Source organism: Equus quagga, chromosome 5 (genome assembly GCF_021613505.1).
Source record: "Equus quagga isolate Etosha38 chromosome 5, UCLA_HA_Equagga_1.0, whole genome shotgun sequence".
NCBI classification, from domain to species: Eukaryota; Metazoa; Chordata; class Mammalia; order Perissodactyla; family Equidae; genus Equus; species Equus quagga.
The window spans coordinates 52,118,386-52,261,660 of record NC_060271.1 but is presented as its reverse complement, the minus strand read 5'-3'; the positions used below and the strand labels follow the sequence as shown (position 1 = coordinate 52,261,660).

Below are 143,275 nucleotides of genomic sequence, written 5' to 3'. Positions count from 1 at the left end.
TCACCCAGCTCTTGCTGCAGCAGCATCTCCACTGCCACCACAGCTGTGAGCCGGCTGGGGCAGCCTCACCCTCCTCCTGCCTGTCACTGTTGCACCAGGACCTCTCCTTGCCAGAAGCTGACCAGAATCCAGCTAGCAAGGGCCTGGGAAATGTAGCTTTCCACTCAGAGGAGAGCATGGCTGGAGGGCAGTGTTTCTGACACCAGCAGACCACATCTGGCACAGAGATTTGGCAAAGTGGGTGGAATGACGTGACCCAGTGCCACCTGCCGTGTGGGCCTGTAGTGGGAGCTGCTGTTCGTCTTCTCTGCATGGACCAATAGAAATGGATATTGATAATATGCTAATCATGAAGACAATACTCATCTGCTAGGTATGGAAAACACAAAACAGCAGTTTAATGTCACTGGCTCAGCTGCTCTGGAGGTAATAGGTCGTGGATGCTCTCATGCGCATTTCACATCAAGGTGCTGTTGTGTAGACTCCGGGAGGGGCATGTGTTTCCCTCTGGTACGAAGTGTCATAGGTGGAGGGACAGAACCGCTCTTTGAAGCCCTGGTGCAGACCGTTCACTGCTGACAGGCAGGAAGCCACCCCGTGTGTGTTGAAAGTGCTGAGCTCTCCTTCACAGCTCTGCTGGAGGGAAGCCTGGCACTGGGGCGGCGACGGACGCTGTTCAAGCAGCAGCAAAGAGGTTTCGCTTATCCGTTCAGCCCTGCTTCTCTTCCAGTAACAGGAAGCTTTCTTGTTTTAGACTTGGGCTTCATGCGTCTCCCCAGCTCCTCCTCTGCATCTGTGTCTTTTCTCCTTGTCTTCTCCACTTGTGCTTGGAGGAGCTGCCAGGGTGGCGGGTGACAGAAACCCTCTTGAGCATCCTGGAGCCAGAGAGGAAGTTGCCAGAGGGCAAGGTGTCTTATGAAGGGATGTCGCCAGGCCCCTGGGTCTGGGGCAAGGGGGGCTGTAGGGGCCTGGAAAACCCTCTGCCTCTCCCTGCTCTTTGCAGACTGGCTGTTGCCTCCCAGACCTATGTTGGGAAGTGGCCTCCACCAACAGCAGGAGGGTGGAGTGTGTGTCCCGCAGAGGCCTTGTTCTGGATTGTTCTGGATTCTACCTCTCCAGGAGGCGCTTCTTTGACCTGGTTTGGTCAGATGCCCACTCTGAGTAGATCGGTGGACTGTCCTCTGTGGGGGAGGAGGGTGGGAGCTGTAGAACACGCTTGCCCTCATTGTCCTCATGTGTAGGGGGCTGGGAAGAAGGGCAGCTGAGGGCAAGGGGAGCCACTGGCTCTGGGCACCTCCTGGCGGGGTTTTCCAGAGCAAGCTTCTACAGAGTAATGCCGCTGCTGGCACTGCACCAGCTCGCTGTGCTTCGTCTGTGGAGTCCCCGTGCATTTCTCCTCGGATGGGAGGAAATTGTGCCCTTGTAATTCTGCCAGTTGTGTGCATAAATTGGGATAATGGTTATTTTAAAAAGAGCTTTACGAATATGCTCTAAGAATACGTTCTTTTAAACTCAGAAATGTGGCTTTGTTAAGATATTAAAATTGAGAAATTATTGAGAATAATTTTATTAGGAATGGTTAGTCATGTGTTTATTAGAATCACTCCTTAAGAGGACAAAAAAGACCAACACTCAGGGCTTTTAATCTTTTTGCATCAATTTAAGGGGTTACTTCGTCAGTTGCATTTAATCATTTTCTGGTCCTTTATCTATAGAGTATGGCAGCCTCCCCTCTCACCCCCTACTACGTGAGAGGTCGCAGCATTACAGCTAACTGGGTTTCCTGGGACACAAGGCAGTCCCCTCAATCCAGACGCTGTTGGACCCACTCACGTTTGTGCTTTGTGACCAACCTCAGTGGTACTGGGACTGAGGGACGAGAGAGCTTGTGCCCCACCCACTGGGAGTGGCCCCGCTGGAGGAGGGGAGTAAAGAACTCTAATTTGGCTCCACTAATCTGCATCTTTTGAATCGGACCTCTTGGTTAGTCCATGGTTGAAAACACACGCTCAGATATGTACACACGTGCACCCCCACAGAACATTTGGGAGCTCATGTGTTCTGTATGATGGGATTAATTTTCTTAGCTATGTGAGGGAAGAACTGACGTGAGAAAAACAGCGGGGAGATGTACCACCTGCGTGAACTGCGCATGGTCGGCCTCCCTTCGCCTGCTTTCTTGCTCACGTTGCACATGTACCGAGTACATTACAGCCGAGAGAATGTTCCCGACCTTGTGTTTGCTGCTCCTTGGTTATGTAATTCAGTTCTGCTCTTTTCATAAACTCCCCCTCTTCTCGTTTATGTGGTTTTGCTGTTTCCTTACAATATGGCATTATTTTAACTAAGCATATTTTGGATGCACTAGGAACGAGGCATATGTTTTTTTAATAGAAAAAAGTTTCTATTGCAAGATGAATCAAGAATAATAAATATTTGGGGCCAGCCCGATGGTGCAGCGGTTAAGTTTGCACCTTCTGCTTTGGCGGCCCACAGTTCTCTGGTTCCGATCCTGGGTGTGGACCTACACACTGCTTGTCAAGCCATGCTGTGGTAGGCGTCCCACATATATAAAGTAGAGGAAGATGGGCATGGATGTTAGCTCAGGGCCAGTTTTCCTCAACAAAAAGAGGAGGATTGGTGGAAGGTGTTAGCTCAGGGCTAATCTTCCTCAACAAAACAAAACAAAACGAAAAGAATAGTAAATATTTATTGTAGAATGTTTGAAAGGTTTTTAAAGGGAAATTTTAGCATTAAAATCTTTGCTTCTCAGCATGTAGGTTAAGATGGGGCCTGAAAGTCACAAATATTTAGATAGCTATAATCATATTTCCATAGTATGGTTTCATATATGTAAATTTATCAGAAAGACACACACGCACTCCCTTATTTTTCTTTGTTATCTGGGTTAAAATTCTAATGTTCATCCTCAAATCCTGCTTCTCCCTCGTGCCCTACATTATGTCCCAATGGTATGGAGTTGGGTGACCATATTTTATCTACACCAGAGCATCTCTCCTTTGAAGTGTTTTGGGTTACCCTAGCTAGACGTAGTGGCTCCCTCACAGGCCTTCTCCTCATCCGTCTTTTAATATTCATGCACTTACTCCTGGGCAACAGTGCACCGTAATGGCCAAGATCCGGTCCCCTGGCATACATCATGGCCTTCCACTTGGCACTATGTGACTTTGGGCTGGTAAGGCTCTCTATGCCTCAGTTTTCTCATCTGAAAAATGGGGACAATAGTGGTACGTATCTCCTAGGATAGTTGTTAGGTTTATAAAGAGCAGTGCCTGAAAAGAGCATGTGGCTTGGCAGGTGATAACCCTGCTGTCAGTGCTGTCTGTGACTAGTGGTAGCCGTCCCCTCTCTCTAGTATAATAGTCTGTATCTGCGTCTGTTTCTCCAGCTGGAATCTGAGTCCATGAGTCTAAGGACTCCAGCTGCATAGTCGGGCTCACTGGGTATTTGCTGAATGAATTGGCATGTGTACATATTTACTATTCCCTGTTTATTTGATACTGTAAACACTTTGAATTGAGATTAAATACATACAGCTGCCAGTTTCTTTGGTATCAGTGTGAGAGTGTCCTGTGACCTGAAGGCCTGAGGCCCAAGGGGTCCTTCCAGCTGAGGGAGGGGCTCCGAGGTGAAGACCTGACTTCCCGGGGCTCAGGTCCATCGCCTTCCTCACGCTGTTGTCGTTAGGGAAGAGAAGAGCCAGGGAAGGATGACCACATGCTGACCTGTAACCACGACTGGTTTATATAGAACAGGAGCACCCAGCGTACAGAGCATGGGTTGTAAGGCTGGCCTCCGAGGGCAGGAGTTGCTTTCGGGTCTTGATCAGAGTGTGAGCCCGGCTCTGGACCGTCTCTTCCTCTGCCTCCCTCTCATCACTGGCTTTGAATAGCACAGTCATGTGCCCGCAAACAATGTTTGGTCAACCAGGGACCGCATATACAAGGGTGGTCCCGTAGGATTAGTACCACGTGGCTGAGGAGTGGAGTAGGCTCTGCTCTCTAGGTTTGTAAGTACACTCTGTGATGCTCGCACACGACGAAATTGCCTAATGACATTTCCCAAAATGTAGCCTGTTGTTAAGTGACACATGACTATGGTTTGAGTAGGAGGAGAACCTTCCTGGTCTGGCCAGACAGGGTGGACGGGCCTGGGGACTGATGATGGCCTTCTTCTGGTCGGTTTACCAGGCACACCCCCCTGATGGGCTCCCATAGGGCAGAGGGGCCCAGTCACCTGTCCTCTCCCTCTGTTGCCAATATCCCTTTGAAACTAGTTCCATGCCCTCCACCTCAGGTGACAGCTGGGTTGCAGGCCTTGTGAGGACTTGAGAAAAAAATGCTCTGTGAACTGAGCACTCTTTTCTTAACTATTAATGTTAGTTTAAATTCTACACAAACTGGAGGAATGTTGGCTACATGTAATGGCATATGTTCCCATCATCTTACTCCTGAATTCTGGGAGGTAGTATCTGGTTTTAGTACTTTCCTTTCTTTTTACTTTGTTAGAACAGATTCTTTTTCATGGCCGATTTAGCTCAACTCATGATGTCAAATGATAAGATCTGATCATTTCTTAGAGCGTGAGGATCCTGCCTGTTGAACTCACGTGGCATGAAGGGCTGACGCTGTCTGGAGAAGAGAGGGATGTAGGGGAGGTAACAGTGGTTGCAAAGGCCACTTAGCTTCTGTCCAGCACTGGTGGCAACAGAGCAGATGCCTCCCAGAATGGACTTCAAATTAGCTGTTCTTATGTGTTATCTTGGACTTTCCTAACTGAGAGGCTGTTGTCAGTGGGCGTAGGGGGCAGTTATTGCTGACTGCTTCACCGGCCAGGTGAGGGTGGAGCTACACCTTCATTTCAGGTGTCATAACAAGCCCCCCATGCAGCTGATTTGGTCTGTAACTACTTCATTGAACAGACAGACAGCTGCTCCTAGGCGCCAGGCTGTTTGGGTACCCAGAATATAATAGCTGAGCAAGATAGACGGGGAAGCTGCCTTCTTGGAGCTTGTAAGCAATAAGTGATACAGAAGACAGAGTTCTGACAGGTGGTTTTAAAATCCTTTGGAGATCTACTGTGCTTCTGCAGAAGCAGCTGGCGAAGCAGAGCGAGCCTGGGTCTTAGCTTCTGCTGACTTGCACCAAAAAGGCAGCGGCAAGCCGTTTACCTTTGGGTTTTCTTTAAAATGATATTTAACTTAAAAATGAAAAGTAATGGCTTGAGAATGTTCTGAGTGCTGTTTACAGGTGTCAAGGTCTGTTTATAATCTCGTTTGAGCAGTTGGTGCCCCCCTGCCCCGCAGGGAGCTGTGTAGATTGTCAGTAGAGAAGAGGCTTCATGTGCATGTGTGTGTGTGTCTGTGAACGACCAGGCTGTCCCGAGTCCAGGAGGATGGACAACACCTCCCACACACTCGGCCGCTCTGGGTCAGCCCCTGCTCCGTGTAGCATGTGCTCGGAAATGCTGATGGCTGCTTCAGGGGTTAACTGGCTGGGGCCTGTGGTAGATTCTTTCGAAACTAAGAGCCTGGGTTTGTGTTTTACAGGAACATCTTATTACAATTTAATGAGCCATTGAATTGTGCTGGGTACCTTTCTGTCTACCCAGGATGAGGGTGGAGGACAGATGATAAAGACACCCATCACCCTGGGACATCCGCCTGCCCGCTGCAGTCTCCTCTCCCCACAGGTGGATGGAGATACCTCGGGATGGAGAAGGGGCAGAACCTAGCATCACGCAGAATGCTACTGTTGGCTGCTCTTCACTGCAGTGTTCCCTAATGACAGTTTAGGATTTATTAATACATTAAATTTGCCTTAACTCCTCATTATTTCCGAGGAGTGCCTGGTAATTTGTAAAGTGCTCCATCTGTTCTGTGCTTTGTGTCTGCTATAGGTATAAAATTATGTGTCTTAGCGACTGTAGTTGGTGCTGATAATGTTACTGTTGTTTGTCAGTGTTGATATTGGGATTTTAATACGTATCTGTTGGCGGTGGTTTTCTGTTGACTTTCCCCTGTTAAAGCTTTTTAATTGTGTAAGTGATTAAGTCACCTCTTTTGGCCTTTCCTCAGACCCCTGTAAGTTCCGAAGAGCCTCTCTTTGTGGTCGCCGAGTCTAGTGAGTGTTGCAGGCATCTCTTTCCCAGAGATGTGAAAGCACTGGTGTGATCACAGGCATCTTCGTGGCTTTGATCAGTCTCTGATAGGCACTTCTTCATGCTTTGTGGCTGACTTTGCAGTCATTTTAAAAGCTCCCAAGTTGTTCAAGTTGAAGAGGACATCATTTGGGACTTTATCCCAACTTTGGCTCCATGATGCCTCTCCAAAGCTGCTGGGCTGTGGGGCGCTGACAGTTTAGGCTGGAGCCCTTCAGGAGGATGGCCACGGGCTGGCCTTGGAAGTAGTCCTTGCGGTCCCAGAAACTGACTGTTAGTTTCCCAGAGCTGCTGTAACAAAGTACCACGAACTGGGTGACTTAAGGCAACAGAAATTGGTTGTCTCACAGTGCTGGAGCCTAGAAGTCTGAAATCTAGGTGTTGACAGGCTGTACGCCCTCTCACATACACTCATCCGGGAGAATCCTTCCTTGCCTCTCCCAGCTGCTGGTTGCCACAGTCTTTGGCGTTCCTTGGTTGGCAGCTGTGTAGCTCTGATCTCTGCCTTCGTCATCCCATGGTGGCCCCCTTTGTGTCTGTGTCTTCACGTGGCTGTCTTCTTAGAAGGACCCAGTCATGTTGGATCAGGGGCACTCCCACTGGGTATGGTTGGGAGGTGAAAAAGGAACGTGAATCAAACCTTCTCTTTGGCTGTCCTGGCTTTGGCTTGGCTCCCTGTTAGGTGCTGGCTGTCTCTAGAATGGGCTGATACAACCGCTGTGTGACAGATGAATTCAGAGGAGACCGTGCCGTGCCGATGCCCTTCAGGGTGAGCATGGTGTCCATATGGAAGACCAGCCGCGTATCTATCAGAAGAGAAGACATTTAGCAATTCATGAATCTGCTGCAAAGCTGCTTTAGATAAATCTCTTTCCTGCAAGTAAAAATATCATGGCTAGCAAAAAAGAGTGTTGACTTGTTTTACTTTCCTGAAGTAAAATGCAAAGTGTAAAAGTTGACGTACATTCCTTTACTCGCAGCCTTTAATGGTGTGTCCTCTTAAGCTCGTCATTGTCTTGGTTACAGAGGTTTACATAGAACCCAGTTACTCACATGTTCTGCCACATCGGTTGTGTTTGGTCTTCAGCAGGTAACAGAAATATGTGTCCTTATCCATCACGAATTTCCAGCATACATGCATGAAAAGAGCCGAAGATGTACTTGTTATCGTTTTTGAAAAAGCAATTTTAGATGTGACCTAGTACTTTGGTAATTGCTTGTGTTGAAAATGTAAGACTCTGCTCTTAGGAAAACGGCGTTTTTAGTTCATGGCTCTTCTCTAGGTGATGTCAGAGCTTCCTTGCCCATCGCGAGGTGCTAAAAGGCATCTTGATGAGCTCATGGGGATCTTGCTGGTCATTTGCTTGGTTGGTTGTTTTCCCATTTTTCATTAGTGAGGGGTTTTCTTTTCATTGCAGAGGTAATCCAGCCCAGTGCAGAGGGTCTGCATGCCCGTAGTTGCTGGGTTGGACAATTGCTGCTTTCCAGTCCTCGTGCTGTCCCCGCTCGACATGGCTTCATTTACTCCTGGATCCTGCTGCCGGTTGCTTCTCGCCTCCTCTGGTGCCTGACTCTGACTGGCCCCCTCACTCACACCCCCGTCCTCTCTCCCTGATGGCCTTTCTTGGTCTGCAGCTGACCTGGATGGGGACGGGGGGGGGGGGGGCAGTGCTGTGGGGGTCTGAGGCCCTTTCACTCCCTCCCTCTGGGCCACCTGGTCCCGGCGGTCTGCAGTGGGTGCTGTGGGGATGCAAGGGACTCGTGTGTCTGTGAACACTGCTGACTCAGTTGTCACCTGGACTGCAGCCTCCTCTTCTCCTCTCGGGTTCCTCTGATGCACGGTCTGCTGGGCACTGTCCTGGCACCAGGGCTTGCATGTTGTTTGTGGGAGTTGCCTGGCATCGGCCAGTTCGGCCTCTGCATGTGCTCACTGAGGCTTCAGGGCACAGTTGTGGATCCTCTCGGGCCTTTCGTTTCTTGAGGCTGAACCCATAATATGTGCTGGGGTTTATCTGCGTAGACCACGTGGGCCGTGCAGTCACAGGGGTATTGATGACGTTAACAGTGGTGCTCACTTACAGTGCTTTATGTGTGTGATCTCCTTCAGTCCTCATGGCAGCCTTCCGAGCAATCAGGCCACTTAGCCAGTGACACACAGGTGACACATGGGGAAACACTGGCGTGTCTGACTTCAGTTCTCTGTTCTTCAAAGCCTCTGTTCTCACAAATGTGACGTGGCCGTTCTGAGCATTCTCATGAAGGAACAGTTAAACCAACAGCATGTGTTTTCTGTATGGATCCTGGTCTCCCCCAGCTCTGGGTCGCAGGCTGGCCTGTCCCCATCACTGCTGCCACCTGCCTCACAGGTGCTGCTGGGACCAGGGCCAATGTGGGAGAGGTGTGGAGAGGGCATGGCGCTGGGCTCAGCAAAGCCACCTTGAGTGTCTGTGGGGACAGCTCCTTCCCTGGGGGACGGAATGGAAGGCATGTAGGCATTGAAGGCAGTCCTGGGCAGCACTGTGACCAGTCCCATGGGGTCGCCCAAAGAGGGTGGGGAGGAGGCCCCTGACCCTCTCCTCACGCTCCGGCACTCGTCACCGCCCAGACTTTGGTTTCCCATAGGGAAAGTGGGTCAGCGAGAGCATGAATTGCAGTCTTGTATGCATAAGGCACTGGGAGCAGTGCCTGGCCTGCCGTGAGCACAGAGACGTTGGCTGCTATTCTTCATCTTGGTGGACGGGCTCAGCTGCTATGAGGTTTTTGTAAATGAGGGTGACACCAGGAATGGAGGAAAAAGGGCGAATCACCCAAAGAGATTTTGAAGGAAGAACTAATAAGCTGTAATGAGGGGTTGGATAGGTAGACTGAGGGAGAAGGCAAAAGGTTTAAAGAACTTACGTTCTTGCCCAGCAGACGGGAGGGATGTGGTCTCTGTATGCGCTGGTTTCTGCTTGGATGTTACTTAGGTGTTAGCTGTTCCACAGGTCGATTTGAGTTGCCTCTGATAGAATTTGAGGTAAAAGGCAGGGCTGGGATGAAATGGTGCCCATGTTCTGGGATTCGCAATGTAGCTCACAAGTAACACACTTTTTATTTAGGGTAAGGACACTTGCTGCAGAATTGGCTGTCTGAGCTGGCCTTACTTGCTGGTTATAGACTTTGCTTACCGAAGTGGTGCGTGTTAATTTGTAGTAGTGCATGTGGCGGCTGGAACTTCTAGAGAGGCCACCATTAGTGTAGAATAATAGAGTATTCTTTCCACCTGCTCCTGTGAGGGTTGTAAAATACGTGGGCACGAAGAAATCCGATAAATATCCCGAGTTGTAGTCCTCCATAAATAGGTTCAGGTTACATTTTTCTCTAGTAAAAGATGAAAAGTGAAGACCTCCACTCTCTTGAAGAGTCAAGCAGCCAGGTAGCCTGTCGGCGGAGCCGAGGATGTGGTTTCATGCATAGGCAATTCGGAGCTGGTCATAAGGAGTTTTCTTTCCAGAAAGGAGTCGTTTCTCTTCTCCCTTTGTGTTGTCGCCTTGTCATGGTCAGAAATTTGACTATATTTGAAATTTGTAGGACGAAATGAAATCCCTCTTTGCCTGCAGAAGAGAGAGCCTCACTGTCTTTCAGGGTCGCCCCGTAGTTATCCAGGCCCCTCAGCTCGGCGGCGGGTCACTGTCGCTTGCCCTCAGCAAAATTCAGTGCCTGGTGTTTGGCAGTGATGTAATCCCTTTCTATTCAGGAAAGCATTTCCTGTGTTATTTTTAAGAGAGATTTGCATCCCTGTTCCCAGCCCAGTGGCATATCCAGAGAGAAGTATTTCCACCTGCTGATTGAGCGGGGGGAGGACAGGAGAGGGGGCTTAGCTTGCTTACACAGCAAGCTGTTTAAAAGAGCCTTTTCAGTCAATACGTGTTGGTATTGGTTTTATTGAAGTGAGGGGGCACGTTAAATTCAGGAAACATTTGCCTTTCTGCTGCGGACCAGCAACTGTGCCAGGAGTTCACAAAGGAATGACACTTCATTCTTGCTTTCCCATGTCCCTGTGGGGAAGGGTTGAGGGGTACGCGACGGAAAGAGGGTTTCAGGTTTTTACAGCATAGGTGAACATAAAGATTCTATCATCATTCCCATAGTAATAATAATCACATTTAAATTGAGCTCGTCTGTGGGTCATGCTGTTATAAATACTTTCCATAAAAGATTCTCACTTAATCTAGTGGAAACTGTAGCACCATCAGAATTCGAAACAAAGGACAAGAAAAGTCTGGCCCCTGGAAGGAAGGCCTGTGTCCTGCCCTGGGCCTGCAGTTCAGCCGCTGCTCCAGGCCCAAGGGCCTGGCCGGGTGAGCGAGCCCAGATCACTCACATTTCTGACGTTTCCCAGTTCAGTGTTCTTAGGACATACGCAAGTACATCATGCTAAAATACTGAATGCGTAGGATACATGGGTTAGGTTAGGAAATGAGTGCAGTTGACGGCCTCACAATTCGGAATGCTCCCTGGAGCAGACACTTGGCTCTTTGTGGTGTCCTCAGGGGCCTGAGGTGGCCATGGTGATTGTGTACAGGCAGGAACAGAACCCGAGGAGAGTCTCCCCTCCCCTGCACGGAGGCCGGTTGGAAGGTCCTTCTCCTGACACGTCTGTGGCCATAGGAAAAAACAGTCATGGTGTTGTCATGTAGAAGGACATGGGAGTCAAATGCCTTGTATTCAAAAAGATAAAACAGAGTCGAAAGTGACTCAGTCAAAAGATAGCCAGTGGAAAACTGTATTTTAATGCTGCCTGTTCTTCTCATAACCTGAATGCACCCCAGACAGGTTTCCTGCCAGGAAGATAAGGGGAGAGTTTGAATTTAAAACACTACAGAGAGTGAAGCCGGCTGAGCTCAGCTGACTGGCCCTCCGGCCCAGCACCAGCGAGACAGGGGGGCCAGCCTGCCCCTGCGCAGTGATGTTTGCCTTTGTGCTTGGTGTGCAGACACCCTAAAGAACTTGGTCACATGCAAAATGTCACTTCTGGAGTTGGCGGGAGGTTAGGCATTGGATGCTTACCCCCCGTAAGTGCTATGTCTCTTTATTTATTTGTTCTTATCTAGTGTGCTGAAGAAAAGAAATGCTTATAGCTGATAGCAGTGAAATACTTCTGGTTCAGAAAGGTGCTCCGGGCAGACACAGATTATATAAGCCAGACCATCCTTTCCCTGCACTTATCTTTTGTCTGTTTTTTTTCATCTTTTCCTCTGTGTGTGTGTGTCCATTCTTTGCCCATCTGTCGATTTGCTCATTTACCTTCTGCCATATTTCCCTATTCTCATGTCCCTGCCTTTGTACATTTCTCTATCAGTTAATTAATCCATTCATCCAGCCTTTTATTGATCATCTTTTCTGTTGAGGGCATGATCAGTGTTGTGGACCGGATGGTAAATTGCAAAGTCTCAGCACCCCATATAGGGAAGGAAAAGGTATGTATACAAACGGCTCTAGTGCCAAACAGACGACCCTTATTCTGAGTCTGTGTGTTACCAACAGTGGTCATTAACTGAGCACCTGTCGTGGGCCAGGCCCTGCTCTATGCACCCCCTCATTTCATCAGCTGGGAGCCGGGAGTGGGCAGGTTGGGTCTGGGGCAGGTGTGCTGGGCATTGGGAGTGCTGGCTCAGCGGGCAGGCTCTGGTTTGGAGACTCTGCCTCCAGCCTTGGGGTGGCCTGGACCTGCACCCGGCTCTCGTGTCTGCCCCTCTCCAGGCACGAGACGCTAGAGGGGTTCCTCAGCTCAGGGCCTCAGCTGCTCGGTCAGGAAGAGGAGGAAATGCTGACTTCGCGGGGCTGCGAACGTTAACTGAATCCTCCTGTGTAGGACTTAGCATGTGCCGGCTCTCGGTGAGGCTCAGTGAGTGCAGCCTGCCCAGGGTGGACCACGGCCTGGCCTGGCCCCCTGCTGCCCATCTTGACTGCTGCCTTTTACTTTTCTGCCTCCTCCAGGCTGGCCTCTGCCCCTTTGAGTTTGCACCCTGCCTCTTTCTCCGCCCCTCCCCTGGGCTCTGTGTCCTTGCTCCTAGGTTTGTTCCTTGCCCTCCGTAGTGGAGACCAGGAGTGCTGCCTTGGGGCCACCCCCGAGCCAGCCTCAGAGCTGAGCAACCTGGGGCAGGTGTCCTGACCTCTGCTCCTCAGCCCCTCCTTTCCCAACATGCAACACTCACAGCACCGTCCCCGCAGCACCCGGGTCAACTCCAGAGAGGCGACCCTGCTAGGTCTCAGCTGGGCCTGTGCCCTGAGGCCCTCAGCGGCTCTCGGCAGGTGGTTGCATTTTCCCTTCTTCCTCTTGCCTGTGTTCGCTTAGACTCCTCCTTGGTCCCCGTTCTGGCCTCATTGGGGGGTGCTGGCAGCCAGGCAGCCGCCCCTTACTTCTGCTCTCGGGACCTGTCTGTCTTTTCTGGGTCGTTTTCCTCATTGGAAGAAGGTCGGCTCAGCACAGAGAAGGTGTGGAAACCCTGGTCCCAGCGCTGACACTGTTGGCTCCTGTTGCCTTGGCTGCGTCCCCCGTCTGGGAGTGTTAGGACTGAGTTGTGCCCCCATTCATATGTTGATGCCCTAACCCCCATCTGGATGAGTTTGGAGTCGAGGCCTCTCAGGAGATTTCAAGGTTAAGTAGGGACATAAGGGTGGGGCCCTGATCCACAAGATTGTTGTCCTTAAGAGACACAGAGCGGCTGTCTCTCCATCACAGGAGGACGCAGTGAGAACGTGTGGTCTGCAAGTCAGAAGCGGACCGCTCACCAGCAGTCAAATCTGCAGACGCCTGGATCTGGGACTTCAGCCTCCAGAACTATGAGAAAATAAGTTTCTGTTGAAAATACCACTCTGTCGCTTTTTCTGTAGTAGCTCAAGCATGCTAATACAGTGAGCCTGACTCAGCCCCTCACTACAGGGGAGACGCCCCCTCAGGGTAGCTGAGGAGGGTGACACCCCCCCACTCCCTCCTATGAGGGCCTCCATCCGCCAGGTTCCTTCCTGCGGGAAACAAGGGCCTGGTCTCTTCCCCTGACAACAGTGAGTGGTGCGATGGGAGACGGAGACTGTTGCTTTTTTGCTTTGCATTGAACCTAGGCACGTTCTGTAAGAGGAAATCTCACTCCTGTGAGAGCCGGGCTCCTCTGTGATGGAACCACATGCAGACAGACCCCTGACCCCCGGTTCACTGACTGTTTGCAGGACCAGGTGGACCTGGGACTCCTGCTGCTCGTTTACTCCCCCAGTGACAAATCCTCTTTGAGATGTGGACCCTCCTAGCTGGGATCTGCTTGTGCCAGGATGCAGATTTGAGGACATTGGCTGTGTAAGCATTTCTGAGTGTTGACTTCCTTTTTACTTCTGTTGATTTAATTTTGGGGGTTGGAAGTGGGAGGTGGGAGGAAGGAGACCACTTATGAATAAAATGAGTCTCTAATCAGTTATGTGACCTGAAGATGAAGTTAGCGAACCTGGGCACTTGTTGCTGTCATTGGTTTAAAGGATTTTGTGCTCCGGAAACTCCTACGCCCATAAAATACTCTTTGTGGAAAAAGCTGTTGCTTAAAAACCCTTTAAAAGGAGAGAGAAATGCTTCTGTTTGTGACCCTCTCTGTCAGCCCGTGTAGATGACAGCTTCTCAGCCTGGGCTGTGCTGAGGTTTCTTTTCTCCTCTGGTTGGTGCACTTGGAAGCCGGTCTCTCCAAGGTGACTTCTCTCGCCAGCAGGAAGAGGGATTATGAAGCTACTGAGGCTGGTCTTTGTCTCCTCTGGACAAGTGATAGAGTGATGTATAATTTTGGTATTCATATCCCTGAGTATATGGCAGTCCTACATGTTAGAATGTTGGATGGGTTATGGAAGACCTCCTGCTGGCCAATGCAGAATTTACCAACCTTCCCCAAGGTACCTTCCAAGTAAGAGAGTTTTTTCCAATTGAAGAAATGTTTCCCTGAGTCTTTCTGATGAAAATGGTTCTCTTTTTCCTAATAGATAGCATCCCAATATGGGCAATAAAATGTGTCTGAGAAACCCCTTGTATGCACTTACTGCCCTTTGTGATCTCGTGAGGCTCCAGCCCTGTGGATCCTTAATCTCAAACTTGAGCTTGCTCCAAAGTAACGAGATGGTTTTGTTTTTTGCTTTTTGGTTTGTTCTGGTGAGGAAGACTGTCTCTGAGCTAACATCTGTGCCAGTCCTCTTCTATTTTGTATGCGGGATGCCACTACAGCATGGCTTGATGAGCGGTGTGTAGCTCCATGCCCAGGATCTGAACTCACAAACCCTGGGCTGCTGAAGTGGAGTGTGCTAACGTAACCGCTGTGCCACCGGGCTGGCCCCAGATGGGTATGTAAGACCCAGATTGCTACCCTCGCCCCCGTGCACTTCTAGTTTCTGCTGCAGGAGTCTGGGGTGAGACCCAATAATTTGCATTTCTAAGAAGTTCCCAGGTGTTGGTGCTGCTGGTCTGGGCGCACATGGAGGACCACCGCCCCAGCCAGCAGATAACCAAGAGCAGACTGGATACAAGTAGCAGTTAACTGACTTTCCACACGTGGGGGTTGACCATGGCCTCCACTCACTGCTCAAAGAAGTGTGTGAATCAGAGCCCGACGCTGTAGTGTAGTCGTCTGTTGATGCGAAGGAGCAGAACTGGTTTATCTTCAAAACATCTTAATTTTTATTGCTTTTGCTATGTGAAATGTTGTTTCCTATTTGTGGAATGGGAAGAATTAAAGGTTGATTTGTGAGCTGAAAATACAGTAAATGATTTCTTCTTCATCAAAGCCCATAAATAGACCTGCACATTTAGACGTAGAAGTAACCATTAAGAAACACTGCTCTTGTCCTTAGATTTGTTGATCAGATTACAATTACAGCCCCTCTCGGTTCTTCACTTCCTGCAGCTTGCGTCATTGCTTACCGCCTATTTTTAGTGGATCTGGCACTGCTGACTCAAAGTGGTAACCGATGCTGAGCTCTGTGCTTCTTGGTACCATAGGCTGGCAGGTGGCCAGGCTCTTAAGACGAGGAGGTTTATATGCCTGGGCACTGTGTGAGGTGGTCTGCTGGTAAGTGGATCCCTGGGGCCCACCCACCTCTGCCAGCCCCTTCTTGTTCCTCCACCTGCCTGAGGAGCAGTGGCTGGAGCCCCGCTTCCAGGCTCCCTTGAGATGTGCCCCAGGCGGTGCCTCGCCACTCGATGACGCACTCCCACTGCATACCCCGGGCCTGTCTTCGCTTTCAGGAGAGGGTGCTCAGCACCAGGGTGGGCTGCTGGAGCCCCTGGCCTTTGGCCTCCATTCTCAGCACACCTAGGGGAGAAGTGTAAGTAGGTAGAGCTTGTCTTTGGTGGCCCATTCTCTTTCTTTAAGGCCACTGTCCAACTGGGCCTCTTGCCGCCAGCTTCAGCCCTATAGCTTTGACCTCTGAGTTGGGTCTGACTGGTCAGCCCATGCCCTGGGTAGCTGGCGAGGAAGGCTGTCACCCATAGGGGTTCTTCAAGAGTCAACCAGAACCCAACTACCCTCCCTTTGACATCAACATATAGAATCACACCTCTAGGATAGTTCTCTTGTCATTACACTTGACAAGAATTGGACACCACCACTTGGGTGCAGTTACCTCTAGCTCAGGAAACTCTGGGGCTCTGGAAATACCCTGAGTAACGTAACTGAAAGAGGCTTGATGCACTCTGAAGCCACCCTGAAACCTGTGTGGCCTGGGGCTCGACATCCTGCACCTTCATTTTCTCATTTGTTAAATGAAGGGCTTAGAGCAGAAGATCTTTAATCCTTCCCTTCGGGGTTTAAATTCTAGTAATTTGTAAGAGAATGTGGATTTCATCTGGGGAAGTGATATAAATTGTAGCCACAGTGATAAGAAATTGGTCATTTTTCATGTCTCCCATTTAACCTCTTGTGCCTTCCTTTCTTTCTCCTCACTCCAGAAGAGTAATGAACTGGCCTGACTGGGGGCCCTGGGAATTTCAGGATGGCTGCTCTGTGGGGCTGGCAGGAGCGGGAGGCTGTGTGGGATATGACTGCTTTAAAATAGTTTAGTGAATTCTCTTTCTGCCCCTCACAGCGCTCACCAGCCAATGTGTCCTGGCAGTTTTGTCTTTGCTCACTGTCCTTGGGATGTCCTTGTTCTCTACTTGTATACCAACGTGGTTTATCGTATGTTTATATAGTACTCTGACATGTTAATTTGTTTTCTGCGGTAAATTCTTCTAGAGTAAGGAGCGTTTCTGGTTGCTTCACTTTATAATAGAAGTCATCACAATGACCTTTGAGTAAGTGCTTGATACGTATTTTAATTTTTATAATTTTATAATTCAGACACATTGGTGCTGCACATTCTCCATGCAGCCTGTGAGCTGGGAGGAGTGTAGATAGTTGGATCAGTGTAAAAATGACACAGGTGCTGTTGGTAGTTGTGTTTTGATAGGACACTAAATGTTTTCATATCTGTTGTATATTTAACATCTGAATAAATTCTTGAGATTTTGTCTAATGAACTGATTATTCTTTTGTGTGTTGAGGGGGTTCAAACTACAAAAAAACTTTAAAAATTTTTTGGAAGTGTTTTCAGAAGCAAAAGGAAGAGCTTTTTCATGCCTTAGCAGTTGACTTACAAGCCTGGGGTGTGTCAGAGGCTCTGTAGAGATGCATCTAGATGCCCCCTGGTCCTCTCCCTCTACCCAGCGGGGCCTTGATAATGGAGGGACTGGTGAGATTATGGAAACGAAGTTCGTGGGGTGGCCTCACCACCAGCTTGCTCTGTGCCCCAGGGCCACTGTGCGACCTTCCTGTGTGGGAGGCGGGTTCTGAAGGCCCTTCAGCTGTCCCATTTTGATGCTCTTGACTCTGTGTCTGTAAGATTTGATTTCTTAGTTAACGGGATAATCATATTCTGTGTAGTTGTTTTCATGGGGAGAGAATCATGGACTAAATCCTCGTGAACACTCATTGCCGGCTTCAGTAGCTATCAGTTAATGCCCAGCCTGGTTTCATCCAAACCCCCCCACTCTCCAATGGCTTATTTTTGAAGCAAATCCCAGATGTCGCTTCATTTCATTTGTAAATACTGTCGACGAAAATAATCCATAACCAATCTATAAATGAAAATTTGGGTGAGTTTATTCTGAGCTGAAATCTGAGGACCATGGCCCGGGGCCTTTCTTCCCGAAGGAAGAGAGGGCACCAAGGAAGTGAGGTATACAGAGTGGTTATATACCCCCAAACAGGCTGTTTCACATGTGATTGAAATGTCCCTCCCACAATAGTCACGAGATTGCCCTGTCAGCACAGCGCTTGATGGACACAGCAGGTAGTGGGTCTGCTTTCTCAGGGCGTAGCAGGAGGCAAGTCTATTGTCTCAAGCTGGGCGGTCACAGGTGAGGGCAACAATCAGTTTCTAAGCCTAAGGAAAGATGCTTAATCCTTAAAGAAATGCCAACGTTGGGAGGGGAAGGCAAGTTGCACCTTTATCTCAAGGGCCTTTGCTCTTGCCTTAGGGAATCTCTAAAGCAGGTATACAATGCATGCTCAATGGCCTCGGTCAGGCCCTTTTGGAAAGACAATGTAAGGCCGAATTAGGTTTACACAAAATGGCTTCCTCGTATATGCCAATATATCCTATTACTTGCCATTTTTATTTGTCAATGCTATAGTAAATATTTCAGTAACAGTAATTCCTTAATATTACCAAATATGCAACTAACGTTCAGATTTCCCCACCTGTGTCAAAAATTGTATTTAAAATTTGGTTATTAAAGCAGGATCCAGCTAAGGTCCATACATTACAGTTGGATGATCTGTTGATATCTCCACCCTCTCAGGTGTTTTTTTTACATTTGTGTTTGTGCGTGTGTGTGTTTTTAAAGATTGGCACCTGAGCTAATGTCTGTTGCCAGTCTTTTTCTTTTCTTCTCCCCAAATCCCTCCAGTACACAGTTATATATGTTAGCTGTAGGTCCTTCCACTTGTGCTATATGGGACGCCACCTCAGCATGGCTTGATGAGTGGCGCTAGGTCTGCGCCCAGGGTCCAAAGTGGCGAAACCCTAGACTGCTGAAGCTGGAGCGCATGAACTTAACCACTCGGCCCCGGGGCCGGCCCCTTCGTTTTTTTTTTTTCATTGACAGTTGACTTGTTGGAGAAACCAGGTCTTTTGTCCTTTGGGTTTCTCATGGCTGGAGTCCGCTAACTAGATCCTGTTGAACAGGGTCTTCTATCCCTGGGGTCCTGAAACTGCTGGTGAGATCTAAAGCCAGTGCCAGTTTGGTTTTCTGGCAAGATTCCCTCATGCGTGGTGTGTGTGCTTCCATTATGAGGACGTATGAGCCAGCAGCCTGACCATCACTGCCACCATCCTTAGTTCATCAGCGTTGCAAAATGGTGACATTCTGATCCTGTCCTTCCTTCCACATTTCCTAGCCAGATGAGGAGAAGGCTCAGCTGTTGTCACGAGGTACACTTATGCAGCAAAGTCTTGCCCTTTATTTGGCAGTTGTCAGAATAAATAGTTCTGGTTATGCAGCATCCTCCCTAAGCCACCAGTGAGGTTTTTTGTTTATTTATTTTTAGAGAAATTATGAGTCATGATTTAAGATATTTCTGAAGTATTTCCATCCTCTGCCCTGGCGGCCAGTGCGAGCCGCCTGAGGTTGCTCCCGTGTTCTCTTGCGCGTGCCCAGAGTCTGAGAGCACCACGGAGGACCGGGAGCTGTGCTGCTTCGGGCTCCTCGGGCAGTGCCCCACCCAGGCCTGGGTCTGCATTTCTTCAAAGACTGTGATCCCTTTAGGAGGAAATGGAACTTGGGGGCTACAGTTTGGGAGTTTAGGGGTGCTCATTGCTCCTGGGTTGGTCATTGTGTCTGGGCCTTTTTAGTGCCAAAGGTTTTGTTTGTTTTCTACCTTAATCTCTTGTAAATTTGCACTGATACTTCAAATTCAAAATTAGAATTACAAGATATTTTACTTTTTTGATTTTATATTTGTATCTCTTATAAGGCTGGAAATTTTCATCCCTAGAAACATTAACATAATCACCTATTGCTTGATGATCCTCTTTTATTTATACACAACAGATATAAAGGTTTAGAATGACTCTACCAATATTTTTACTAACAGTGTGAGTACTGAGAACATCTAAAGATGTTTTTGTCCTTAGGGTCTATCCTACTAGGGAAAGACAGTCAAATTATTGTGTTTCAAAGTCTTTTGGAAGAATTTCTCTCTGTGTTTATGCCACCAACTCGACATGTAATTTGGTTAATTTATTTCCATTCTGCTTTTGATTTTTAGGGCTTTAAAAAATCAATATTGGTTTATAATTATGTAAACCATTTATGTAATTCCGGAGCCAAAAGAAGTGTACTCAAAAGTCTCGTTTTGTATTTCTCTCCTCTTTGATCCCTACCCCTTTCGGTCACTATTTTTAAAAGGATGGTTTTTCTTCTTCCCTCTTTTATTTATTGCTGTTTAATGCAAGCACATACATATATCCATACAGGTATATATTTCTTTTTAATATTTGTCATTTTCTTAAATAAACAATAGCACACTTTACATGCTTTTCCCAAACTAGAGTTTAAAGGTTGTCTTCTAATTATATGGCATATTGTACGTAGTTAATCATGACATTGAGTTAAACTGAATGTGCCTGTTTATTCAGTTGTTTTGACAGAGGTAATTATAGCAACTGCCGCCTATTTTAATCATATTCCAAAATAGTTAGAAAATACATGAATATTCCTGTGTTATTTTTGCTGTTAAAAAACAAAACAAAACAACTTGGTCCGTTTAATTTGCATGCATTCTAGTTCAGTGGTTCTCAGCGGGATGCTTTCATCCCCCGGGGAACATTTCGCGGTGTCTGTGATGTCTGGAGACATTTTTGATTGCCACAACTGGACGGAGGGCGGGGTTGCTGCTAACCATCCTACAGCGTGGGACAGCCCCGCAGCAAGGAGTTATCCGGCCCTGAAGGTCAGCAAGCCACTGATAAGCCCTGTCCCATCTCAGCAGGGCACTGAGAGCTAGGCTCACCTTTCCCTCCGTCCCCTCTTCCCCTCCCCTTCTTCTCCCCACCCCGCCTCTTCCTTTTCTCTCTTCTTTTTCAGTAAAACTGGATATTTACATCTAGGACTTTAGGAAAACGTAAATCATTTAAAATGAAAAGACATGAGAACATTAATAATGTGTGCTTTACCAGGCACGTAGAAAGAGGAAATAACTCATCACTTGAAAGCTCTGTTTTAGTTTACTCTGGTATGAATCAGATGTGCAACCAAGTATTTTTTGGGAAGCAAATTCCGCTTTATTATAGGTCCCAGGAAAACAGGATTTCTTGTTAGGTGCGTGTATGTGGAACACCAACTGCGTGGTTTAAAGTGATTGAAGTTGGATTTTGGTGCATTGGCGGCACGACGGGCACTGGGGCTTTAAGGTTGATCTTGACATACCATCCACTTATGAAAGATGGTCGTTCAAAGGCACACGGGAGTGCAGGAGACCAGTGGGAAGGTTGGCAGCTTTGCTGCTCCTATGAAGTTAGTTTGTCATTGATGACATCCAAGATAACTGTGATGGTAGTCTAAAGTTTTCTTATGTCTGTGTTTTCCATTGCCTCCCTTTGAAGCACTCGATTTCAGCTATAAAGAGGAGTGAATAATTCCGTCTCATTGTGGTTTTGATGGGATCTGAGTGAATGAGGGGGCATGCTCCTTTCTTCATGTAGGGGCATCTGATGGGGTCCAGGCAGCGTGGTTCCTTGCCCTTGCTCATTGGCAGAGAGAGGCCTGGGAATGAGAGCATGGGGCACAAAAGCGGATGTTCAAGGTGGACGTCTGGCCTTACGTCGGGAGCTTGATGGCTTCAGATCCTAGTTTTCCTTTTCTTTGGTAATGAAGAAGGGTACCCAGGAGTTTAGTGTTATTTCGGAAGTTCCTAACATCACTGCTCTTGTGTTTCCTTTGTTCTTCCCCACACTTCTATCAGGAAAAACTAAATGAAGTGGAAAAAAACTGGTCAGGATGTCTCCTTGACACAAGTAAATGCAATACAAATTTGCTTCCATGGGAAGGAAATATATACAATTCAAATAGTTACAGACATTAATGATGGCAGTTCCCCGGTTTGTCAGCCTCTTAGGAGTTGGTTTTATAGGATAAGCTTTACTGAACCTTTTACTTGTGAGCTTCAGCATCATTTGTTTTTTGTTTGGTGCCACTAGTGAGGGTAACGTGTGTTCTGATGGTTACAAGGTGGTCTTTCAGAAATAGAGTCAGTCATCAAAGTCTCTTTTTGATTTTAACTTTATGGCCCTAATGCATAACATTTTATCATCATTTTCAGGCCTTTGACTCACATTTTATACCACCAACACTTTTCTTTCAACAGCTTCTTCAGCCCCCTACCCCTAAGAAAAAAATTGACGTTGCTTTTTAAGCCTTTTTCCCTTACCAAATTCAGACCCTTTGAAAGTACTCACCTCTACTTCAGGCTTTATACTAGTTTTTTGGGGAAGCCCTTATATATTGACAGGGTTCTAAAAAGCCTTGGTTGATTTTTTTTCTGCGCAGAAATAAAAACCAGTTTGTGCTGTTTCTGCGGGGTGAGTGCTGAACTCTTGGGGCGTGAAGGGACCTCTGACGGTGCTGTTCCACGTTGTATATTGCAAGGGCAACGATGGTCTCCACATCTTTGTTTTCTTTTTTGCAGAGGAAGGTTCACCCTAAGCTAACATCTGTTGCTGATCTTCTCCCTTTTTCTTTCTCCTGCTGCCCCCAAATCCCCATTACATAGTTGTGTGTAGTTGTAAGTTCTTTAGGTCTCTGTGAGCCGCCACTAGAGCATGGCTACTGACAGACAAGTGGTGGTGTTCCATGCCTGGGAAGCGAACCCGGGCCGCTGAAGCAGAGCTCACAGAATGTTAACCACTAGGCCATGAGGGCTGGCTCTCCACGTCTTTCTCAGGAAGAAAAGTCAGCACGCCCTGGTGGCAAGCTGCCAGTCTGCATGGGCAAGTGGATGGACGTTCTTACTGCTCATGCATGTGTGTGAAGGAATGACGCTCAGGACATCATCTTAGAGACTTCAGGATTGATGGCGAGTAGTGTGGGTCTGCCTCATGGGGTTCCTGTCAGGCCCGTGGGAGAGGGATGTAACAGCAGTGAGGTCAGTCGTCGGATGTGCAGCGACTCCCCACCACGATGAGATCCATTATGATTCTTCTATAATTAGGTTTAGGGAGCAGATGCCAAGTCTTCTGTAACCATGATCAGTTAAAACAAAGCGCCGTAAATTTCAGAATCCTATCAGCTTCTGCCTTTCCCTGGAAACAGGACGCTTCTAGAACAGAAAACCAGTTCGTAAATTTGGCACTGAAATGCTCTTGCAGCAATTTGGTGAGAACTCATTAATTTATGGTTTCGTAACTTTTTAAAGCTACTGGCACTAACTGCAGATTTTCAAGCAGTTTGATCATCCTAAGTAAGGCCTAACGGTGGGGCGACTAGCTGTGTTAATCTGATTCCGTTCATTTCCTAGGAGGACAATATTGTAACTACATTTTCATTAATTTACAGTTGGGATCCATCTATTTCAGAGCCAATATTAAGTTATCTCCTGCCCCCAGAAGATGTGTTTTTGAACATAAGTGTCTCCAGGATTTAATATTCTGTGAAAGGAGTAGGAGTTAGGGTTAGCTTGTTGTAAGATTTATTTTCTTCTATCTACTATTATTATTTTGTTGATAAAATTTTTTATTTGAAAGAGTAACACATAGTTTAAAAAAAAAGGCAGCTGAAACCAACCATGAAGGGAAGTCTTCCTCCTGTCCCAGGCACCCAGATGACCCCACCAGAGGCCAGGCTCACTGTTTCTTGTGTGCACGTGCAGAATGTTCTGGAAACAGCTAAGTACTAGGTTACTCATTTTGTTTTCTTCCTTTTTCTTCTTATAAAGAAATCGCTCTATTACTTATTTTTAAAAAATAAGTAAAACCACTGAATTATACACTTTAGTTGGTAATTTTTATGGTATGTGAATTACATCTCAATAAAAAGTAACCGTAGAGTGTGGGGACTGATTCAGAGAGAAGAAATGAAGGGTGAAATGTTTTCATCTTTACGTCATCAGATAGGAATAATGAGGTTCCCCAAAGATTTGTGTAGGTTGGATTAAAAACATTTTTATGAATTACTGAGATGGAGAAGCCTGTGGTAAACCCACCAAGGTTACTAATAATTAAGTTTATGTGGGTAATGAATCTCAACATAATGAGGATAAACTGCAGGTATCTACTAGGAGGCAGCTTAACCAGGCAGTGAAGAGGTAGTTAAGTTTCTTCATAGATAACTGCGTTTGGGGAAAATAATCCGATGTGTTCTCACTTTCTTTTTCTGAGTTAACGATGTATCTTTGACATCTTTCCATTTAGGACTTAGAGACATTCTTCCTCTTTTACAAGTGAGTAGTCCCACAGTATGTAGATGTAATTTATTGAACTGTTTACCTGTTGGTGGACATTTAGGCTGTTTCCATTTTGATACATCCTACCTCCTCATAGAGTTGTGCCATTTTGTAACAAGGGCATATGAGAGTGCCTGCTTCCCCACAGCCTCACCAGTATGCTGTTTTATCACACTAAAATTTTTAAGGTTTTTTACTTTTTTTTTTTTTTACTTTTTTTTTTTGAGGAAGATTCGCTCTGAGCTAACAGCTGTGGCCAATCCTCCTCTTTTTGCTGAGGAAGACTGGCCCTAGCTAACATCTGTGCCCATCTTCCTCTACTTTATATGTGGGATGCCTACCACAGCGTGGTTTGACAAGCGGTTTGTAGGTCCACACCCAGGGTCAGAACTGGTGAACCCTGGGCCACCAAAGTGGAATGTGTGAACTTAACCGCTGCGCCACTGGGCTGGCCCCAAGGTTTTTTACTTTTGAAATAAATTTTGGCTTACAAGAAGTGGCACAAATATACAAAGAATTCCTGTATACCCTTCATCCAGCTTCCTCAAATGTTGACATCTCAAGTAGCCACATTACAGTGATCAAATTGGGCAGTTGATGTTGGTACCGTGCTGTCATCATCACACGTTCGGATCCCTGACAGTCTGATGGGTGGAGGGGCATCTTAGTGAGATTTTGTGGGCCTTTATTTTACTAGTAGTGAGGTCCAGCACCACCTTGTATATTTGAAAGGCAGATGTTTTCTTTCCCCATTTTCCTTTTCCCGTTGTTTTCCTGATTTTCTGGTCTTTCCATCTAATCAATTTTAAGGAGCTCTCACTGTATCAGGAACAGTAGCCCTTTGTCTGTGTCATGAATTGGAAATATTTTTTTCTTAGCTTTTTATTTGTCTTTCGAATTTGCCTGGAATATATTTCGCCATGTAAAAAAGTTTTTATATTTAAGTAGTTGAATTCATCCATCTTTTGTGGGTTTTGGATTTTTAGTCATAGATTTAAAAAAGGTGCTTCCTTCTAGGTTATAAAGGATTTCTTCCCTATGACTTCTATACTTTTATTTTTCCACTGTCAATCTTAGATTGGAATTTATCCTGCTGTAGGATGTGAAGTGTGGCTCCAACTTCCTTCCAGATGGTTACCAAAGCATCCCATTGCCATTTGCTGAGAAGCCTTCTCTTTTCCCCAGAGACTTAAGCCAGCACCCTTTGTCATATACTAAATTCCCAGCTGCATTTGGGTCTGTGTTCCTATTTCCTAATGTTTCTTTAGTTTGTCCCATTAGATGCCACACCAAACTTGTACCAATGAAGTCTTTGAAAACTTCCTATTACTTTAAATAAAACAAAGTAACATTATATCAAGTCTGTAAAAAGTTAATGACTATGCTTACATGTAAGCAAATGATAGGGTGGAAGGCAGGTGATTCCCTCCGTCACCAGTCAAAAGTGGGTGAAGTATATCCATTGCACGGAGTCATTTCGGTGGGCCTGACCTTGGTTGCCTCTCTGCCATCTTGCCAGCTGTGTTCTGGGATGTGGGAGGCAGTTTAAGGATGCCTGGTGGGAAATTTGAAAACAGTTAATGACAACATTTTTTTAAAAGAGAGGGAAAAATAAACCTCATATTTTGGAAACTGTGTAAGAATTCCCCGCAGAGTTTTCTTTGGTAAGTTTGGCTTCTAGTCTTTAGGAAATCTGTGTCATTTAGAACCGGTGTGTTCACGTAACATACATAGTCAAGCCTCTCTCTTCAGCGCTGTTTGATAGAGATCGTCGCCAGTTTCCCCCTAAGCATGTGCTCCTTTGGAACAAAGGGTCAGTGTAGCTGTTCAGCCTGGCCGCACTGTGCCTCTCCTTGGGCTCTGGCACCGGGGGCAGCACGCACAGGGTCAAGGCCAAAGGCCGCCGAGTCAGCCGACTCCAAATTCTCACTGCGCCTGTGCACTCAGTGCTCCTCTGCGCATTCCTGGCTCCTCTGCTGTGGGTGGAGATGATGACGCTTCATCCTGGTGTTAGGTCTGAATGTGATAATGCATGAAAAGTGGTTGGCCTCGTCCGTGGCACCCAGTAAATGCTGAGTGAACGACTGCCATGTCTTTGGTCTGTTTCTTTTCCTCTTTAGTGCATGAAACTCTGAGGCACACAATTCCTGAACTTGTGTGCTGGTGTTCGTGAAGGGAGATAGGACATAATTTAGGATTACGTAAGGGAAGTGGTGTGTATGTACATGCGTGAGTAGCGCATAGAAGGCTGAAGCACACAGGAGGTGAGCTTAGCCTCAGTGTTCTAAGGTCTAAGAAAAAAAATTCTTTCTCTTTTTGGTCTTTTTGCGAGAGATGGACCGAGAGCGTAGGCTTGGGGCATGGTGTCACATACAACCAGTTACAGGAGCAGGATTGATCAACTTTCATGCACATCTGGGTTTTTTGTTAAAAAGAATAATCTTTGAAATAGAGCCTATGGAACAAATATCATTAAGAAGGAATTGAAGCTCAAATGGAGAAAAGTCATAGGAGAGCACCTTGCTACTTCACATTCAGAGCTCATGGTTCAGATGAATTGCATGCATGCACAGGTGTGTGCAGAAGCCTGCTGGTATTCCCTGAGTGGCCTTGAAGGAGAGGAGAAGTGCCAGAAGATTGGAGACTGGCAAGTGTTCTGATTTTCTAAGCGGAGAAAAAAACAGTGTCAGGAACAGCTGTTAAACAGATTAGTAAATGGAGATGAAAGCTGGGAGCGTGGAGCCTGTCTGTGTTCTTCTTGATGCATTATGGCTTGACCTCAGCAGGGTGACCAGATAAGGCTGGACCCACATATGAAGATAGCCCTTGAGTGTTAGTATTCCTCCTCTCTTTGGGCCCTCTCTTCTGACCATGGTCACTCTTTAGAAGTCTCTGGGCCATTGGCTGCTTGGGGATGAGTCTGTGGTCGTCCGCCCTCATGGTGCTGTGTGAGATCCTTCCAACCCTGTCCATGGACCAGCTCAGTTGACTTGCCTCCCCTCTCGCCCGTACCATCTTATTCACATAGCATGTAGCTGAGGGACAGTTTTGTCCTTTTCGTTGTATCTTTACACAAAAACAGTGTACAACATTAACAGAAAAAAGGAGAGAGTCTGAGGGATAGAGCATGTGAAAGGCCTTTGTGCTGGCTCTTGCTGACTAGAGGGAGGGATAGTGGCCCATGGCCCAAAGGGAAGATGGTGAGTGCAAGAGGCAAATGAAGCGAAGAACATTTTTGACCTCTACCCCATTGACCTCTCCTCTCCCAACTGGCTTCTTATCTGGACTGTGACAGCAGCCACAGGGGTTGTTCTTGGTCCCCCCTGACAGGCCCAATTCAAGGGTTGGGTGTTTAGGAGCAGGGCGGCCCTCAGCTCACTCCCCCTTTATAATGAGAGGCCTGTTGAGGGAGCCAAGATAGTGTTTTCTTTGCACACCTACTGTGTACCTGCAACTTTGCTGGGTGCTTTTTTATGATGCTATTCAGTGCATACAGCACATCTGCAAGGTAATCCTTTTCCCTCTATCCTCAGTTTTATAGATGAGAAAGCTTTAGAAAGAGTAAGTCATGTTGCTCAAAGACAGAATCAGTAAGGGATGGAGCTGGCATTTCATCCCCAAGCCAGTGCTGCTTCACTAAATCAGGTAACAGGCGCATCTCCCTACGTATAAAACTGTTACGTGGACTGGTAGCTGGCTGGATGGCCACACCCACGGAGTGTGGTCTGCTAGTTTGATCCTCCTTGAGGAAGGTCTGAAACGTGTACTGTCCTTGGCCATGATTTGTACAGCAGCTTGGATGAAAAGCTGGAAACCTGCATGTCAGATCTGCAGATGATGAATGGATGGAGTGATAGGAACATCCATGACGGAATCGGAATTTAGGACTCCTGAGAAGCTGGAACGATGGACTGAAACTGGCCCGGGGAAGTGAATGGCAGGATTGGCGAGGTGTACATGTCCTCTGCTTCTGCTCTAAAAACACCTCCCCAATGTAGTATGAGAGGCTGGTGCTGCCTGAAAGGTGACACGGTATCGGGTATCGTTCGTGTGCGGTTAACATTGGCGTGTCCGTTTTCTGTAGTGGACGACCCTGTGTGAGTCCATGTGTCACGCGCAGAGGCAGTGGATGATGATCTGTAGCATCCTGAATTTCCCTGTTTGGGATCTTACTGTCCAGTTCTCTATTTTGTCTGCTTTGTGGGAGCGAAACATACACCTGTCTTGTCTCTCGTGTGTCTCACACCCAATGGAGTGCTAGTAGGGGTTCAAAAATTACTTGCTGGATGACTAGACTTGAAGTCTGTCTAGAAGAGAGAACAGTACTGAGATGGTGAGGTTTGGGAAACCTTGTCATCAAGTTAGGAAGGCTTTGCTTGGAGAAGAGGTCCTAAGAGACGTTATGGTTCCTCTAACTGTTGGAAGGTTAGCCTTGGGATGGAGAGATTAGATCTCCTTTCTATTCCATCACAAATTATTTTTATCTAAAAATGTTGTGTTAATGTATACACTGTTGGCTTGTCTCAGAATTTTATAATTCTAGGGCAGATATCAGCAGATATTTTGGATAGCACACATCTGTTTTTGAAGTTACCTAGAAAAGTTTAGCTGATTTTTTTTTAATAGGCGAGTTTTCCTCTAGCAAATAAAATAAGGAAGTGCGACTGTGTCATCTCATACTTGACTTTGGCCCCACACTAGACCGAGCTCCTTAAGAAGGATGGCATCTGGGCCATGGCTTATTTTATGTACAGTGTTTCATATAACAGATGTTACATTTTCATTGAATAAATGTGACTTTCGTTTAATTCTACCACCAAGGTGACTGATACTGTCTCCAAGAAAAGCTAGTCTCTGAGGCTAAGTAGCAGCCTCAATATCACGTAGCTGGTAAGATGTAGAGCTGGGATTTGCATCCAGTTTAAAACAGAGTCCTTGCGTCCTTTACGTCACATGCAGAGCCGTGGCCGACTTCATTACCTGGGTTAGTCTGGGTTCTCTTCTTTCAGGCAACCGTTGTATTCGAATACTGAAGGTTCAGGGAAGAAGCATTTCTTGAATCGACCCTTCCTCATGTTCTCTTCTTTTCTCTGCAGTGGTGGCTCTGACCGGGGCTGGCATCATAACCACCTACAAGCTTTTACAGACCACAGATACTCTGATTCATTTGGGCTCAGGTGGGATCTGTGTGGAATGAAGAGGCGGGCCAGGACACTTCCCGTTCTGGCATGCATGGTGGATGCTCATGGTTTCAGCTGTTGTGCGTAACCTGAAGATACTCTGTACTTTGTTGAGTTGTAAATGTGAGTAGTGGGTTACAAGGTGAAGGAGAAATTTAACTCATTAGTTGAGTCTGTCTTGTCCCTCAAACCTCTCAATGAGGTTTTGGCTTTGCTTGCACATTTTTGTGGGACAAATTACATGCGTGGAGGAGTCATGAATTTCAGGATTTGCTAATTTCAAGGTGTACTCCATAAGGGGTTGGCTGAGTGAAATGTGAGTTCAGAGAAAGCTTGAAATCTCCTTTTGACTCTGTTTCTTCTTTGCACAAAACTGCGTTGTGGAGCTGAAGTTTGTCATTTCGTCATGTGTGTAAATGAATGGATCAAAACTTCTCTTTGGTGCTTACGCTGGATGCAGATTTTGTGAGAAGGCCTGCCTGGGCAAGGAAATGGGTTTGACGTTCTGCCAAATGGTCATTGAAATGTTTTTCTCCTTCTTTGTGCCCAGCTAAAAGGCTGGGCATGTAGGTTTTCATGCTCTTGTCTGGTTTTGGCTTTGGAATTGCTTACACAGCTAATCTGGCATTTATGATTATTTCCACTTCGAGCTCAGCAGGAGGCTCTTTGAGGATATTCAGACAGAAATGACTTAATTGGATTTCAGCCCAGACACAGTATTGGAATGGCTTTATGGATGGCGCTAGTTGGGCAGCTGCCATAGGAAGTCGTGTATATGTTTTTGAGCTTTAGAATTTGGAAGTACTCTTTGATTCAGTCCCTCTCATTGGCTCATTGCTAACTTATTTGCAGTGAAATACTCAAGAAAAATACATTTATAGCAGTAAAATTAAGAAACATGGTTTGTAAGTGGAACCATCATTTCATTTCGGCGTAGTTAGATTATCATCTGTATTTAAGGCTCCATGTTTATACTCGTAGGCTGGCTCAGGCACAGTGGTGTAGGGTATTCGGGATCTCCTGGATTAAAATTTGGGAGAAGAGAATTCTGGGCTCTTTGACACTGAATGCTGCAGGGTATTGGACAATTGCAACAGATCTCACAGATATAATTAAGGAAGTGAAAGTTGATAGGATGATAAACGTCTGATAGGAGGCATTTTATCAAGAGCCTGCTGTGTGCCAAGCCATATGGACACCAACATGTGCAGGTTCCTTTCCAGAGGCCCTTCCTTCTAGAGAGCCATGTAAATGGAGAGTTTATAATTATAAAAGAGTGATTTCTACAGGAGTAGAGAACGTTTCTGTAGAATGTCCCAGAAGAGGGAATGTTTGAGTTCATTCCTGAACAAGGAGTTAGATCTGGCTGGACAATGGCATTGGGAAGTTGGAGGGGTGAAGATATTCCTAGTAGGGCGAAGAAATAGTAGACATAAAGGCATAGAATTATAAAGAGATCTGGCATTTTGGGAAAATGTGGGTGAACACTTTGACCATTTTTGGAATACTCAAAAGCAGCTAAATATACTTTAAAAACACAATGATATTAAGATTTCTATTCGGTTGGAATAATCATAAATTTGTTCTCTATAAGTTAAATTTTTATAACCATTGGCTATGTTTTTAAAGGGAAAATTTAATTTACTCAACTCCCTTTTCATTCCATGTTTTATGGAATTTTATAGAATACGTTGGTGGGATGCTATAATATTTGTATTCGTCACCCCTGCTCAGAAATGGGGGAACCAGTCAAGTTGATTCAGGACCCATCGGAGTGAAATAGGATACTGTGCAATGGGATTATTTTTCATCGTTCCTTAGAAGCAAATCCATTTGTAGGAGGCTTCTCAGTTACCAGTATTTTACAAAATTAATACAAACAAACAGCCTTCCCACAACATCTTTCTCAGCCCTTTTCTCCAGAGCTTGGTTGTTCTCTGCGCTCCCAGGGACTTCTCAAATGCCAAAGGTCATGGGCTATTTGCAGTCTTTAACTCGTTGCCTTCATCTAATTGCTGTAAAAATTGTATTCCCCGCCCTCATGTTGAGACCCCTGTTCTGGTTTCTTATCAGGCCAGTGATATGATCTAGAACAAAGGTGGGCTCTGAGTAGCACTTCAGACCCGATGCCTGAAATACTAAAATCTGTATCAGTCTGGCAGCCCACTCTCTTGGGGATGGGGCAGCTTAATCCTGAGTTAATGAGAGCCCAGGCCCTGACCTGAACAGCTCTCTTTGCATGGGTCCATCCTTGATGCGCGTGCATGTCAACTGCAGGCTTAGCAGGCTTAGTGTTCCTCTCTGAAATTACTGTGTGTCTCTCAGATAACACTGAGGCATCATACTCAAAGGGCAAGGGAAGTAACGGTTTTGAGGTTTCTGATTTGGTTAATTCTGGGCAGTGGGAAAATCCTTAGATTCATGTAAAACAATGGAAGTGTTCTTTGTAGAAAAAAATAGCACAACTTTTCTTGTATAGAGGAATATAGGGGAAAATTGTTTTGTACCATACACGTAATATCTGTATATAATTTGACTTCTGTGTTAAATCGCATTGTGTTTCTTGATAGAGTAGTTTGGGGGCATAAAATGCTGCCTTTCCTGGGATATGTGAGAATGTCCATCTGTGAAACCACGCCGCCCTGAGCCCCTGCTCAGCGCTCACCTGCCTCAGGAGATTGGTTACTTTTTTAAACCGACTTTTTAAAAGCAGAAAAGTAATATAATAAACACTATTATTTTATAATATAAATTATAAAGTTAAAAGTAAAGTAATGCTTCTCCCCCCTGATTTTATCCCACAAGTTTATTCGTGGTAACACTGTTAACAACAGCCTGTATCTGGCCGTCTTGCCTGCTTTTCAGGATTCTGTTTAAAAAATGTGTTTGTGTGTGTGCGTTTGAGTGATATATATGCATCTGTGTGTGTGTATATATATATAGAGAGAGAGAGAGAGAGGTGTTGGAGGGAGAAGTAGGTAAGAGAGCAGAGACGGAAAGACAGGATTTGCTCACCCCGTTTCCCTATTTGTTGATCTTGCCCTTTCTTGCTGTTTCTCTCATTCTTTCAATCCTTCATTCCGCAAAAGGTAAGGGACATGAGCTTCAGCAAGATAACCAAAATAATGCCTATACATATCCATAGTTAGCGGAGTCCTCTTGGCTCACCTAGTATGCCTAAATTACCTCGGATAAGAATTCAGTGTCTGTGTGTGTGTCTGCCTTCCTTCCTTCCTTGCTTTCTTTTTCAAGAAAAGGGGTTTGCACGGTTTTATTCAGTAATGCATTTAGAGTTTAAGATGCATTTTTGTCAGCATGCTTTTTATTGGCGTTGTAATTACCTGGACAACAACTAAATCCTGTGGATGCTTGCTACAGAGTGCAGGTGCACCTTGTTAAAATGTTACACGTAATTGGATTGTCTCCTCACAGTGCTGAGATGTATAGCAAGGCTTCTATGCTGATTCCCCAAACTGCCGTTTGGACTAGTGAAAAGATCTTAGTAGCAGCACCTTGTCAGACCTTTCGGCGAATGGACGCTGCTGTGTTTAAGAGGCTAGCGTTAAATAGATAAACAAAAGTCTTTACAAACCATTGGAAATGGTGTTATTAATCAAATTCCTATCTGTTAGAATTTTTAGGCAGCAGATGATGAAATTTGAATTCTTATTAAGATTTGCGTTACAATGTTTCTATCATGTTATTTTAAATAAGCTTTAAAATATTTTTGGTACCACATCATTAGTTTTTGATAATTCTCAAGTCTACTCTTGTGTGCCTCAAACTACAGAATTGGAGCTGAGGGACCCTCGTCACAGATGAGGAAACTGAGGCACAGAATCGTACAGGGCATCTGGTGGCTGAGCCAGGCCTGGAACACTGCTCTCCTGGCTCGCGGCCTTGAGCCATGGTTTCCTGTCTCATTGTGTGTGGTTGACCCACTGCGTGTGGTTTCATCTTTTCTCAGTCCTGGAATGCTCGGAGGTAGAAATCTTCATTATTTCGCAACATAGATCTCTCAGGGCTTAACATCTGACCGGTTACGCTCCTTCCCACACACCTGCCTCAGCCGCATTTGATGTCTCTTTGAGGCTGTTCAGAGAATTGGAACTTAGTCCTTTTTTTTCTATTTTCATTAATCAGCTTCTAATCAGCAGATGTAATCAACTGATAACTGGTGTTACCGTTTAGAACTGATAGAATTCTAGCCCAACGGAGGACTGGCTGTTTTCCTGTTCAGGACAGCTTTGTCTTGAGTAGAAATCCTGATTTCAGTGGGACTTTCTGAAATTTGGGAACTGGCTTACGGCTGTCAGTCCTCTGAGCCTGACTGGGCAGTGCTGCACGCCGGGCAATGGAGGCGGTGGAGATGCTCTCCTCGGAAGCTAAGCATTTCTGAGCTGCTCAATATCGGGCCACGTGGGGGGCCACGTCAGCCCAGCCATTCAGGGAGACTTTCGTGTAGCTTTGTTCAGTGTTTGAAACCAGCATTTTCCTGCTTGAGTAAAGTTTTCCACCAATTGGTTCAGTAGGAATGAAATGTAGCTAGTTCTGCCAGAAGTCAGTGGGACAGCCCTGGCCCCACGCTGTTCCGGTCAGGCGGTGCCCTCTGCATTCACCCTGAGTTGGACATCCACTCAGGCCGCTGCAGTGCCTGCTGGGTCTGAAGGTCACACGGGGGCGGGCGGGGGAGAAGAAAGGACAGGATGAGGTTTTTGGCATTTTGAGCCCAGAGGCCTATAATAATCATGTGGGCTTTTTTCTTTTTCAACAAAAGAAAAACATTGTTGCCTTTAGCTCTGTCTACAGATTAGGGGTCTGGCGGTTCTCTTGGTGTTTTGTATGTATAAGATTTGGTTATGATGTAACCTGCGACTCTTTAGGTTGTGTGCAATGCCACGCAGGTAACGTTATTAAATAATTCTTTTTTTGCTGGGTCAACATCTAAAAGAAACAGTGCCTTTCAGAATTAAAGTGGTGCGTTGGTTCGTGGACTTGCTGTTTGATGCAGCATAACACTGTCCTGCCCGATTTGACAGGCTGAAGCTGGCCCCCCAGTGTAGCGGACGCTCCATACAGATGGCAGCGACACACGGTGTTTGCCTGAGTGTCAAGGTTCTAGCCTATTAGTGGTGATCTTTGCAAGGAGAAAGAGCCTGGCTGGGCTTTGAAATCAGACAAGCATGGGTTCAAATTCTGGCTGTGGGACTTAGGGTGGTTTGGCTCCTGAGCGGAACGAGAAGTTTTATCTTCCAGGGTTGCTGTGAAGGTTGGTGAGGCCCACCAGTGCAGTGTCTCCCCGGGGCCAGTACAAGCTCTTCTCTTCCCTTGCTGTTCCTTTCTTTCTGAGAATGGGGAGGAAGGAGAGGCGGTGTCACTGAGCACTCTGAAATGAGCCTTGTGGGGATTCAGGTCATCTGGGCAGATCAGCCAACTCGACAGTAGGTAGAGCAGTGGTGTCCAGCGGTAGTGTGCCCCAAGGCACACAGCTGTGGGCCGTGGGCAGAATGGGGCACATGCCCTCTTAGTAACCCTTAATGCCTGCTGGAGTGAAGTGCATTAGTGATGGATGTCAGCTCTGCACCTCCACTTCTGCCCAAGGCTCAGAGGGAGCCCAGGAGCACCCAGAAGACGCTGTGCTTGGCACTGTGGCCGGTGCTGGGGGTTAGACTGGACCAGGACAGCTCACAAGGGGCGTCTTGATGCCAGGCCCTGGGTCACGTAGTGCTACTGGGTTTGCAGACGCAGGCGCCCCACAGTTGAAGTGGGCGCTGCAGCTAAGCGCCCCCAAAAGGCTGGGGAAAGCCCTAGTTGTGGTTTGGGTGCTTCCAAACATAGTTGAGACAAAAAAAACCTCAGTGTTATAGAGAATTCAGATAATCCCTTGAGTTTTGCAGTGATAAAATTTTATATTATTAGGGGTCCAAATTAATGTGGAGAGAGAGATACATTTGGTATTAGTGTTAATTCCTTTCTACTCCTTCCTCGTCTGCTTTTATTTAGAAAGGGAAATGCCCATGCTGCTAGTGGAGAAATATTTTTAAAGAAATACACGCCTGTTTCATGCGTTCCCTTCTGCCTGAGCGGGCTGGGTAGAACATCCTTGAGTGAATTCTTGGGCGAGGCTTCTGTTCCAGGTGACCTTGGGCCCCATAGTGTTTCCTGTCTGAGGTGGTTTTTTGCACAAAGTATATGCTTTCCTGATGGTTTAGATCACAGGCTGTAATTAAGACCTGATTTGAAATACTCATCCTTAACAGAGCTTTTGAATAAGCTAATAACCCCATGCTAAACATAGACAGTGGGCAGACTTCATGGAAACCCGGAGAGAGAGGGAGACCTTGGTCGCTGTTTATTTCTATGTCAGGTGTACGCCTAGTGCACTGACAGTTCGTCAGTGAAATGCTTTTCTCAAGGAAAGCACTGCAGCCTTCGTTTTTCACGCTTAAATCCCAGATGGCCACTGGCACCTTTAAATGAACTTAACATGGTGTCACTTTGATTGAAGCTCCTTCATTAGTTCATATCCTGCTCTGTTCTCTGTGGCTTTTCCACCAAGCCCGCCACACCGGGTCTCAAACGACTGGGCCTCCAGGGCCGCTCCATTGTCCTTCTGCTTTGGACTAGTAGATAAGTGGCTCCGGCTTTAGCTTTGCTGTTGGTCTGGTGGATTTAGGGTTCTGAAGGCCAGCGCTCCTAACTCTACACGCCCCACGGTGGCCAGGGGAGATGTGACTCCAGCAAGTTCACTTTCAGTGAGAATTTTGACAGCACTGCTTGTATCTAGAAGAACCCCTGAAAATGCTAATTGAGGTGGCATCTGTGGGCGTGACTGTGGTTAGTTGGCGGCAGCATTGTAAGGTCAGCAGTGAGAAATATGAGTCCTTGGTCAAGACCTGAGTCCAGATACCAAAACTTCTGTTTCTAGAGAACGTGTTATTTTTGGTAAACACTTAGCAGAGAGAGGGGCGTAATCGTCCTGGGACGCAGTGACGTCTTGCCCAAATGTAGTATTCCCATGGTGTTTGGGCATTACCTTTTCCTTGCATTAAGTCATATATATTTTTTAAATCATATAGCCTTTAAAATAATGCTAGAGAATGCATAAAGAGGAATTAATTTTTTAATCAAAATTTATGAACTTGCCTTATAACATTTTTATGATAGCCTTACTTGAATTATCTTTTTCTCTTTGATTAAAATAGAATTCGATTTTTCTGTGGCATATTTAGCACTTTGGGTCATAATCATGCTAGGGATGAATTAATAGATCTTCTCTGAGTGAACCGTCAGGACAGATCCCCTCTGGGTTTGAAACGTAATTAAAAATGTCAGTGAACTCAGTTGGAGGTCCTCGGAGCTCCAGGGCCCCCTCGGAAGTGTTGGGCAGGGACTGAAAACAGTTACCCAAGTGTAGTGAACACGAGACCCGAGCAGGAGGGAGCGGGCTCGGGTCACTCTGTCGGGCATCTTGTGTCTTCACTTCCCTGTAGTGTTGGGGTGTGTTCTCAGGTTTCCTGCAGGGGTGTTGTTAGCACAAGGCTGTGTCCAGTCGGTGGCCTCTCTCAATTGGCCAGTGCAGAGGCCTCAAAGAGAAGAGCGAGGCTCGAAATCACATCCCTGCTCCCAGCGGCCCTGCCCTTCGTTAGGCTGCCGCAGACTTGCTTCCTTTTCACCTGGCATCCACCCTTTTGATTTGGCGACGTTGAAGGGTGTGGGTGAGGCATTGTGGGGAGGAGGGCTGGAAGAGACCAGGGAACTTAGGGCTCTTGGACGCAGCTGCTGTCCCCACCCTCCTGTCTCTTCCCTCCACCAAGTGTGTGGTTGGTCTCTCTGACCTCTGCCTTAGAGCTGACACAGGAGTGGAAGGTACAGACAGACGAGAGCAGTTCTGTTTGGGTAGAGGTCAGTAGATACAAAGCGACTTTTTTGTGGGGTATTTTAAAAATAGTGGTTTTAGGCAAATAATCAGTTATTTCTCAAGCTGATGCTTAAAATCAAACAAGCAGTCCTAATATATGGTTCTTTCTGTTTCTTTTCAGATTTCCTATGTTCCTTTTATACAAGTGGTTTCCCAGATCATAACTCCCTGTTGAGATTTGAGTTGGATTTGAGAATTTGGAGAATTCCTGCAGCTTTGTAACTCAGAGGTGTAATCAGCTGAAGAATTCTCCTTTGGAGGAGTTCTGCATTTTGCCAGTCATCTCTCATAACTGAGTGCCAAAGGTGAGTAGGCGGTTTTCTGCTTAAAACAGGTGGGAGGAGTTGCTGCTTTTGCCTCACATGCTCGCTTTGCACAGTAGGATTTACATTAGTAAAATGGCAATAAATGTAGCCCTGATTTGTTGAGCTCAAAAAATTTAGGTTTTCATGGGACCTGGTTCAAAAATTAGGTTGCTATTCCTCTCCAGCATGTGGTGGCATTGGGTGGCCAGGAAGCGGAATGGTGGGCATCTCCCACCTGTAACCCGCCCTTGGGCGCCAGCTCTCCGCCCAGCAGGTGGTCGTGAGTCTGTAGGAGTGGGGCCTCTGTCTGCTACTTTGGGAGAACCGAGGCGAATAAGAACCGCCTTCAGGGTGCTTTCAGGCTAGAAAAGGCTCCTTCCAGCTCTGATGCTGGAGAGTCAAGTCTACTCAAAACATGCAAGCCGATGCAGGCTTCCCAGGAAGGTTTGCTGTTTGTTTGTGTGTGTTAAAGTTGTACCTGTAATCCAGCTGTGGATTCCAAGATCCAGGGGCCCTCTGCTAAGATAACGTGCTGGACAAAAGCATGTCTCTGCACTCTGCACGCTGAGCCCTATCCAGCGGTTTGGACGTTTGACTTAAACGTGGGAATTGCTGGCTGCAGTCTGGTCGGGCTGCTGTCCGTCTCTGGCCAGACCATCAGGGGTGGTTACGGAAGGCATGGTGTATTCCCAGAGCATTGTCTCCTCACTGGAGGGGTGACACCCAGTTCGTCAGCCTTCCTTCAAAACCTTAGTTTGCTTCTATTATTCAGAAATTGTTTTAGACTATTCTTGAATCTACATCTATAAAATCTTTTGGTATGATTTCTGTAAATATATTAGGTAAATTAGAATTTTCTTTCATTTGGTCTAAAACTGCTACTAAAAATTTTGTCAATGAGTTTTTTCGTCCTTGACCACTTTTTTTTCCTTTGGAGCCTTGTTAATTTTAAGTATGTTCCCCTTTGATGTGTGGTAACCAGAACAGCATAGAATTAATGTGTAGTATTTCATAAGGGGAGAAGTAAGTGTCTCCGGTCTTCGCCTTATTGTCCTTTATGATCCCTTTTGGAGAAACTGACGCATCGTCCCGTTCATTTCGGGTGTCGGTCATTATGATTTCCTGGCTTCGGTCCTGGTTTGGAATTGACAGCCTGGAGCTCATACTGTGCAGCCTGGTTCTAAGCCCTCCTCCTTCTCCCTCCCCCTGCACTTGACCTTATCCTGACCCTGCCCTCCCCAGGGTGGTGTTGGCTCCTGCTGGCCTCACATCCCCTCTGCATTGATAGGGCACCCCCAGCGTTCCCTTCCAGACCTTATGGAAGCAGACACCACTGGGGTGTTTCAGGTTCAATCCTAGTTTATGTCCGTTATGTAAAAAAAGACTTACCCCCGGTGACTCGGTTTTTTTAATAGTCATTGAAGTGGAACCTTTTAAGACTTATTCATCTGTAACTGCAGTCACATATTTTATGGCAATGTAAGCTAGAAATTAGTGCAAATCCTCAAATCTGATCATCAGAATTCATTAATAATTCATCAGTAACAGAATCTGACACTGCTTCTTTAGAGAGTTCTTGATCATTAATGACGTTGACAGACTGTAAGTTATTGTTTAAAGTGTTGTGAAGTTTCTCCTTCGGAAAGTAGTGAGGCAGGGGGAGTCAGTGCGCACGCACGGCACTGGGTTGTGCACAAGCGCCCAGCAAGAGCCTGTCGTGTTAGGCAAATGAGTTGATTCCTGGTCCAACTAGGTAGAGAACCATTCATAGATTATCATGAAAATATACTTGCAAAAATATGTATACCCATATAATTTTAAAGAATTACCTATATTTTATAAGTTCATGAGATCCACACCAAAACCCTGATTTGCTTATTGCAAATTACTTTTGTGGTTTAGATAAATGTTCAGCGGGAACATCATTAAATGTATCTGTTAAATATTTGTTGTGAGTACCAGCTGGATTCTAGGCTGTTTTTCTTGCAGTGACTGTTTTAGGAGCTACACAAATAGGTAAAATATGGTTCCAAACGCCCTTTCTCGTGTCCTTGCGGGCTGGGGCAAGATCCTGATGGCTCTCGGGCCGTGATAACTGTGTGGCGAGGTTCTTACAGTGAGGCCCTGTGCCTGAGGCAGGGGGGCCGACCCTCGGAGAGGAGGCTGGAAAAGCCGGAGGATGCTGTGTTTGGAATGAGTTTTAAAGAATGAAAGGAGGTGTGGGCAGAGACATAATGGGTCCCCTTGGCACAGGGCAGGCTCAGTGGATTAGCTGGGTAGTGGGTCCCAGAGTCTCCAGGCCATTGAAGCAGTGATGAGTGGGGGCCCAGCATAAGCTGTTTGGCCAGTGGTCTTTGAAGTGCCAGCAGGAAGAGTGATAGCCTGGTCAGCTTTGTTGTTTGGCATTTCTTGGAAAGAAATGAAAGCGTTGCTAGCCTGGGAAAGTGGTAAGTGGGATGTCAGCCTCCGATTAATTTCCCAGTTATTAGAAATAAGTTTATACTGTCCTAGCTTAGACCTACACCTGGGGCCTGGCCCTGGGGAGCAGTTTGAGGAGGGGGGTGTCCGAGCTACATCTCAGAGGGGCCTGAGTGGGTCTCTGAGCCCCTCTTTCCAGCTGGTGCGCTTCCCTACCCCATCTTCTTGTCTCCCCCTGGAGCCTCCCCCGACTTTGAAGTTAAGGAGTCGAGTCTTTGGAACTCCCTGGCCCTGACCCTGCCTACTTTGGTGAGTGGAGACCGTGGGCAGAGCATGGTAGCCCACCTTTCCATTTACACCGGAATTGTTAACAAATGTGCAATCTGCACTTAATTCTTCCCATGTAGAATAGAAAATTGAGTGTGACTCACCATTATTGGAGGCTGGCTAGTATTTACTGGGGATGGACAATGCAAAGGGCTTTGTATGCTATGCTGAAGATTTTTTAATCTTTCAAAAAGCTATTTGGAGACTTTTTCAGGAAAGAAGCCTAATGGGTAGAAGGATGTTGATGTTATGGGGGAGGAAAGACAGTGGCTTAGGTGACAAGACTCATGGGCTAGGTAAAGTAACGGAAACCAGGATTTCACAAACTGTGTCCGATGCTGATGTGAATAGCCAGAGTGTAAGTTAGCAGTGATCCTTTTTTCTTTTTTTCAGCTTTATTGAGATATAGAAAAAGACTTTTTTCACCTTTATTGAGATATAGTAGACAAATAAAATTATAAGATATTTAAAGTGTACTTTGAAGTGATTTGATACACTGTATACGTTGTGAAAGAGTTCTGACCATCTAATTACATAACATATCCATCATGTCACATATTTATCATTTTGTGTGTGTGAGAGCATTTGCATTCTCTCTTAGCAAATTACAGTGTTGTCAACTATAGTCATCATGTTATACCCTAGATCCTCAGACCTTATTCATCTGATAGCTAGAAGCTTATACCTTTTTACCAACCTGTGCCCATTTCTCCCACCCCCAGCCCCTGGCAGCCACTTTACTACTACTGTGTTTCTGTGAGTTAGACTGGTTTTTTTTAAATTCCACATATAAATGAGTTATGCATTATTTGTCTTACTCTGTCTGGCTTATTTCACTTAGCATAATGCCCTCAGGGTATATCCATGTTATAGCAAATGTCAGGATTTCCTTCTTTTTCATGGCTGAATAATATTCCATTTGTGTGTGTGTGTGTGTGTGTGTGTGTGTGTGCGTTTGTGTGTATGTATATATACCACATCTTCTTAATCCATTCATTCCTTGATGGACACTTAGGTGGTTCCATATCTTTGCTGTTGTGAATAATGCTGCAATGAACATGGGAGTACAGATATCTCTTCCATATCCTATTTTCATTTCTTTTGGATATATACCCAGAAATGGGATTGCTGGATTATGTGGTTGTTCTATTTTTAATTATTTAAGGTGCCTCCATACTGTTCTCCATAGTGCCTGCACCAATTTGTATTCCCACCAACAGTGCACAAGGGTTCCCTTTTCTCCATATCCTCACCAACACTTGTTATCTTATCTTTTTGGTGATAGCCATTCCAACAGGGTGAGCTGATGTCTCCTTGTGGTTTTGATTTGCATTTCCTTGATGATTTGTGATGCTGATTTTATATATATATATATACACACACACACACACACACACACACACATATATATATACGTATATATATACATGTATATATATACATACACCACAGACATATGGTATGATGGTGCATCTTTTCATGTACCTGTTGGCCATCTGTGTGTCTTCTTTGGAAAAATGTCTATTCAGAGCCTCTGCCCTCTTTTTAATCAAAGTGTGTTTTTGCTATTGCATTGTATGAGTTCTTTCTGTATTTTGGACATTAACCCCTTATATATATGATATGCAAATATTTTCTCCCATTCCATAGGTACCTTTTCGCTCTGTTGATGGTTTCCTTTGCTGTGCAGAAGTGTTTTAGTCTGATGTAGTCCCAGTTGTTTATTTTTGCTTTTGATGTCAGATCCAAAAAATCATTGACAAGACAGGTCTCAAAGAGCTACCCCATGTTTTCTTCTAGGTTATGGTTTCAGGTTTTCTGTTCACATCTTTAACCCATTTTGAGTTGATTTTTGTGTATGGTATAAAATAGTGGTCCAGTTTTATTCTTTTGCACGTGGCTGTCCACTTTTCTCAACACCAGTTATTGAAGAGACTTCTCGTTTCCCATTGTATATCCTTGGCTCCTTTGTCGTAAATTAATTGACCATGCATGCGTGAGTTTATTTCTTGGCTCTCTATTCTGTTCCATTGATCTGTGTGTCTATTTTGATGCCAATATCATACTGTTTTTGCTACTGTAGCTTTGTAATATGGTTTGAAATCTGACAGTGTGTGCCTCCAGCTTTGTTCTTTTTTCTCAAGATTGCTTTGTGCTATTCAGGGTCTTTTTTGGTTCCATACAAATTTTAGGATTGTTTGTTCTATTTCTGATAAAAATGCCATTGGAATTGGTAGGGATTGCATTGAATATGTTGATGATTTTGGGTAGTATGGACATTTTAAAAATATTAATTCTTCCAATCCACGAGCATGAAAATTCTTTCCATTTATTTGTGTTTTCTTGAGTTTTTTAATAAAAATCAGTGTCTTAACAGTTTTCAGTGTACAGATCTTTCACCTCCTTGGTTAAATTTATTCCTAGGTACTTTATTCTGTTTGATGCAATTATAAATGGGATTATTTTCTTAATTTCTCTTCCTGATAGGTTGTTTTCATTATATAGAAATGCAAACGATTTTTGTATATTGATTTTGTATCCTGCAACTTAACCGAATTTGTTTATTAATTCTAACAGGTTTGTTTGGTAAAGTATTTAGAATTTTCTATATATAATAGTATCATGTCATCTGCAAATAGTGACAGTTTTGCTTCTTCTTCTCTGATATGGATGCCTTTTATTTCTTTTTCTTGCCTAATTGCCCTGACTAGCACCTCCAGTGCTATGTTAAGTAAAAGCAGCAAGACTGGGCATCTTTGTCTTGTTTCTGATCTTTGAGGAAAAGCTATCAGCTTTTCACCATTGAGTACGATTTTAGCTGTGGGCTTGTTATACATGGCCTTTATTGTGTTGACGTATGTTCCCTGTATACCTGCTTTGTTGAGAGTTTTTATCATAAATGGATGTTGTATTTTTTTCAAATACTTTCTGTGCATCTATTGAGATGATCATATGGTTTTTATCTTTAGTTTGGTTAATGTGGTGTATCACTTTGACTGATTTGCAGATGTTGAACTATCCTTGCATCCCTGGAATAAATCCCACTTGATCATGGTGTATGATCCTTTGAATGTGTTGTTGAATTCGGTTTGCTAATATTTTGAGGATTTTTCCTTGTATTTTCATCAGCAATATTGAGCAGTATTCTTTCCTTGTAGTGTTTTTCTATGTTTTTGGCATCAGGGTAATGCTGGCCTTGTAAAATGAGTTTGGAAGTGTTCTCTCCTTTTCTGTTTTTTGGAAGAGCTTGAGAAGGATTGGTATAAATTCATTTTTAAATGTTTGGTGGGATTTTCCAATGAAGCCTTCAGGTCCTGGACCTTTGTTTGTTGGCAGGTTTTGGATTATTCACTCAATCTCTTTACTAATCGGTCTGTTCAGATGTTGTTTCTTCATGAATTAGTCTTGGTAGGTTGTATGTTTCTAGGAACTTATCCTTTTCTTCCAGGATTCAATTTGTTGCTGTATAATTGTTCGTGGTAGTCTGTTACCCTTTGTATTTCTGTGGTATCAGCTGTAATCTCTCCTTTTGCATTTCTAATTTTATGAGTCCTCTCTTTTTTTCTGGGTGAGTCTAGCTAAAGATTTGTTTATTTATTTTTTCAAAAAACCAGCTCTTAGTTTCATTGATGTTTTTTATTGTCTTTTTAGTCTCTATTTCATTTATTTCCATTTTTATCTTTGTTATTTCCTTCCTTGTAATAACTTTGGGCTTTGTTCTTCTTTTTCTAGTTTCCTTAGGTGTAAAGTTAGGTAATTTATTTGGAATCTTTGTTTTTTTCTTAATATGTGAATTTCCCTCTTAAAACTGCTTTTGCTGCATCCCATAAATTTTGGTATATTGTATTTCCATTTTCATTTGTCTCAAGATATTTTTTGAGTTCTTCTTTTGATTTCTTCTTTGACCCATTAGTTGTTCAGTTGTATGTTGTTTAATCTCCAGATGTTTGTGGGCTTTTCAGTTTTCTTCGTATAATTGGTTTCCACTTTCATACTGTTGTGGTTGGAAAAGATGCTTGATATGACTTCAGTCTAATTAAATTTATTAAGACTTTCTTGTTGCCTAACATATGTATCCTGGAGAATGTTCTATGTGTGCCTAGAAAAGTATGTATCCTGCTGCTGTTGGATGGAATGTTTTGTAAATATTCGTTAAGTCCACCTGATCTAGCCTGTAGTTTACGTACAGATTTCTTTCTTTCTCTCTTTTTTTGTCTGGATGACCTAGCCATTGATGAAAGTGGAGTATTGATGTCTACTACTATTATTGTACTGCTGTCTGTTTCTTCCTTCAGGTCTGTTAGTATTTGCTGTATATATTTAGGCGCTCCTATGTTGGGTGCCTAAGTATTTACAAATGTTATATCTTCTTGTCAGATTGACCCCTTTAACATTATATGATCATGCTCTTTGTCTCCTATTAGTCTTTGGTTTAAAATCTATTTTGTCCAGTAGAAGTGTAGTTACCTCTGCTTCCTTTTGGTTTCCGTTTGCATGGAGTATCTTTCCACCCCTTCACTTTCAGTCTGTTTGTATCCTTACATCTGACGTGAGTCTCTTGTGGGCAGCATGTAGTTGGGTCTTGTTTTTTTATTCATTCAGCCACTGTGTCTTTTGATTGGAGAATTTAGTTCATATACATCTAACGTAATTATTAATAGGTATGGACTTACTATTGCCATTTTGTTAATTGTTTTCTTGCCTTTTTGTAATTCTTTTGTTCCTTTCTTCATCCCTTTGTCTCTTCCTTTGTGATTTAATCATTTTCTGCAGTGATGTGCTTAGATTCCTTTCTCTTTCTCTTTAGTGTATCTATTGTAGGTTTTTGCTTTATGGTTACTGTGAGGCTTACATAAAACTTCTTATAACAGTCTATTTTAAGCTGATAACAACTGAAGTCTGTATGTATCATTTTTCATTCAACTGTAGAAGCAGCAATGGGTTGTTTGTGCATCGAACAGGAGAAAATGAAAAGTTAGGCATATCTGTCAGTCTTAGGTTCATAAAAATGCTATCCAGTAATTTTTCTTTTAGTAAAGGAAATTTTTATTGATATTAGCCTCAATTTGTATAGTAATAATTTTCTGAGAGTTTATATGCTTAGTAAAGTTGCCTTAAATTTATTCCTCACTTTGACCATATCCCAGCTTTTTGCTATTTTGGAGACTGCTGGTAACTTACTTTGCCCTCGCGTGGATTGTTTAGAAAGACCTACTGCATACAAGACCCATTTCTCACTCATTAAGTTTTTAGGGCTGTAACTGCTGTTGGGAGGTGTAGATACCTGGAAGTAACTTGTTGAGTTTCTTCCAAAATAGAAGGAACCATTCCAGCCCTTACTGCTGCTCCCCCAAAACCAGGACCCCTGGGGAGTTTGGGGCAGGGCCTCTGCAACTGGACCAATTGGATCTTCCTTACGGGATACTGAGTGTTTAGGGATGACCATACCCTTTGATGTTCCAGTTTTTGTAGTACCTAGATCTGTGATAATTGATTAAATAATTGCCCAGTGAGTATTGACAGTTGCTAAAACTTTTTCAACGTTGATTCTACCACAGTTAACCCGGTGGTGCAGTCAACAGAAGCAGCTATTGCCAGGTACTAGGCACAGGGCTTGCCACCTCTAGTATTATCTCTTATCTGAAATGCAGGTCTTGTTCCCCCATTTTATAGGCAGAGACACTAAGCCTCAGGAGAGGTTAAGATGGTTGTCTGGGGTCATAATGCTGAACTTGCACGACAGAATTTTGACCAAGGTCTGCTGCTCACAAGCTCCTGTTCTTTCTGCTCCCCGTGTCTCTGACATTCCATGGTAAGGACATGTAACGACCTATTATCTGAGTGCTTACCTTGAACCAGGAACCACTGAACACTCTGAGAGATTAAACAGCTGGGCCAAAGCCCGGTGCTCATCAGAGCAGAGCAGGCTGTGAGCCGACATCTTCCTGACCCAAAGCCTTTTACTCTTATTGGACCATGAATTTTATTAATTTATTTTTCCCCTAGCAAAATTTCTAGCAGCCAAGTACAGATTGGACACAAGTCCCTTTTGGAAACTTAAGGAAAGCAGCATGATGGAAGGCTTTGGGAAGGGTTGGAGGGGCAGGAACCCAAATCCCCTGGAGGGCCTCAGTACCTTCTGAAGTCCCAGGGTCAGCTCGTCAGCTCAGGGCCGAGTTGAGGCCAGGAACAGGCCCCGAACTTCCACTTGTGCTGTTCCTGAACGGTGTTCAAAGGCACCTGGTGTTTATTGGTGATTCCCAACTTACGAAACAGACCTTTGAAGGAGAAGTTACTTGTACAGGCAAGAGGACCTTATACACCTCCTGTATGGTGTGGTTGTCCCCGTGATCCATGGCCCTTCCCATAGCGCCTGTGTGCAGAGCAGAGCTTCATAAAATTGTGATGTAACGTTTCTTTATGTAGTCAATGAAATCATTTTCTGATCCTTGAGGTGATGATCAAAGTTTGGTCAATCATTTTTCTTTTCTACCTTAGCTGACGTGCCCTAGCAGTGTGGCTTCTAGAAAGCTGGAGAAAAAAATGAAACATACAGAAAAGCAAATCCCCCCCACCGTCTTTTCCCTCTGACAGATTGCAGAAGCTGAATTCATAACGTTCCAGTTATTTCTCCACTGTTCTCTGAGTTGTACCTTACAGGTTACAAAGGAATTTTCACAAATTCTCTTTCAGATCTGGTGATGTGGGTATTCTCCGCCGCCTAACTCCCATTTTATAAAAGAAAGAAATGAGCCAGGAGAGGTTACTTTACTTGCCAAATACGGCACAGGGTGGAGGGTGACCCGTGACTCATGTCTGCGGGCTGGATTACGGATGCACTGACCTCGCAGTGCTCTTTGTCCTGCTTTCAGAGTCCCTGGACCAGACATGTAGATGACATAGATGGGACAGAGCCATATACTAAGAAACAGGCCTCACAGCTGTAAATGAGACCGTTACTGCATGTACGGGTCCAAAATTAGGAAAAGTAAAGTGTTTTTCCTTGGCCTCCCGCCTCCAGAGACACAAAAAGTATATCCCTACTGTGTGTGTACCAGGATGGGGAGCGTAGCTTTTAGCTAACTAGACCTGGAACTGGCACATCTTTTGGAGGTGAGGGACATGTTTATTACCTTGTTAGTGGTGATGATCTCAAGGTGTCCTAACTCATCAAATTGTATACATTAAATATGTGCAACTTTCAGTATGTTAAGTATACCTCAATAAAGTTGAAAAAGAAACTGCTCTAGCAGTGTGAGGGTTACTTTGCAGACCTACCCGCCGTGTGTGCAGATCTGAAGGAGGTAGATGGAAAAACTGGGGAGCTGTCTTCCACAGTAACATGTCTGGTGGTCCTGGGACACATTGGTGGTAGTCCCAGGGACCTCTTGCCTCTGCCTTCTCATGTCACTGGTGTGTCTCTGTAGATGGTGAAAAAGCACCTTGAGGTTTAGATTTCTGCCTATCAGAATCAATTTTCCAGTTGACTTTTATTATAACATTGTAAATGTTTTCTTTGGAAAAGGTATTGGCTTCAACGTGTTAAAATGGTTATAAAAACGTTATGAATAAACTGGACGTAAAACATCACAGTTTAAGGGAAACTTTTTTGGTGCTGTGTTAACAAGCAAGATCTTAACAACAGCAAGTTATGAATGGAGACCAGTAATCGTCAGTGCTTATTGAGGGGGAGGTGACCCTGTCCCCCTGCCAGGTCTGTGGCTGTGGGGGTCACCCTGCATCTCCCGTGAAATGACATTTATTTGCCTTCCCAGCCTCTCAGAGAGTCAAACTGGACCAGCGGTAGCAGCGAAAAGTTAATTAGTTGGATTTGAGCCTGACTGCTCTCTAAAAGAAGATGGGGGATCCTACTTTTTAAGTCTCCGACCTTTGCGTGTGCAGACTGCCCAGGCCACAGTGTGGGCAGGCCGAGGTCAGGAGCCGCCCAGGGCCCTGGCGGACTCCAGGCCAGACCCACGCCCCCAGGGAAGCAGAGAGCTTAGTCTGCTGGGGGGACGTTCCATAGAGGCTGCTTCTGCTCAGCCCCCGGCACTCATGGGGGTTCAGTGGGAAACACACAGACCTGAGACCCTCCCCAGTGAGACTGGCCTGTTTAGAGGGTGTGGGGACCTGGAAGCTTCTGATGGTACTGAGGATTTGTTGCCAATTCTGTAGTGCTTACGAAGCCTGAGAGACACCAAGGTCGGAAGCGGGAGAGCCGCTGAGCCAGGAGCCTGAGGCAGGGGCGCCTACCCTGTCGGCAACCTGGGTCTGGTGGAGGCCTCTTTTGTGGGAGAAGCTAAATACAGGCCATCTTCAGATGACCACATCTGATAGTCCGAAAACTCATATTTAGGATGGTTTTGTAAAACGTTGGTTGTATGTTCCCAGTGGCTCGATCCTAAGCCTCTTCAGCTCATGCTTGGAGCAGAGGCCTCTAGAGAGAGTGCCGAGTGTGTGGCACAGGGACTGACATCTGCTCGTAGTTCTTGTCACAGCTATGTGTTAACCTCTGGGCCTTAATGTCCCAGACAGTGATAAGGAGGGACGAGGTGAGTCCCGGCTCTGTGACCTTGGATTTCTAGGAACAGTACTGCACGGACAGTTTTGTACCACAAGCCTGGCTGCTACATCCCCACAGAGTTCTGTGGAACAAATCGTTCCAGGTGCGTGAGACCCCATTGGAGCCCCCGCCTCCCCCCCATTGCAGTGAACTCAGGCGCTCATCTGCCACCTGAGTCTCAGCTGCAGAAAGGGGAGCAGGGATCTCCGCGAGCTTCACGCTGCCAGTGCTGCTGGCTTTTGTTGGCTGAGTGGGGCCAGGCATGGAGGAGCTGGACACTTGGTTAGGTGCTTGGGAACAGAGTGGAGACGTGTGTACTGGGGCCTCTGCCTTGCTCTTGTCTTTCTAGAAGCGAGCATACGGCTCCCAGGGAGCCCCGTCAGTCAGTGCTGCTGGCTGCTCAGGGAGGGAGCCACCACCTGGGTGGAGGGGTGGCCTGGGCTTCTGGTGCTGGAAGTTCCCTGGGATTCAGATGTGTTGGTGCAGGGGAGCACCGCTCGTGTAAACGCTTTCATCAAAACCGTTCCCAAACCTGGTTCTTCCTCAGAAGCCGGGAGGGACTTTTGAAAACAGACCCCGGGCCCAGTCCCCACCCCAGGAATTACATGTTGGGAAGCCTGCACTTTGTTGCTTTATTTTAAAGCTTCTTCCAAGTCATACTGATCAGCCAGTTTGGAAACTGCTGACCTGGACCCTGGATTTTAAATCCTCTGCCACCTGGAGAGAGAGAGGCTGGTTTGGGATAGAGAGCACAGGAGAGGTAAGGAGAGAGGGGGAGGCGAGTGTCAGCACGCGTGTTCCTGTCTCCTAGATGTGCCTCACTCACGTTTGTGCGAGGTCACCCCTGTGTGCTCTCTGAGCTGTGCGTTTTCCTGGAGGAGTCACCAGGATGCTCAGGCCCCGCTCGGGACCAACCTGGAGTGGGCTCAAGGGACCGGCCTGGGCATCTGTATGTTTACATTGGTCTCCTTAAAGGTACCTTCTCCTCCAAGGTCCTCCGTGGGAGGATTTTCCTATAGTCACACTTTAGATAATTCACGAGACTTAAAAAAAATTCCATTCTGTGACTAATTACAGTGTTTATTGGCCGTACTGATTTCTGATCCTTACAGTGAGCTCACCCTCAAGGGAGACTCGTCTTATGCACAGAAAGCTAACAAAATATAATGAGGAAACAGTGCAGGGCGTTGTGGTGCTTTAGAACATACCAGAAAAGGAGTGCCAATACTTTCTCTCCATGCCTTGTGTTCTCTGCTTTGGAGATTCCAGCTTGGGAGGGTGAGTTCCTGGAAGACAGGGCTCAGGGTTAGTGGAGAAATCGCATAGCAGTGTATATTGTTTTGTGCAAAAGGGAAATAATTTCTCTTCTTTTAGGGATTTTTACAGAGCCTTCCTTTTGCCTGGCAGGGCCAATATCTGGGTCACCTGCAGAGCACAGAAGGATGTGAAATAATTGTTACTTTACAAAGGCGACATGCATAAAGTGAGCCCTTCTCTGTCACTTACATCACATCCTGAAGATGTTTGCAATGTTCCACAGCCAGACCTCCTAGTCCTCAGGATCGAAGTCCCTTATATCTTAGCATCCTGATGGTCAGGACTGGGGCTCCGGCACTGCAAGATCCCAGCAGATCTTCTGATTAACCAGTGATTGCATTGTGTCCTTTACGACTCTAGAGCTTGGGGCTAAGGTGTCCTGTGTCCCTTGAAGGCTGACCCCAGGAGGCCCAGTTCTGTCCCCGTGCAGATGACATTTGTGGGGAGGCCTGTCATGTTGACTGTCTCAGGAATGGAAAACTTATCAGGCTGGTGTATAGAATATCTGATCACTCAGGTTTTTTTCTGCAAAAATATAACTAATAAAACAGAAAATTCTTATTCTCAAATTAGAGCCAGGTTCGATTACCCGGTAAAGGGTTCTGAACTCCTTTGAGCAGTCCTGGGCCCCTGGGTTTGGGCCCTTTCGGACCTGTCTCCACAGTCCCCTCCATTCCAGCACAGATCTGACTTTGCCTCTGAGCGGCTTCTCTGTCTCCCCATCACACCCTGGCACACTTTAGAGACACTATATGCGTGTTCGTGTATGTGTGTCTGTGTATGTGTTGACACTGGAAGGGTGGAGAAGATACTCCACGTGGTGTGAATCATCGTCAGAAGATGGCAGGAGGATCTATATTAATATCAGATAATATACATTTCAGAGTAAAGACAATCCCCAGGTGCAGAGACCCACTCAGGAGTCCACGTTACGTTTAGTTGTCGTGGGACCTTAGGCTGTGAGGTTTTCAGACTTTTCCGGGTTTGATGACTGTGAAAGTTGGAGGAGGCCTTGTCAGGTGTTCCTCAGACGGCATTTGTCTGATGTTTTTCTCATCTTTAGACTGCTGTTATGGGTAGGGGAGGAAGACCCTGGAGGCAAAGAGCTGTTTTCATCGCATCCTATCCAGGGCATGTACTGTCCATCTCACTTACCGCTGTGGTGCTGGCTGCGGTCACCTGGCCGAGGCCCCGTGTGTCAGCTTTCTCCCCTTCTCATGCTGTCCTCTCTGGAAGGAAGTCTAAGCACAGCCCACGCTTAGGGCTGGGGAGTTACACTCCACCTCCTTGAGGGGAAGTGGCTACATAATTTGTTTACGATTCTTCTGGGGAAATTTGTCTCTTCTCCCCCATTTATTTATTTACTCATTCATTCCCTTGCTTGCTTTTTTTTTTTTTTTTTTTTTGCTGAGGAAGATTCGCCTTGAGCTAACATCTGTGCCGATCTTCCTCTCTTTTATGTGGTATGCTGCCATAGTGTGGCTGATGAGTGGTGTAGGTCTGCCTGGAACCCCAACCTAGGCTGCTGAAGCAGAGTACACCGAACTTAACCACTACACCACGGGGCTGGCCTCCCCCTTGCTTTTTAAAGTTAGCTTCACCACATGCATGTGTAAGCCTAGACAGCATTGTTCAGTTTGGTCGTGTTAGGGCTTTGTGAAAATGGAACTGTGGAGGATGTAGTCCTTTGGCTTTTCTACTCAGCATGGTTTCTGAGAATCGTCTGTGTACTTTGGGGAGGCTCTCTTCCCTCTCACTGCTGAGTGATGCTGAGGGATGTGGCTGTCACCCACGTCTCCCTCTTCCTGTTGGTTCAGTGATGGATTTCTCTTCGTCACCTGTTGTAAGCAGAGCTGCTCGGAGCCCTGTTGTGCAGGTCCCCTGACACACAAGTGCTGGCATTTCTCTGCTGCCTGTAACTCGACGTGGCATTGCTGCCTGGGACAGGGTGTCAGTGTTCAGCTGCACAAGATAATTCCAAATTGTCTTCCAAAGTGGTTATTCCTTCTTACTCTCTCCAGCAGAATATGAGCATTCCCATTGCTTCACAGCCTTCCTAACACTATCAGCTTTTTTCGTTTTTATCCCTTTAGGGTAGAATGGTATCTTACTGTGATCTCAAATTAGGAAGAGGATCGAGCTTTTTTTTGTGCTTACTCACCATTTGTACTGCCCTTCTGTACAATGACCGTGTCTTTTACTTGCTTTTCAATTGAGTGTTGGTCTTTTTCTTCTTGAATTGTAACAGTTTTTTATATATTCTGGATACCAGTCCTTTGTCATTATATGTACTGCTTACAATGGTTTCTTTACAAGTATATATCATCATATTTTGATCTATGAAAATGAATAATTCCTACTTGAGAATCCAGACGTTCTTTTAACTGGAAGAGAGTCTTTTTCTGTGCCAACAATGGATACCACTCTATAAACTTTAATGCTTTCATGTAAAAGGGAATGTGGTGTTCTCACAGCTTTGCTGAGAGGGCCATATCCATTTTGTGTTGTTTCGGTGTTCAATACGTATTTTTAAATTTTGAGGTTGAAAAACATAAATACAAAGTTTTTGCATGCTGGAATTTTACTACCATACTTAAATTATATTTGCCACGTCTGTGATCTAGTCTTAGACTGTGCCTTCTCAGTAGTTTAATGAGCTTTGCTAAACTTGTGTCTTTCGTTATCTGTTGCTGCACTAATCAGTTGCTAGAAAGAGAGAGCAGATTCACTCTTCATTATTGATCTGCATTTCATGAATATTTATGTATATTCCATGTACTTTCACCCTTTTACTCAAAGTAGCTGAATAGTATAAAATTTAAATTTTTAATTGGAATTCTTCCCTGGCTTCCGTCGTGAGTTAAGAGCCCTTATTATGTAGAATAAGAATGACTGTATCAAAAGGTGAGATGGTTTTAGATGAAGCATCTTAAATTTGAATCTAGCGGCAATTCAGGACTTCGGTGTAGGACACACTAGCCCATCCGCGTCCTCTGTCCACGCGTGGATTCCTGTGGTGGACATGCCACCAGCAGCTGCTGATAAAGAGCGTCACAGGCCCTTCGCCCGCTCACTCCTTCTGGTACTTGCCAAGGCCTTGCTGAGCGTTCTGTTTACGAGGAGGCGAGGGCCTTGTCCTCACAGAATTACAGTCAGTGAGAGAAAATAGACAATCGATAAAAATATGTGTGAAGTTCTGGTAAGTGGCATGGAAAGAAGAAAACAGCAGGGGTGGCGGGGATGGTGGTGACGCAGAAGCTCTTCTAGGAAAGGTGGGCAGCTGGGCTTGGCAGAGAGCTGGGGTTCGTCAGGGACGAGAGAGGGAGAGTGGAGCACGGGAGGTGACACTGCATCACAGGCCTGAACGACGTGGAGGAACAGAGTTGTGCAGAGAGCTGTCTCAGGGAGGAGCATGTGAGCAGCAGGGGCAGAGGCCTGAGGCAGGAGCTCACCTGGTTGTTCTGAGGAAGAGCGAGCTTGAGGAGCAGGCTGTGGTTTGGAGAAGGAGCCCAGAGTCAGGGCATTTTAGGCTTCGATTAAAGGCCTCGTGTGGCGGGAAGCTGCAGTGAGGTTTGGACGGAGGAGCGACACAAATCACCGGCCACTTTACGAGCATCATGGGGCTGCTGTTAGGGAAGCCAATTGGGAGTTGCACGGAGGGGTGGAAGCAAGGATCAGCTCAGAGAAAGTGACATAGTCCGGGCCAGGGCTGCTGCTGTCTTGGAGCAGGGCGGGGAGGGTGAGGTTGGTTGCAATCAGATGTATTTTGAAGGTGAGCCTGTAGGGTTTGCTGATGAAATGGGTGGAGTGTGAGAGACAGGAGTCTGTGGGATGGCTCTAAGATTTTGGGCCCGATGAGCAGCTGGGTGAATGGTTGTCATATATGTCATTTACTCAGAAGAGAGCTCTGTGGGAGACACAGGTTTTTGTTGTGGTTGTTCATTTGATTAGCTTTCTTTTGTTTTTGGTGGGGAGAATGAAGAGTTTTATGTGGACATGTGAAGTCTGAAGTGCACATGAGACCTCCAGACAGAGGTGTTCAGTAGGCAGCCGGGGAAACAAGTCTGGCATCCAGGGGAGAGAGCAGAGGTGGAGGCAACAGTTGGGAGCGACGTGCCTGTAGATGGCACTCAGAGCCAAGAGGGTAGATGGACTCGTCCAGGGAGCAAGTGGGCGGATGGTCGATGCCCCCAGACAGCCTGCTGCTCCTGCATCTCTAGATCAGAAGTACCAGCAGGAGCCAGTGAGGAGACCAAGGAAGAACAGTCAGAGAGGAAGGGAGAAAAGCAGGGCTGGGCGACTGCCTGGGAGCCCAGTGAAGGGCGTGTCCAAGAAATGGCTGCTGGACAGGGTCAGCTGTCATCGTGTAGGCAGGATGACATGGAAAAGAGAGAGGCTCATGACAGGTGGAGCGCGGGAATAACTGGAGGAGCAGGTTCCTGCGGGAGCCAGGAGGGGTGGAACCAGGGCACAGAGGAGGATGGGCTCAGAAGGTCGCCCAGATGCTTGCCAGGAGCAAAAGGGACAGCCGAGTGTTCACAGGCACGGGTAGATGTTGCCTTCTGATCGCCTCTGTTTTTCTCGGTGAAATGAGAGGCAGGGTCATTCCTCAACAGAGACTGTGAAGGGGAGGAGATATTAGTGGGTGGAGAAGATCTGAAGCAGCCCCCCACGGAGGGAGAGCAAGTTCACTTAGGACACAGAGTGTCCTGCCAGGCAGCACCAAGGGCTCGCGTGGGCCGCTGATCAGAGATATAACATGGGGCTGCTCTGCGGGTTGTGATTGCTGCTGCTGCACATTCGGCCATCCCGGGGCAGGTGTCCAGTAGCTGCTACCAGAGTTTGCTAAGTGCCCCCTTGGTGCTTTTGGTGCCACGTCAGACTCCTGATTTATAGCAACCGAGATTTCTTTAAGTGCTCCTGGCACGTGTTACTGAGTTTTGGCTCACCTAAGTCAAGGATAAAGGTAATTATGCTTGGGGAGCATGAGGTACGTACCGCAGACTGCAGGTGGGGTCAGGGACAGGGACGCCTGGCTGGGTTGGAGCAGATTAGTGAGGGTGGGGGATGGGACTGAGACTCGGGAAATAGGCTGCAGGAGAAATAGGTGGTCGAAGATGGTGACTGTGGTTATGGAGGGAGTGGGAATAGTCAGCAGGGCAGACACTGAGAAATAGGTTAGGGACCCAGCGAAAGGCGTTACTTAGAAAGCATTGCTTCGCAGGAGGGAAGGCTTGTTGAAATCAAATACCATCAGTCTCACAAAATAGCTTTTTTACTGTCTTCAGCAACACTGTGACCCAGGAGCTGGACTGGTCAGCACAGGAGAACTCTCATGTGTAAAATGTACAAACAATGGGATGTGTAAACCCGCCAGATTGACTTTAAGACTGGAGCAGAAGATACCCAGGATGAGCCTGGAGTATCTTGTGGTGCCAGAAAGTAAGGATGTGCTCATGACACCACACACACTCACAATGATGGGTTCTGTCAAAGGGACACAGGAGTCAACAGAAAGAGCTCCCAGTAGCGAAGTTAGAACAATTAGGAGCAACAGAATAAATAAGTACTGGATTGTAGCCCACAGTGTAGAATAAATATCCTGAAGCACATACTGATATAAATAAATGGTTGAATAAATTAAAAAACACGGGAGGAGAGACAAATCTCCCATGCGGATTTCCAAATAATTTCTGAGCTATTCCTCCTCGAGGGGGTGGAGCATAACTCCCCACTCTTGGAGTGTGGGCTGTGCTTAGAGACTTCCTTCCAAAAAGCACAGGATGGAAAAAGGGAAAGAATGACTTGACAGTGGAGAAACCCACAGGCACTGTCTCAGCCAGGGAGTTGAGGCCCACACCAACAGTGATGAGTCCTGGCCATGCTGTGTGGCCTTGGTGTGATGCAGTGACAGTGACACTTTACCCTGTGGTCTTTCCCCCAAACTCATGCCCCCAGTCTGATGAGGAGAAAAAGATCAGACGAGTCCCAGCTGAGGAGTATTCTACAAAACAGCTGACAGCGTTCCTCAAAACTGTAAAGGCACCAACACAAGCAGAGTCTGAGGAACTGTCGCAGCTGAGAGGAGCCCTAGGAGCTACGGCAACTAAACGGGATGTGGTCTTTGGAGGAGCTCCTGGGATAGAAAAAGGACGTTAGGGAAAAATTAAGGACATCTGAATAAAATATGGACTCTGGTTAATGGAATACTAGTTGTGTACTAGCATTTCACATAGTACAGTGAGTTGCTTGGTGATTAACTCCTAAAAACTGGTTGATAAACTCAAATTTTAAGGCATTTTTGTTCTGTGGTTTAATTTTGGGGGCTGGCTGATCCTGGCAGTAAGGATAAATTAATAGTAGATATTCACTGTATAAGACGGGGAGAGGGGTGAGCAGAAACCCCAGATTTATTATAAAGTAGTATAACTTGTTTTTAAATTGAGAATTGCCATCCACGAACAAATCCTGCTGAGGATCCATTAAAAAGAAGGTTCTCTTAGGAAAGTAGGTGTACCTCACACCCAGTAGGATGGCTCCTATCAAGGAAACAGAAAATAAGAGTTGGTGAGGATGTGGAGCACTTAGAACCCTTGTGCACTGCTCGTGGGAATGTAACAAGTTGCAGCTGTTGTGGAAAACAGTAAGGCAGTTCCTCAGAAAATTAAAACTAGAATCACCATATGACTAGCAATCCCACTTTGGGTGGAGACCCCACAGAATTGAAGGCAGGGTCTCGAAGAGGTGTTTGCACACCTGTCTTCATAGCAGCAATATCCACAGTAGCCAAGAGACGGAAGTAACCCATGTGTCCGTCGATGGATGCATGGATAAACAATGTATTGTCTATACATACAGTAGAATATTATTCAGGCTTAAAAAGGAAGGAAATTCTGACACATGCTACAGTATGGATGAACCTTGAGGACATTATGCTAAGAGAAATAAGCCAGACCCAGAAGGACAAACACTGTATGATTCTACTTATCTGAGATCTCTAGAGTAGTCAAATTCGTAGAGACAGAAAGTAGAGTTGTGGTTGCCAGGGGAGCAGGCTGGGAGTTAGTGTAATGGGTACAGAGTGTCGGTTTTAGAAGATGAAAAGTTTCTGGAGGTGGATGGCAGTGCTGGTTGTGCAACAGTATAAATGTACTTTATGCCACTCAACTGTGTACTTAAAAATGGTTAAAATGGTAAATTTTATGTTTATTTTGCCACAATTTAAACAAAGAAATCATGGGGTATATTGTGTGCTTGAGCTTCTGCTAATACGTACTGTAATCACTCTTTAAAAAGTGGTGAATGCTCCTCTGAGGTCACGGAATATGTCCAGTCGGCTGGTGGAATTGCCAGTGTGCAGTGGACCCCACAGCCCAAGAAATAGAGACCTGGGAACGAGAGCCCTACAGCCAGCAGTGGGAAGTGAGCGCACTTGCAGAGCTCCAGGGGCAGGACAGGGGCCAGGAGGACTGGGGAGGAGCAGGCGGCAGAGGAGGAGAAGGAAAAGCCAACAGTCGCCCATCATGGGTACTTGAGTATCTGTTTTCACTGGTTGGTTCTCTGGAACAAGTCTTTGTTCATCAACAAATACTTTAAATTTATATTTTGGTAGTACTTGAGTACAGCTCCTTATCTGTAAGATATATTCTAGTAGATACCATAGACACAAGAAAATCCTCTCTAGGCTGAATAAAAGCAGATGTCATTAGTATTGGTCATGGTGGGAGCTGGGATGTACCCAAGACTCACTGGGGTCTGTTTGTGGAACTTCCTAAATAGAATTCACAGTGTATGGCATCCCAATTTTATGGCGCTAGCTTTGAGTGTTAGTTGTCTTGTTATTTTAAATTTTCTCTCTCTTTTTAAATGACGCTGTCATAATCTAAAGCAAATGCATTTTTGAATCCCTGAGAAAGCTGCATTCAAGTCCGGCGAGTCTTGTCATTTGGCGTTACGTGGGTGTAGGTAGAGCAGGACTGTCTAACATTTATGCAGCGTGGACCGGGTATTGCCTGTGTCCTGTGGATTGTGTCATTTCATCCTACCTCGTCTACAAACCCAGAAGTGGAGGTCATATAGGTTAAGCAGTTTCCCCCAAAGTCACCTGCCTGGTTGGTGCTGAGTCTGGATTTCGAACCCTGGCCTTCTCCCTGAACGGAGAGGAGCATTCATGGAAATGGGTCACATCGGTGGCCACAATGGAAACCTTTGCAGACTCGAAGACGTCGTGACTTTACAGGCCGCAGGCTTTGATTATTATCCAGTGTTAGAAAACATGTCATAGAAACACCCTGTCCAGAACTCCCTGTGGAGCAGAGGTCGTAGGTCTCAGTGACTTGGACGCCTCTGCCCTGCACCATCAGCCGCGCTTAGTGGGAGCGGCTGCAGGGAGGCCACAGTCTGCTTGGGAGAGAGCGGTCCTGACCGGCCTGCCCGTGACGCTCCCCCGGGGGAAAGACCCAGGGGAACCGAGCTCTTCCACCCTGTGTTCTGGAGTCGGGAAACTTTTACCTTCAACTAATCTAGCCTTCCTTTACCCTCCTCTAAGGAAATGTTAGAAGACCAACAAGACCCTTCCCAGATCATTCTTGGAAGGTTGGAGCTCCTGCTGTTTTCTCTTACCAATTTATCAAAATGAAATTGAAATTCAGTTCTTGTTTATCAGCATCTGCCTTACCCTGGGGACTTCTTTTTTTAGCCATGCTGCAAAATTCTGCTGCCAAGGAGCACTAGCGGGTGGTAGAGGATGCTAGGTAAAGCCGGGGCTTTGTGATAAGACCGTTCCAGTGGGTTTGAAGCCCAGCTCAGGTGCGCTCAGCCTGTGGACCGGGATGAGTTATTTAGTGTCTCTGAGCCCCAGTCTCATCATCCATTAAGCCTATCTGTAGATCATCTCTGCCTCAGAGGGCGCTGTAAGCATCAGATGAGCCCACACGTAGGAGACAGCCTGGTGCGGGGACGAGGGGAGTGTCAGTGGCTCGTAGGGTAACCGTGCCTGCTCACCTCGAAGATGGCAGCTTGTGCTATGGCCGCTCCCTCGCTATGGAAGAAGGTGGGTTGGGCTGAGCTGTGTTGTTTATTTTCTCTCTTACATGGAATGTATTTTTGTGCCGCCGCGAAATAGTAAGACCTTGACTCTTGTCACAGCTTAATTAGCTTACTGAGAGTTGGAACAGCCACTAGATTCCATATTGTGTCCTACTTAAAGTTGAGGTGTATGAGCTGTAATTAGTGAGACTGCTTGTAAAAAGCCACCAACTGGCCTTTCTGTTCCCCATAGGAGACCACAGGTTCCTGCCAACTCCTGTCAGGTTAGTTGGCATCTGGTAAGTCGCTTATCTACAACACAACTTGAAACTTTAATAAAGAACTTAGAAGGCATTTTAGTTACTCCCAAGACTGTTTCTTTGAGTAGGTCTCCTTAATGCAAATGTGCTATTTAAAAATATTTACAAATGTACACCAAGGGAGGGGAACATTGAGCTAAATGAGGGAAGACATGGAAAGTATTTCTTTTATGGACTGACCTTATCATAGTTACCGTCTTAGTTTCCTGTTGCTGCTGTAGCAATTGCCACAAGCACCGAGGTTTAAAACAACACAGGTCTGCTGTCACAGTTCAAGAGGGTCCCACACGGGTCTCACAGGACTAAAATCAAGGTGTTGGTGGGGCCGCATTCCTCCTGAGGCTCTGGGGAGAATCTGTTCCTTGCCTTTTCCAGCCTCCAGAGGCCACCCACCTCCCTTCCCCGGCTTGTGGCCTCTTCCTCCATCTTCAAATGCAGCAATACAGCATCTCTGTGTCTCGGACTCTTCTGCCGCCGTCTCCTGCTTGTAAGGCCCTATGTGATACATCGGGCCCACCTAGATAATCCGGGATCATCTCTTCATCTCACAATGAGCTGATGGGCACCCTTAATGGCCCTTTGCCATGTACTCTGACATATCCACAGGTTCTGGCTTCTAGGATGTGGCCGTCTTTGGGGGGCCGTTACTCTTCCTACCATGTCTACTGAAAGCCTGTGTTTGAGTGAGTTTCCGTAATAATTGGTTGACTGCATTGAAGGTGTGAGATATTACAAAGAAAAGAATCCTTAAGACCCATGGTGAAGTGGATTATTATTTGAGTAATTCAGGCTGTATGTTGAAAGTTAACATAAGAATGACAGGTTTTTTTTGTGTGTAGTCTTAATTTCTTTTCCTACCTGGTTACTCTCTAAACCATTATTTGCTCATAGACACATAGATTTTTATATGTCTGTATCCACATGTGCACATATGAATTTTTCTGAAATTCCAAGTTAATATCCTAGAGGTGAAATGTTACATCTGTTTTGTCTGTCTCCCCATCTTTCCATCTATATGTTTTGAATTGAGTTCCAGAAATCATATTCCATCCACAGAAGGTTATATTGTAAAGTGGGACCGGCAGCTTTTAAAGCTGTGGGACCTGTCTGTTCTGTGGCGGGCTACGTTGGTTAGTCACTAGAAGGGTGAATGAGGCAGATGTATACTAACCTTCAGTTGTCAGTCTGCCTTATCCTTGAGTTTCCCATTAACCCAGGTGGCTGAAGCCTCAGCAGCCCCTGTCAGCACACGATAGGGCCTCCCAGACAAAAAGAGGTGAACAGGTAATCTGAGGTGGTGCCAAGTGCCATTCAGGGAGTAAAGTGAGAGGCTGAACACTAAGTGACCTCTGAGGGGAGAGGCCAGGACAACGATCTTAGATAGGAGGTCAGGGGAGGTGTCTCTGAGCAGGTGTTCCTGTGCCTAGGGCTTGAATCACAAGTGAGCAGACACCGGTCTGTCTTGCTCACCAAGGAACCTGGTGGCTTGAAAGAATGCTGCATAGCCAGTGCCTACTAACTCCTGATTCAGGAAGGGAAGGGTCACTGGACCATCGCCCCACCGTACACTTACAGAGTGTGCTGCAGTGTCCACAGGGTTTTAATTATGGCCAGAGTTCCCGTTCTTGCGTCTCTTCTGTGCTGGGCAGGTGCTCAGGGCTTTCTTCACAAGCTCCTAGGTGAGGTTCTGTTACAGAACAGCAGCTGGGCCGAGGTGGCATGGCAGGACTCTAGCCCGGGTCTGCATGACACGAAAGCCCGCCCTCTTAAACACCACATCGTCATGGTTCTCCTGAGCGTCAGAAGCGTCTCGTGCAGCTGGGCAGGTGCTGTTATTCCTCTTTTACTGAAGAAGGTGAAGTCCAAGGTGGACGTGCAGATGGTTCATTTAAGCTTAGAATCCCAGGCTCTTGACCGAGTGGTCCAGCTCAGTCCCTGAGAGCCCTTTGGAAATGTCTGTGACCACTCTGGGGGTGTAGGAACCCTGGCCATCATGAGGAGTATGTAACCCAGCAAGATGCAGTTAACAGGATCATTTTTAGAAAGAAAATGGGGTCCTAGAATAGGATCGCTGTTATTTTAGGAGTTAGTGAAGACTGTTCAGCCAAAGAAGCAAAGAAGTTTTTATAGCTGTTTTAGTTTGTTTGGCTTTTTTTTAATCTTCTCCCACCTAAGACTTGAAAAAGCAGCTGGGCTCGTTCGGTTCTTCTTCAGTCTAACTTGGGGTTCTTGCTGAGCTCTGTTGTTGAGCAGTCGCGCGACATCTAAGATACAGTTGGGCTCTCTAATGCCAGATTTGTGGCCCTTCTTTCTGCTAGCTAGACCCAGGTGATAACTAGCTGCAGTGAATGAAGGCTAAAATGAGATTTCCTTGAAGTGCCTAAGCTGGAGTGATAAACGTGTGTTACTCTTTGCGTCTGAGCTTCATAATTCTATCAGACTAAATCAGAATACCATCTCTGACTTAAAATTTCAGTAGTCAGAATGTACTTTTTCAGACTTTCTTCTGTTAGGGCTTTGCCATATAAGAAATTTAAGTCAGTTTGTATGTCTGATTTTATTGTGGAATGATCTTGATTCTTTTCCAGTCTCTTCCTATTCCAGTCCATCCTGTGGACTCCAGTCCTATGCCAGTCATGCCATAGGAAATCACTCTTAACTGAAAATAATGTGTGCTTCTCTTGGGCACCTAAGAAACAGTTTCCCAAACCCTCAGGGGTGGAATCTCAACTCTTGCCCAGCATGCAGATCTATAGAATGGGCCTCCAGCCGGCCTTTCCAACTGTTTTGGCAAAGAGAAGAAAGATCAGACAACTCTAGAAATACTGGGTCATGGAGTGGGGTCGGGGAAGGGTACCTTACTTCGCACTCAAACGGCTTAGAAAGGAGAAAACGTCCTGAAATACATATCCTGTTTACTTTTCATTTTATTTTATTTTATTTTTTGGAGGAAAGTTAGTCCTGAGCCAATATCCGCAGCCAATCCTCCTCTTTTTGCTGAGGAAGACTGGCTCTGAGCTTACTCCTGTGCCCATCTTCCTCTGTTTTATATGTGGGACGCCTGCCACAGCATGCCTTGACAAGCAATGAGTAGGTCCGCACCCAGGATCCGAACCAGCAAACCCCGGGTCACCGGAGTGAGAGGTGCAAACTTAACGGCTGCACCACCGGGCCTGCCCCTACTTTTCATTTTAGATGATTCTCCGGTGTCATTTATTCTTCATTCTTCTACTCACCACCGCTCTTGCTCACACCTTTCTGGCCTGGATTGCCCTCCTCCAACTGTGTCGCCCCCCCAGATCCTTCCTACCCATCTTTCAAGCCTGAACTCAGCCTCCTTTTCTCCTTCCCCACCTCCCAGTTACTGGTCCTTTCAGCTCCCTGCCGTGTTGAGTGGTAGAGTTCGCTGAAGTGAGGCGGTTGTTGATTGCCTCGCCTTTTGAAGCTTCATAAGTCAATTACGATAGGTTTAAAACCCATTGCAACCGCCAAAACCTGTGTTTCCTAGGTGCATTTATTGTTGGTGCTGTGAAGTGGAGTCTGACTCCCAGGACCCTGTGGACAGCAGAGTGGAACCCTGCCTGGTTTTTCTGCACCGTCCTCTCCCCTTCTGGTGCTGTATCAGACGTGCTCCGCTGCTGTTCACAGGGTTTTCGTGGCCAGTTTTTTGGAGGTGGGTGGCCAGGTCCTTCTTCCTTGTCTGTCTAGTCTGTCAGCTCTGCTGAAACCTGTCCACCGTGGGTGACCCTGCTGGTATTTGAAATACTGGTGGCAGAGCTTTCAACAGCACAGCCACACGCACCTGCCACCGTGTGACAACCGACAGGCAGGTGGTGTGGTTCCCTGACTGTGACGTGAACCTGGGCCTGAACCTGGGCCGTGGTGCTGAGCGCGCCGGATCTCAACCACTGGCCCACCGGGGCTGGCTTCCTCGGTGCATCGGAACTTTTTATTTTCACCTGTCCTAGGGTCCTAGATTTCCTGGGTTGGAATAAGCCTGTCAAAATACAGACTGCATGTTATACCCTCACCCCCCCTAGAAGCAAGCACAGATTTTGGAGCTGACAGACCTGGGCTCCTGACTCTGTCATTTAACACGTCACTGATCTCTGCGCTCCTCAGTCTCTGAAGGACGCGTCCCTGGAAGGTGGGTGTTCTGGATGAAGTGCGCTGGCGTGTGTCAGCTGCCTGTCCCGCACTCAGGGTTGACTTCCTGCACCAGCGTTCCGTTTCCACTGGTGTGAGGTCAGCTGCCCCAGGAAAAGCCGCTGTGAGGAGACGTTGTGACCCGGCTCCCTCTCGTGGGCGTTCCCCGCCCAGGCCTGTCAGAGTCACCTGGCGAGCTGTGTAGTTGCTGACTCTCAGGCGTCCGTCCTGGGGATTCTGATACCACTGATCTGTGCTGGAGCCGGGCGCTGGCATTTTCTTAAGCTGCCATGTGATATTCTGTGTGCATGGAAGCCAGCTCCTTCCTTCACTGCTGATCATGCAGCTAGGTCATGCAGAAAATTAATACGTTGCTTTGATTGGTCTTAAATGATAGGCTGTTCTTATTAAAAACTCTTGAAAATTGTGTAATTAAGAAACAAACCTGATATTCAAGTGGAATATTCTCTGAGCCCTATTCCTGTTATTGCTCTCATTGTTATTAAAAAAGGAAAACTGGCTTTATGACTTTCAAAAGTCTAACCTGATGGAAAGGTCAGGATAGAGAGATACATGGTGTGGACTTGAGATTTTCTGAAAGTAGAGAACAAAATTGTCTGCAGTTTGGAAATGAGCTTTGTGTAAACGCTGTCGTCTTCGACGTTGTATACATTATGCATGAGGTTTATTCAATACTTCCTCCTTCCCGAAAGGTGTGTTATCTCTAAATTTGGAAATTAATTCATGAAAGGAGAGAGCGTGTATTATTTATAAATTTTTGAGCATCTAGTAGAAAGTGTCATATTATTTAAAAATCGTATTCCTGCTTCTGTGGAGTCAGTGTCCCTCGGTCCCCTCTATAATCCTGAAGCCGTCTCTGTGAAGCAGTGGGAACTCCGCTCTGTCAGAGAGGAGGGGAGGCTTAGTCAAGAGTCTTTCCATTATTCTTTTCTTCCTAGTTTTCAGGAAACTTCTAGTCAGTTGAAGGACTGACTATTGAATTTTTCTGCTGAAAAAATACCCATCTTCTCCCTAAGAAGTCTGGAGCTGCCACGGTAGTGATAACTGTGTCCATCTTAGTCGTACCTTTGCTGTTTGTCACTTCCAGAATTAATTAGTTACGTAATATATCTATTTGTTGTTGTTTTAATCAAGTTTTTCTTGTGGAGTAATTTTGTATTATGGTTCACTCTTGGCGTTGCACATTTGCTGGGTTTTGACAAATGTACGGCGACGTGTACCCGCTGTTGTAGGATCATCCAGAATAGCTGCCCTGCCCTGCAAACCCTGTGCTCTGCTTGCTCACCCTTCCTGCCCCCTCACTCTGGCAGCTATTCCTCTTTTTACTGTCTCCATAGTTCTGCCTTTTCTAGAATGTCATGTAGGGGAATTGTAAAAGAAGAAGTTATTCATGGCACGTGCGAGAACAGTCAGGCAGCCTTCATTCAGGGGACTGCTGCAGTTTGCGGTGGGAGAGAGAGGGGGCTCCTCTGCGACACACAAGAAGGACAAGTGGGAATTTACCACCACGGGGTGGAGTCGGGGACGAATGGAACGTCACGAGGAGGAAGCGTCAGAGGTGCGGGGAGGGCTCTGGCCAAACTGACCTAAAAGGCTTCTTCCTGAAGGCAGGCCTGTGAGCAAGCACCTTCTTGGTGGGGGTGGAGGATTCTGACTGAACCAGCTGAGCAGGATTCTTGCTAGAATTGGGCAACGGAAACATGGCCGTGGACGTACGAAAGGCGAGGACTAGTTTGGGAAGAGGATTCGGAGAAGCCTGACTAAAGTTTGGTCAAGGAGCGCGTCTGCGAAATCCGACAGTGGGTGCCTCTTCAGGTGGGCTTCTTTCACTCAGCTGTCTGCGTTCCAGGTTTCTGCATGGCTTTCAGGGCTTTCTAACTCACTTCTTTTCGTCGCTGAGTGATATTCCATTGTCTAGGTGTACCACAGTTTATCCATTCATCTACTGAAAGACATCTTAATTGCTTCCAGATTTTGGCAATGATGAATGAAGCTGCCATAAACAGCCATGTGCAGACTTCAAGAATAATTTTACATTTCAGAAAAGTTGCACAGATAGTACAAAGCATTCCTGTGTACCCTGTACTCAGTTTCTCCAGTGTTAACACCCTACGTAACCATGTTACATTTGTCATAACTAAGATTAACATTGGTACCTTACTATTAACTAGACTTCATTTGGATTTCACCAGTGTTCTCACTAATTTCCTTTTTCTATTTCAGGATCCAATCCAGGATACCACATTGCGTTAGTGCTACATTTATTTTAATTCTAATTTATGGGAATAGTTTGGGTGTGTTGTGTTCATTAAATATGTTCATAAAATTCAGCATATCCTGAAAATATGAATGCAAACATATCAACTATAAGGAGCAGATGTTACTTAATTACACGAACACATTCAATTAAGATAACGCTGTTTAGAATTTTTTGGAAGTTTTTGTGGGGGGCAGAGCATGCAAAATTCCTGATGTGTGAAATTGAGATTTGTTGTATAAGATTGCTGTTTCTAAACAAAATGGCTTGTTGAAAGAAGGTCATTTTAAGGTTGAGTATTTCAAGACCCAGGAGAAAACGGGTTGCTAAGTTGTAATAAAAGCTGTCAGTGTGTAATTTTTCAAGTTGATGCAAAGGATAAAGGGTTTGGTTGGTTCTCTAATGAGCGTCTCCAAATGTTTTGCTGGCAGAAGGACTCCATGAAAGATGACAGAAGAAGTTATTGTTATAGCAAAGTGGGACTACACAGCCCAACAGGACCAGGAGCTGGACATCAAGAAGAACGAACGCCTGTGGCTGCTGGACGATTCCAAGACGTGGTGGCGGGTGAGGAACGCAGCCAACAGGACGGGCTACGTGCCATCCAACTACGTGGAGAGGAAGAACAGCCTGAAGAAGGGCTCCCTCGTGAAGAACCTGAAGGACACACTAGGTGAGTGTGCAGTGCATCAGGACCCAGGTTGGAGCTGCGCTGCTCCCCGTGATGGAGGGCGAGGCAGCCTTGTGCTTTTTGAGAGGAGAGTGTTCATCTTTTTAGTTTGTGTTTAAAAAAAAAAAAAAATGTTTTAAATGTTGACATCTTTCTAGATATCTAGTTGACATCTTTCTTTTTTTAAATCTTTTAAAATTAAGAGATCAAGATGGAGAAATATCATGTTTGTCATTTCCTGGAGATTTTAGAGCTTGGAGTCTTATGTAAGTTGACAGTTCTGTGTGTTTCGCACCCCTGCACATGTTTCTGTCTCCTGGCATCAATATTCTAGAGGATCCTGAGATGAGGTTACCCCCTCCAAAACTGTCAATGGCTCTGCCTATGTCATTCCATCAAATCTTTTCTCTCTTGCAAAATCCTGTGCATTTATGCATAGAGAAGGAGATAGTGTAAAGCGCTTTGAACCCTGGGTGAATTTCTTCCCTCTCTTAAATTGATGACATTTCATACCATAGTCCTGCGCAGTGTTAGCTAAGGTGGCAACTGGGTGAGCACCAGTGTGATGTTGAGGCCATCTAGGGTCACTGGGGTGGGGACAGCTGGGAGCTCAGCTCAGTCGGCTCCTTGTGTGGCTTTCCTCTCACAGGCCTTTCACTTCTCTGACATCTGGACTGGGGAAGGGCCACCTTGAAGCCCCTGAAGTTAATGGTGTCCAGTCTCACCTTTGTACGCATATCAGACTCACCTGCAGTAGTTACTGCTTCAGGTTATGTGAGAAAATAACTTCAGGAATTCTCCTTTCTGAAGTGACGAAACTGAGCTGCCATTTGAAGAAGCTCTTGTTGCCTCCTCCTGTGAGAGAATGTGGATTGGACCCGAGATTGCTGGTTATCACTTAAGAGTTTGCAATTGAAAATTGAAATAAGTCAATAGTATCATCACCTGTGTTTCATATACTTGAGTTTTTCCTTTTTATTTCTAACAAGAGCATTTGTGTCATTTTGAGGGGAGGGGAAGAGGTGGGAAACTGAAAAATTATACACTGAGTGTAACGGGTGTTGCAAAATATTCATCTTTCATTTTATGCACTGAAGTCTGCTCTCTTCAGAACCATTTAAAGTCTTCATTTATTGGGTAGGACTTTTGTGTTGCGGATTAGGTTATTTCCATGATTTGGAGAGAGAAGTGGGACTCAGATCTGTGTATGAATCACCCCAGCTCACCAGCTGTTGTAGATTCTGAGTCTGATGTAGAAATTCCATTTTTCATGAGCAATCTGATTCTTTTTCCGCTAAACTGACCCCTTTATCTTTTTTTCCCAAGCAAGTCCCTTGAAAGAAACATTGTTGTCCTATACTTATAACTCGTAATTAACTGTGTTGAAGAAATACGGATAGCATGAATAGATAAATACGTTGAGTGTCCTGAACTTAATTTGATTTATTTTTTCCAATTTCAGCCTCTTACCCACCAAAGTACCTTTTTTTGGAGATGCTAAGTATTTTTGACTTGTTTTATCATCTTATCCATTTTTTAAAAATATCTTCTCAAGATTCTAGTAAAGAACAAAATACCCAGAAATTGATTGAAATGCTGGGAGGTAAAATAAGCACTATGAATTGTCTAGAAATTCCCTTGAGTAGCTTGTTGTTGTTTGTCTTCAGTTTTAGAAGGTGAGAAGACAGAGCCTCGGCTGGAACTCCTCCCCACTTCTTTCACCCAGAGGCTGATGTTTTCTCCAGCTGTGGTCAGCTCAGTGTGCCCGTGTGCCTGGGCCCTTGGAAGGAGAGGAGGCTCAGCCAGCCATGCTCGGGCTGGCTGCCGGGCCTGCCCCTGACAGATGGCCACCAGCTCTGCTGGAACACTTCCCCTCCTAGAGCCAGCCAATTCCATTTTTGGAGAACACAGATTGTTAGAAAGCTCTTCCTTAAATAGAATCAAAGTTTGCTTTTCTTCAACTTTCTCCCCTTGGCTCCCATCGTGCCCTCGAGAGCTGCACTGTGCAAGGCGATCCTCTACCATGGAATCAGTGGCAGCTCTCCTCCAAGCTTTGGTCTCAACTCAGGCACACGTGTCCTTGGAAACGTTTGTACTAAGCATTATATATTGTAAAAATACAAATAAAATGATGCTTTGAACATCCATAGCTGTCAGTAGCGGTTGGTATTCACAGTCTAGCCACAGTCTCTCGGGGGTCTGTATTCCTATCACCAAGGAGAGATGTCCCCCACTTTTTGTGTATCTTTCTGTTTTGATGTGTTTATCATCCTCCGCCAAAGCCTTACTTTTGTTGGACAAAGAGAGAGCTTGTTATCTCAGCCTGGGTTTCCATTGCCCTCTTGAGCAGCGTCAGCGAGCAGGGAGGCACCCCGACAAGAAATCACCACGGCGAGTGGCTTCTTACTGCTCCACAGGCAGACTTGACATGGCCGCGCGGTCAGGAGGGAGGGTGAGAAAACAGTCCTCAGCACCTCCTGCCTGCCCTGGTCTCCATTGCTATGGAGACTGGAGCCAAGGCGTGCATGGCTTCTTGTTACACTGTTGTCACCAATGTGCTGTCAGTTACAGTGGGATTGCACGTCAGTCTTTAAGTGATCTCTGCTGCCTACAGGAAGGAGAGAAAACCAGATGAAAACTACTCCGCATCTGTTGACCTTCTAATAGCCACTTGTGGCATCATCCACAGTTGTAATTTTTACTGCTGTGGAAATCCGCCTTATTCCTAAGTCCATGCTGAGATTTCTCTGGCAGACACCTGATTTGGAATAAAATAGCACCGGACTCCTCAGCAAAGCCCGTGTTATCAGTGTGTGTCCACATCTCCGATCGCAGGTTGCTGGAACTCTGTAGGGCGCTGTCCTGCTTCCTTACGCTCACTTGCTGTGTTGAGGTTGGTGGTGAATTTAATCACGTGTCATCCTGTGGTAAAGTGACTTCCAGAAAGCAGTACCTTTGACAGGAAGGGCTCTCTGTTGAAAAAGGATTGACGTTCTTTCTTTTCCTTTAATAATTTATTATTAAATCATTTAATTATTAAGTTTTTAAATTATAATTGTGAGATGGGGAGACTGCTCGCAGGGAGGTATTTTTCAGAGCTTTTCCTTCAGGCTACTGAAGAACTGTTTTTGTTACCACTTCATGATAGCAGCTGGAACCCGCCAAAGCCCCAAAGCGTCACTCTCCTCGGGTTAATTTAGGTCTGGGTGCTGACTTGGGTTACCCAGAACAGTACAGTTCCATTTATAACCTGTTAGGAGCCTCCTCTGAGGGTTTGTTCCAAGGCCCACGGGTCCGTTGCTAACCACCTCCCTGTCGTCTGGAGCCGGAGTGACCTGTCCCCCAGGGTTGCTCTTTCCTCACCTGTCCCAGTGTGACCAGACGGGAGGCCAGTTGGAAACCTACCAGCGGTTAGCCCCGGGACTCCCACCTCTGTGACTCCAAGCCAGACCAGGAGCAGAGAGGCTGCCGAGAGGGCTGCCCAAAGGCCCGCCAACTGAAACCGCCTGCTGCTCGCTGCAGCTGCTGCCTTTGGACAGGGAGGAGTGGTTCCTGCGGGGGACGTTCACAAGCTTCTTAGAGGCATACCCTTGCTGATTGATTTTAGGGTGGTAGGTGACTTCCCCAAGAACGCGCTGCTAGTCACAGGTCTGCGGCAGACGTGAGACTTGAGCTCAGACTTGAGGTTTTTACTCTGCCACGTTGAATGTCAGCGTTTAGTAGGTGGGCGTTCGATCGGACTCCTTTGCAGACATCAGTTAGAATGTTGGAGGAAAATTCAGTGACACCAAGTTCTTTATTTTGGAGATGAAAGCTTACTAGCGAAATTTGAGTGGGGTCTGAGAGTTAGACAGTAATCATGTATCAACGTCAGCGTCCTGATTTTGATGGTTGTATTGGGGTTTCGGAGAGAATGCCCTGTTGTTGAAATACACAAGAAGTACTGAGGTAATGGAACGGCACACTGGCAGCTTACTCTCAAATGGCGCAGGGAAAATAATGTTCTTTGTGCTGTTCTTGTAACTTTTCTGTGCCTTAAAATGAACGGACAGACAGGAGTGGTTTAGCAACCACCGCAAGCTGTAGTTGGCTCGTAGCGGAGGAGACGTGACCCGCCCTATCTTGGCAGTTACGGTGTTTCATGCCTCAAATTTGGTACAGGCCTGTCAGTGATCAGTGTCACTGATCGAGATTGGTCCCAAACATGAGAATAACACCGTGCGTAAACGTGTCCAACCGATTCTTCATCAGAATGATTTCCCCTAGTCCTCGATTCAGAACTTTCTCTAATTATCCAGAGGGTTCTCTCCGTATCCCTAGCATGCGAGTGAGGAAATCCCGGCTTCTTGCTGCAGCAGCCCAGACTGTTTCAGCCAGTTCAGTGTATGCTTTTTAGTTATAACGGGAATAGGAGAGTGACAGTCAGAAATGATCTCCTGGGTTCCCACCTCTGTGGTTGTGTGGGATGGGAGGGAATTTGTGTGTAGACACCACAGGATTGTGGGTCTTTGCTGTGATTATAAATGTTCTCATCAGGTCTGAACCCCAGACAGGTGGCTCATTATAAATTAGGTGTGGGTCGTGAATGCCGCAGGCTGTGACTCTGGGAGCCTGGTCTGAGTCTGAGTTATCCCTTCCTCGCTCTGTCCCTTGGAAATCCCTTGTAAGCCCCTTCATTCCCTGCTGAGTGACCTTTGAAAACAACAGCCAAAGGCTGTGAAATAGGGATGCCCACGTTCTGGAGGGATCAGCACGGCGTAATAGGGTATGTTCAGATCAGCAGCGGGAGCCTGGCCAGACGTCCTTTCATCTGGTGGGATGTGAGGGTTAGTCCCTGACTTTCTGAAGCTTCTGATGTAACTGGGAAGTAACACCGGCACAGATCGACAGCCCGCAGTGGAACAGCACCACTGTCCCTGCCTGTCCTCTTGGAAACTGGGACTAGACTGTGCACGTCCAGCCTCTGTCCTGTCCTTCAGGAAGCAGTATAGCCTGGTAGTTAGGAGGGAGACTCTGGAGTCCTAGACCCCCGACGTTCAGATGCCGGCTTTGCCACACACTGGTTGAGTGGCTTTGGGCAAGCTGTTGAACTCCCTAAGCCTCAGCTGCATCATCTGTAAAATGAGTAAGCGACTACTTGTCTCATAAAATTGTTGAGAAGTGAATGAAGTCAATCATGTAAAGACTGCTCAGGGCTGAGCTGAGACTTATGAGAGGGGCTGGGGCTTCAGCTGAGGGAGGGAGAGCATGAGCAAAGATTTGGAGGCTGAACGCCAGAGGTGTGTGGAAGGACATTAAGTGAGCCAACCGGACTGGAGTGAGGGAGAGTGCTGGAGAGTCCTGAGTGACCCGGGTGCGCCTCACTGTGAAGGTCCTGAACACTAGGCCTGATGCCGTTTGAAAAGAGAACCCCCAAAGATTTCCCCAGAGTAGACAGAGGAGACAGGGCGCACAGAGTGTCCTGATCCTGGTCTTCAGGAGGGGACTGGAGAGGGCAGTCTGTCAGCAGCAGGCTGGGGGTGGGACCTCAGGTGACCCTGACAGCGTAAGTCCTGAGCTCAGCCAGGGGATGGAGGGTGACAGAGAGGAGGGGCTTTTGCAGGAACTCCCCAGGACTCTGCGCTTGACTGGTTGTGGAACAGCTAGAAGAAGTATTAGTCACCGATGACTCAAGGGTCTTGAGCCTGAATGAATGAGCCGCAGAACTAGAGAACTAGGAAGAGAAACTGGGCCATGGCGGGGAGACCTGTTGGAGTTTCAGTGATGGCAGGACACGAAGCAGAAATGTTCAGTAGGATGCTTCAGGAGACAGAAAATTCAGATTTCTTGTATAACGTACTATTTTTAAGTGAATTTTAGTTTTTAGACTTCTACATAAATAATTCTATCTGGGACCTGCTGTGGAGACCAGACGTTTCTGGAGCAGCTTGTCACATACCTCAGCCAAGCTTTCAGTCTTTGTGTTGTATTGAGGATGGGTTCCAGACCGCTGGTCCCCGAGCCCTCCGCTGGCAGGAAGACCCACAGGTGGCCCCGTGGCAGCTGGTGCCCAGAGGCCCGAACGTTCCACAGCCAGCATTCCCTGTGCTCTCGACCGGCATTTCTTGCAGAAAAACGTGTCTGCCCACTCCCCAAAGCCAAACAAAAAGCTGATGAAGCAGAAAAATTCAGACCAAGACCCCAGAGCTGATTTTGTATGCGTTTCTGCAATGAGTGGACTGTAATAGTTATTTCTCTGTGAGTGCCTGATTTGCACCAGATACTGTGCCAGCTGCCCGCGTACATCTTTGTTTAATCTTCACAGTACTCCTAAGAGGGAGGTAATAGTATCCTCATTTTTCACGTGAGAAAAATTGAAACTTGGAAGTTAAGTGATGTGCCCAAGGACACAGAGTGAGTGATGGGGTTGAAATTCAACCCAGGTCTGCCCGACTCCCGCCTCTGTCATTGTTGATCAGCCTGGGAACTGGGGACTCAGATTGGGGTGTGGGAGAACGAGACCTGCTGGGCGCTGGTCTTGGTGGATCCCTCCCTCCTGGGCCCCACCGCACGGCTGCTTCGGTTTCCACCACCCCCGCTGTAGCCCCTCAAATGTTAGGGGACCGGCTCCTTCACTGAACACTGTTTTCTTCCCAACCCCCAGGGGTTCACTTATTGATGACTCTGCTGGTTCCTTAATGTTGAGGGGCGCAGGAGCCATTCATTAAAATGATTCAGAAGCCGACTGTCACGGGAACAGATCTTTGTTGTAAATTGATTTGTGTGTTGGCAGCAGTTTCGTCAGCAGCGGTCGTGCCCTGCACTGCTGCCTGCATACATCTCAGCCATCTGTGTGGTCCGCTTCTTTGCACGACACGGATTTCTGCACACAGGTATTCCTCAGAATCGTACTCTCTGAAATGCCTGTGTTTTATAAAACCATTCCTTTATGACAGGCATACTACAAAAATATTTGAAAAATGTAGAAAACTTACCTCACCTGTGATCTCATCACCCAGAAATAATCAGTGTGTCTGTAATCCTTTGTGTGTGTTTTCTCAGTATTCATGCACATATATAATCAGAGTCATCGCACAGATGACCTCTTGCTGTGGTCAGTACTGGCTGTCACAGTGCACTTGGTCCAGCAAATGTCAGGCTCTTTCTACAGGGTGCTGATCCCAGCACGTGCTGGGACGGGGACTGACCAGTGAGTTTGGGCGGACACTTCCTGACTCATCATGGGTCGGGTGGCTCACTGTGTTTTGTATATTCTATAACATATATAAGAGGAGAAGCTGATTCTTCATGGTGCCTTTGTCTTAGAAATAGTTTGTTTTTCTGGGGTGACTGTTCTGCAAGAATAAGAATATTACTGCGAACCCTTCTGCATGTCACTGAAACATGCTTCCTAACCTGAGTCATTCTCCAAGCAGCCAGCCCTTCAGTTCACAGAAGGACCAGCCATACCACTCCCCTCAGCCTCCCCAGCATGCACTCGCCTCTTCACGGCATTGAAGCAGGGACTCTGGGTTCTCAGAGCAGCTCCTGCCACCGCGGGCCTACTGCTTCAGTCTCTGTTGTGATATGACTCAAATATGACGTATCAGAATTTAGAATTCTCTAGAATTCTGCCTTACAAGATTGTTCACAATAGAAGTGACCTGCCAAATGTATTGCCCACGTAATATGGAAACTTCTATGGTGATTGTGGTGCCAGCCACCCAAAATAAACTTGGATTCGTTTTTGTATATCATAAGCTTCCAAGTATTTAGAACCGAAAATGTAGAACAACTCACAACAGATTAGTGGGAGAATAATTAGCAAATAGAGACAGTTTGTTAAAAGGATGCTAATGGGAGGAAAGCCGGGAGAGACCGTGGGAAATGAGGAGGGGTCTGTGCCCTGGAGAGCCAAGGAGAAGCAGGTGTGCATCATACACATGGTGTGTGAGTGGGTGTGGAGACCGGACTCTGTCCCCTGGGCTGGATGGGGCCCCCTCGTGTCCTGGGAAGGACAAGAACATGAGGTAAAGTGTCTCCCAGTTTGTTTCCCAGAAATTGGCATCTTGGTTGCTTCTTATTAAAATTTTTCTACTTTCATCACTTTTCTCAAGAACATGGAGAAAACCCCCTTTCCTGACTAGAGAGTCACTCAGGTGCGAGCCTTTGGTTTTAGAATAGAGAGCCGTGAAATAAAAGGGCCTCGGAACCAAAGTAGCAACTCCCTACCAGGTTTCTGACTGTGTTTCCCCATATGGCGCGCTCTCTTTTTAGACCCTGTCCTTATGTCTCCAGTGCTCCCTCTCTGTTCCATTGTTGTGTCTGTCCGGGGGGCAGGCATGCTGTGCAGAGGACGCTGCTTTCCTGGCACGTGCTGCAGTGCACTGCTGGGCCCTGGACTGCGGTCAGGCCGGCCGAGGGGCCTCCTCTCCCACTGAGCCCGCTGCCCTGTGCTAGGGGGCGTGTAGAATGAAGCCCAGACCTCCATGGGACCCACCGTCTTCATGACCGGTGTCTGCCTTCTCCAAAGCAGCGTGTGACCCCGTTAGGCTTTCTGTCCATCTTTGCTAGGACAGTGGGGCACCTTTTTCGCTCCCTACTTGAAGGCCCAGTTTGCATTGATGAAGCATTCTCTCTGTGGCCATTCAGAGGGGCTCTCTTGTTGTAGACGCTTCTGACGCAGATAGCAGGGGTGAGGTGAGGCCTGCCCCCCAGGAACATTTTAGGGAAAAAACATAAGAACAGATATTTGCACATCTCTGTTGAAAAAACACCCCCTGTTCCTTTCTCCACTTGATCCTGCGTTGTCCTCAACCAGAAAAGAAAACAAGGAGATGCTGTAATAACAGCAGTAAACACAATGAAGGCCGTCATTTGGGTGCTTGCTGTGCGCTGTCATTCCTCAGTTGGACCCTTGTAACGGCCCCACGAGTGTCGCTTCTGTCCTTATCTTACTGGTGAAGACGAGGCGTAGAGGTGTCACACATTGCCAGGGTCCAGAGCTAGTGGGCGTGGAAGCTTGGCTGGGAGCTCAGTCTGCAGGGTGTTCAGGGTGTTTGCCAAACACTTGCCACCAGCACAGCCCCTGTGAATGTGCTGTCCCTTTACTGGTTTTCATTTACTTATCCTATTTCGTTTTGCTAGGCAGGTATGGTCTTAGAAGGTTGCACGCATGCCGAACTTTCGCCGGCGGAGTCACACTTTAAGTAGCGCTTCAGAATGTCACATCTCCTCCTTGCCACGTCTCGTATACCCTTTCGCATATTCAAAAATGCTTGTGCTAATGGATTGGGTATATGTGTTGAGAGATACTAAATATGTATTTTGAATTAAAAATTATAATTTTTTTAGATTCTTTTCTTTGGCATCTGTGTTACCATTTGACTTTCACATTTGATAGAAAGCCCTATACTTCTAAACTATTTTTTTTCAGGCTTAAATATTGGGTCATCTTGTTTGCCTGCCTGCTCACAAATGAAGGGGCTCTCTTATGGCCAGGAATGGAAGGTCCAGTTCAGGGCCCTGGGCACATGGACCTGTGTGATGGTAGACCTTTGGCCCCTGACACCTCTCCCTCAGAGCTGGCTTCTGGCACGTATGCCCACTGAATCAGGGACCTTCTGGGCACAGGGATGGTGAATAGTTCCTTTGTCCCTCCTTCAACCGGCAACCCCCACCCAGCCAGTGTGGGTTCACCTCAGGGGTGGCAGCTCCCTTCCATCTTACAGGTCTCTTTCCTCCCTCCTGTCCTGGGCCACCTCTCTCCCCAAACTTGGGATTTTTGTATGGCACACGATAGAACTTTTCATTATAGGGAGGGGGTCAACACCTAAGGTGCACATGCCTAGAAATAATAAATCTGGATTCATTTCAGGTTAGGAGAGGGCAGCAAGGAGGCTGAGTCAGGAACTAGGGTACCTCGGAATCTCAGACGCAGGCCAGCTTGAGCAGGGCCTTCCCATCCTGGCTGCTGGGTTGCTGACTTCCCGGCGTATGAGTGCCTAGCACATAGTCAGGTCTGGAAGTTTTGTTGAAGGGTGGGAAGGAGAAATAGGTGTAGGGTGGGGTTGGCGTGGCATGTACTTGGGAGGTGTACTGATTATGACAGCGGCTAGCTCCTAAGTAATCTGTTAACACTCCTGGGGATACAGGTGCCTGTCACTGGAGAGATCAGTCTGGAAAGACTGATGAGTGCTTACGAGCTAATGGTGGTGAGATGGGAGGTGGAGTTTATTAACTGAGCAAACATTTATTGGATGCCTGCCCCGTACCAGGCCCTGAGGCCACATGACAACTGAACATGAGCTTTCTCAGGGAGATAATACAGCGCAATGAGGCAGGGGCTGAAATAGAGGAGGGCGTGTGGGAGAAACACCGAGTCTCTCGTGGGGAAGGACATCGCATTATTTATTGCTGTTTACGGATGTAAGTGCTGAGTGGGTCTTTGAGATCAGCCCTCGTTTTACTGTGGGGGAAGGCCCTCAACTGAGTTAGTCCTGCCCATGGTGTTGCCCCCGGAGCCATGTTGCCTGTGATCTGGTCAGGGAGATCCAGAGGGACTAAGCTTTTGGAAAAAACATTGATTTTCATTTTTAAAAGCTAAAGTTAAACTACTGGAGGAAGGAAGTTTCCGGGCCCAGCTTTATACTCAACCTCCTTTGTCTCTAGCACACCCTGGGTGTCAGTACATTCTCCCTCTTGTCGTCAGGCCCCTACAGAGTGTGGGTAGAACTATTATGGCCCCACCAGCAGCAACGAAAAGGCGGGGATTTTCTGTGAGTGAAGCTGGTGTCCAAAGAGAGGCATGGAAGACCCAGAAAGCTGTCGTGGGCTGCATTTGGTCCTTTGTCTCAGAAGTGGTTAAGAATTTAGTACTTCTTCTTTAAGCATCTCCAGCTCCTACTCGTGAGTCCACGGTACCAGGTAAAGCGTATTTTCTCCCAGGAGGACACTTGGAAGAGAGTTAGGTTGACAAGCTTTTTGCTTTGCCTAACGCAGTTCTGCCAGCCTCAGCTGGACATGTCTTTGCTCCAGTGCCAGCCCATCCTGCAGCCTCGTCCCACGTCCTCTCTCCCCCTTGCTCTCCATAGCACGGCCTGAGGCCTCCTTCACCTCTTGCCCACAACCCCGTGCAGCCTGTCTTATCTGCCACGCACGCTTCGTCTCCTCTCCTGAGCTCGTCGTGTCCAGTTAGGAACGTGGTTGAGCCTCTGTGTGACACAAGGAATGATGCTAACTGAAGCAGCTGAGTGGGAGCATTCATGCCTGAGTCTGCTTTGACTTAGATTTTGCTGATATCAGTTTGTGCTGAAGAGCCTGTCCCACTCTCTCGAGCTGCCCTTGGGGTTTCTCTGACAACCCGTCCCTCAGATACTAGCCACAGTGACTTCATCTCTGCCCATTTGGAGTCAGATCTGACAGTCCCCGGAAGAACGAGGTTGGGTTGCATTGGTCCATTAGGCGTAATGTCTGTGGCAGCCCAGCATCACAGATTTCTCGTGGTGGCTTTTGCAGTAAATATTTTAAACCCAGGATTCTCTGGTCTTAGGAAACGTGTGCACCAGCGCAGCAGGGAATCAGGACATGGTAATGGTGTCTTCCCTTCACCACCCCACCCTCACTTCCACACCCAAACCTGGATGCTCCCAAACTACTACTATGTTCTTATTGACTTACTCAAATATACCACTTTTCTAAGTGGGAATCAACAGTTTGGCAGATTCAAGGTGGTGGGATGGGAGAGGAGGAGTCTGAATGGGGGAAGGGTATTTCACTTTTTTCAGAGCTCATAATTCAAGTGACACAGTCAACTCAAAAGCAGGCAAAGCAAAGAAAGGAAAATATGAAGAAGGAGCTGCCGGGCTCACATCATGGGGAAGCGTGTTTGGATGCAGGGGCTCAGCTCCTGTGGTCTGGTTCTGTCTCTCTCTGAGCCTCATTCCTTCTCGCCTCTGCCTCCTAATTCTTCATGTAGCCTCCTACAAGTGAGACAGGATCCCCACGCTGGCAGCCCTGGTCCTGGGGTGCTCTGACATACGCATCTGAGTCACGGGTCCTCCCTGTGGCCCGGCGGAGGTAGGAAAGGCTGGGGTGGAGATGGGCCCTGCTGGAGCCACAAGAACGGAGTTTTGTTGAATAAGAGAATGGATAAAGGGTGCTGAACAGATTAAGACAGCAGCAGAGAACCACTGCATTAATCTTAAATGGTCAGCTTTCAAAAAATCTTAAGCTTAGTAAATCTGAGTTTTTTCCCTTTATATACTGAAATATTTTGATCATAAATTTTGGCACTGGATATTCTCTGAATAGTGGAAGCTAATCCTACCAGGATACCTAAAAAACTAGATAGAAATTAAGTGCACATATAATAACGTGAAAAGCTATAAGAAGCCAAACATTAAATATGTCCTAATTCTTATATGAAAAGTTATGTTTGTCACCTTGCACCTTAGTCAAATCTTGTCAGATCTCCTTAGCACTTAATAATAAAAGCCTTTCATAATTTTTAGTTGACTTTAATAATAGATCCTAATGAGAGAAATCTCCACAAATTAATAACCTCTATTCTTAGTATAAATGGCATCTTAAGTACAAGGAAGCTTTCTAGCTAAATCTGATTTATGTTACAGATCTGATTAGTTACAAAAATAAAATGGCTTTGCCACAGAACTCCTAAAACTCGGGTGCACTGTGTCTGCATGAATTGGCTTGAATATATTTCTGAACTACCAAATTTGTTTGACGTTTTATCTTAAATCCCCAGAACTCCAGCTGGAAGGTGACAGTTAGAGCATATTTTAAAGTCATCTGTTTTAACATCCCTTTATCTTAAAAGGAGTATATAAAAGATTTTGACTTTAAAATCACTAACATTAATAATGTATGACATATTCAAGCTTTTATTAGAACTCAATCTCTAATGTATGTGATTTTATTCAAGAAAGTTAAAATGTGCTTATCATCGTCAATGAAAATGTAGCTCAAGATCAGAGATGCAATAGCTCGATGCCAGGAAATCATCACAAAAGCTGAAAGTATAGCTTACCTTTAAATTCCACTCGGCTGTTTGCCACTTAAAATTAGGCTGTCTGCTCAGAGAGTAAGAAATACCATTCCTGATGGTGCACGTGTTATTTATTATTATTATTATTAAATGAAGATAAAAGTCATTGCACACATTGTGGCTGGTCTTTAATGTGACAGTTATGGAGGTGGCTCCGTGAAGGAGCTTGTTCACATCCTCCCTTGGCCACAAACCCAGTCCATCCCAGGCTGCTCTGTGCTCAGGGGTCTGCATCCTTGCTGTCCAGCCTGGCTGATGACTGGACACCTGGGCAAGAGCTCCACGTCTCTGAAACTGTCATCATCTTGTCTGTGGAGCACATTGTCGAGCAGCCTCCTGCCCAGGACCCCTGGTAGAGAAAGAGAGCACTGGAGCTGCTAGGGGTGGGGAAGGGGGGTGTGCAAGGGAGTGAGTGGGAGGGTGTGGTCTTCTATCCCGCCTGCTCTCCTGGGCAGCACACTCAAGGGACCCCAGGGCCCACTCCTCACAGCAACAGCCTGAACATAACTGAGCAAGCGGATCGCTAAGATTTCTTCTAGATTTTAAATACCACAATTTTATGATCCTAGACTTAAGGAAACTGAGATGTTCTCAGAGCGTAATCTTCACTGTAGAAGTTAAAATCCTGATTGCTCCCGAGCGCATGAAACGGCATCTTGCTTATTCTAACAGCAAATGCCATTCCTTCTTTGTTCTTCCTTCTTTCAAAGGTGTTGCAGTTTATACATTATTGAACAAGCTGCAGAGAAGGTCATTACTTTGTGAAGAAATGTGGCTTAACACCTAATAAGCATGCCAGCAATTGGAGAGATTCTCTAATGGTCACTCACATTCTAGATATTCTCATCCGTAATACGATTTATCCAAAGCATGCTGCAGCAAAACCTCCAACCAGAAGGTTCAGACACCAAATAAATTCTATATAGTCGTATTTTATGATTAGCTGGAGAACTACTAAAGAAAAGCACGTCATTTGACCTCAGCTCAGATCTCAGTGAGACACACTGGTGCTCCCGGCACCTCAGTGAGCCTGGTGTCCAGGCGCCAAGCTGCGTGGGGTGCTGCACAGCGTGTGCTCCCACACCTGGGGTGCAGGAGCAGGCGAGGGAGGAGGCGGGGCTGCGGGCCTGCTCTGAGGAGCTTCTGCGTCCACCTGCACAGAGCAATCAGGATCGGGCCCAAGGTGAGCAGCTTCAAAGGACAGTGCTAGCGTTCTCCCAAAACGTGGCCCAGAGAGGGGGTGAGGAGCATCACTGGTTAATGAGGGCTTCTGGTCCGCCAAGTTTTGGTTAGTTACCGTTTACTTAGGGTAGGTAAAGATGGCCTGAGACTTTGCCAAATGGGTGTGAGGATTTGTCTCCACTGATGGGAGAATATGTAAAATTATAAGAGAAAAAAAATCACTTTATCCTAGTTAAAATCAAAAGTTCAAGTTGTTTTTGTTACAATTGGGAGAAGTAAGTGGTATGACTTTAATGACGGAAGAAATGAGGCAGAGGCAGTGTAGAAAAATAGACACAGAGAAAGGGGGGAAACAGTGGAATTCCCATGCTTCCTCCTTCCCTGAAAGATAATAGATTTGCCTTGGAATTCGAGAGCGAGGGCGCGTGCAGCTGGCGGGCTGGGCTCGAAGCCGGATCTGCCCTCCTGCTGGACCGGGCGCTGGATGCGCCGCACTGCCCTCCCCGAGCCCCCGAGCCGCGCCCCTTTGAGGCTCGGAGCTGGCACATGGTGCCGCTCACACGGCTTGGAGTGAAGTCCAGGCTGGGGGAGAGGGAGAGAGGCACTAAGACCCCCAGGCCTGCTCCTTTGTAAGGCCTTGTTTTACAGGCCGCCCAGCTCTCGGATGGTGGGTTTTGTCCTCACACGGAAACGACCCCTCCACTGTCGGCCAGTTTCCCTTCCCTCTCTCCCTGTCCCCGCCCCGCATACGCCATGCCCAGCTGCCCTGCTGCTCCCCCTCGTCCACAGCTTCTCTTGCTCCCCGCGCTCTCAGTCGGGAGGGGGCACATGAAATTTCGCCTTGCCAGCGGCTGAGGGTCCCCCAGCGCTCTGCCCTACCCGACCCTGGCTCTGGTCATTGGGCAGAATCAGGGTAAGGGGGAAAGAAGGGGAAGTGGAGACCCCTCTCCCAGAAACCCAGGTGACTTTGACCCATTGACTTGTTTCCCACCCACCCTGCGCCCTCTCCAGCCTGTCCCTGCCTATCGAGTTCCTGGGGCCTGTTACTCATCATACATTTCTTATCCCAAATCTTCACTCCCTAAAACTCAGCCCCACTTCCACCTGGAGACAGAGGGGCCATTTTCATTCAGTGGAAGCTGAGGAAGGGTCCATCAATGTTGGGAGAGCCAGTAGGGGACAGATTCTCAACACCCCAATTCAGAGTCCTGGATGCATTTCCCCTAGAAATCATATGAAAAATGATGTGTTTGCCGTAGAAATCATGCCACACACCAGCCTCTAATGGAACTGTGCTTCTCAGTTGCCAGGGATTAAATAGGCTTGTATTGGGCGCACAGGTCTCTCCGTGCGACTTCACTGGCTGTGTGTGGTGGGCCAGTTCCCTGCCCTCTTTCTGCCTCGAGTTCCCCATCTGCAGAAATGAGGGCATGCCCACTCTGTCGCAGGGCTCTTGTGAGGGTTCAGGTAACAGATGTCTGTAAAGCCAGGTTCCTCCCTGTCCCCAGACACCTGCCTGTTGAATTCCACTACACCAGCAGCTCTGTATTACATTGCTCCCATGGAATAATGTGTCCCAGGTGCCAGAAGCCTGACAGGCAAGCTTTATGTTTTGGTGGCCCTGGCACTGGAAGGGTCCTGGCCATGAGTGTGCAAAGAGGACTTTGGCCCTCTCCTGGTAAAATGTGGTTCTGAGAGAAAAGGAATTCAAAACCCCACCTCAGTTGAGAAGAGTAATAATTGTTATCATTCATGGAGCACTACCTATGCTTTTCGTGTATAATTTAGTTACCCGTTATGGGCTGAATGGTGTCCCCTCATAATTCATGTTGGCATCCTGACCCCCCCCAGTATCTCAGAGTGTGACTTAATTTAATGAGGTAATTAAATTAAAATGAGGTCTTTAGGGTGGGCCCTCATCCAGCGTGGCCGGTGTCCTTTTAAGAAGAGGAGATGAGGACACAGGGAAGACCATGAGAAGACACAGCGAGAAGGCAGCTGTCTGCAAGCCAAGGAGAGAGGCCTTAGAAGGAACCAACCCTCTGACACTGATCTTGAACCTCTAGCGCCTAGAGCTATGAGAAAATAAAGTGTGTTGTCTAAGGCCCCTGGTCTGTGGTGCTTTGTTATGGTAGCCCAAGCAGGCTGACACAGTGCTGTTGTCCACATTTAATGGGTAAGAAAACTAAAACCCTGAGACTAAGCAAGACCAAGAGCACAAAGCTGATCCCCCAGGCTGTGCTCTCAGCCGCTCTGGTGTGTGTGGCGTCCCCCACCCCGTCCCGCCCGGAGTCGCCTCAGAGACTGTTCAAATCACATTAGAATAAGGCAGGTTAATTTTCCATGGGATGGTTGCTGTGTAGAATGTCCTGCATTGATGGAGAAATACAAGCCCCTTGAGGGCAGGGAGTGTACCTATCCTGTTCATCTTGCTCTCCCCAAAGTCTCGGATGGTGTCTGGCAGGAGCCCACTGGCTGAAGCCATTGATTTAAATTACTTTGTGTTTGAAAAACCAGACAGAGCAGCGTATTCGTAAATCAGTTGTGAAGTGTCTTCAGCAAGGTATCGTGAGGTCTAAGGTCTAACGTTGCCTTTTCTGTTGATCGTGACATCTTCAGGTCCTGAAGAACATTCTAAAACCTGCTCTTTTATAGGTCTTTTCTCAAATAGGTTTCATTACTCACAAATTTGAAAAAGTCTATTACAAAGTTATTTTTAGGGGGCCGGCCCAGTGGCAGAGTGGTTAAATTTGCACACTCTGCTTCGGCGGCCCAGCGTTTCGCTGGTTCGGATCCCGGGCGCGGACTTGGCACTGCTCATCAGGCCATGCTGAGGCGGTGTCCCACATGCCACAACTAGAAGGACCCACAACTAAAATATACAGCTATGTACTGGAGGAGGTTGGGGAGAAAAAGCAGAAAGAAAAGAAAAAGATTGGCAATAGTTGTTAGCTCAGGTGCCAATCTTTAAAATAAAAAAAGTTATTTTTAAATGTTAATTCTGGAAATCTGTTACCAATAAAAATTGAGCTGTGCCTGGTTATTGCTGCTTCGGCGTCTCGGCTCCTTCATGAGACTTGTGAAACCTTTGTGCCTGAGCCTTCTGGACTTGAGTTTGCTTCTGAACTGGCTCCCTCCTGCATCATGAAGCTGTTGGACCATCACAGCACTCTCTCATTGCATAAACTCTCCTATGTCAGAAATCACATGAAAGGATTACTTCTGGGACTTAGAGGTTCATGTTTTCATGTACAGTAAGTTAAGTCTTAATAGAAATCTTAATTTTTAATTTGGTCTAACGTCCTGGCTTACGCTTGTATTTCCCATGCACTTGAGTAAAATGCTGTGGTATGAAAAGAAATAGCAGAAACCGTTAGCTTAAAGAATTGGTGTGTTCTCTTGAAAACCTGTGTGAATGACCACTTCACCTCAGCATGCCTTCGCCTCACATGCGTTCCTTGCTCCGCTGCTTTGGGGCAGCATTGCTCTAGAAGGGCGCTCTCCACCGCAGAGAATGATCATGAGGCAGCGTTTTATTCCTCTTGACCCCCCGCCCGCTCGGCAAGGGAGAAGCAGCAAAGGTACTTCTTAGGACCAATCGGTTTTCACTCCAGTTTAAGGAATAGAAGGAGAGAAAGGCACAAACTACTCATAAAAGTGCTTTGGTGTCATTTTGGAAAAAATGAAAGTCTGCAAATGTCCACACTTTCCACACCATCAAAATCTCCACGTTGACCAGGTTAGGAGGTTGTGCAGAGCTGGTGGGCGAGCAGCCACCTCTCAGGAAAGCCTGAGGAGCGTGGCCAGCCCCACCAATCCAGTGACACACCCCAGCTCAGTGGGCCACCGTGCCTTCCTCCCCAGACTCACCTCTCAAGAAGGTTCCATAGTTCCATCCATAGTAACCAGGTTAAAGCACTTTACATTACGGCTTTTCAAACTTTTTTCCTCATGCACAGAAAGAAATCAGTTTAACTTTACAACTCAGCACTCATGTATGTAGCTAAAGCAACATTATTTATCCTAACTATGTTTGATTCACTCAGATTTTCTATTTTATTCCCTTGAAAAAAACCTCTCCAAGACATGCATACGGGTTGGTCACAAGCCATTAAATCGATTTGTTGATCCATGAGTGGGTTTTGAATCACAATATGAAAAGTTTTGTCTTAGATTTAACGTATCAGGTAATTTTTTTTCTAATTCACTCATCACAACCTGTTGCGGGAGATGAGCCTGCTGTTTTGAGAGGAAAGAAACATTGCAAGAGAAGAAGGAAGAAGAGGGGTGTGGGCTTCTGCCCAGGGGCCCCCTGCTGCCAGGCAGCAGGCAGGGCGGTGGGAGTGGTGGGGAGGTGGGCAGCGGGGGAGGGCCGGGAGCCCCAGGCACGCGGTTCCTTTAGTCCAACTTCGGGCCCAGCACCAGTGTGCGGAGGACGTGTGTGTGCCTTCATGCCTTATTTTTCTCTCTGAAAAGCACAGGAATTCTCTAAAGACATGTCATTCTTTCAGAAGGAAACTAACTTTGCACTGTTTTGTTGTCTTTTATGCTACTGGTACTCTGGCGTTTTTTGGGAATAAAGGAGAGAGATCTAAAATTTTAGTACTGTCCCCTTTGAGCCGCTTCACAATGGCACATCGCAGCCGGCAGCGTTTTACTTTTCTGGTGGTCACTGGTTTGCCGCCGCGGTGGATCTGTGCCCAGGGAAGTCGTGGCAGCGCCCCAGGGATGTGGTGGGGCCGCCGCGTGCCCGGTGCCCACTGAGCCTTGCTGTGTCTCCACAGGCCTCGGCAAGACCAAGAGGAAGACGAGTGCGCGGGACGCGTCCCCGACGCCCAGCACGGACGCCGAGTACCCGGCCAACGGTGGCGGCGCCGACCGCATCTACGACCTCAACATCCCCGCCTTCGTCAAGTTCGCCTACGTGGCCGAGAGGGAGGACGAACTGTCCCTGGTGAAGGGGTCGCGCGTCACCGTCATGGAGAAGTGCAGCGACGGCTGGTGGCGCGGCAGCTACAACGGGCAGATCGGCTGGTTTCCCTCCAACTACGTGCTGGAGGAGGTGGACGAGGCGGCCGCCGAGTCCCCCAGCTTCCTGAGCCTGCGCAAGGGCGCCTCCTTGAGCAACGGCCAGGGCGCCCGGGTCCTGCACGTGGTGCAGACGCTGTACCCCTTCAGCTCGGTCACGGAGGAGGAGCTCAACTTCGAGAAGGGAGAGACCATGGAAGTGATCGAGAAGCCCGAAAACGACCCGGAGTGGTGGAAATGCAAAAACGCCCGGGGACAGGTCGGCCTTGTCCCCAAAAACTACGTGGTGGTCCTAAGCGATGGGCCAGCCCTGCACCCCGCGCACGCCCCGCAGATCAGCTACACGGGGCCCGCGTGCACCGGGCGCTTCGCGGGCCGAGAGTGGTACTACGGGAACGTGACGCGCCACCAGGCCGAGTGTGCGCTCAACGAGCGGGGCGTCGAGGGTGACTTCCTCATTAGGGACAGCGAGTCCTCGGTAAGTGCCCTTGGGTCGCCGGTCTGCTGGCGCTCGGGAGGTTCCAGGAGAAAGCCCTAAACGTGTGTATATGCACATATACTGCACACTGTGGCTCTTGTAGGCCATTCCCTGTTCAGACTGCATGAATGCACTTCAAATAGCAGCTGAGGATTCACGGTGGGGTTGGCACCCAGACTAGCAGTTAAGTTCCACACTCTGCTTCCAGCCTTGGTGCGGCCCTGGTTCCTAGGTTCCGATCAGAATCCGTGAACCTGCTGCGGACCTACACCACTGGTCAGACATGCTATGGAGGCCACCCACCTACAAGATAGAGGAAGATTGGCATGGATATTAGCTCAGGGCTAGTCTTCCTCAAGCAAAAAAGGAGGAGGATTGGCAACAGATGTTAGCTCAGGGTGAGCCTTCCTCAGGGGGAAAAAAAAAAGCCTTCAGGGCTCGTGTTATGATAGATGGGTATGATTTGTCTGTATAATGTGTGTGAGGTTGCTGCCCTGTCATGTACTTGAGTCGGCTCTGAGTGTGGTGACTCAGCTGTCCACACTTGCCCCCATCCTCCTGGAGATGTATTCCCGCAAACGGGAGGTGAGTGCAGTGAAGGTTGTTGCCCCCCTTTGCTGAGGTTACCCTTTTCTCTTCTACAGACCCCACCATCGTTCTCTGCCCGTCTGTTGATCATCTCCCAAGGCCCTGGTGGTTGACACTGTTTCTTCCATGGGTCTAAAGCAGGTCAGCTGTTCTCAGCGAGAGGGACGCCTGCTTTCTGACATAGCCTTTTGTTGGTTGATTTGTTTTTCTTTTTAAGCCGTATAATCCTAAGGTCATCTCTGCCGCAGTCAACACCACTGAGCTCATCTCTGAAAAGCTTTTAAAGCACTTATGAACAGAATTGAAAAGAGAAAGACAATCCTTGAGAGAGAGGAGATTGTGTGTGTGAACTGAATGGGAGGTATGAGGCCCCCTCATGTGCAGCACGCCCCTTTCCAGCAGTAGACACATTTGGGGTTTGTGTTTCGGGTGTGTGGCTGAGCCTGTCTGGAAGAACTGGGCCAGCAGCACAAAAGGTAGGCCTTTTTGTGTGTTATTAGGGAAATACTCAACCAGTTTTGTAGATCTCTTTGCAAATCGCCTTCCATATTGTGAGACCCCCCCTTTGCCCCGGATCAAGAGTTCTGAAGCTCGAGTCCACTGGGATTACTCTGTGTTGGTTCTAGCAGGGTTTCCTTTAACTTTTTAAATGGAACCTACATTTCTAGTAAGTTTGTACCATATACTGTAATCGTTGTCCTCTGGAAAAAGTGCACATTTGGGACTCCTGTTGACTGATGTGAGAGGAATTCAAGGCCACAGGAAGTGTTTCTCCTCTTCGGAGAGAGTGGCAGCTGTGTTCTGTTCTTCTTTGAGGCAGGAGGAGCGTCGCGGTGGTGGGAACCGGGTCCCTTCGTGGTGTCAGCAGGTCTGGAGTTGGCGGCCGCCTTAGATGTGCTTGAGCATGCATGCCCGGCCTGGACGTTAACTACATCTGAAATCTGAACTCTGAGGTTCTCTTATCCAGCCACCAGAGTTTATCATTTCTGGCAAGACATCACATTAAATTGCTCTCACATGACATAAGCTCTGTGCATAGCTTCCTTAGATCCTGTCTGAGGCTTAAGAGAGTTAAGTAGAGCAACACTTTTAACTCTTCTGAGCAGAAACTCAGACAAAGCCCTGGGAGCCCGATTACAATATGCAGTGATGGGTCCAGGGTGCTTAGGGGCTGAGTGTAATTCAGTCAAAAAGTATAATCTTGATTTAGAAACTCTGAATTTGAAAAGACTTCTTAGAAGGGGGAGAGGGGCAAAGCGACCCTCCAGCGTGGCGACATTCGCCCCGTGCACTGTGCTTTCTGTCTGGGGTCTGGGCACAGGGGGAAAGTCCTTGGAAGGAGGGTGGGTGAGAAGGGCATCCTCCAGGTTTTTGGCCTTATGGAGCACTTGTTGCTTTTCTGTGCGACCAGCACATACAGGTGGTTGTCACTGTCATCTGAGGGCCCGATGCTTTGGGGTAGGGAGGGATGCTCGCATTATCTGGGTTCCATCTCAGACCTGGAATAAGCTCCAGTATCTCGTTTGTCTAGCGTTATTAGAGAATAAGCTTTTTCTAAATAATGAAACATTAATTGTTTACATTTCATTTTGACCATGTCTATGGGAGGCTTTCCGGATTTTTTGCATTCTGTCTTAACTTAGAAAACCAAGCTATGACATGCTAATAGCATGCCAGGGCCATTGATTCTTGGGGCGTGGGGTGGGAAGGGGTTCTCTGGGACTTTCATCGGCTCTGCACCCACAGTGGTACCATCTTGGTCTGAAGACTGCCATGTAGCCTGATGGTGTGCCAGGCTGCTTGTCCTGATGAATCATGCCATGACATGTGGTGTTTTCTGCTATTAATGTGCCTGCCTTGTGCCAAAGGGATGCTACAAGGAAATTTAAGGCGTGTTGCTTCTTTTCCCCTGACAGCAGAATGAGGTCTGGTTGGCAGCTTTTCATGCTCATAACCAGGTCTGTTATCGGCTGTCATCTGCGGCTGTTGAGGAGCTGTCGGGATGGACAAACCCATTACTTATTCCTTTTCTGCCAGCCACTGCTTCTGCCTCTTGCCAGTGTCTCCCCATCTCTGTTCCTTTCCTCCTTTGTCTTTTCTTTTCCTGTTCCTTTTGGCTTTTCTAAGATGAGAGCTTGGCTTTCAAAGCCACCACTAGGCCAACACGTGTCCTTAGCTTTGCGATCTGACCCAGTGCGTCGCAGTGTGCCCGGGCAGAAAGGTTTCTGATGGGCCAGCAGACTCAGAGGCTTCTTCATTTAGTTTCCTTTTGCTTGCTTGCGGTCCTGGGGCCCAGGGCCTTCCTTTGAGGTTACCACAGGACGCCTGATTTCTGAATAAGCACAGCAGCTTGTTTAGAGCGCATCTTCAAGAGGGGCATCATTTAAAAAATATCCTGAGTGATTCCATTATAAATAAGTTAGACTCTTGCTTGACGATATTTTGCATTTAAAAATTTTTAGTATTTTTCTGTTTTGAAAAGTAAAAATATACCTGCCTCTGAGTCCAAGAAATCTGTGCTTTTTGGGGGGAGATGTGCATATTTCAGAAAAACATTGCCACATCCTGCAGTATCCAGTGTCAGCGAGTGCTGGGTGTTTCAGAGGAGTCTGACAGACTTAATGTTTTATCAATGAGTCAATGAACCAAATGACCCTGTTTTGGCTGTCTCTCCTGTTCCGAGTCTCGGTACCTCCTGTTGGTTCTTTCTTTCGTCTTCTCTCTCTTCCTCCCTTGCTCTTCTCTTTCGTCTGTAATTTGTCGTTTATCCTTAGCAGCTAAAGATGAAACAATATTGTTCCTTATTCTCCAGATTTAATTATCATACCTCTACCTGTTGTTAATCCATAGCTCATTAAATCTAGAAAATTAAAAATTTCTACCTGCCCTCTATGTGTTCATAATAAATTCTTGTATGTCTATCACACTTACATGGTTAAGACTCTGTGCTTACAGTTAAGAGTGACCAGTAACTAGATTTCCGGTAAACTGTGTAAGTTGGCACTAAGTTGTGTTTTCCATTGCTGCCTCCCACGTCCTTGAAAAGGTTATTCAGGAAGTGGCAGGTTATACCTAGGATGCAGTCTGTAAAGCATCAGCCTGTGGGTTAGGAAGCCACTTTCCTCTGTAAGACTTTAAAGATCCCAAAGAGATCACCTGTTTCCTCATATTTAGGATGCCCCACAGTAGGACTTGGATACTGATTTCTTGTTGTACAAGATATTTGTTTCTAAAAGAAAATACTTGATAAAGATAGTTGAATGCGCATGTTGGCCACACTAATAGTCTATGTGTGTTTCTTTCCTTGCTCATTTTTTTAAAATCTATTAATGTTGTTTGGCCAGGGAGGAACAGAATAAAATAATCAGCATAGTTCTTTGCTATAGTTTTCAAATTAGAGTTCTTATAGAAATCATAATTGTTAACCACAACTCCGTTTTCAGGCAGTGTCATCACTGCGTCTCTCCAGATCACTGATGCTCAAGCTGTAGTGTGTGTCAGAGTCTCCTTGAGGGCTTGGAAAGTAGACATTGCAGGTCCCTCCGCAAAGTTCCTGATTCAGCAGGTCGGGGCCCGTGAATTTGCATTTCTAGCACATTCCTTGGTGATGCTGATGCTGCTGATCTAGGGACCACAATCTGAAAACCCCTGGTCTCTGTTATGCAATCTTAAAGGTTTTCTGTGTGTTTACTGCACTTATTTAAACTCTGTGTCTGCTTAATACTGCATTTCCAAGAATTATAAACATACTTAAAGGGGAAAATTATAACTGTCCTGAAGTTTAACTTTATGTAGAACTGTTAGCTTTTGTTGAATGGGATTCATCTCCTAAAGTGCCGGTCTGTTTATTTTTAGCTCTTTAGAGTTTGGTGACAAACTTGCTGTGTTTGCTCCGTGTTTCTGGTAGAGATTGGAAGGGCTCGGTTGTCAGAGCAGAGTGCGAGCTGCTCCCTAGGCGCTCAGGAGGCCAGGAGCCGTGGCCTGAGCTCCCTCCTGCTCCCACCGGCTTACGAGCTGCCTGAGTCCGTGGTTCAGCACCATGACCTCCAGATGTTCCCTCATAAATGGATTAATGTTAAGAGCGAGCATGGGTTACTGTGAGCAACGCCTGTCTGCATCTTTCCAATTGCAAAACAATGTTATTTCTAATTATCAGGCTTTTTGCCCAGTACCTAATGAAAGTTTTAAGCCTAGATTTTTATAATATTTCTAACTTTAAACGTATTTAATTCTTAAAACCAGAAGGGCCTAAAGGATCATTTAGTATGGGCACTTTTCTACATATTCACTCATCACCTGATTTGTTCACCTGCTTCTCAGATGGGTCAGAGCGTCGGAGACCCCAGCCTCACTGGCCCTGGCTGACGCTTCAATATTTGCCTTTGAAACGAACAGACAAAAAAACCCACACCATTTACTGGGAATCTGTGAAGAAGAGTGTTATTTAAAGCTAATTCTGAAAATATAATCAGTGGCAAACCTGCCCAGTGTCGTTCCTAATTTATTTCAGGCCCCAATGAGGGCCTCTAAACTGCCCTTGGCCTCAGGTGAAGGCGGGACCGGTACTGGTTTGCTAAGTGAGTGCCCTGCCTGGAGCTCCCAAGTCAGCACAGCGTCGGTAAAATTGCAGGTAACCGACAGGCCAAGAATCACTGCCCTTGGGAGAATACAGAAGGCACTTGAGAATCTTGGCATCTCAGCTTCAAAAAACATCATTGTGTAGGGCTTTGGATACAGTTTGATTTCTGTATGTAAAAGAAAGTAAATAGTACTAAATCCATTTTTTGGTTTCTTTGGCAGGAGATAATGTACAAAGAACAGAGAGCAGTCTGTTACCTAAAACTTGCTTAACTTGTGACATGTGAGGGTGGCGAGTGCAGGTGAGCTGAGCGAGCTCGGTCACTGGACGATGGTGGTGAGGTAGCAGGTGGCTGGCCGTCCCACTGACATCGTTGGTGGCAGCTCAGGAGCTTCTCTGCTGTTTGGCCTTGCATCTCTCCAGGTGCCAGCGTCCCACCGCCCTCTCCCTCCTTGCACCTGTGTTCCCGCCATACTGCACTTCTGTCAGGTTCTTGGACTCCTCCCTGTCTTCCTCCAGACCTTCACACACGTCTGGAAAACTCTAGAATACAACTCCCCTTCCCTGCTCCACCCCACCACCTCCAGTCTAATGTACACACATCTTTCAAGTCTCATTCTGGCTCTCTTTGCTTCTGGGAAGCCTTCCCCGACCCGCAGGCCTGGGCCGCATGCTCCCTGTGCTCCCAGGTCACACAGTGGCCTTCTGCTAGGGTGTAACCACCCCTGAGTGTGGCTGCGTTTCCCTGTCAAAGGCCATATCAGCACTGAGAGTGCCTATTGTGTCATCTTGTTGGCCATCAAGTCCCTAGCACCTCGGGGGGACTCCCAGAAATACTCTACACATTAACCGATGGATTAATTATCCGGAATGTGCCCGTAGATTCCGTATGGGAGTCGGCAGCCAGCCACAGCAGAGTGCCAGCGATTCCCGGGTCCTCTCCTTGCTCGTTGTCTCCCTGGGTCATGCTAATGTGCCAGTTAGCTTGGATCAGACGCGGTGGCCCGCACAAGGGGGTCCAGACACCCCCTCTTCAGGCCTCCCCAAGCATAATGGGGCAGCAGTGGTCATCCAGTAGTCACTGACAACTGAAGAACAACTCTTCCAAACTAAAAAGGAAAAATGTGTCAAGGTAAATAATTCATCCATAGCAGTATTCCGAAATATTTTCTAAAAATCCCTTAGATCATTAGCTCTCTTGATCTAAATATTTATATTGCTCTCATGTAAAATCGCTAGTACCTGTCAGAAATGTTTTTTCCTCCCAAATACTTAAAGCTGTAATGGAAATTTTTTTAAAACTGGGTCAAAAAATTTTTAGCACTTAATGTATTAGAAAGGTTTGTGTGGCCAACACAGGTAGCACCAGTGTCAATCTGTGCTTTTACTCTATTTCTTTTTAGCTGTGACTGTAGAAATGATGGGAACGTGTTTGTCTTTTGCATGAGCTCCCCCTTTGGTTTGCAGGAGAGGTCGGAGTGGGCTTAGCCCCCAGTGATCTGACCACTCCACTGAATTAGCTGTGAGACGATGGGAGACGGTTAGGGTTTCCGTGAACCATACCTTTTGTTTTGTTCTTAACCACGTGCAGGCACAGGCGCACGCAGGCAGGTACAGAGCGCGGGTCCCAGCAGGTCACTGCGATCCTCAGGGTGCTCTCGGCTGTGGATGTGGTTTCCTCTGGTGAAGGGGCAGCACGGTGGCCATCTCTAGCCTTCAGGATTGAGAGTGAGAACTTGAGGAACCTGGGCTGGTGGAGGAGGGTTTCAGTTCAGCTCCGGCTTGGCTCACATTTCTTTCCTGTATGCAGGCAAGCGCCTGGAACGCGAGCTCATCACTTCTCTCCTTAAACAGAGGACCACGTAATCCCTGCCAGGGGTCTTGACCAGGTGTCCTTTGTAAACAATTCCTTTGCAACTTAGAGAAGGAATTCCACAAGAAATGTTTACATTTTGGTCTCAAGATGTGTGCAAGGGAGCTATCTCCCGACAGACTTGGTTTCTAAGATATCTTACAAATACTGCCGATTTCAGATGTTCTCAGAGGCCCAGAGAGTGTGCCAGCCAGAGCCAGCGGTATCATGGTAGCATTTTTAGAAGGTTGAAAAAGAAGTGGTTCGTACAAGAATGTAACATTCAGGGATCATTGTTGCCTGACCCCAGGCCAGCGGGGAGCAGACTGTTCAGCTCAGGAGCTGTGTCTGAGCCGTGTCTCCCACAGCTGCAGCCCCCCAGGACAAGCCGTTAACTGGTCGCCGGGTGTTGCAGGAGATTTGAGGAGAGTGATGGGTTCTTTCGTCCACCGCTGTGCCCTGGCTGGGAGGCGTGCCCAGGAGCTTCGCGACCCTCGCCCCCTCCCCGCACCCCCTGCGGTGCCGACGGCTGCAGGTCAGCGTCCTCGGTAGCATGCGCCCTCCCTGGCCCATCCTCAGGTTTCCTCCGTCACGATTCTGATGTTTCCACCAGACTGTCACGAATCTTTTTACACTAACACATAAACTTTTTTTAAATGTTTTTTATTGTGGCAAAACATACATAACATTTACCATTTTAACCATTTTTAAGTGTAAGTTCAGTGGCATCAAATACGTTCACATTGTTGTGCACTGTCACCCCCCATCCTTCTCCAGAACTTCATCTTCCGTTATTGGAACTCTGTCCCCATCAAACACTAACTCCTCTTTCGCTCAAGCGCCTAGCAACTTTCCACTTTCTGTCTCTATGAATTTGACTATTCTAAGTACCTCATATGGGTGAAATCATACACTATTTGCTTTTTGTGACTGGCCTGTTTTACATAGCAGAAGGTCCTCAAGGTTCATCTGTGTTCTAGCATGTGTCAGAATGTCCTTCCATTTTAAGGCTGAATGATACTCCGTTGTATGTGTATACCGCATTTTGTTTATCCATTCATCTTCCATTCATCATCCATTGAACAACAGTTCTAGCTGTTGTTGGACACTTGGGTTGCTTTTACCTTTTGGCTTTTTTTTTTTTTCTTCTTTTTTAGCTGAGGAAGATTTGCCCTGAGTTAACATCCGTGCCACTTTTCCTCTATTTTGTATGTGGGTCACTGCCACGGCTTGGCCACTGATGAGTGGTATAGGTCCACGACCCGGATCCAAACCCGTGAACCAAGGGCACCAAAGCAGAGCACGCCAAACTTAACCATCATGCCATGGGGCTCGCTCCTTGGCTATTCTTAGTAATGCTGCTATGAACAAATAGCTGTTCGAGTCCCTGCCTTTAGTTCTTTTAGGTATATACCCAGAAGTGAAATTGCTGGGTCAAATGGTAATTTCTGTTTAATTTTTTGAGGAACTGCCATCTGTTTTCCACAGCAACTACACCATACTATATTCCCACAAGCATTGTACAAGGGTTCCAGTTTCTCTGCATGTGTGCCAACAGTTATTTTCTACTTTTTTGTTCTTTTTTTATAAAAAGCAAAATGGATGCAAAGTGGTATCTCATTGTGATTTTGATTTTCATCAGCGCTTAACTTTTTAATCTAAGCTTCACTTAGATTAACTTGCCAAGACCAGCGCAGAGCAATTCAACAGTTACCCCCACGCTGTAACAACACAGCCGGCAGTTCATTCATTATCCATTAGGTCAGTGGTTAGTAGCTAATAGTGGAATTGTGTGCAAACTGGCCTGCTCCCTGCTTTCTTCCTTACTGCCTTCTATTTCACCTTGTTGAAACGTCCCACTATGTTGGAGTCATTCGAAGTAGAACAGAACCAAGCACAGGTGGTTCCGCAAACAACTGGGAGAACACCCAGCTAAACTTGTCTTCAGCCTCAATGGCAATGATTCTCAAAGTGTGGTTCCTGGACCAGCAGCATCAACATCACCAGGGAACTTGCTAGAAATGTAGCATATCAGGGCCCACCGCAGACCTGCTGAGTCTGAATCCGGGGTGGAGCCCAGCAGGCACCCTCGCTATAAACAAGCCCTCTGAGTGGTTCTGATGCTCCGATTTGAGAAGCACTGAATTGTGGAGCATGAAATTGGCTCCGGCCCTTATGAACAGTGTTGTGTTATATGGTAAAATTCTGAACTGAATTACTGAATATCACTTACTATTGACCAGTCACACATGACATGACAAAGAATGACAAGGACGATCTTCTGAAAGTCCATGCTCTGAGGTACTCACATTTAACTTTAGGAGATACATTCGGAGGCAGGCAGGGATAACGAACATACGCATTCTAACTTGAGACTGGACAGTGAGCTCTTTCATTTAAACATTAGGTGGATGGGACTGCGAGGGCTGTTCTGTGGTTGATGATTGCTTTTTCTTCATTTATGTAAATAAATTTATTTCTGAAGCCAGTGAGAACAGTAATATTTGCTCATGTCACGTGTGGATTATCTGTAGGCCTGTGGGGTAAATACTTCAGAGACACATTTCTAGGAGAATAGAAAATGCCACTGAAAGATAATCTGATGTAAAAACAGAGAGTAGTATCATTTGACAGCTGCTGGCACAAGTATAGACAGTAAGTCAATTTTGATTAAAAGAGAGCATCTTGGACAGGTAGGGAGAGTGATCGATGGGATGAGAAAACTGAAAGGCAGCTTCTCTGAGATAAGAACAGAGAATATTGATCAGTGGAATTTGATTAGCCTCTAAATCGTTGGTTCTCAAATTTTTTTGGTAAATAAACTACTTGTCTGCACAAAAGACTTACTTACTTAAATAAGTAAAAAGAGGAAGAAAAATATCCATGTACCAAACTAAAGAATTGATGCACCTTTTATAAGAAACCAACGAGAGTGTGTTGTGTGTGTAAACTGCTTGAAGCCCAGCCTGACCAGAAGCCGTCTGAGTCCACTGGGAGGCTTGCTGAAGGGCACTGTCGCTCTCATCTGTCCGCAAAGTCCACAGTTGAAGGTTATTAAAGGGTCAGGAGTGCCTGGGAGCATGGGCTCTCCTCCCCTGCTACTCCTTCACAGCCTGTGCTTAGAAGAAAATCGTACTAATACTTCAGCTATCACGGATGGAGGAAGAAAGAAAGGATATTATAGGTTGTTCTTGGCTTCCGGGTTTTTCTGTCAATGAGAAAATAGTAATTAAATCCTGAGTAAAGGAGAGAAATATTTGACCAGGGCATCTGCTTTATAAAAATGCAAAAGGGGCTTTTGAGCAAGTGTTTGAAATAATGGATCAAGTTGGTGAACCTTTGGAAATAGTATCAAAGAGAGTACTCTTTGGTTTTCTTTTCTGAAAGTGCTCACTTGTTGGGAGGAGAAAGGGCAAAGAGGTGGGCTGTGAGACTTACCTGAAGGAAGGAATAATGGAAGAGATGGTCACGATCGGAAATTCGTAAGTCAGGGCATTTATTGATCACCTCGTCTGATCCCAGTGTGGAGATGTGGAGTTGCATCAGGTTTTTGTACTTGAGGGGTTATAGTCAAATAAGGGACCTAAAACCTAAACAAAAATAATAATGACATAATAATAAAAGCCCTGAGAGAGTTTGGTTTTCTACCAATCTATTGTCCTCAAATTCCACTTGGAAAATGACTTCCTAAAAAGAAGGGTGGATTGAATAGCTTATGCTAACTGATAATTCTTCAGAACCTCTGGTTCAAATACTATGAGAACAGAAAAATCATTCCTTTGAAGAATAATCAGAAGGAGATAACAGAAGTGGTCTGATGTTAGAAAATTTGAAAAGTTGGCACAGCATTCAGCAAAGAGAAATGATACTGAACATGCCTAGTGTTTGGAGAATGGAAAGGCAGGAAAAGGTAGATAGTGGGAGGAAGCACAGAGGCAGGAACTGAAGGCTGGAAGAGAAGGTAGATGTTTCAAAACTGAGAAGATGGTACAGGACTGAGGCTAGTTAGATTACAGTCCGGCCGGAGAAAGTTTTAACAAGTGATACCTGTGATGGCTTAAAAAGATGTCCACAAGGGGCTGGCCCCGTGGCCGAGTGGTTAAGTTCGCGCACTCTGCTGCAGGCGGCCCAGTGTTTCGTTGGTTCGAATCCTGGGCGCGGACATGGCACTGCTCATCAGACCACGCTGAGGCAGCGTCCCACATGCCACAACTAGAAGGACCCACAACGAAGAATATGCAACTATGTACCGGGGGGCTTTGGGGAGAAAAAGGAAAAATAAAATCTTTAAAAAAAAAAAAAAAAAAAAGATGTCCACAAATTCTTTGATACTCCTCCCTTCCAAGCATGGAGCCTGAGCACCCCGTCAGCAGGGGCTGTACTTAATGACTCATTCTAATACATGGGATGTGGTGGAAGTGGTGACAGGTGACTTCTAAGACTGGATGGTAAAAGGCATGTGGCTTTGCTCTCATCACTTGACCTGGGGGAGCCAGCTACCATGTTGTGAAGACACTTAAGCAGTCCTGTGGAGAGGCCCACTGACTAGCAGCAGAGGCCTCCTGGGTGGTTCATGTGATCGAACCACCTGGGAAGCAGATCCTGCGTCCCCAGTGGAGCCTTCAGATGACTACAGCCTCAGCCCACATCTTGACTACGACCCAATAGGAGTTGGGTGGTTCTAGCTTAAGATTTACAGCACTGCCAAATTTGTAAGTCACAGAAACTGCAATTATAAATGTTTGTTTTGAAACCACTGAGTTTTGGGGTAATCTGTTACACAGCAATAGACAAATAGTACAATACCCCAGATAGAAAACGGGACTATAATAGATAAAAAAGGCGACAATAGGAAGTAAAAATTAAAGTTCAAGAGACCCCACTTTATCATTTGTTGTTTAAAGAGAGAGCCAACAAGTAGCTGTCATGTCCCTCTGCTAAGAATCAGGAGGAGACCTCGCAGACAGGGGCAGGCGTGAGGGGTGGGTACAGCCTCTCAGTCGCTCCTCTGCCGTCAGTTCAGCGCCCATCTGGTGAGTGCTCAGTGAGTATCAGGCCCAGCTTTTGTCTCCTGCGTATATAAAAATGAGATAGAGATGAGCCTCTCCCCAAAGAAGCTGGGAGTCTAGAAGGAGAGACGCATGTAAACGGGTAATGAGGACAGCGTGCTCGCAAGGGGAGTAAAATGTGGTGCTTCTGCGGTAAACCTCCGTTAGTTGGTTTGCAAAGTATTCTCTAGAGATTTTAATTGAAGGAAATCTTAAAAAATTGACGAGATGCCAATTGCTGTCTTTATAAAGTTTCATAAAAGGAACTTTAAAAAGGGCCACTGACTGACGGTGTTTGCTTAATATCTCCCCAAAGATGTTGCACTGCTGACATCATTGTAGTTTAATAAACTGTCCTAGTCTCTTCCCACTTTCAGGAATTATCTCTATTCTGCAGTTGTGAAAACAGAGGCTGAGAACTATTGGGGAGTTTGCCCAAGGTCACAAAGCTTGTCAGTAAAGGAGCCAGAATGTGAACTCAGGCAGCCTGCCGCCAGAGCCTGTGAGGTGACCAACCGTCCTGCTTCTCCATAGTGTGACTGATGGAGAACTGGAGTCTGGACAAGTTACGACTTGTGAGTGTCACATGACCAGCTTCCACTTCTGGTAATGGTGGACTAGTTTCCCACAGACTTAACAATTCTGCTGAAACCACCTAGGAGAGTAGACAAAACGCTGAAACAAACAGAACGCAGAAAATAAGTGGACTTTCAGTAGTCTGCAGTGCTGGGGGCCAAAATTGGAGATCAGGGCCACCAAGGAGGTCAGGCCCCAGAAAAAAATCCAGGCCTTTAGTAGGGACACCAAAAAGTATATCTGGTAGGAGCAAAGGCAAACTAGAAATAAACCAGACTGTAATCAGTTCTATCCCTCATTGCATTCCGGTGCTCTGCCCCACTGTAACTGAGTGCAGAAGCGGAAGCAAATCGTCTCTGGAGGACGTGACACCGTTGAGAACCTCAGAGTGTGTCTTCAGTTGTTCGTAGACAATATGTAGCATTCAAAGAAAAGTTGCCAGGAGACAACACTAAATGGCCAAAAATAAAGAGGGGGGAAAATACAAACAGACCTAAGTAGTCTAGACTTTGAGTTTTTAAATGTAGTCTTGAAGGTATGTGGATTGATAGGTTCAAGAAATTCAGCAAGAGAAATTTGAGCAGAGAATTGAAGTAATAAAAAAGAATTATAGGACTAAAAAATACAATAACTGAAATTAAGAACTCAGTGGATTTACAGCAGATTAAATACAGCTGAAGAAGGGATTAGTAAACAGGAAGATAGCTCCAAGGAAAGGAGATTTTAGGACAAAAAAAAATAAAAGATAGAAAATACAGAAGAGAGCATGAGAGGTTTCACTATGAACTGAATGTGTCCCTCTGCCCCCAAAATGCCTATGCTGAAGCTTAATCCCAGTGCAGGGGTATTGGGTGGTGGAGCCATCGCGAGTGGGATTACCGCCGTCATCAAAGAGCATCCGGAGAGCTCTCGGGGCCCGCGTGCTGAGGACACAGCAGGAGGTTGGCTTCTGTGGACTAGGATGCAGATCCCCAGCAGACACCACATCTGCCAGCTACTTCATCGGGGACCTCCCAGTCTCCAGAACTGTAAGAAATTAATTTCTGTTGTTTTTAAACTGCCCAGTTTGTGGCATTTTGCTATAGAAGCCTGAACTGACTAAGATGTGTAGGACCAAGAGAAAGGGTTAACACACTTATAATTGGTGTCCCAAAAAAGTAGGTGGGGTGGAGGGGTGAGGTAGACAAGAAGGCGGAAGCAATATTTGAAGATGTAAATGCCAGTGTCACATGACTGGTGAAGAGCCGAGCCAGGTTCTCTAGCTTCGGGTTTAGCACCTTTAAAACATTTTTCTTTTTTCTGACACATAACACCTAGGAAATTTCATTTAAAAAGTACTTGTTTAACCCAGGTCAAGATCAAGAAATAGGACATTTCTGGCACTTGAGAAGTGCCACACCCATATGTGCATCCTGATTGCACCACACCTCCCACCAGAGACAACTGTTACCTTTATTTTATGGTATTCATTTTCTTTCTTGTTTTAAACCTATGTATGTATCCCTAAATAGCACTTTTTAGTTTTGCCTGCTTTTGAATTCTATAGATGGTATCGTACTGCAGCTTTTCTTGTCTCACTTTCTTCTTCTGGTCCACCCTCCTTGTGAAATATTTTAGTCTATGTTGATGCATCCATTTCAGTGTCTGATGAAGTATACACGCCATCTCTTTGTCCATTTTCCTGTTGGTGGACATGAGGAGTGTTTGCACTTGGTCCTTGTGAGTAATCCTGCGTAGACATTCTTAAGCACGTTCCTGGTACAGACATGCATGCACTGCTCTAGAGCACATGCCTAGGATGAAATTTGAGTTCTTGAGAATGCCTGTCTTCAACTTCTCAATAATGCAGAAATTCTTTAACAAAGCAATAGTACTGGCTTATACTCCCACCACCTGTTAAGAGTTACCAAGTCCAGCACTCTTTCCACCTCAGGAATCACTGTGGCATATTGGCCTCTGTGAGGGACACTCAGCAGGTTTTAGCTCTGTGCTCCAGTGTAGAAAGCTCATATTAACAACCTCGTATGGGCCTGTGTCTTCAGATCAGTAACACACCGAAATAGAAACCCACGTGGAAAGAGAATGCTGGCCTTGTATGTGTTCCACTCCACTTTCTCAAGGTAGATATTGAAACACAGAAGTGTGAAGGTTCTTTGACAAGCTGAGGTTTAGAGTCCTGAGCCATAAGACCAGTACACTACTGCTTGGTGAGGTGAGTGTGGCTGGTCCTTTTCCACCCTACTTCCTGAGTCTGTTTCAGAAAGCCAAGCCTGGAGGGATTACAGCAGAGTGAACAGGAGAGGTTGGCCCTGTTTTCCTGGGGCTCATCCCTTGCCTCGAGCTCTCTCTGGGCCAGTGTTATTTGGGGTCTGGAGTAGCTCTATCTCCATCAGATCCAGGAGTCTGGCTCAATTTGAAGGAAAGAGATCTTAGAGCATTCTCCCCAGCAGTGTCCCAGCTGTCCCACTGGGGAGGTTCCCCACAAGGAATGTCTGGAGCAGGGCCAGACTCCTTAGGACAGAATCGGAAGGCATCCGCAGCCAGGGATGAGGTTGGCCATGGGCTCCCTCCTTGGAGGGTCTGCATAGCCCATCAATCACATTCACATCTTTTTCTCGTGGCTCTGAATGTTTGAAAACACTGCTGGTGGTTGGCCCGAGCCTCATTCAGTTCTCAGACTGTATGAGGATCTCCTGGAGGGCTCCTTAAATAACACAGATGGCTGGGGTTAAAACGCAGATGGCTGAGGCCCCCACCATGGGTTCTGATTCTGGAGCTCCAGGGCAGGGCCTGAGAATTTGCTTTTCTGATAAATTCTCAGGAGGTGCTGATGCTGCTGGTCTGGGGAGCACACTTCGAGAACCGCTGGTCTGGTTCATCTTCAGGCTTCATGTAGAGCTGTGTAGCGGCAACGCAGAGCAGTGCATTTTGGTATACAGATTGGAAAATCTTAGCTTGCACTGAGAATTCCCCATATGTTCAGCACTGCTGCTTGGCATAAACTTAGTTCATTCTCTATCCTTGACTTCAAGGTTTCTGCTCAGGCGCCCACGAAATTAAAAATTACCTTCTCTGCTGCATCACTTTCACTGCTGTAGCACACATACACACGTGTACACATGCACACATGTACACAGGTTAAAGTAAAAGCAAATTTCCCTGTTCAGAAAGTCATCTGTGGATCATTTGGCTTAATTAAAATTGGGTATATCATATACTTAGCATGACTCACTCACGTACTCCCTCCACTTGGACGCCACTTTATCTCTGAATTGATTAAACTACGTGTAACACCAGCACACTGCCTGGCTTTGCAAACTGTAAAGGTGAGATCGCCCTCTATCTTTACCTAAAGGCAGAAACTTCTGGCACAGAATATATATACTTATAAAAGTTAATAGATGCTTGAAAGTAAAAACGGCTTTAAGGAAAACCTGAAGCCCTCCAGCAAGGGTTGAGCTGGTATAGACTGCTGTACACCATGCGCTGTGAGTTCTCATCTGCTGGGACTGAGAACTATAGTGACCGTGACAGTGGTGCTGATGTCGCAGGCCCTGCTCATGTGTGGGGTGCCTGTCAGGAGCACCTGTTTTAGTTCTGTTTTCAGAATCATACACAGCAGCCACCTTGGGTGGTCAGACCGGGCCGAGGCCAGCTTGCATCCATCTTGTTCAGTCCTGTGAAAATAGTCATGATTTGAGAATTGTGCAAATAATTACTTAGAATGTCGTTTTGTGCTTTTAGAATATTGTATTGATAGTGCTGGTTGACAGGGTCCTCTCTGAGATCAGGGTTCACGATGATTCATTTCTAAGAGATCTGGTTGGGGAAATGATTGTCAGGTTCTCTGTCCCCGTGCCCTCCCCCCCCAACCCCCCCGCCCCCCAGCCCCGTGGCCATGATTCTGAAAATGATATAGCTCCTGAGGCCTGATCTGAGATAAACCTTCCTGTCTCTTCCTCTCACCGGCATTTCCTTGATTCCCTCCAAGGCATCATGCCCTGGCTTTAGCATGGAGATACGATGGAGTTTTTCCCTCTAAGGTTTGCTTTCATTTGGTCTGTTTTGGGCAGAGGGATACATAAATACAAACTATGAATACGCTTGTCTCTGATTCTTTTATGCTAACAGCTGTGACTGGTGGGTGAGCCAGCAGCCCTTCCCAGAGTTGAGTTTTCTCAGACACCCATTTCCCTGAGTTGTCATTGGTTTATATGGAGTCATCTCTTGTTTTGCAAGCTTTGCACATGTTTTATCAAATGTTTGTAAACTCCCTGTGAGAGACAATGGCCTGGGCACATGTGAATTTTATCCTGGTGGGAGGAACGCGGAGCGGGGGCTGGCTGATGGATCCTCAGCAGCCGTAAGTTTCTGAATCTCGGGAAAGGCTGAAGCCTGGTGTAGGGATTCAGGCCACAGCTGTGTTAGCTCCCACCATCTGTAGGGCTCTCTGCGGAATGTAGCGGTGGATAGATGTGGCCCTACTTGGCCTGGCCATAGTGAAGGGGATAGGACGCGTATGTAAGTGAGTTTTACCCAGCAGTTTGTTAACTTTATGCTGGAGAGCAGCCAAGGAGGGGAATGGCTTCTCCTCTTGGGCATGGGGAGGCTTCTTCGGGGCGGTACACGTTGGAGCTGACCTTGCAGGAACGGTTGACGAGGACGGGGAACAAAGGATGGACACAGACGTGAAATGGTTCTGGGGGCAGGACACACTTTCGTCTCATCGATTGGATCTGTAGTCAGGGGCCAGGTGACGCAGCCCTGCTGGGCGTGGTGGGAGGTTGGCTTTTATTCTGAGGCCACTGAGGGAGGCCAGCGTCCCTCCTGTTCCCTCTCAGCCACTTAGTGCCTCCGAAGAGGCAGAGTCTTCCCTCCCCTTCTTCACTGGATGTCCCACTTCCCAGCGCTCCCACCGGCCCCTCAACTCACACAGCTGGCTCAGCTCGTTTCTGCAGAGGCCATGCCGGCCCAGCCACACACCCACATTTGAATTAGCCTACCCTACGGCAGTGTTCTCTCCTTTCTCTTCATAGAACTTAACCATGGTTTGCAACTGTCCTTCCACCTCCATGTTTATCCGTTTCCCCCACTGGATCGTCACTTCTGTGAGAGGAGAAACTAGTGTAGAGCATATGTACTATGCATATGCACACGTACGCATACCCAGGGCGTGGCCTGCCAGGCATGTAGTCTGTGTGCAATAAATAATTGTTGTTTATTGAATTAATCAGTACATGTTTCCCAAAGGGCATTCCTCATTCGGTGTCTTCCCTGCATAATTTTTCAATAAATGAGATAAAAGGTCAATTTTAATAAAAATAATGACAGGGCCAGCCTGTGGCATAGTGGTTAAGTTGGCATGCTCTGCTTCAGCAGCCCAGGGTTCACGGGTTTGGATCCCAGCCATGGACCTATGCCGCTCATCAAGCCATGCTGTGGCGGCATCCCACATAGAAAACAGAGGAAGATTGGCACAGGTTAACTCAGGGCCAATCTTCCTCACCAAAACTAAATAAAAATAATGATATCTTTCTAAAACATATTCAAATATAAGGAACAGAATTTAAACATTTCTCAATAAAATCTGTGCTTGAACCATAGTATAGCCCCCTCTAGGAGACTATGAACTGTGTTAAAAATGCAACCAGAATTTTCCACTGGTCTTGAAGTATTTATTTTTAAATAGCTTAGAATTAGAAAATTTCTGATGACTTAACTTCTAACAGTGGTAGAAGTCAGAGGAGGTGAAATTTCTAGCCTCTGCCTATATGCAAACGACTTTGTATAAATTACTGGGTTATCCGAAATAGCTTAGAAATGAAAAGCTCAAGTTTCCTCAGCATCCAGGTTAACGTTGGTGTCATGTCCTATGTTGCATAACGAGTCTCCGATTTTCAGATAACTAAAATACATTTAGCACTGAGACTCTGCTCAGCAACCTTTAATGTTTCTTTGATTCACAACGTCAGAATCTTGGGCAGCCTCTGGGTTATTCCGAACATCAGGGCCCATCCTAGATATTCACACGGGCCGCATTTCCATTCTGAGACCTGGATGGCTCCCACGTCTCCTGCCCAGCCCAGTCCTAACCTGTGTTCTGTTTCCTCCCCAGCCCAGTGACTTCTCCGTGTCTCTCAAGGCATCAGGGAAGAACAAGCATTTCAAGGTGCAGCTCGTGGACAATGTCTACTGCATCGGGCAGCGGCGCTTTCACACCATGGACGAGCTGGTGGAACACTACAAAAAGGCGCCCATCTTCACCAGCGAGCATGGGGAGAAGCTCTACCTCGTCCGAGCGCTCCAGTGACGGCCCCGCACCTCTAGGCCTCCGGTGCCACCCTCACTCCCAGAGCCGGCAGATGCCCGGACGGCGGCGGCCCCACTCTCCTGCAGAGGGCCCGCTCTGCCGGTGGTGCGGCCTTTATTGGCTTCTTTGCCTGGTTTATCTTTTTGTCCAGGTCGGTTTGCTTCCACCTGCCTCCCCTGGGCCGTCCCAGGCCCTCACCCCCACGGTCACGCCACTGCGGTCCGGCCAGTTGGAAAGTGGGAGGTGGAGGAGGGGCGGGTTTGTTCACTTTATTCCTTCTCCGTTGGGAACAGCCTTCGTCTGTTCCAGGTGTTCATGCCAAGAGAACCCTCCTCCAAAGGACGCTGGGCGCGGTCTGAATGCACCGAAGCTGCCGTTATTAAGTGCACTCCAGCACACTCAAAAATTGGGGTCCTCTTGCATACTGGGCAGCTCGTGGGGAGGTCCCCGGTCCTAGCAGCCCTTGTCCCGTGTCCTTTGCCCTTCCGTGGCCCCCAGACTGTGCAGGGAGTGGACGTGTATGCTGGTGGCAGTGCTGGAGCCAGCAGGTGAGGGGGCGGGGAGGAACTGTCCAGTGCCTTGGGCTGTGCTTGCAATAAGGAAAGAATTTCCTCGAAAGGCAGTGTGCAAAAGAGGGACCGGCGCCTTGGAAAGACAGATGTTTTGGTAATTTGCCCCCAAATGTGCCATCTGCCTAGTGCTTTTTCCTCTTGCCCTTCGGCTTGTTTAAATTTCACAATTATGTATTTAATTCTCAAAGTAATATGTATCTGTAGCCATTTGTTGACACTAATACGGATGATTAAGGAAAACAGCTGATCTTTGGGGAAGGGGAGCTACCAACACTTGACACACACAGACACACACACAGACACACACACAGACACACACACAAAATATATATATATATATATTATTTGCTTTACAGGGAAATTTTTCAGGGTTTACAAGAGAATATGTGATTGGTAGTAAGAGACATACAGAATGTTTATGAAGAAATTGCATTTTCTTTTCTCTTTCCATTTGAACTTCTTTATAGTTTAAATATACAGTCTTGAGATGGCACATTCCTACAACTGAAGAAGGGGTCTTGAGACCTCCTCAACTTGCATACTCAGTTTTTTTGGATATTGTAATAAAAAAAGTATTATGACAAGACTACGTGTGTGTTTCTCCTCGGGAAAACTGACTCACGGGAGAGTGATTACTGCCGCATTTACTGAATGCTCAGTGCCTGGAGAGAGACATTTTTAGAGAGGACGTTAACAGATTTATTGCCTGTGTGTTTTCTTTTTCTACCAACACATTTTTGTATATTGAAATAATAAATTTTCATTAGTGAAACTCCAAGAGAAACCAGAATCTCAAGCGTGGTCTTAACTTGACTCTTTGGAAATTACTTATTAAAAAATATTTACCAAATTGTGGTCAGCTGGACGCACCACCTCCAGCTCCCCGGTCTTCGCTCACGCCTCATTTTCCTTCGCTCAGTCAGGATGCATTTCTCGAACAATCACAGTGGACCAGGACGAGGAATAGAGAGTCACATAACACAGGGTTTGTGTTCTCGTGGGCTAATTACAGCTAACGCAGAGTCACCACGCCCTCTGTGCCAGACACGGCGTCCCCGTTTATTCCTCATCACAACCCCATGAGGCTGTCAGCCCCATTTTACAGATGGAGAAAATGAGGCACCAAATAAATGCACGAGAGCACGTGGTAGGGTGGGATTGCAAACCCAGAGATCTGGCTTCAGGGCCGTGCCCTTCCAGTGCCGGCATACGGAGGCTTCCAGAAGAAAGATGGTATTCCATGAGAGTTTGCACTTAATGTATGATTCCTGTTTCCTGTGAATGAGTTGTATCCTTTTGTTGCCTTTGATATAAATTAGAAGGTTGCTGATAAATCAGCAGTTTGGTGTCTGTTACCTGAGGTTGGGGCACCCAGTTACCTAAGAGTAGACAACCAGGCGAGCGAGGCAGCTCACGACCCTGGACAAAACCCCTCTGTGCCGTACCTTGTTCACGGATGTAACAATTCCTCCTGACTCTTCCAGGTCTCACTGTTGTGTCTTCCATCCTGACGTTATGCTAGAATCCCTCTAGAGTGAGTACCTGGACAGCTGAAAGGCTGATTGACACATGGCAAGTCAGGAAGAAACAATGCAAGAACACAAGACAGATGACATTTTGGCTCCAGGAACTTCTTTAAAGCTTATAGTTATAATTGACAGTTATGTTCAGTTTTGTCCCAAACCACCGTGGGAGAGTCCAGCTGCCTGGGGTAGATCAGTGTTATTATAATGAAGGATCCAGCACCAGGGGCGTCCTGGCACAGGTGGACCAGTGGAGGGGGCATTGACTTAACAGTCCAGGATGAGCCTGTTGATGGAGTGGGAATGTCAAGGCAAGAGTCTTGTGTGGTTTGGAGTGTGGACACTGCTCCATCCAGGTGGCGCTTCCGCCATCACCTTCCTGCGTGTCCAGAGATGTCCTGGACAGGTCTCGTTTTGCTGCTCCCTTGCCTCTTTGCACAGACAGCAAAGGACAATAAAGGTAAGTCACTTTTTAGTGATGTGACTGCTTATATGTTTGCATTGAATGTGCTTTATTTTTCATAAACAGCCCTGCTGAATTATGTAAAGAACTACAAGCCGTTTGCATGTGGCTTATGTCAAATGCCATTAAAGTTTCTTGGAAGCTAAAACTGTCCATCTTTTCTCCCAAAGTGCATCACAAATTAAAATCTGAAATTATAATTCAAATCTTTATAGCTACCGAGGCTCTGACATTTCCAAACAAAGCATTTTTGGTGCCAGTACGATTTTGTCTTTGGTTTCTCCATGCTCACTGGTTTAGAATTTACTTTTCTACAGTTTCTACTGCCCAATTTGCCAGAATGCCAAAATAATTTCTTATGAGCAAAGTTCAGAACCAGAGGGTAGAAAAGCTTGAACACCTTCTTTTAAAATACTGCTTTTCAGTAGACATAGATCCAGTTTGGGCCGTTTTCTCCCTAGAACCCAGCGTCGTTCACTTGTTAGCGTATGATTGTGTAATTCATGTGGTCGTTACAGTCCTCACACCTTGCCGGCATGCTGCCTGCTGTCCCGTGAAGCAGCCTCTCTCTTCCAGACGTTGCAGCCCCTGCCCAAAGGCAAGCATGGCGGAGGGCCAGGCTGTCCTGTTAGCCCTGTGGCTTCAGAGAAATTGTCCGGCTTCTCTGAATGTGTCTGCTCATGAGTAAATGGGGCTGCCCTCCATCTGTGTAGCTCACCGGGGTGTGAGGGTCAGCGGGTCGAGCCCTTGAGCTCTGTATGGCATGCTGCACAACAGTGATCGGTCCAGTCAGGCCGCCTGTGTGTCGCATAGTCCACTTACCGTTCTTCCTCGTTTGTTGGAACTCGTTGGCACCTCGCTACCCATGGGCTTCCTCAGAGAGCCCCACTGCAGAGCTCTGGGTCCTTAGGAGCCTCGGTATGGTCCTTACCTAGCAGTCTCAGAGCCAACCGCTCCTGCTTTTGAGAACTCTAAGTATTTGAAGAGGTATTGCTCCAACAAACTCCTCATTCTAAATACGTGGCCCATCTTTCTTTAGAAGCCCAGGCCCAACAGCCGTACTTGGCCATGCTCAGTTCTCAACTTACATTCTTACCCCAGGTAGTTGACGAATTCACATCCCTAAAGTAATCCTCTCTTGAGGGGAGACATCTTTGTTTCCTCCTTGGCAGGGGGTGGAGAGGGGTGTGGAACACCCTCTGGGTTTCATGTGAGGGAGTCCTTATATTTCTCAACCTGAGCTGACAACATCATAGCCATTGAGTCTTGGGCAAAAGTTGAATATAGTAACCAATGTCCAGAAAACCTTTGTCCTGTCTTAGCTCTGGCTGCTGTAACAAAATACTGTAAATTGGTAGCTTACAAACAACAGAGGTTGGTTTCTGACGGCTCTAGAGGCTGGAAGTCTAAGGTTGGGGGACCAGCATGGTCTGGTTCCCATGAGAGCCATCTTCCAGGTTGCAGATGTCTGACTTCTTGTTGTATCTCAAATGGTGGGAAAGAGGGCCAGCTAGTGCTCTGGTCTCTTCCTATAAGGGCACTAATCCCATTCAGGAGGGCTCCACCCTCATGACCTAGTCCCCTCCCAAAGGCCCCTCCTAACACCCTCACACCAGGGCTTAGATGAATGTTGGGGGGTGTCCACCTGCAGTCCGTAATGCTCTCTTCTCAGCAGCTGGTGTTCCCACTGGTCTGAGGAAGCTGGCCATTGGAGGGCCAGGGGGTCGGGGGCAGGTATGTGCATTTGTGGCATGCTCCCTGGAGATTCTGACAGAGGTGGTTTGGGGCCTGCACTTGAGGGACTAGTCTACTTGAAAACTTTGGGGAGATCACTGTTCCCACTGCTTGTGCACACTCTCACGTTGCTGACAATAGACACCTACGGCTTGTCCTCTGGATCGTATAGATGGGAATGTCTGATCTTGAATGGCTAGAATGGTCTTTTTTTTTTAAAGATTGGCACTTGAGCTAACATCTGTTGCCAATCTCCATTTTTTTTTCTTCCTCTTCTCCCCAAAGACACCCTCACTGCATAGCTGTATATTCTAGTTGTGGGTCCTTCTGGTTGTGCTATGTGGGACGCCGCCTCAGCATGGCCTGATGAGCGGTGCCATGTCCAGCCCGGGATCTGAACCAGTGAAACTCTGGGCTGCTGAAACAGAGCGCGAACTTAACCACTTGACCATGGGCCATGTTTTTGGGTTTTTTTAACAGTCCTTATTTGCCTTAGCCTCCATTGGGATTTCTCGTATCACGGCTCCTAGCCATCCAAGCTACTGGAAAGATTTATTATGCTCCAGCCTGGAGGATCCTGTTACTTGACAGTAAGTTATTACTGAAGATGGATGAGCCCAGCAGCTGGTATAAAAGCTCACTTTGACAGCTTTTTAAAACACACGGCATCCTCCCTGGAGGTGGGCATTTGGCCAACTCCTCAGCCCAGGGACCAGGATCTGCAGCTAAAGTCAGGAGCCAGAGCACCAGAGCCTTGTACTCGAGCTCCCACTGATGGGGGAGGGCATATGGCCTTCCAAAAATAGGTCATGCCCAGAGGAAACCCCAAGTCCGAAGAGTCAGTGGTCCTACGTTCAAGGTCGTTGAACCCCTTGAGTTTGGCATCCGCCAGCGTTTAAGCCTGGGTTCTGCCCCCTACGGTGGTGTGGCCTCCACCGAGCTCCAAAACCTCTGTGCCATAGTGGCCTCTGAGACAGTGGCACAGAGCTGCACTTTTTGCACAGCCAATTAAGGATGATGTTATAGTTGTTAGACATTATTATACATGTAGATAAGGTGAACTGCTTTGCATAATAATGTAGAATACTTAGAAATTATATAACTTGTTAAATGATTTTAATGAAAAGGGAAAAATAGATTAATATGCTAAATTGTTATCTAAATGAAGCCAGTAGTAATCCAAGTTTCTGGACCACATCTGGTCCAGAGGCACTGTATCCAGATGATTTCAACCTAGGACTCCATCTAGTCACAGATGGAATTAGATGCCAGAAGTATTCGTTTCTACAAAGACAAGGAGTTCCCTTCCAAAGCTGTGAACAGTAGAGAATAAGCAAGGCGTGGCCTCGACGTAATGAAACCAATTAGAATATCAGCCCAACCAGAATGCAGGTGTCCAAACAGCATCCAAGTCATGTTAATTCGTCACAGTGGGTGCATTGGGTGTTGGAAGCTTAGGGACACTATCTTTGCTAAAATGCCTTCAGAGCTCTTTCGAGAAAGGTCCACCCACACTGTGGTGTAGCCTTTGGCTCTGGGTGGTAGATCTTTAGGGTTGCTTTTTCTTCTTTTTTGAGTTGGGGATGGTGATATCGGTTACAGAACTATCTAGAAATCATTTTGAGGAATTGGAGACATTTTATTTTCTTCACGCTTTCTAATATTTCCCAAATTGTCTGCAGTGGGTATGAAATATCTGAATGAAAAATACATTTTAAAAAATTCCTATGTATTTTAAACTGCATGGACCAAAAGTGGATGAGCAAAATCAATGCTCTATTGGTTGTACTGGTTGTAGAAAAATATTTAGGAGAAAGATTTCTGCTATGGACTTTGCTTGGTTTCCTGATGGTCTTAGAAAATAATTTTATCTTTAGTCAATATTTTCATCTAAAATGCCTGTTAAAAATGTGGTTGCCAAATTGAAAAATGTAGAGAAGTCAATTAACAGCATGATGGATGTCGCAGACTACTGGACTCGTAATCCAGGTCATCTAGGAAAATTTCTCGAGCACCTTCTCAACGCAGCCCACCCTGACCCCTTGTTTTTTTTTCCCTATAGTCTTTATCAGTCTCTGACATACTGGATAATTCAGTTATTTACCACGGTTATTTTTTACTATCTGTACACACACCCCCCTCATACGGCTAGAATTAGGTTCCACAAGGGCAGAGAGAGTTGTTTTGTTAACAGGTGTAACCAAAATAGAACAGTGTTTGGCACATAGTAGATACCCAGTAAATGTTTATCTAATAGCTCTGAATGAATCCAACTGAGAGAAAAGAGCGGTACAATTTTGAGTCCTTTCCTATCTGAAAATGCCTTTATGTAGCCCTTGAAAAAGAATGCTTGCTTGGCCGGATATGCTTCATGCATCACATTTTTGTCTTTCAGTATTCTAGCTGAAGTTCCATCACCCTTTTTGGCATCTAGTCAAACCCGTTCTACCTCCATCTGTGACAGCATCTTTGTCTTCCTCACCTGCATCATCTGTTCCCACCTTGCTCCATTAGCGCCCCTGCACCTCCCTCCAACCCCAGCACCACCTTCTTCCTTCGTAAGGTCCTTATCCATCCCCGCTTCATACTTTCCTTTGCTCAACCACTAGCAGTTGGGTCTATTTTCTTATTGCACTCTGCTATACTGGAAAATGACTTTTAACCACACTGCCTTCACATGATGTCTTCCCTCAACCATCTATCCTCCCCAAACCTCTGCTTCCATCTCATCACTTAACTGCTGGAAAGGCTCATTGCTCCCTCCTGTCCAACAGGGACGATGAAATCTGACCTCTAGACTGCTGATGTGCTCCAGCTGCCCTTCGAACCTCAGTTCTTCAGCATCTCCTGATCAAAACTGTCTTTTCACAGTTCCACCAACAGGCGCAGCACGGGTATACGCGTCTCCCTGCGCTTGCTCACTCCTTTCTGCAGCCGTTTCTGTAGTAAGAGTAACGTCCTCTGCCCATCAAGCCATCCCAGCTCCGTCCCCGTCTCCTCCCTGCTTGTGCTGCCCCTTCTCTCTCCAGAAGACCTGCAGCGGTTATCTGGCACCAGGGCTGTACGTGGTTGTTGCTGGCCTACCTCTCTGGTGTCTGTGTCTTTTCTCTCCCATCAGACTATCAAGAATTCTAGTTTGGGTTGAACAATATGAAATCTCCTTTTCTTTCCAGGACAAAAATGGTTAAATATGGGCAATTTCATATGGTTCAACCTAAAAACTTTTCTCAAAGTTCTTAATGCTGTATTCCCTGTACATAGTAGGTGTTCAACAAATATTTATTAACGGCAGAAAAAGAGAACCTATAAAATGAGAAGATAACAACCTTCTCTGTAGCTTGGAGTTAAACCAAACCCACTTTAAAACACTGGAATGGAAGCCTTGACATAATCAAACGTAGGCTACAAGGAGTATACTCTGGGTGCCGGTGGTACTTTGATGTACCCTGAGCTTGCACACGCAAGCCTTGGAAGGGACAGACCATCGGGCTCTTGTGTCTCCATCTCTGATTAAGACTATGTGTTGTCTTAAAATGAGCCAAGGTCTCACTCAGTAGAGCTAGTATTTCTCATCTGTCTAATCTACCACAGAATTTCTCGAAAATCCCTTAAATTGGAAACAAATGTGGCCTGTGACCTATTGTGACTTTTTAAAAAATTATGGCAAAATACCCATAAAATTTGCCATCTTCATCATTTTTAAGTGTACAGTTCAGTGGCATTAAATACATTCACAGTGTTGTGCAACCGTCACCACCATCCATCTCCAGAACATGTTGTAGCACGTGTAGCAACTGGCTTACTTCACTTAGCGTGATGTCCTCAAGTTTCATCCATTTGTAGCATGTGTCAGAATTTCCGGCCTTTTTAAGGCTGAATAATATTCTGTTGTATGTTTTATTTTATTTACCCGCTTATTGGTCAATGGACATTTGGATGGCTTCCACCTTTGGATGGCTATTGCGAATAATGCTGCTCTGAGCATTTGTTCTTAGTGCCGGGGAGTGGATTCTGACTCCTGGAGACACTGTGGACAGCAGAGCGGACCCCTGCCTGGTCCTTCTGCGCCATCCTCTCACCTTCCAGCGCTGCATCAGACAATGCTCCGCTGCTGTTCATAGGGTTTTGTGGCCAATTTTTCAGAAGTGGGTGGCCAGTTCCTTCTTCCTAGTCTGTCTAGTCTGGAAGCTCTGCTGAACCCTGTCCACCATGAGTGACCCTGCTGGTATTTGAAATACCGGTGTCAGAGCTTTCAGCATCACAGCAACACAAGCCACCAAGTGTGACAACTGACAGACAGGAGGTGTGGTTCCCTGACCGGGAACAAACCTAGGCTGAGGCGTGAGAGCGTCAAATCTTAACCACTAGCCCACCAGGCTTGGCGCTGTGGGCGTGGGTGTTCTGTATCTCTTCAAGTCCCTGCTTTTAATTCTTTGGGGCACATACCCAGAAGTGGAACTGCTGGATTATACAGTAATGGGGGGGGGGGGGAACATCCATAATGTTTGCCACAAATGCTGCACCATTTTATATTCCTACCAACAGTGTACAAGTTTCCAATTTCTCCACATACTCCACAACACTTGTTATTTCCTGTTTTCTTTTATTTTTTTTTTGAGGAAGATCAGCCCTGAGCTAACATCTGCTGCCAATCCTCTTTTTGCTGAGGAAGATTGACCCTGAGCTAACATCTGTGCCCATCTTCTTCTACTGTATACGTGGGATGCCTGCCACAGCATGGCTTAACAATTGGTGCCTAGGTCTGCACACAGGATCCAAACTGGTGAACCCCAGGCCGCCGAAGCGGAACGTGCGAACCCAACCACTGCGCCACCCGGCCGGCCCCTATTTCCTGTTTTTTTGATAGTAACCATCCTAATGGGTGTGACTGTTGTGATACTTTTATAAGGCTTAGAGAAAATGTCACATCGTTAGGACTCAGTCTTATGCCCATAACTGCATGTGGGAGCTTAAACTTAAGTGTCTTCACAGCCCCAAACCCACACACATCTCGGCGTTAACAAGTATATCCAACTCACATTAGATTATCTTGAAAGGTTACTTTTTATGTATCTTGATCCATATATTTAATGCACAGAGTACAGTTTACCCTAAGATTAAAAAGATGAAATCAGAAACAAGTGATCATGACACTAGAGATTTGTCTTAAAAGGAAATTGATTCTAGAAAACAATTAACATTTGAAATCAGCCAAAGTAGGCAATAAAGAATGTAGTCTTGTCCTAACAGTCACCACTTCCCTTCTGCCTGTGACTTTAATGGATTTAATCCCTTAAAATGGAGACAGGCAATCCACCCCCTGCCCCACCCCGGGGATAGTTTGCCTCCAGAGGATTCTATATGTCTCTGACGCCCGTGCTCTTTCCTGCGCTCATGTGCTCTTCAATCAACGGTGTTCACCGGCTGGTCCCTGTGCTGCTTGTTTACATGCCAGTGCAGAGCTGATGGAGTGGGTAAGGGGCCATCCAAAGGAAAGAGGGACCGAGGGAGAGGTGAGGACTGGACTAGGACGGAAGGAGCAAGCCTCTCTTTCACTACGGGGAAGGAACGGTGGCACTGTTGGCTTGTGGATTTGCTGACCAGACGGTGATGGGGTGCCTGTCTGATGTCTGCTGTTTCCCCCGGAAGTAGCAGGCTGTCAGTGGGCGATTTTTGTGTCCTCAAGGATGGCTTTTAAATATAGAAAAGATTATCCAAAAGGAAGTTACTTGAGTTAAAAAAAAAAAAATTAAGGTTACCAAACTCTGGTTCTCTCTTAAGTTTTTAAATTCAGTTTAGCAATCTTTTTCTTCTATTTATAAACCCAGCATTAAGCAATTCCTTTTACTTGCTTTGATTAATGTCTATTTTCATTTTAAAAGGAAATTAAATAAACTCCTCTAAGTATTTTAAATTGTATTTATATGTCTATTAATTCAATTTCCTTTTTTAAGTACTTGTTATCTCATTAACAAACAAACCTTTCCAAGTACTTAAGTAATCTTTGGAAATCTAATAAAGTAAACTTACAAATATGGTGAGTCTTAAATTCTCTTAAATACTCTAGTGCTGTTTATACATCTAGTAAGATTTCCACCTAAATTCAATTACACATTTTAAATTAACAGGCCAAATTCCCTTAAATTTTACAAATACATAAACTACCACTATGCACAGATTTTCTTATCTCAAAAATATCAATGCTATAGTTTAATTCTCTTAAGCATTTCTATATTTAATTCGAAATCTTCCTGGGATTCAGAAATATTTAGCTACAAAAGAAATCATCCTCATCCCCCACAATGTTGGCAGCGCTTTCCTAAGCGGTTTCTGGGTTTGCCTTCTCCTCAGGGACCTTCTGATGATCAGAGAGGTCCCGGCGCCCTGACTCCTCTTGCTGCGGCCCCGGGCAGGCCGAGTCTGCGCTCCTTCTGTGGTCGTGTTGTCCCATCCAGCAGGTACTCCCAGCCCACACCCCTGCATTCCGGGGACCCTGTTGCTATTTCACTACTTACGGGGTCTGCAATGGCTTCCCATCGACTAGATGTGCCTGATCTGTTTCCTGGCCCACTCTATCAGGGATCATTTTTCACATTGTCCTCCGGCTGCGCCTCTTAAATCCACGTCTAGTGTCCAGTTGAATCTCTTGTGACATCCTCTGGTTCTCAGGTCATCCCAGTGACAGAGGCAAGGCCATCAGCTGAAGGGGGTGGCCTGAGACGGCCCAGGGGTGAGGGGGTTGAGGAGGGAGGAAGCCCTGAAGGCGCCTTCGAGGAGCAGGAGTGTTGCATCGGCCTTACAGCTGGGACGCCCCCAGAGGGTGAGCACTCGGGTGGGGCACATGCAGCTCCTGATGGCTCTCCCCTCTTCTCCGCTACGTGACAGAAGGCAGGGTGTTTGTTCTGGGCTGACGGGCGTCCCCGCACCTGTTTGTTCCAGGCTTACATGTTGTCGTAAGAATGTAAGTGCACTCAGATCACTTCTCAAGAGTCACTCGGTGTTCACGCCGTTTTAAAGAAAACCAAACTGGAAATTGTAGAGGCGGCTTTATAGGGACTTAGCCAAGAAAAACTGCAGCATTCCAATTAGCAGACCCATTCTCAAAAGAAAGGCACAGGCCTGACTCAAAAGATGGGTGAATTAATACCCATTTGAATGTTGAAAACTAAAATAACATGTTCAAACGTCTATGTATCATTTTTTTAGAACTCTCAACTTTAACCTAATTTTTTAACTTTTTTAAAACTTTTTTTATTTAAATTACCAATTGCCAGATGAAATCACATTGGGTAATATACCCCCTACTACAGTCGTAAAGATAAACCATAGGATCTAAATTGGATAAAGGCAAAAGTAAAGAGGAATTGATGAGGAAAGAGAGGATCCCAGGGACCAATGAATTTGGAGTCTAGGTGATGGTGACAGACGAAGCAAATGAATTGGAAGGATAATCGACTATAGCTGGAAAATAGGACTTGTGAGTTGCAAATTTGGAGGCGGTGCAGTCAGTGATCAAGAAGTGGAGAAAAACGTCGTTGAAGAGAAGAAAGTCAAGAAACTGGATTCATCTGGATGATCTTGGCCAATTCTTGCTCTTTAAAAAAAAAAAAATGTATTTCAGAGGCTTGCACTCACGCTGATGGTCAAGCCCATTGCTTCTTGGGTGGAAGCACATTCATGGAATGTCTGAGCTACAAAGGGCCTTCGATATCACCTGAGCCCACTCTCCCATTTTACAAGCAGCGAAACCAAGGCTTTAAGAGATTGTGGGAGCAACGTAGGAAGAGCGTCGAACAGCAGAGCGTCAAGCACAGCCACTGGCCTCTTCAAACAGAACCTTGGGCTGGGCCGTCTTTCAGACGTGCCGTGGCAAGGGCTCTTGATTTTTTGAAATCTCAGTCTTGCTGGCATCAGGAAAAGGCGCGTGGCAGCCTTGCCTGCCACCTTCAGTAGTGGAGCCACGTGAGCCTGTCCCGGTCGTCCTCACGCACTGCCAAATGTCTCAGAGACGGGGGAATTCTGCTGGTCAGCCAGCTTGGTTTCAGCACCAAGATAATGGGGTCAAAGCTAAGGCCAGGAGTCTGAGCCAGGAATGGGCTCCCTACTCCTTGCTGGTGGGAGTGAGAGGGAAAGGTGCCATCTTGTAGGTGGGACCCAGGCGTGTTCTGAGGTTGCTGGAGAGGAAAGTATGTGCTGCTCACAGAGCGACAGGCAAATACGTGATCATTGTTTGGCAGGAGGAGACAGGAGACATCCCAATAGTAATTCTCATCTTTCTCAATCAAGCTTCACCGTCTTATTTTCTACCCTTCAGCTTCTGATTGTTGAAAGTCTGTGGATTTGAAAAGAAGCCCTTTCTCAGTAAGCATCTTGAATATTCTTGAACAATCTCCAATGTTCTTTATCCTCAACTGAGTGGGGGGCCAGGCGTTCGGAGGTCAGTGTTCTCTGCCTCTCCACAGGCCAGCATCAGGAGTTTCATGTTTTGAAATTGGACCAGACCTCATTCTCTCAGGTGGTCTCCCCGTCAGCAGCAGGCTCTGGGGCAGACTTGCTTCTGTGGGCAGCACAGTGCTGGCTGGGAGTCACCCTGGTGCTGCTGCTGTCAATCAGTGACAACAGTAGGCCATTGAGAGTGGCACCCCAGGCTTCCTGAAGACCACAGAAACCACAGCACCGACAGATGTGGAGACAGCACACACAACTCCCAGCTCCAGGCCGGGCAACTCTCCACAGCGGAGCCAGCACTGAGGCCGGGGCGCTGAGCCAGCACACGCAGCCTGAGCCTCCAGTGGTGAGGTGGGTCGTGGCGACTGCTGCTTCTGTTACTGAGCCTCCCTGCCTGACGCCCAGGGCCCAGGAGACTCTGGAACACCTCTTTGTCTCTTCACTCGGCTCTTTTCTCACTTGAATAAGGCTCCTGATGGGTCTCCTGCCTCATGTCTCAGCCCCCTACACTCTGTCTTCCACATGGTCACTGCATGTGGGAGATGATATTTCTAAAAATAGCTAGTCCCACATGCTTTCAACCGTCAAGAGATGGGGACTAGGTGCCCTCCCCTTGAAATGGCTGGCCTTTGTGCTTGTCTCCACCAACAGAGTAAGGCAGAAATGACACCACCTGACTTTGGGGGCAAGGTCGGAGAGGGTGGTGCAGCTCCCACCTGGGTCTTCGTCTGGGGGTGCTCCCCTGGGCACGCTGACACTTGCTGTGAGGGAGACCAGGCCTGTGGAGAGGTCCCTTTGGAAAGGAGCCAAGGTTCCCGGCCCCCAGCACCGCCCAGACTCCCAACCAAGCCCTGGCACTGCCTGGCAGCCGTGTGAGTCCTGTGTTCTTGGAAGCAGATCCTCCCGCCCTCGGTCGAGCCAACCAGCCGACCCCACGTGGAGCAGAGACAAGCCTTCCCTGAAGAGCTCTGCTCGAATTGCAGATTTGTGAGCAAAATCAATGATCGTGATTGTTTAAGCCTCTGTTTTGGGTGGTTTGTAAGGCAGCAATGCATAACCCGAGCACTGGGAACACATCACTTCCCAGCATCCCGTGCCCAGTTTCAAGGCCCTTCACACTCAGCACCCCCTTCTCAGCAGCCGGTCCCCCAGGCATAACATGCTACTTTCAGATGCCCGGTCTCGCCTTGCTCTCTCTTGACTCCTTGCCTTTGTCCCTGTTCTTCCCTCTGCCTGGAGTGCTCATCTTTCCACCCCGAGTTGCCACCCTCTCTTACCTAACTCCAGATTATCTTCAAGACTCAGTTTGGGAATCACCCACTCAAGAGGCCTGAGCCTCCTTCTCCCCCACTCACAATCCACAGGGACCTGCGCTTGTCTTCGTTGTAGCACTTACCACGCTGCGCTGCCACGGGTCTGTGTCCTGTTCTCCCGTGAGACGGTGAGCTTCTTGTGCGAAGAGTGTGTCTTACTTGTCTTTGTAACCCCAGAGATTAGCACAGTTTCTGCTATGGACTGAATGTTTGTGTTCCCCCTGACATTTGTTTGTTGAAACCTAACCTCCAAGGTGGCGATATTAGGAGGTGGGCTTTTGGGAGGGGATCAGGTCACAATGATGGAGCCCTCATGAATGAGATTAGGGCCCTTATCAACGAGATCCCAGAGAGCTCCCTGCCCCTCCCACCACATGAGGACACAGCGAGAGGACAGTGGTCTAAGAACCAGGAAAGGGGCTCTCGCCAAACACCAAATCTGCCACGGGACTTCCCAGCCTCCAGAACTGCGGGAAGTAAACTTCTGTTGTTAATAAGTCACCCAGTCTACGGTATTTTACTATAACCGCCTGAATGGGTGAAAATGCCTGTCATAAGGTACATGCCCAGTAAATATTTAATGACTAAGTCCAGACGTGCAGTCCGACAGCACAGAGCCCTGCTGGAGTTGGGAGAGGGCACGATGTTTTCCGACCTAGGTCCTTTCTTCTCTGGTGATCTGTGCCTGCTTTTACACAGTCAAGCTCTTTCCCGGATGTCGCCAGCTGCCTTTCTCGGTTGCTAGCTACTGCATTCAAGATTAGCCCACGTGAGGCTGTATTCTCAGCACATCCTGATTCTGGAGGACCCACCTGGAGGCGTCCTCTACTTTGTGTAGATTGTCCATTGGTGCCCAAAGCACGGTGTGTAGACTACAGGGTGGTGGTGTATGTGTGGGTGCGTGTGGGGGTACCTGGTGGATGCATCCCTAACTCTGGAGCGATAAGGTACACGTGTCCTACCTGTCAGCTGAGCTCAGCTCTGGGAAGTAAAACTAGCATTCAACAGGCAGGTGATCAAACAACCAGTAGCTATCCACACTAAAGGAAACACGGTGAGTAATGCAAAGTCCAGAAACAGAACTAACAACTGACGAAACAGCTAATTCGACAAGTACTTTAAAGTGAGCAAAACTCATATTTTCAGATTTGAAAGAATGCTGCATTCATGAAAAGGAAAAATTGTGGAAAATACATTGGCTATTGGCATCACGGGAATGTCATCAACTTTGACAACGTACAAGCAAAATTACAGATAACAAAGTTGAGAGGTGAAAAGAGGAAGAGAGCAGAGGAAAGCACAAGAGATTCTGTCCACAGTAGACAGACGGTGGTTAGAAGTGTAAGTTACTTAAAGCCACGAAGTTCACCCACAGAGAAACAGAAAGAGTGATGTCATGAGCTGGGCTTGGCCTCTCATCTCAGAAGTGCTGTAGACTGGGCCGAACTATTATTTTTAATTGCTCTATGTAGATTAACTGTTAGTATCTGTATTTAACCGTGCCATCTGGAGCTGAATCCATTGGGGTAAGCAGAAAACTACTTTATTTACTCTCCCATTTGTCCTTCAAGCTGACTCCTTTCCTGTCTGTGCATGAAATCTTGAGCAGGTATTGATGCTGGGTCAGTGAGCCGAGGAGTCGAAAGAAAGATTTCTTAGACTCTCAAGATCTGGCAGTAGTGCTCTTTTATTTAGAGAATAGTGTGGAATAGCATGGGAACAGGACCCATGGGCAGTCAGAGCTTCTGCTGCCGCCACTTCTGCTGCCCCCGCTGGCATGGGGACAGGGCCCATGGGCAGGCAGAGCAGCTGCTGCTGCCCCCGCTGGCATGGGGACAGGACCCATGGGCAGGCAGAGCTGGTGCATGGGGACAGGACCCACGGGCGGTCAGAGCTCCTGCTGCTGCCCTGAGTTGAGGGTTAGGGCTAATTTTATAAGGCATGGGTACATGACTTATTTTTACTGGAGAAAAGAAAAGATGATGTAAAAAGTCATTAAATGATTTCAGTGGAGATGGGGTCTGGTTATTGTGCGGTCATATAACTTTAGATACGAATCTGGCCATATAGATCGGCATGTAGGTGAGGATGCCCTGGGCTTCTCTCCCTGGGGCGGTCCTAATTCATACCATAAAAAAAGTCCACTGGGTCGTATAGTTTGGCATGTAGGCCAGGTCACCTTGGGCTTCTCTAGCTGGGGCAGCCTTAATCCACATCAGTATCATAACATTTGTAGCCCTGTCACTCACAAAACTGGTTTTATTTCAATAATTCAAAATTCCCATCCGATGGGATTCTGAGATTTTCCCCAACTGAAAGTGCCCCAGCTTGGGCACGCCACAGGCTGGAAGGCTGGAGAGTGGAAGACAGTGGGGTGGCTTCCTCCCTGTTCCTCCTGCCGCCTGCCCCCTGCCTTCTGAAGGCAGGGGGCTGGGGAGAGGCGGAAAGGAGCTGCAGGAGCAGAGGTCCATTCGTGACCGGGGTGTGGATGGCTGAACCACTGCTGACTTTCCTCCCAATGGGCACCATGGCGATGCTCGGAATCCCCCTGCTGAGGCTCGTGCGCCATTTCTGTCCTCCGCTGGCTCCCTCTGACTCTACCTGAAGTCTCTGTGCTTCCTCCGTGGAGGCTTCCTCACCTCCCAGGCAGTCCTCTTGGGTGGGATCCCCCTGAAGCTGACTCCAGGCTGGCTGCTTTCCGCAGGGTCCCCAGCTGTTCTGCGGCACCTACCTGCGTTGTCCTCTACGCAAGTGCCAGTTGCTCCCGATGCAGCCTTCTCCTTGTCTCACTCCCAGGAAGAGCTTGACAGGTGGGAATCGAGAATCCCTCTCCTTCCCAAACTCCAGGGGACGTGAAGTCCAGCTCTCCACGTGGTCCTCCTGAACTTCAAATCACATTGCTTGGGGTGAGCGGGGAGCACTTCCTCCCCCACGGGGTGAGGGGCAACACTCCCCTAAATATTCCTCACCCTCAACCTCTTCCACCAAAACCTGCTCCCGGGTGTGGATGGGTGATGCTAGCAGAACTCGTTCCATAGACTCCATGCCCCGGCTTTGGGACACGGCACCTATTGTACTGTCCTAGGGGGTGGCACCTACCATACTGTCTCAGCCTTTGGGATACCTGCCAGAACTTCAAGAGAAAAGAAGTTCAAGCTTTGCATCCTGTCACACGTTATAGAGTTTTCCGCAGAATTTAGCTCTCATTGGTAGTAGAGGCCCTGTATTTAACTCACCATTTAGGGCCAGACTTTTCTGTGAATGTCTGACAGGAGGGGAGGGAGAAATGAATTTGCACGAGGGGCCCCGACATACTGAGAACGGGGGCTGTGCAGCAGTGTGGGCAGGGGCGAGGGGAGGCGGGGGAGGGAGAGGGTCCCCGCCCTCACACCAAGGGCTCCCACGGGAGCCCACTGGAGGACACACGAGCTGAGGAAGAGGCATCCCTATAGAAGCAGTGACGGGGGGCGGAGATCCTCAAGAAGGGCCTCAGTGGCACGACATGAGGGGTCCACACAGCAGCTGAGAAGTCTGCTCAGGGGCCAGGTGAGACCCCCTCAGTGTCTCCAGCAAGAATTGGGTGAGACTCTGAGCGGGGCTGGAGACCCGGCGTCAACGAACAGGATGAAGTTAGAGAGATCAGAGTTATCCTCAGGACAACTGCAGGGCGCAGCCACAGGCTGGTGAGCACCAGCACAACAGAGGCTGTACTTTCAGTGTTTTGACATGGCGCTGGGCGTAAAAGTCCTTCCGCTACCTACTGCCTCTGGAAGACACGAGGCTGAGACCCAGAAAGCACTCCTTGCGAGCTGGTGGCCGTGCGGAGACCTCGCCGCCCGGGACCTCAGCCAGTGCAGGGGCTCCACTGGCCCCAGCACCACCTCTCTGCCCGGGTGCGGCGTTCACCTCCTGTTGCACGTGTCTAAACACGGGATAGGGTTAGCACACTCATAGTCCAGTAGTATAAGGAATAATTGTTCAGAAATTTCACCTTCTGCAAAGATGGGTTTAAGCTCTTCTCCAGGAGAGACTGAGCTGTGGGCCCCAAGAGAGCCAAGACTCTTGGCTGCCTAGGCTACCCTTAATTTTTGTTTTACAAACAGTCTCAAATAGGTCTCTGCATATGATGACAATAGGAAAAAGGTAAACGCATTCAAATTATTCACTTGGTTAGAAATCGTTGCAGTATCTTGAGACCTCGCCAACCTCTCTTGGATTTCAAACTTTCAAGGTCCTTTGAAAACCCACTTAACATGCAGAGCAATTCCACACTGATTTGATAAGCTCTCCTCTTGTCACTTCCCGACAGGCAGAGGCCATTGGTCGCTGGGCTGGTGTCGTCTTTCCTCAGCCACAGCCACGCTCTCGGTGACCCCAGGCCTCCTTCCTGCAGGACCAATTCACACAAAGACCTCTCTCATGGCTGTTTCTCTCTGTCCCCAGAGATCCCTGGGCTGAGTCCCTGGGTGGCAACCCAAGCCACAGCTAAATGCAGGGCCATAAGCGGGCTATTGTGTGAGCTGCAAGTCATTGGGAGGGCAGCAGGGGCCCAGGGCTGACTCACAGGCACACCTGCCTGGCCCATCCCTCAGGGCTCTGGGGTGGGTGGAGCTTCCTGGATGCCCCCCGCCCCCCCCCCCACCCTGGAGCACCCGGGACATTTCTTCTGCCTCCTGCTGGCACCTGGGGCATTTCTCTTGGATTTGCCTTTTCTCTACCAGTGCAAAGGTCCAGAGCCCGGGCCCTGGGCACCGCAGCCCCAAGCCCACACCAGCTCTTGAGCCAGTCATGCCCAGAACTGGCTGTATATATATCTGGGAGCCCACGCCCCACCCAGAGTTTGAGGTTGGAGAGAAACTGGTTGCCTGCCAGATCCAGCCCTCACCACATCAGGGTGAGCTCCTTCCAGTCTTTCATGACACCTTCAGGCTGCAGCATTTCTAGCCAGATTAACAGGCCAGTCGGCTGTGCAGCAGCCCAGGATATCAAGGCTGGTGCCGCAAAGCTGGGGGTCTTAAGTGGAACCCAAGGATGATAGTCACGGAAGCAGACCTGGTAGCCAGGACAGGGGCGAGCCCTGGGTGAACCAGCACTTTCAAAGGGTTGAAACTAGGAGCACATGCAGTAACACAAATGATGCTCAATTTGGGCAATATTCAGAAGAGGGCAGGTGCTGGCGAGGCCCAGCTGAGACCTATGCTCTCGGCCCATGCGGGAGGTGGTGGTTGGAGGGGGAGGGAGTGCTGGGGGCGAGTTCCAGAAAGACAGGAGGTGGGCTGGAGGGTGAGTTCTTGAGGGAGTCAGGGCAGCTTTGAAATGAGCCTGCAGGCTGGGTCCACCTTGCCGCAGACCCAAGCTATCCTACACTGTTGCTACTAGCCGCATGTAGCTATTGAGCACTTGAAACATGGCGAGGTCAAATAAAGATATGCTTGAGTGTAAAATACATACTAAATTGTGAAGACATACCAAAAAACAGTGAAATATCTCATTAGCAAGTTTTTATATCCATAGCATGTTGGAGTGATAACATATTGGGTATGTTGGGTTAAATAAAATGTTATTAAAATTAATTTTAGCCTCTTTCTTCTCACTTTTTAAAATGTATCTATTAGAAATTTTTAAATGCCGTAATTGGGTCGCATTATGTTTCATGGGACAGCCCTGCTCTGGGCTGTTTACTCACCTGAATCCGCAGATCCCCCTTCAGCTCCTCCCAACCACCACCTCCAGCTGCTCCACAATCCTGTTCTCAGAGTACAATGTACCCGCAACAAGAACAGGATGACGTAAAACAGGAGCAGTGAGAAAACAAAAAAGAGCTCTTGGAAATTAAAAATAGGATGGCCTTATTCGTAGGTTTATTAGAGGGATTGCACAATAATTTTGAGAAAATCTAAAATGGGGGGAAGAGATAAGAAAACTATAGAACATACAAGAGGGAATAACAATCAACTACTAGGAATTCCTACCCCTAGAAAAGGGGAGAAAATGGCAGGAAGAAAATTATCAGAAGTACTGGGAGATAGAGAAGGGGATGCAGGGGAGGCCCACACTGAGTCCTGGTCCGTCATGGTAGGAAGCTGACAGACAATGTCTAAACCTGAACAAGTGAGAAAGAGCAATGCAACCCACTGTCTAGGTTTTTGGTCCAGAAGTAGATACCAAGTGCTAGTCTATAGAGAAGGAGATGGTGCTGGCCTGCAAGTCAGCGAGGAAGAGGCAGGGTTCTCAGCCCGCCGTCCCGACTCCTGACCCCATTCACATTACAGGAAAGATAATCCCGGCTGAATTAAAGACGTAAACGTGGAAAGCAAAGCTTTTTTTTTTTTTTTAATTAAGGTTACGAAAGTTAACATCCTTGTGAAATTACAGTTGTACATCATTATTAGTCAGGTTGTAGGTACACCACTTCACCCCTAGTGCCCTCCCCCCACCCCTCTTCCCCCTGGCAACCACCAATCAGTTCTCTTTGTCCATATGTTAACTACCACCTATGAGTAGAGTCATACAGAGTTCGTCTTTCTCTATCTGGCTTATTTCACTCAACATAATACTCTCAAGGTCTATCCATGTTGTTGTGAATGGGACGACTTTGTCCTTTTTTATGGCTGAGTAGTATTCCATTGTATATATATATACCATATCTTCTTTATCCAATCATCAGTTGCTGGGCACTTAGGTTGGTTCCATGACTTGGCTATTGTGAATAATGCTGCGATGAACATAGGGGTGCATGGAACTTTTGGAATTGCTGATTTCAGGTTCTTAGGATAGACACCCAGTAGTGGGATGGCTGGGTCATAAGGTATTTCTATTCTTAACTTTTTGAGGAATCTCCATACTGTTTTCCATAGTGGCTGAACCCAGTTTGCATTCCTACCAACAGTGTATGAGGGTTCCCTTTTTTCCACAGCCTCTCCAACATTTGTCACTCTTGGTTTTGGATATTTTTGCCATTCTAACAGGTGTAAGGTGATATCTTAGTGTAATTTTGATTTGCATTTCCCTGATGATTAGTGACGATGAGCATCTTTTCATGTGTCTATTGGCCATCCGTGTATCTTCTTTGGAGAAATGTCTGTTCATGTCCCCTGCCCATTTTGTAATTGGGTTGTTTGATTTTTTATTGTTGAGCTGTGTGAGTTCTTTGTATATTATGGAGATTAACCCTTTGTCGGATAAATAACTTGTGAATATTTTTTCCTAATTAGTGGGCTGTTTTTTGTTTCAATCCTGTTTTCCTTTGCCTTCAAGAAGCTCTTTAGTCTGATGAAGTCCCATTTGTTTATTCTTTCTATTGTTTCCCTCATGTGAGGGGTTATGGTGTCTGAAAAGATTCTTTTGAAGCTGATGTCAAAGAGTGTACTGCCGATATTCTCTTCTAGAAGACTTATTGTTTCAGGCCTAATCTTTAGGTCTTTGATCCATTTTGAGTTTATTTTAGTAAATGGTGAAAAAGAATGGTTGATTTTCATTCTTTTCCATGTGGCTGTCCAGTTTTCCCAGCACCATTTGTTGAAGAGACTTTCTTTCCTCCATTGTAGACTCTCAGCTCCTTTGTCAAAGATTAGCTGTCCATAGATGTGTAGGTTTATTTCTGGGCTTTCAGTTCTGTTCCATTGATCTGTGCATCTGTTTTTGTACCAGTACCATGCTGTTTTGATTACTGTGGCTTTGTAGTATGTTTTGAAGTCAGGGATTGTGATGCCTCCAGCTTTGTTCTTCTTTCTTAGGATTGCTTTAGCAATTCGGGGTCTTTTGTTGCCCCATATGAATTTTAGGATTCTTTGTTCAATTTCTGTAAAGAATGACATCGGAATTCTGATTGGGATAGCGTTGAATCTGTAGCTTGCTTTAGGTAGTATGGACATTTTAACTATGTTTATTCTTCCAATCCATGGTCATGGAATGTCTTTCCATCTCTTTATGTCGTCGTCAATTTCTTTCAAGAAGGTCTTGTAGTTTTCATTGTATAGATCTTTCACTTCCTTGGTTAAATTTATCCCAAGGTATTTTATTCTTTTTGTTGCGATTATGAATGTGATTGAGTTCTTGAGATCTTTTTCTGTTAGTTCATTGTTAGCATATAGAAATGCTACTGATTTATGTATGTTGATTTTATACCCTGCAACTTTGCTGTAGTTGTTGATTGTTTCTAATAGTTTTTCTATGGATTCTTTGGGGTTTTCTATATATAAGATCATGTCGTCTGCAAACAGCGAGAGTTTTACTTCTTCGTTGCCTATTTGGATTCCTTTTATTTCTTTTTCCTGTCGAATTGCTCTGGCCAAAACCTCCAGTACTATGTTGAATAAGAGTGGTGAAAGTGGGCACCCTTGTCTTGTTCCTGTTCTGAGAGGGATGGGTTTCAGTTTTTGTCCGTTGAGTATGATGTTGGCTGTGGGTTTGTCATATATGGCCTTTATTATGTTGAAGTACTTTCCTTCTATACCTATTTTATTGAGGGTTTTTTATCATAAATGGATGTTGGATCTTGTCGAATGCTTTTTCTGCGTCTATTGAGATGATCGTGTGGTTTTTGTTTCTCATTTTGTTAATGCAGTGAATCATGTTGATTGACTTGCGGATGTTGAACCATCCCTATGTCCCTGGTATAAATCCCACTGGATCATGGTGTATAATCTTTTGATATATTGCTGTATTCGGTTTGCCAAAATTTTGTTGAGGATTTTTGCATCTATGTTCATCAGTGATATTGGCCTGTAGTTTTCCTTATTTGTGTTGTCCTTGTCAGGTTTGGGGATCAGGGTGATGTTGGCTTCATGGAATGTATTAGGGAGTGCTCCATCTTCCTCTATTTTCTGGAATAGTTTGAGAAGGATAGGTATTAAACCTTCTTTGAATGTTTGGTAGAATTCTCCAGAGAAGCCGTCTGGTCCTGGACCCTTATTTTTGGGGAGGTTTTTGATTACTGTTTCTATTTCTTTACTTGTGATTGGTCTATTCAGATTCTCTATTTCTTCCCGATTCAGTTTGGGTAGGTTGTATGTGTCTAGGAATTTATCCATTTCTTCTAGGTTGTTCAATTTGTTGGCATATAGTTTTTCATAGTATTCTCTTATGATCCCTTGTATTTCTTTGGTATCTGTTGTGATTTCTCCTCTCTTGTTTATAATTTTATTTATTTGAGACTTCTCTCTTCTTTTTTTAGTGAGTCTGGCTAAGGGTTTGTCAATTTTGCTAATTTTTTCGAAGAACAAACTCTTTGTTTCATTGATCCTTTCTACTGTCTTTTTTGTTTCAATATCATTTATTTCTGCTCTAATTTTTATTATTTCCCTCCTTCTACTGACTTTGGGCTTTGTTTGTTCTTCTTTTTCTAATTCCGTTAGGTGTCATTTGAGGTTGTTTGTGTAAGATTTTTCTTGCTTATTGAGGTGAGCCTGTATTGCAATGAATTTCCCTCTTAGGACTGCCTTTGCTGGGTCCCAAATCATTTGGTATGGTGTGTTTTCATTTTCATTTGTCTCCAGATAATGTTTGATTTCCTCTTTAATTTCTTCAATAATCCATTGTTTGTTCAGTAGCATGTTGTTTAGTCTCCACATTTTTGGCCCTTTCCCAGCTTTATTCTTGTAGTTGATTTCTAGTTTCATAGCATTATGATCAGAAAAGATGCTTGATATTATTTCAACCCTCTTGAACTTATTGATGCTTGCTTTGTTTCCCAAGATATGGTCTATCCTTGAGAATGTTCCATGCGCTCTTGAGAAGAATGTGTAACCTGCTGTTTTTGGATGAAGTGTCCTATATATCTATTAGGTCCATCTGATCTAATTTTTCATTTAATTCTATAATTTCCTTGTTGATTTTCTGTCTGGATGATCTGTCCATTGGTGTTAATGGGTGGAAAGCAAAGCTTTTAAAGGCTGCTGTAAAACAATATTTTTATGGATTTGAGATGGGAAATCATTTATAAATAAGACACGAAAAGTGTAAATCCTGAAGGAAATAATAGACAAATGCAATTCCATTATAAATAAGAATTTCCATTTCTCAAAAGACACAATATAGAGACTATAAAGTCAAGTCATGAATTGGGAGAAAAAATTTTCAACATAGTCTTGATAATAAGAATTTAAAAAGGAGAAAGAGAAATATTCAATATAAACAAGGGCAAAAGGTGTGTCCAGACAACACACAGAAGAGGAAATGTGAACAGCCATGTGAAGGGTGGTCGTCCAGTCGGGGAACAGGGAAATGCAGATGATGACAAATTTCAGTTTCACTTCATGCCCATGAGACAGTCACAGTCTGCTGGGGTGTGAGTCAGTGCACGTGGGAGTGTCAACTGATGTGGCCTCCTCGGGGACAGACCAGCAGTAGCTAATAAGGTGACAGCAAGCACCCTGTAGGGCCGAGGAGCTCCACTGCTGGACACGTGCCCGGGAGTCCCATATATATGTGTATATACGTGTACATGTACAGAGACAGCTATATAGATATATATACCCACACATTTCCATAATTTATATAATTCCGTAAAAATATTGTCTTCCATACATAAAGATGTAATTTTCAGGTATATGCGTAGCATATATATATATGTTCACACACACACACAAGGAGACACACAATAATGTTCATAGCAGCACTGTTTATAATAAATAGCAAAAACTATAAACAACCAAATGTCTACTGACAATACACTAGCTAAATAAACAGTACTGTAGTCTGACAAAAGAATATGTCACAGCTGTAATAACGAATGACTATAGTTGTAAGAACCCACATGAATTTGCAATTTGAGTGGAAAAGTTGCAGAATATATGTAGTATAAGATTATTTATATAAAGGTTAAAAACATGCAAAACACTGATATACATGAGTTAAAGTGATATATACATACACACATATGTAATAAATACAGAAGGAATCAGAACGTTTAAACACATTCAGAACAACCACCTTGGGTGAGAGGAGAAGGCGGGCTGAGAGAGGGACCCACAGGCCCTTAACCCATGTTGCTAATGTTTCATTGCGTAAGCTTAGGTGGGTACAAGAGTGTCAACTCTACTTTACCTCTCTCTCTTTTTAGGACAACTTTGAATTGTGAAGGATAACATGTCTATTCAAAATGCAGGAAAACTTACATGCACAGTTTAACATACGTATAGAGCGAACACCCACATAACTGCCCCCCGGGTCAGCAAGCAGAGCTTTGCTGGTCCCAGAGACTCCTGCCCAGAGCTCTCTGCCCATCCACACACCCTCCTTCCCCCCGGAGGTGCCCACTCTTCTGACTGCAAGCTCATCCTAGTCTTGACTCTCTATAGTTTTACCTGTGCATGCATCCTTGAACAATATAGTTTGGTTTAGCCTGTTTTTAAACATTGTATAAATGAAATCATACTGTATTATTTTGCATCTGACGTCTTCTCCTCCACATTATACTAATAAAAATGCTCTGTGTGTATGTGTGTCTACTTCATTTTTATTACTGGATAGTAAATCTATTGTGTTAACATAAAAAATGCACTTATTCACTCTTTTCTTGATGAGTCTTTGCTGATTACTGGAAATGAACAGTATTTTTTCAGTATCTAAATCTTATTGTGCCTACTGAAAAAGTAATCTGGTTAAAAACATAAAGAAAACTGAAGAAGGAACAAAACTGTGAAAAGTAGGCAATATTTTGCGAATTTCATTTCAGTGTGCTAATTTCAGTTTGGACAATAAGAGTGATGCTATAAGCGAATTTGTTTCCACGCCTCATGATTGTGTAGACAATGGTCCTGGTCCTGCTTTCACATGCATTAGACTCCCCTAGAAAGCTCGCTAAATAAAGAATCCTCGGTCCCACCCCCAGGGTTTCTGGTTCATAGGTCGGGGTGGGGCCCATGAAATTGCATTTCTAGTAGGGATCAAACTTAAGAACTCCGGCTGCAGACAATTCTTGCGCAGAAACTGGCAGGCATTCTGAACTTGAAACATCAAATCAAAACGAACAGCATGCACATTTTTGTGTCACACAATTGCTTTAAAGACTCCTTACCAAAAGCTGGTTGGGATGGGAACAGTGTTCTGTCTGTGTGAAAAAGAAATTCCAGTTGAGCTAAACCACATTTGACCGAGGCAGCCAGACGGCATGTTGCACTCAATTTCTCAAGCTGACCACATTGGCTCGAAGGTAATACATGCAAGAAAGGAATTCGTTCATTCTCGACATATCAGTCGTTGCTGTTTTTCTAGCTCAACGTATCACAGGAAAAACCCTTAAGGGGGAACCTTATTTCTGAATTTGACTTGGGAGATTTTGGCAAGATGTATTTGCAATCATCCATATTAAATGAGCATTTGAATGTTTTTGGCATTGTTACTGATTGAAAATACTACTGCTCAAAACACAAACATGAAAAATTATGAAGCACTTTCTGGACATGAAAGTCAGAGCTTGTCAGCATAGTCTGAGCCAGATTTGATAACCGTGTTTATGTAGGCTATCTCTGCTCTTGGTGAGTGCTTTCCAGGTATTACTGATTCATTTGTTCATTCACTCATTCATTTGTTCATTGAACGAATATGCATTGAGGGTGCACTGTGCTGGGAGTTGGGATACATCAAAGGGAAAATAGTAAAATCCTCTGCCTGCATTGCGAGCTTATATTATATCGTGTGCGGGGGTTGGGGGGTGGGAGGGTGGGAGAAGGAGCGATACATCATAAACATCATAAATGAGTAAATTATCTATTTTGTTAGAAAGTGGTAAGTGCTATGAAAAAATAGAATAGAGAAAAGGGATTGTGGGGAGTGGTTGTGGCATTGGATGTGTAATTTCAAATAACGTGGTCAGGGTGGGTCTCACTGAGAAGGTGACGTTTTAGCAAAGGCTTGAAGGATGGGCCCTGCCACATCGATATTTGGGTGACAAATCTTCTAGACAAATCAAACAGCTAATGAAATGTCCCTCAAGTGGAAGTGTGCCTGATGCCTTTGCACAATTGTGTGAAGAAAACACACTCACTGTGTCTGGAGCTCAGTGAGCAAAGCAGAGACGAGAGCAGACAAGGGTGGAGCACATCCGAGGACAAGGATGAAGACGGGACCAGTGTTCTGGGAAGAGGGCAGACACAGTCTGACCTAGTCTTTTTTTTTTAAAAAAAAACAATTTTATTGAGGTATAATTGATACCGACACTGATATCAGTTTCCCCACATTAAACCCAGCATATATGCGGTTAAAACCAACACGCTCATTCCCTGCTTACTCTCTGGCTTCCTGGCTCCAGAATCTACTATCCTCCATGGAGACAGACACGATCAAGGACAAGCACCTGGACTATCTCCTCCCGCAAAGAGATACGGGCTGGTGGGAAAGCTGCTGACCAGCAAGGTCATGAGCTCCCGCCTCTCTGCAAGTGTCTCAAGGTCAAAGACAGGCTGGTGGGAAAGCTCTGACCAGCAAGGCCATATGCTCCCCCTCCCCTACCTAAAGCCCCAAATAAAAACCCTTCCTTTTAGCTTTCCGGGGAGTTTGGGATTTGAGCGTTAGCTGCCCTCTCTCCTTGCTCAGCGCTGTGCAAAAATAAAATTCCTACTTTCTTCCACCATACCTGGTGTCAGAGTTTGGCTTGCTGCGCAACGGGTGAGCGAACTCACTTCAGGTTTGGTAACATAACTGATAGACCATAAATTGCACATATTTAAATGTACATTTTGATAAATTTTGATAAATTTCGACTTATTTGAAATATTTTGAAACCATCACCAAAGCAAGATAATGAACAGATCCACCACGCCCCTTTGTACGCCATCCCCGCAACCCCCCTCCAAACCATTCACCTGCTTTCTGCCGCTAAAGATCAATTTCCATTTTCTAGAATCACGCAGCATGTACTCCTTTTTGTCTGGCTTATTTCAGCCCATATTTATTTTAAATTCTTCCATGTTGTTGCATGTGTCCACAGTTCGGTCGTTTTTATTGTAGACTAGCGTTCCATTGTGTGGATATACTAAAATTTATCCACCTGTTGGTGAACATTTGCGTTGCTTCCGGTCTTTGACTATTACAAATAAAGCTACTGTAAACACGTGTGTACAAGTCTTTGTTTGGATCTCTGCCAAGAGTGAGAAGGCTGGGTCATATGGTAAGTGTATGTTTAACTTTTCAAGAGTCAGTCAAACTGTTTTCCAAAGTAGTTGTACCATTCTACAATCCCACCGTCAGAGCATGAGAGTTCCAGCTGTTCCACATCCTCACGAGCACTTGATAAGGCTGGTCTTCTCAATTGTCCACGTTCGAATAGGTATGTAGTGTGAGCTCACTGTGGTTTTAATTTGCATTTTTCTAATGACTAATGCTGCTGAACATCTTTTCATGTGCTTATTTGCCATCCAAATATCTTCTCTGGTAAAGTATCTGTTCAAATCTTTTGCCCATTTTTAAAGCTGGGTTGTTTTCTTATTATTAAGTTATTAAATTCTTTATTCTAATAAAGTCCTTTATTCTGATAGGATTGGAAAATAGTTTCTCCCAGCCTGTGGCTTGTCTTTTTATTCTATTAATAGTTTAATTTAAAGAGCAAAGATTAATTTTTTCTTTTATGGATCATTCTTTTTGGTGTTGTAACTAAGGAATCCTGGCATAACCCAAAGTCACAAAGATTTTCTTTTATGCTTTCTTCTAGAAATTTTATTGCCATACATTTAAGGCTATGATCCATTTTGGGTTGAATTTTGTATATAATACAAGTTATGGATCAAAATTTAATTTTTTATATGAATATCTAATAGCTCCAGACAATTGGTTTAAATGATGGTCCTTTCTTCACTGGGTTGTCTTTTTACCTTTGTCAAAACTCAGCTGTCTGCATGAGTGTGGGTCTATTTCTGGACTCTGTTGTGTTTGTGAGTGTTTACGCCAGTAGCACGCTGTCTTGATTACTCCAGCTTTATGATAATTATTGAAATCAGGTAGTGTTAACCTTCCAACTTTTGTCAAAGTTGTTTTACCTATTCTTGGTCCTTTGCATTTCCAGATTTTAGCATCAGCTTGTTAATTTCTACAAAGAGAGTTCTGCCTGCACTTTGATTGGGACTTTCTTGGATCTGTAGATCAATGTGGGGAGGACTGAGTCTTCTATACCACCAATAAGGTATGTATCTCCATTAATTTAAGCCTTCTTTAATTTCTCTCAGCAAAGTTTTGCAGTTTTCGGTGTACAGGTTTTTCGCGTCTTTTGTCAGCTTTATCCCTAAGTATTTAATATTTTTTGATGTGACATTAAGTGATACTGATTTTAATTTCAACTTCTGAATGTTTGTTGCTGGTATATAGATAAATAATTGGTTTTTCTATCTTGATTTTGTATGCTGCAACCGTGCTAAACTCATTTTTTTAGATTCCATCCTATTTTCTAGACAGGCAGTCATGTCATCTGGGAGTAAAGAGGAGAGGAGTGTTACCGGACCCTGGGGCTGGGCTCACTCGACAGAAGCTGGACTCCAGCCGGCCTCCAGGAGGTGGAGACACGAGGAAATGCAGCTGCTTGTGGAGATCCTGCCCAAGGCTCGCCCTCAATCTCCCTTCAGCGCCTCCAGTTGGCTATGTCCTAGCAGCCAGCAGGCAGGGCTTCTAGGAAAACAGCCTGCAGAGCCAGGTGTCCTGTAACAAAGAGGAGAGCAGACAAAGAATGAAGGAGGGAGATGACAGCAGAGAGGTCAAGAAACAGCACAAATACTAAGACGTCAGGGGGTGAGGGGAGCCAAAAGGGGAGACTGGGCAGGCGCTGCTGGTGAGGTAGGAGGGAAGCCAAGTTAACTTGGGGTCCTGAAGGCAAATAAGAAAATTCCAGGGAGGTGGGAATGCTCCATGGTGCCAAATGCTGCCGAGAGGTCTCATTTGGTCAGCTCCGTCCACACAGCAGGAATCATGGCCTCTGACAGTTCCTGAGGTTTTTTTTTCACAACTTCAACCGCTAAGAGAGACTTTTACTTAATCCCTTTGGTTTCCAGCCATAGATTCAAGAGGAGATCATTGACTGACTCAGACTGGGAAGTTGCTTATTCCTGGAACAATACACTGGCCGTAGGGGATGGAGAGTCGCTTCGTAGAATGATAACTATGTTGAGGCATGAAAAGAGGCACTTCACAGAAAGTTAGGAACCGTGCAAAGTGATCAACACAAAACAGCCCTGGGATTGGAATTGGTCAGCAGGTAGCTGGCTCCCAGCTAGTTTCTAGCCAACAGAAATTAGTTTCTTGAGCCCTGGGGAGTAAGCACACTGTGGAGATAAAAATGGACATAGACAGGAGTCAAGTTACTGCTTGTGAAACTGATAAAGCTGAGGGTCAGCTCACTCAGCATCACTTCCAACACCCTTCTGATGTCTGCTGTGCCTTCCTATACCGCAGAGGTGGGCAGGTGAGAGCCTCACTCCCCGGAGTCCCCATAACTAGGACTCTGGACACCACTTAGGATCCACCTCCTGGTGCAAAGGGGCGAGATTTCATTTGGAACCAGGCAAGTGGCAAGAAGGACAGACATCTACTGAGATGTCTACTTACTGGTGTGAGAAGAGCAGAGGGGAGTGGTTCCGAAGCCAGCGGGTGTGGGGGCCGCTTGCTCATCGTGCTGGGCCCTCCCGGTTGTCGGAGCCGGCCTGGTTCTGCCAGAGGGCTTTGAGGCTAGCTCCAGGGAGCACCTCCTAGGGTCTGTTCTCCAGCTTCCCAAGCACTCTGTATGCCACTTAGTAGCCTGGGACAAATCCTTTCTGCTTCAACTAGCTCAAGCAGATTCTGTTCTCTGCAGCTGAAGCCTGACAAATACAGTTGCGATGTGGGGACCATCTCCCAAACTGCAGGAGAGCAGTGAGGCCCGACCGCGAGGTGCCTCACTGCTTGGAGTCCGGCTTAGTCCTAGGGTCTGGGGCAAGGACTGGCCTGCATGTAGCAGCCCAGCAGTCCCACCATTGGGCAAGGAGGGACGCCGTGGCTAGGAATTAATCAGGGCCTCCTGCTGACTGTCTGAGGAGCAAATTGTAGGTTATCAGGCCTAGCAGGAATCCAAACTCCCCACTTTGCAGACGAGAAAAGTAGATGATAGAAGACATATTCAGAACTCTGGGGGCCTAGCTCCTGGTCCATGCATGCAGGGGACTTCGGAAATTGTGTTCAGAATGGTGCTGCGCAGGAGCTCAGGAAATGGGCCTTGAATGGAATATATCTTATTTATAATTGGAGACTCCCCCACTCCCTCCCCTTCAAGCACATGTGCATGGAGCCGTCTCTGGGCACGAGAATTTCAGCAGGCCACCAAGGAGCAGAGCTCCTATTATTGTAACCAGTGGAGAGCAGCAGCCAAGAAATCTCACGGAAGGCTTATGGCCATTTTCCCAAGCGTCAAACAAATGTAAAAGCAATCTCCTAAGGACAAAATTTATTCTGATCGATGAAGTGCTTCGCCAAGTTAGGCAGTAAGAGGTTGTTAATTGTAACAGAGTAGTGGTGCGTATTACCTCAAACATTTGTTTTACATCTGAAAACCCTGGAAATGGAAATTAATAGATTCATGCAGGAAGGCACTTACTTGTCGGGGACCAATGATTCTGAGTAGACCAGAATTACTCATTTTCCTCTGATTTCATTTCTATGACGAAAACACGAAAAAGTGATTTCAAGAAGGAAAATCGTTGTATGGAAATCTGGCAAGTTTTCACAAGAGCTGAATTGCTCTTTTGTTTCCTGACCTGCAATATGAGATTGTCAGCTGAAACCTGAAACCGGGTCTCTGCTGCGTTAGCACGGAGACAGCAGAGAAGGCGGAGAGTGCTGGGAGGCCCGAGTTGGCCCCGCCCTTGGCCTGGACCCCGAGGAGCTCCAGGGTGTCCCGGGACATCCTCCACTGGCAGAGGTGCTGCCGGCTTGGACCACGAGGGAGATTCCAAAGGAGCGGGGTGGGCTTCTCAAGGCAGCTGGCGGAGGTGCTCCACCACGAATCAGGATCAAACTTTTATCTAGTTGTCAGGAAGATCAAAAAATAAAAAGGAATCATGAATTCAACCAAATGAGGCCATGGCATTTTTTTTAACCCAAATCAATTGATTTCATTTGTATGTGCTGACCCAGTAGGAGCTCGCCTTTCTGGCCCACAGCCTCAGCCCCAGGCCTGGCACAGTGTAGCTGTTCTGTTTAATAAATGATTGTTAAGTGAGGATGAAACCGAGGAGACTCAGCTAAGCGTAAGAAAATGCCTGGGATGGTAAGATCCACCTATAGGCGAAATAGGTTTCTTAAAAACATATGGGCCGGGTGTGGGAAGCTGATGGTAACAGCTGGAAGCAGAAGCTGGAAACTGAGCTGTCGCCTGAACTGAGTATTTGGGAGGGGTCTCAGAGTTGCGGGGGGTGAGGAGGGGCCGAGGGACGGCGATGGAATATAACGGCAGCTGATGTTAGCAAGACGGATTGAAGAAAATGAGGCTCTTGGCCCCTTCCAGCCATACCTCTGCAACCAGGCCAAAGACAGGCTTTCTGCTCCGCCATCCCCACGCTCCGGGAGGGTCAGAGCTCAGATACGAAAGAATATGAATGGTTATTGAGTAAGGTCCTCAATCCAGCACCTTGCAAATCTTAAAGCTGTCTGTTGGAAATTGATTATACTTTTTCCCCAGAGTTAAATGAATTAGGCATTGATATAAGGCTCTCTCTCTTACTCCCGGTACACAAATTATATATATATTTTTGAGATCTCCTATGATCATATAAATCAGAGGGCAATGAAGTTCTTCCAAGGTCTAGAGGAGAGCATGTCAAAACCAGGCAGAGAAAAATGGTCGCACCTGGTTGAATATCAGGAAATTCTTCTTGTTACTAAATCAAGTGCCATTTTGCCAAACGCCAGCGAACAAAGTACCCTAGAAACTGGAAGCAGCTCTGAGTTTTCTCTCGGATCCAGCAGTGGTGTGCCTGGTAAGTTTGGTCATTTCTTCTTGGGAGAGGGGTACCTGGGGGTGAGGAGGGGGCAGGAGTGGAGGAAACCTGGGGGTGAGAAGGGGGCAGGGGAGGGGGGACCTCGGGGTGAGGAGGGGCAGGGGTGGGGGGAACCTGGGGGTAAGGAGGGGCAGGGGAGAGGGAGGACCAGGAAGAGGTGGGACCGGGAGGGGGAGGACGTTTAGCAGAAGTGCAGACTTTCTAGAGCCCCCTCAGCCTTTCTTGATCTATGTTCAGTGGATGCCTAAACGAGGCATGAGGGATCTGTCCTCAAGAAATTTAGGAGATGTCAAATAAAATGTTTGGCTCTCAGGGAGTCACAGTACCGATTAATATATAAAGGCTCTGAGAATTCCTGCAACAAGAAAACCTAACTGGATTAGCGCAGCATGCACCAAGCTTGCTGACACCATTTTGCACCTTACACCATCGAACACACTGAGAAACAGCTAACTGGGAGACAGGCTTCGGGGTCTCTGTTTGGGGGTGGGGAGCTCTCCCATGCCGAATCTCTCTAGGCCATTTTAGGAGTCCATTTTCCAAGCCCCTTTTTGGACAGGTCACTATGGGAGACATATTTTTGACTACGGTAGCATCTGTTTGGGTGGTCACTGACTCTGGAGAACCAAGAAGGCCTGAAGGTTCAGAGTGGGGAGTCCAAAAAAGACAATTCTGCAAGCTACTTGGGGCCCTTCTTAGGGTCTTGGATTAAGAAAAAATGCGAAAGAGGATCTTAGGTTTCCTTCTAGATTAGTATTGGTTCAACAGAAAATAATGCAAGCCACGGTGGTCATTTTAAATTTCTTAACAGACCCATACAACTGAAATTAATTTTGATAATATATTTTATTTAACTCCATATTCGGAAATATTTTTATTTCAACATGTATTCAATATAAAAAATTATTAATGAGATATTTTTCTTTAAGTAAGCCTTTGAAATTCAGTATGTATTTGATAGTTACACCACGTCTCAGCTTGGATCAGCCGCTTGTCAAGTGCTCAGCAGCCATATGTGGCCACAGCCGCAGTGTGGACAGCCCAGCTGTAGCCCGGCAGACTGCAGCCTCAGCACCACAAAGGAAGGCGGGTTCATTACCCTGCCCTGGGGAAAGGTTTGGGTTCAAGTCTTTTCTCCCCTCTGTGGTTGTGAATTTGGCGTCAACCTGACTGCACTAAGGGAAGCCCACCTAGCTGGTAAATACTATTTCTGGGTGTGTCTGAGAGGGGTTCCCCGGAGAGATGAGCCCTGGAACTGGTGGACTGCGGAAATGCAGGCGGCATGTCCAATCTGCTGAGGGCCTGGCGGAGCAGAGAGGCAGAGGAAGGGCCACTCTGCTCTCCCCAAGCCAGCGCGTCCATCTTCTCCTGCCACCAGATGGTCGCTCCTCTTCTCTCTGCCCCCGACTCAGTCCAGGACTTACGCCATCTGCTCCGCTGAGGCTCAGGCCTTCAGATTGGACCGAGTTACAGGAACACCGGGTCTCCAAACCCTTTCCTGGTCTCCAGCCTGCACACAGCATATCCGGGGACTTGCCAGCCTCCATGATCGCGGGAGCCAATTCTCACAGCAATCTCGTTGACATCTCCAGAGCCTGTCGCCTCTGTCTCTGCAGGGCGCTGACCAAGGCACCTCCAGGACAGGGAAGCTGGGGGCGAGGACTCTCCGTGCAGTCAGCATGAGGCTCACCCTTTCAATCCGCCTGCTTTCTCCTCGCTCCTTGGGAGCGGCTGCCCTGCCTACCCGGTCCCTCGGGCCCCGCTCCGCGCCGGGCCTTGCTTGGGTCTCTCGTCCCCTTACCCCGCCCCGCCCCGGAGCTGCGGGGCACCTGCCAAGCGCTCTGCCATCCCGCCGGCTCCGTCACTGGCTGCTCCCCAGCCCGCCGTCTGTGGAGAAGGAGAGTCACCTTCTGTTGAAGCCGTGGAGCTGAATGCCCCTCAGTGTGATGGAGGGACCAGGACAAGCCTTGACATCGGACAGACTGGCTCACATCCCCGGGCGCGCATCTGAACCGACCAGCTCCCCTCGTCCACGCAGCAGATACCTACCTGGTGGGCTCGGGCTGAGTCGACTCGGGGCTGAGGGGAGGGGCCCGTGGCGGTGTGCTCACAGGGTCTGGGGCGGGGGAAGCATGATTCTCCCTGGGACCCCTCCCTGTGCACCCTCCGTGGAAGCACCTGGAACTCCCACAGTCACTGTCACCGGCTCGGCAGGAGCTGTCGGAGGCAGGGACCCGTGGGAGGCCGCTGGCGGGCTCCGCTCGGAGCGGGTCCAGGGGGCTCCCAGCCACCCGCAGCGCTGTCACCTCCCGCGCCTCCTCCTGTCTCTGCGCGGAGCACCCGCCCACAGAAGGCCAGGTGGCGCGGTCCCCTGCGGGGGCGAGGCCCCTTACTGCCATCAGGGCCCGGGGTCACGCAGCCCGCTCCCCACTTCCCACCCAACACTCGCTGCCATTCTACCAAGGCGCCCCTACCCCAGTGCTCCCAGCCCGAGGGGCGAGCCCCTCACCTCCCGGCCTTCCCAAGGGCGAGACCCGCGCCACAGCAGGAGGAGGCTGCTCCCCGGCATCAGCAGGGGAGGGGAGGGCATCCGGAGTGATCTTAAAAGGGGGACCGGCCCAAAGACCTCGGACAAGCCCTTCCCGCTCTATGATTCTCGAATGAGAGTCCATTGGGGCAGACTTAAAGGCTTCCCCTTGGCAAAGCAAGACCTGCAGGCAGCGAAAGAGGCCCAACCAGGCGCCAGCAGTTCTGAGCTCGCGCAGGCCTAACGTGACCTGCGGCGCCATCTCGGCGTCCCCACCGTGTCCCCATGGAAGTGGGATCTGCCCAACAGTGCAGGGGCTTGAAAGCACGGAGCAGGTTCGCAGCTCACACAGCAGCCGTGCCCCCCACCCTGCCCCCGGTAGTCTGGGTCCCACGCTGCCCTGGGACACCCAGCCTCGCCTGCTCCTCTGTCCAGCTCCTGCCTTGGGGCACTTACTGCCTCTCTCTCAGGTCTGTTGTGTTCTAGCAAGACTTCCAAAAGAAGTCTAGGGCAAGGGAGAGACAGGGAACCAAGTGAGGCTGTCACACTAACAGGCTTAAAATGTTTGTTGAGTGAAAAGTCTAAAATTAATGTCTGAAAAAATTCATTTCAGTAAAAGTGGTCGTAGATGAATCAAACGGTGACTGGAACTCTGGAAGGGGCACTCAGGCCCCCTCGGAATTCTGGCTTCCCTGCGGCAGGTGCTGAATCTGTGTGCACTTGACCCAGGTCTGTGCCCACGGGGCTGGGACAGCACCCGGGGTGCGGCGAGGTCTCCAGGAACCCAGGTGTGATCTCAGCTCAAGGAACAACATGGTCCTTGACTCTGGGGAGAGACCTGCTGGATGAAGGGGGCACAGACCCAGAGATCTTGCTGTCGGACAAACTGCAAGAAGGAGAAAAAGCCTTGTGCCTGCCCCAGTGACGGGGCTGGACAACATGTCCATTGTCAGACTTAACCCAGAGTCACCTCCCTTCTGTCCCACGATTTATATTCTTGAGCAGGATGTGGCAGAAAACGCAGGTCTTGGTTATTCCCCTCGGAAAGAGGAGAAAGGACAAAGCCCACGTGGCCAAGGTGGCCACCTTGGTTCTGCCGGCCCCCTTCCTTCTGCCCTTGGATGGGCCCTTGGTGGCTGAACTTCGCACAGACCAAGGCAATCACTGATGTCAACAAAGGGAGTGTGCGATTTTTAAAAAGCTTCTCATCTCTGAAGTTCCTGGGAATGTCACTGAAAAGAAATGCTAAGGTCATGAACTCTTAAAAAAACCCTCGAGAACAAGGCTGTGGATTTTGGAAGACTGATATGCAAATACACAGAGCAGTCAGTACGAGAGAGCTCCAGATGACCAGCTCCCCGGCCAGGACCAAGTGGGCAAGGCCGGCACCCGGACCCTCCCTCTGACACGTACCGTCCAGGATGGGAGGTGGGCAGGATTCACATCTGCCCTCCAACCTGAGATTTTAATGGGCACGGCTCCTGAGCCTCAGGAGGCGGCTTGGGGACAGGCGGTTAACAGTACTTTGTGAAGCTGGTGGGAGAATTCGAGTCTTCATCACTTTGAGAGGTGGATGAGACAGGACGTAAGGCGACTGCAGTGTCATGTTGTGAAAAGCACACCAGCTGTGTCTGTCATGTGGGTTTTGGCCCAGACGCTGAGCCTAGCAGGGGCCAGGACAAGGACAAAGGGCCAGCACCTTTGCCTCTGGGTCGCCACACCCACAGATTCCTCACCTATACAGTGAAACGCCCAGGTGGATGTGCTCATGGATCCCTTCCTGGTTAACAAGTCTACATAAGTTCAGGAATGATCCATCCATAATGAGGAGTTCAGGGAAAATTAGAGGGCTCAGGACAATTTTCAAAAATTTGCAGCTGATCACACAGTCCTGGCTGGGACTCTCCATCTGGCTTCTCACCTCCCCGGCGCCCTCTGCTGGAAGCTGATGTCCACGGTTGAGAGGCCCAAAGGTGCCGGGGTGGGCGGGGGCTGTCATCAGGTCTAAGAACCCCAGGAGGTGCTAGCTGGGCGTTTTGGGCTCGCCTCAATCCTCACTAACACAGACAGGAGTGCAGAGACCTCCCGAGTGAAGGAGGCGTTCCCAAGGCCCAGGGATCGTTAGTGGAGAAAAGGTGACTGGAGTCTGGCTGCCCTGACGCCCAGGCCCCTGCTCTGCCAGGCTGGCAAGGTGCTGCTGCCACCAGGGCAAGTGCCGGTCTTCCATCTGGTGACTAACCCGGCAGGCACGGCCGGCGTGTGAAGGCGCGCTGTCAGAACAGGAGGGTTTTCTCTGATGACCTTAGAGAAAGGCAATCAGCCAGGAGGAAAAATGTCTTCCCACCAAACTCCATTTGAGAGAATAAAGATCTCCTTTAAGATGACGAGAAAGGACAGAATACTTAAAAATAATATTTTATTTAAAATAAGGCTGGGTTAAAAATGTGAAAAGCTAGAAAGGCTGTTCAAAACCAGCAGGGCAGTTAGTTGTTGAAGTAGTCAGTGATGCCAATGTGATATTTTAAAATGCTCCTGGATCATTTAAAATGCCCCAATAAGCTATTAGAATAAACTTAGGTTGCATCTGGCCTGAATCAGAGTTTCCTCCTGAGATCAGTAAGCTGCATCTCTCTAACCAAAAAGCAGAAAGCTGTAGGAGTTTTCAGGAAATGACAGTTCAATGGGTTAACGCTAAGTAACCCATCTCCTCTCAACCAAAGAGCTCCTTGTATTTAGAAAAAAAAAAAGAGAACACTCCCCTACCGTAAAGCCAAGCTCTTGAGACACAGTGCTTCGCGTTTGTATCCTTTCAAAATGACATCTAAACTTTTCTTGTCTGTATGGAGGACTCTTGTGCCCCACTTGACGGCCAGTTTCTCGTCTTCTGAAATGGAGCGCGTCCGCCCACTTCTCTGCTG

General features: G+C 46.7%; 1 protein-coding gene across 5 annotated transcripts; it reads left to right on the top strand.

Annotated features, from left to right (window-relative positions):
• The first annotated feature begins 36,888 nt into the window (after window positions 1-36,888).
• Window positions 36,889-106,186, top strand: NCK2 (NCK adaptor protein 2). 5 transcript variants are annotated; one of them, XM_046661729.1, is made up of 5 exons: window positions 36,889-37,072; window positions 45,491-45,629; window positions 65,900-66,141; window positions 85,150-85,871; window positions 104,630-106,186. In XM_046661729.1, exons 3-5 carry the CDS (start codon window positions 65,916-65,918, stop codon window positions 104,822-104,824), a joined length of 1,143 nt encoding a protein of 380 aa, XP_046517685.1. In that variant the 5' UTR covers window positions 36,889-37,072; window positions 45,491-45,629; window positions 65,900-65,915; the 3' UTR covers window positions 104,825-106,186. The 5 variants fall into 5 exon arrangements, with proteins under 5 accessions (XP_046517685.1, XP_046517683.1, XP_046517682.1 ...); XM_046661727.1 differs by lacking the exon at window positions 45,491-45,629 and having other exon boundaries at window positions 65,903-66,141; XM_046661726.1 differs by lacking the exon at window positions 45,491-45,629.
• Window positions 106,187-143,275: the final 37,089 nt, after the last annotated feature.

What these genes read in the sequence shown, in the direction of transcription:
- NCK2 (XM_046661727.1), top strand. Translation starts at nt 65,916, where the DNA reads ATGACAGAAGAAGTTATTGTTATAGCAAAGTGGGACTACACAGCCCAA. An exon ending in GAACCTGAAGGACACACTAG is followed by an intron (nt 66,142 to 85,149) that starts GTGAGTGTGCAG and finishes GTGTCTCCACAG; the next exon opens with GCCTCGGCAAGACCAAGAGG. An exon ending in TTAGGGACAGCGAGTCCTCG is followed by an intron (nt 85,872 to 104,629) that starts GTAAGTGCCCTT and finishes TTTCCTCCCCAG; the next exon opens with CCCAGTGACTTCTCCGTGTC.